General features: G+C 38.9%; 1 protein-coding gene across 4 annotated transcripts; it reads right to left on the bottom strand.

Annotated features, from left to right (window-relative positions):
• Positions 1-205: 205 nt before the first annotated feature.
• Positions 206-69,340, bottom strand: PSD2 (pleckstrin and Sec7 domain containing 2). 4 transcript variants are annotated; one of them, XM_031953383.1, is made up of 17 exons: positions 69,069-69,340; positions 67,645-67,740; positions 65,923-66,034; positions 50,545-51,090; positions 33,821-34,330; positions 32,569-32,763; positions 25,400-25,480; positions 22,572-22,684; positions 18,314-18,374; positions 13,530-13,620; positions 11,229-11,272; positions 9,584-9,774; positions 8,032-8,102; positions 6,446-6,603; positions 4,071-4,215; positions 2,575-2,718; positions 206-1,449 (listed from the first exon to the last, which is right to left on the bottom strand). In XM_031953383.1, the coding sequence occupies exons 4-17, from the start codon at positions 51,030-51,032 to the stop codon at positions 1,255-1,257; spliced, it is 2,487 nt and encodes an 828-aa protein (XP_031809243.1). In that variant the 5' UTR covers positions 51,033-51,090; positions 65,923-66,034; positions 67,645-67,740; positions 69,069-69,340; the 3' UTR covers positions 206-1,254. The 4 variants fall into 4 exon arrangements, with proteins under 4 accessions (XP_031809243.1, XP_031809244.1, XP_031809245.1 ...); XM_031953384.1 differs by lacking the exon at positions 67,645-67,740; XM_031953385.1 differs by lacking the exons at positions 65,923-66,034; positions 67,645-67,740 and having other exon boundaries at positions 13,530-13,619; positions 18,316-18,374.
• Positions 69,341-121,896: the final 52,556 nt, after the last annotated feature.

The following is a 121,896-nucleotide window of genomic DNA, read 5'->3' as shown; positions in this document are numbered from 1 at the left end:
AAACTAATGTGATCAAGTGACTGTGTTTTATCTCCTGACCTGCACACCCAGAAGCTCAGAGATCTGATTAGAGCCAAGACAATATAGACTAGAAATAAAAATCCCTTTCTCTTCCCTCCACAATCCCCCCATTCCCCACCCCCACTGCCTCCCCATCCTTTGTGAGGCAGGCTGAACAGCAGCCTCAGCCACAGACACACACACATAGGCTCTGTCTATTTATTTCCAAAGCATGGACAGTAAAGCAGTATGTGTCACAGCTAAAGCCAGAGTGGCTGCAAGGACAAACAGGGAACAGTCCCAGCAGCCCCAAGAACAACCCCTCTCCCCCCTCGAGGTGCCAGACCGCTGAGGAGATGCTGAGCCCCTGGCTTTTGGACACATTCAGGGGACACTATAACAGGTAGATCCTTGTAGAAAGGGTTTACATCTGGTGTTTTTCTTTTTCCTCTCTCCTACATCATTAGGAAATATCAAGTGTGTATATGTATGTGTGTGTATGTGTAAGGCCATAGTGTTTCCTATTTGAATGGATAGAATAATCACAGGCATGAAGCAGGGGCAGCTTGACACCGTGAGAGGAATGTCACTGGGCCTGGATTATGGAATAGGAGTGAGGTGGCAGGCTCTGATGGGGCCTCTGCTGCAGCAGGTCAGGACAGGGTGGAGAGGAGAATGAGGGCAGGAGAATGGTGAGGGATGTCCTGGGGTGAAAGAGGAGAGGTTTTTTTTTTTTTTGGGGGGGGGAGATGCTGCATGTAGCCGCAGACCTGTGGCTGCTTGTCTTTGTGAAGGGAAGGTGGGACAAGGAGGATCATTTTTAATTTGATAGGATCTGCCCATAGCAAGAGGGACTAGGAATAGGACAGGGGTGGGAAGAGGAGGGAGAAACCCAATGAGAAGAATTGGGAGTTGGGGCACTTGGAAAGAGCAAGGTCCCTCATCTCCTAAACTATGAGCTTTATGGCAGGGACGCAAATTCCCATCAAAATAAGAAGCCTCTCTGTGGGGATGGAGGGTCCCCACAGAGAGTTCTCTGTGGGTTAGGAAAGAGTTGAGGACCCAGAGATGTTGGAGTAGGGAAGAGGATCAACACCTTGACAATGACAGCTTCTCAGGCTCCTGGGCCCTGGCCCAACCAGAGTCCTTGGGCTGGCCCAGTCCATGAGGGTTTCAGGGCAGAATTGTGCCCCCTGACCTCCTGGGGCAGAACAACAGGTAGCCCTGCTATGGTGGCCTGTCCACATATCCCAGTCAAGCGCTGGGCTCTGTGACATCCCTTTGCATGGGGCCATGGCCCTGGCTGAGGGAAGGGCTGGAGTGTGTCTTCCTCAAGGAGAGGTCTTCGGCCTCCACTGCGGCCAGCCTGGCTTCAATCTGCTCCAGATCGTCTGAGCCCACTTCGATCTTCACACACAGGAGATGGATGTATGTTTCATAGCGACTTTTCTAGGAGGAAGAGGGAGGGAGGTCACATGGAGAGGAAAGTGGATCATGGGGCTGCTGGGGTCAACATATGATGGATGTACCCAAGCCAACCCTGTCACTAGAGTCCTGCAGCAAATAAGGAGAACTGGGGGAAACAGCTTCCCCTCTCTGAATTTTTCTTCATCTGTAAAATGGTTTAAGAAATTGTTCCTTGTACAGGACCAGGACTGTGGCCTACTTTTGCTGTGGGTTTACATAATTGAGTTCAATCCAGGGGGCTTCTCACAGAATTTGTCCTAGGCCCATGTGCCCACTTAGGATTTCCCCTGGGAATGTCCCCATCTGTGCACCCACCCAATCTCTCAGGTTATCCCAAAGAACGGGATGAAATCATGGGTATGAAAGTAGCAAACACGGAAGAAATGGTCATTACAATTAGCCTTATTACTCTAACCCAGTTGGAGAACTTCTGTCTGCAAAGATATTTGAATACAGCTTCTCCCCCTTCTCACTCTGGGCCCTGGGGATCTCAGAGCCAAGTCCCAGCACCTCCAGCTATCTCTGGCACGTGATCCATCTTGCTTGTATTGTATAATGTTTTGCTTGCTTTTTCCCTCATTAGAAGATGAGCACTCCATGAAATGGTTAGCATGTCCCTAACACATAACAGGGGCTTAATAAAGGCTTGTTGTCTGACTGACAGGACTTCTTTCTAAGCTACCTTTTCCAAATATTATCTCCATGATTCCATTAGTATCAAGAAGGGCCTTTTTAAAGAACCTTCTGGGTGTCAGGAACTAGCCTAAGAGGGAGAGAGTGTAAAGTAAAGGAAAAGATAGTCTCTGCCCTCAAGAATTCAGTGTAATGGGGAAGGCAATATAGAAAAAAAAAAAAAAAAAAAAAAACCATGCAAATAAGCCACAGACTCTTCAACAGAGGGAAGATACTCACTTTAAAATGAGACTAATGAGAGGGGCCCCTAGTGGACTTCCTCAAAATTGTCCACCACCAAAAATGAACCACATGATCATGGGTGCTTAAAAAATGCTAATGAAAGGGACTTTTAGACCCCTGCTCTCCCACTGTGGTGTGCAGTGATCTCAGGACTGATCCCAAATGCCTGGACATATCCCTAAAAATCCACACCTCGAATGTCAGATAGTGCTCTTTCAACCGGTACTCCTCTGCCTCCTTTGATTTGACATTTTTCTCAGCCGGGTGCATCCTGTGCTCTGTGAGCTCAGCCATGATCTGCCTCATCTTGTTTTCATGGGATCTCAGCTGTTCTTCCTGTAGAGGGACACCCCCCCACCACCACCATATAACCAATTATTGTCTTATAACATAGGAAGAGGGATAGTTGGTTGTTCCCATTTTACAGATAGGGAAACGAAGGCTCAGGGAGGGGAATGCACTTGCCCATGATTCTTAGTGGCAGAACTGGATGTGGAACCCAGATTTCCTGTGTTCTAGTCAAGGACTCTTAACATGAGGTGATGGTACCATTCACAATTCACTCCCTCTCCTTTGAGCTTTAGTGCTAGTGCTGACAACTGAATCTCTCTTGTCCAGAACAGAAAGAGAGCTAATGACTGACTATTGGGTCAGGCTGTTCGACCAGGTAGCCACCTCAAAAGTGTTCAAAATAAGGGTCTAAGAATCACCCATACAATCCCCCTCCTCCTCTCTTTCCCAGTGACAACTTGGATTTTCAAAGGACCTCAGCTGACAAACACATGCAAACTACATGTACATGTAAGAACACAACATATACATATATATGTATATATATATATATATATATATATATATATATGCAACACAGATACATACACACACAAAAAATCACCCCAACATAGCTAAACTCTGAGGTCAAGTGGACAGTGTGTCAAGGCAGACCCAAATTTGATCATTGGGACCAATGAAGTATTTGTAAAAACCCCTGCCCCAGAGGGCCTAGGGGAAAAATGGGCAGATAGGATGAAAGTCATAAGCTCAAAGGTTTCTAGCCTTGACCAGTCTGGACAGCTGCCCAAGGAGATTATGTTGTCTTCTTTATAAATCATGTGTCTTAGAACAAGCAGAATGACCCAGAATGGATGTAACAAAGAAAGATCCTTTCCTCTTTCCTTGGAATTAGAATATGGAAGGCAATGTTTTATTTGGGAATGCCCCCACAGACCTTCAACCTACCTTTAGGAACTGCCAAGATTCTCCCCAAGGAATTGGCCTGTGGCATCTCAAATGCTGCTTGCTGTTAGATTGTGCTGTAATTTAGCTACTCGGGAATTTTATAGTCTCAGTTAATTCAGTCCTTCCATCCTGGAAGACAAGACCCATCTTGCCCAAAGAGACTAGCAAAGGCTAGTGCACACAGTAGATGCTCAGTATATGCTTACTAGAGGAGCATTGAGTTTTCAGTTAGGAGGCTTGGGTCTCCATCCTAGTTCTGCCACTAATTCAATGTGTGATTGACATGCAAGACATGTCTATCTATGCACCTCAGTTCTCCCATCTGGAAAATGCAAAGGTCTTACCAACGTGACCTTCAAGGTTGTTTTCCAGCTCTGGCATTCTATGCCTCTTGGATTCTGTTGGAAATGGAAGGATAGTCCCTGGGGTAAGGCAAGCTTTGGTCTTACCTGGCACAGACGTGTAGTAGAGGAAGGCAGAAGGGGCCTACAGAACTTCTTCATTGAGCATATAGCAGCTGGGAAGGCAGGGGCAGAGAAAATGGCAGCCACCAGGTTGATTCGAAGGATCCAGGAAAGCATCTCTTCCTTGCTCCTGGGTTGGGGAAAAGGTACCACCTGCTCACAGCTCTCTGGCATCTTCTCTCTGAGTGATGCTGGGATCCCAGATTCATGCAGGGGTACCCAAGAACTAGGGTCCCCTTGGGATCCCAGGACTGCCTCATGCAGGACCAGATATGGCCCTGCTGGATTCCAGGACATAGCCCAGCTAAACTCTGGGCTCCCTTAACAACTTAGTTCTCTCTGTCTCTATCTCTCTGTCTCTGTCTCTGTATTTGTCTTTTCCTTTCTCTCTGTCTCTGTGTCTTTATCTTTCCTTCTGTGTGTCTCTACTTCTGTTTTTCTGTTTGTCTCTCCTTCTGTCTCTGTCTCTCTCCCTGTCTTTTTCCCTCTCCTGTTTCTGTGTCTCTTTGTCTCTGTCTCACTACAACCCCCTCTCTGTTTTTCTCTCCCCTTCCTTTCTATCTATCTGTCTATGTGTGTGTGTGTGTGTGTGTGTGTGTGTGTGTGTGTGTGTGTGTATGGATATGGATGCATATGTATTCTATTTTTGTGTCTGTTTTTGTGTTCCTAATTCCTAACAAATTCTTGCTACTAAGGAAATTCAAATTTGATCATTGTAAGTAAAGGGATTCACCAGCTACTCTACATTAAAAGAATATGATTTATAAAAATAGAAGAAGATAACAGAAAGGAAAAAACCCTGAGCAGAAGGGGAGAGCATTGAGCTCATCTTCTCATTCTATCACTAAGTCACTTATGACTTTGGACAAGTTCCTTTCCTTTCTGGATCTGTGTCCTTCTCCTCTATAAAGCAAAGGAATTAGAGTAGGTCCATACAATTCCAATATTCTACAAATCAGGGGTTTATAAATAACTTTACAGTTGCTTGAATTGAAGCAAGATAAATCTATATCTGCTACTAACTTCCAGGACCCAGTAACCTACTTTTCACACCTGGGGGTTTCTGTTGAATTCTGTCTTCTATATCCTCCCCCCAAAAAAGTTGCTAGAAACCAATTCTGATGTTGTTGGGAAGGGGATGGAGAGAAGTGAATTTTTTCACTTTAAGTTAGTTAAGAGATGGTTGTGAAAGAAATCTTGAACAGACTTAGGCTCAAAAGCACCACCCCCTTTCACCTCAGATAGAGAGTCAGAAAGAAAAGTCTTGGTTGGGCCCTGCCACATGGAGATCAGATGAAGGGATGTGTTGGAACTGACTGTTAAATTTTCAGTGTGAGCATCAACACCTCAGAAATTAGCTAACACTATAAATTAGGGCTCAATTTATTTTTGTTGATTGTCTAGACTTAAGGAAAAGGAAAAAATTTTAATAATGGGAATTAAACTTGAAAGTGTGTCCTCTTTTTTCAGAGAGCCATTTATTGAACAAATTTTAGTAGCGCATCCTTGAAATACATTTATCAATCTGTGAAAAGAAGTTGGCTGACTTTAGGGGCATGAACATATTAGGTCACAGGCAAGCTACTCGGGGCATCCAATTTTTCCTATGCCAAGGCTATTTATAGATAGCTTCTACAAGCAGTCTTTGTCTACGTGTTTCTTGATCTACCATGTATGTTAATAAAAGAAAAGCTGAGAAAACCAGTGAAGCCTCTTTGAGGTTTTTAACCCCAATTGCCTTGCCATCATAATATTAATTAATTTAATGCTGTGTTGTTGGCATTAGACAATCCAAAATATGAAGAATTCAGAAAAATATGGGAAGGCCAATATAGCCTCATACAAAATGAAGTTAAAGAAGAACAATAACCACAATAACACAAAAGGAAATAATACTGAGACACACAAGGACTATGATCGTTGCAGTGATCAGTTTTGACTCCAGAGAAATGGCCGTGAACCAAACCTCTCATTTCCCAGAAGACAGGTGGTGTACCAGAGTTGGAAGTGGGAGTAATCTATTAGACATGGCCAAAGTCCTGGTTTGTTTTGCTGAAATTTCTTTGTTCTGTGGAAGGGTTCTTTTGTTGAGGAAGTCAATGGAGAGTGACATCCATATTTTTAAAAAATTAACCAAAGTTTGGTTTTGTTTTCTTTTTTTAAAAAAATGTATGCATTGGGTTGTGCTGTCTGAAGTCTTAAGGAATGGAAAATGCCCAACAATTCTATGAGACTAACCTCATCCCAAGATCAGTAACACATACATTCATGACAAACTCCCTTCTAGCCCTTCCCTATTCTCTATTTGGCATGCCTGAGTCAGAGGACATAGGATTCTGACACCAAATTAAGACACTCACGGTGCTTGGAAGAGAAATACCCTCCAGTCAGCTGTCTTTAGCTTCAGTACATTGGACTTCTTGCTATAGTCCAAGGCCCTGGTGGCCAGCGCATGGTGTACACGAATGGCATTCTTCAGGTCCACTTCTGAGAGATCTTTATCTGGCTTGTATTCATCCTGGGGTGCAGTGAGTAAGGGAGGAATTTGTGGGAAGAAGGCAGTATTTGATTTTTCTTTTACCCTTCCCTTTCCCAAACACTCAGAATTTAGCCTCCCTCTATGTAGAGAGACATCTTAAACTTAAGTTTTTAACTAAGCCAGGAAGGGCATTAAATAAGTCCCCACCACTCTAAGAGTTTCATGAATCTGCAAAAACTCCTCCCCTCTTGTCAAACTCCATCCCTTCAAAGTCCTGCTCAGTCCCCATTTTCTTCTTAAGACCTTCCCCAACTGCAGAGTTCCCAAAAAAATTACTTCTAAGACTTCTCAACAATAAGTCAGGAAAAAAAGGCATTGACAATGTCACATACTTCCTTATTTCCCTCACCAAAGAAAGATGGTACTAGACAAATGAGTAGAGATTGCTTAGTTTATACCAGTTACAAAATCAATGTGGTCATGTAAAGAAGTCACTGACCTAATTACCACCAAGTTTTTTTAAATAAATTTTTAAAATTCCTTTTTCTTTCTTTCTCTTCTTTTTTTTTTTTCTGAGACAATTTGGGTTAAGTGACTTACCCCAGGATCACACAGCTAGGAAGTGTTAAATGTCCGAGGCTAGATTTGAACTCGGGTCCTTCTAACTCTAGAACCCAGTGTTCCAGCCAGTGTACCATCTGGCTGACCCTACCACCAACTTAACTAGAGCCCAAGGAACATTATTCTTTCAGTTAAAGGATTAGATACAGGCAGATGACTTCTCTTTGATATTTAAATTATTCATAATATGGCTTCAGTCTGTCTTTTCAGTTTGATTTATCCACTACTAATCCACATTTTGACCAAATTGATCTACTTGTTGTTGCTTTCATGTGACATTTCACTTTGAATGGCCATCCTTCATGCCTGGTGCTTATTCCTTACTTTTTGCTTTTTAGATTCCCTGGTTTTCCCTCAAACCCGAAGCTTGGATATCTGTCCTTTTGATCCTTATAGTTGCTAATATCCTGACCCCTGAAATGATTTTGTATATACTTCCTCTGTTTTAAATTTATCTATGCATGTAATGTTGTAAAGGAGCTGAAATCAAAGCTAATGTTTTTGTCTCTGAATTCCTAGAATCTAGCACCTAGCACATAAATTAGGATTAGGGTTGGGGTTAAAGTTAGAGTTGGGGTTAGAGTTAAGGTTAGAGTCAGAATTGGAGACATTTAGAGTTAGTCAATTACTTAATAAACCTTTGCTGAATGAATAATACTAGGCCTCTGGGGAACTCTCCAAACTTTCCTTTTCTTCCCCAGATCCTCAGGTGATTACAGTAGTTCTACTTCTTCCTATAGCTCACGGCCTGAACTCCCTCCTCTTCTTTCCAAAAATGGACAGATTAATGGAAACTCCAGGTTCAGCCTTAAGATTTGAGAGCCAATCCAGTGATAACCATAATACCTTCTGTAGATAAAGGATGGTTCCTTTGAGAACCGCATAGAACTTCTTCCACCCTCGTCGACCTCGGGGGGCTAGAAGAAAAGACAAGGAATGAGTGTCTATGAATTTCCTTTATTCATTCCCCATGCACTGTACAATTTCATCCTGAATTATGAATCAGAGTCCATGTTACTGTTCACAAATAGACACACATTTCCTCCCCACTTCCCATCCTCTGTCACTAACTCATATGCAGGCCCACATATAGGCTAGACATAGAAAGGATCTGTTTAGAAAAGAAATCCACAGGGACATAACCCTAGAACCCTCCACCACCTTAAGGTGATCCAGGGCAGTAGATTCATGCTACAAAAAGGGATTCAAGACAGAAACAATACCAAAGACTTCTTTAAACTTTTCCAGGGACTAAATTACCCAGGCTAGATGTGCCCCATCCCTCTTCCTTTTTGGAATGACCACTGGCCGGGTTGGGCTCTCAGGAAAAATTGTAACAGTGAGTAAAACCATGAAAAATGGGATAATAATGAAGCAACTAACTCCTCAGTCCACTCTTTGTCCCTCCTGCCTCCAATACACAGCTTGGGTCAACTCAGACCCAAAAGGATGGCAGCTTCATGCTTCCAAAGGCTAAATATCTATAGAAGGCTCTTTCTATTATTCTCCTGTTCTCTGACCTCAGAAAGTGTTACCAGAAATACTAGTGGCCCCATTCCAAAAAAATGTTCCAGGGACTCAAGATAGCCCCAATGAGGCCCCCAACAAGGACTCCTTGCTCTTTGGTTGAGGAAAGAGGCTCAGGATGATAAACACAATCTGAGCATATAGCTCTCTTCAGTTTAGGGAAAAACAAATTGAGAAGGGCAATGAATAGAGCCAATATTCAGATATACAAGGGAATAAGAGAGTATCCTAATACTGATAACTGGAATAAGTTTGGGATTGACTGAAAACTTTGGGATAAATCAAAGGAAGTTGAGCTTGACAGAATGGAGCTGGGTTGAACAGGGAACTCATTATTCCTCAGAAATTGTACAATATAGAATATAGAATAAGAGGTTTTTTGTTTTTTTTTTAATGGGCAAATTAGGGAGGTCATATGCAGTCTAGCAGAATAGAGAGTGAACCAGGACTCAGAGGATCTGAATTCAAGTTCCATTTCTGTTATAACTCACTCTGTAGCCTTCAACAAGTCCCTTCAATTCTTTGAGCCTTAGTTTTCTCCTCTGTAAAGTGGGGAGAATAATTCCTTTACCCTTACCTACCTCTCAGACATGTGACATACCTACCTCATGACAGATTGAACACGCATTGCCATAGCACCATTCTCTATACACAACTCACCATTTTTGTGCTAATAGGGAGTGGAGGTGGTGAGGAAGTGAGGGATTTTGAGGGCCATCAACCTAACCCATGAAAATAAAACCCATGAAATAAAACCCAGACCATCCCCCAGTATTCCCTCAGGGAGCTGGCCCAGGGAGAATATCTCCAATGTTTTCCTGCCAAATCCTCTTCCCCCCCCCTCCACCATGCCCTGGGGAGTAGCACCCACTTCTCTTGCCATCCATGTCAGCATGGGTCTTGCGGGTGAGCACACCATGCTTGTAGGTGGCAGCGTTGAGCGCCTGAGGGATATCCAGGAAGGGGTTGCTGCCATCTATGATCCTGGTCACCTTCTTGGCCCCAGGCCCGAACTTGTCGTCCACCAGCTCGGACAATGACTTCCTCAGCTCCTCCTCATCGCTGGGGAAGCACAGGGATTGGGACCACAGGATGGCTCCTGCCTCCCCCACACACCCTGGGGGGAGGGGGGAAATCTGTAGCCCCCACCCCATACCCTTTATCCCTAGTCCATTCTCTGGGCCCCAGAACATCAAGGTAAACCTCCCTTACCCTTCACCTTAATTCTTTATCCTGGAAGACAGGACAATTCTCCAAGATATGAAGGGGCTCTGATTCCTAATTCCTACTCTGATTCCCCTATCATAGATCCTTGATGACTTCTGATCTCTTGATACTGATCTCCATCTTTGACCAGATAGCCACAGAATTTTGGATTCCCCACCTCATTCTCTAAGAATCATGGATCTTGGATCAAAGGATCCCCAGGCCAGATCTTCAATCCCTCTCTCTCTATTTGAGATGAAGGATGTGGAAGAAGGTAAATAATTAAATGCAAACTATAGCCAAGAAGCCTCATTGAGGGGCTGGGATAGGATAATTGAGAAATATGACTAGTGAAATGTTTTGTCCTTAGGACAAAAAGTGAGAAGAATCCTAGGAACTCTCATTATTAGTGTGGTCCCTAGAGGTGTTGAACTTTATCTAAATAAAACCAATGAAATGGGAATCAAGGAGAGATCTCCAAGGATTTCACATAAGGACTTTTTTTTTTTTTCCTGAGACAGAGGGATCATTTGGATCACTATCAATTTGCTTTAGACCCTAAATTCGAGGCAGGGCCTGCATACTGGATCCTATTTAGTAGCACAGTAGCAAATATTGGGATGGTTGGCCATGATGGCTGGTGGTGATTATGACAATGAGAAGCCAGCAGCACACCAGACTTAGTGCACTAACTCATTGTCCTATCAAATTGGTTTCTCTTCATTTGATCTCTTTGGTGTGTCCCACATACTACATACACACTTAGATCTGGAAGGAAAACTCAGTGGCTATCTAGTACAAATTTTGTCTGATGGAAACTTTCCCACAATATAATAAGTTGTCTTGTCCACTGCTTAAAGACTTCCTAGTGATGTCTTCACCAATTATTTCCTGAAGGTAATCCATTTCATTTTTTGGACAGCATTAATTATTAGGAAGATATTCCTAAAATCTGCTTCTCTGAAATTTTTTTCCTAATTCTTAGTACTACTTAGTTTGTTGATTAAACAAGTCTAATGCCCTCCCCATAGTATCCCGAATAAACAAATCTAATGCCCTCCCCATAGTATCCCTTCAAATACTCAGATGTCTAAATTTTCTCTTTTCTAAACTTAATGACCCCAGTCCCTTTGCTTCTTTACTACTCTCAATTTTGTAAAGATCTAGGAGACTGGGAAGGAAGAGGGTGACATTGAGGACCTTAAATATTGTCTTTCTACAAGTGGAAATGAGCCCCAAGGGACTTATTCTCCACTTCAGTCAGGCACCCTCCCACCCACTCACCACCCAAGGCCATAAACACTACTCACATGGCCCACTCCAGCTTTTCATTCTTAATGGAATTGTATAGTGTCTGGAAGGAGAAGAAAAAGGAGCACTAGTGAAGAGTCCAGAAGAGTTGAAGCCATTCTTCACCCTCCAGCTGAGTCCAAAGAAAGTCTCTGTGTGAGGAAGGCCTTGGCCAAGTCAGGCAGACCCTGTAAACAGTTCTCTTCAGGGTCATTTCCCTGCCATGTTCATTTGGATTCACCACTGATTTGCCTTTGATTCAAAATACCTCAAGGGCAGGTTCTGGGATTTTGGATCTCATTTGGTACTATAACAACAAATGTAAATGCTTCTTGGTGCTGGACATGATGGCTTGTGGTGATTATGACAATAATGATCATAGTGATGTGGCAGTGACAATAATGGTAATAATAATGATGATGATGATGATGATAGTGATGGTGACAATGGATTTCAGTGATAGTTGGTCATTCAAGTTAATATATGTTAAATACCTATTATGTGCCAGTCACTGTGCTAGGTCCTGAGGATACAAAGGCAAAAATTAAAATATCACTGCTCTCAAGAGCCCCACATTCTATTAGGGGGAAACAACAGGCACACAGGTAAGTAAATGGAAAATCAAAACTAAATATTGTTTTATTTCAATGGAATTCAGAGGGATCAGGGAAAGCCCTCTTAGTATTTAAATGGAACCTTAAAGAAAGGTAGATTTTCTAAGACTGTCAAATCTATCAGTCACTGGGAACACAAGTGAACAAGATTAAAAACAAGATTAACAATTGGAAAAATAAATACAAGTCATAGATAATGTCAATTTATGATTTCCTAACTTGACATGTAGTCAAGAAAGTTTTCCTTTCTGTTTGAGTTTGAAACCACTGTTATAAAACGTGCAGAGGTATGTAGGGTGGAGAGGACCCTATGCAATGAGAGATTCGAATCTGGAAATGGGAGGTTGATGGACATGGAAGGAAACAACAGGACCAGTTTGGCTGAAAGTACTGAGAATGTGAGGGAGAGAAGTGTGAAATCAGTCTCAAAAGTCAGGGTTTGCAGCCAGGTTGTGAAAGGTGTTAATTGTCAAACAGAAGTCTATATTTTATCCTGTAGGCAAAAAAGGAACTATTGAAGCTTCTTAAGCAGGGATAGCACTTTAGGCATACCTATTTGGTATATAGGATAGATAGGAGAAGAAGCAGGGCACTTGTCAGGAGGGGAATATGGTACTAGTTCAGGTAAGAGATGATTGGGGGCCCAAACTAAGGTATGGTTTTGTGAGTGAAAAGAGATAAATTCACGAGATGTGGAGAATTCATAAGACTTAGAATCCATGAGAATAGAAAACTGTATATGGGGGTGATAAGGGGAAAGGAAGAGTTGGATATGGCTCCAGTGCTAAAAATCTAGATGACTAGAAGGATAGTAATACCCTCAACAAAGTAGAGAAGTTAGGGACAAGAGTAGTTTCAGACAGGAAAGATGAATTCCATTTCAAACAAGTTGAGTTTAAGATATACACAGAACACCCAAAGGAAAATATCCAATGGTCATGAGAAACTTGAAATTCAGGAAAGAGACTAGCAATGGATATATATAGATCTGGTGGTTGGTGATGATGTTGATAATGGTGATGATGTTGATCCTGGTAATAATGGTGGGGATGATGATGATGCTGGCTGGTGATGTGACAGTGATGGTGATGGTAATTATGGCAGTGGTGGAAGTGGTGCTGATAGCGATGATGGTGGTGGTGGCGGTAATAATAGTGATTGGAACAGATGGCGAAAGTGAAGAGGGTGAGAATGGTGAAGATGATGATGATGATGAAGAGAACTATGAGGATGACAGTGAAGACAGTGACTCTCACCATACAGCTCAGGGTGATTATAAATTTGCTGGTTATAAAAACTGCTATTATGGTGGCAAATATGATGATGATAATGATGACACTGATTGCAATGAGGATATTGCCTTTATCCACAGTGATGATGATGACGACGACGACGATGATGAAGAATGCTGGCATTGAAAAGGATTTATAAAAGAAGAAAAAGAACTAACCGCAATCTAGACCAGAGCAGTTTCCCTGACTAAGGGAAGCCAATATATTCATAACTTGAATGGGATTTGCCCAATAAATAAAATCCTTAACCTCTCTTTAACATCCTTTCCTTCTTAGCCTTGTCACATGCTTCCAGATAGTGCAGATCTCAGCTCTGTTATGGGGAGATACTTAGGGGTAGGGAAAGAGGAGTCCTCTCCAGGAGACAGTGAGATTCTTGGTGTACTGAGGTCAGGGCCAGGGCTTTAAAAAGTACCTTCAGCAGATCCTTGGCAAAATCCTGTCCACCATTCAGCCCATCCAGGTTGGCAATGAATTGCTGGCAGGACATCTTCTTGCCGATGTTCTGTAACACAGAAAGCAGGAGGCTCAGACTAGGTAAGGGGTGTGTAGAGAGGCAGTTCCCTCACGGTGGTGAAAAAAAAAGGGTGAAAAAGCCTCATATCCAACTTCTTAAGCCTATGCCTTTCACTTTCCTGCCCTTATGCTGTGGATAAAAACTTCTAGTGAGAATGGTGAGAAGGGAACTGAGGGAGAGCTTAGTTGGATACAATGCAAATTCTACAGAATTACTCTCCATGAGTTACCCTCCCCAGGGTCTGAGAAGGGAGGGTGGTTACTTGACAATAACTTAAGAATCCAGTTTCCCTCTAGGAGACATGGGATTAAGGGGAAAACAAAGAGCCACTACACCTTCAGGCTCTGCAGCAACTCTGGTGAGAGCTCAGGACTTCTGTCTCCACCTATAATTGATCTTTGTCTTAACACCAAAGGAAAGATGAAGCTCTTAAACTTCCCAACCTTCCTTGTCTATACTCACATAGACTTGGTTCTCTGTACTTATATGTAGTTTCCCATTGAAGGAACACTTGGGGTTACCATCCTATTGAAGAAAGGCACTTGGACTAGGGAGCTTGTATCTGAAAGGTAAAGTGACTTGGATTTCAGTTCTCTATGTGCTTGATTATTTGATTTGATTTGATTTGATTTTGATTTGATTATTTGATCTTTGACTCTTCCAAAAGCTGAGCTAGGGAGGTTAAAAGACCTAGAGGTAGAACGGATCTGGGAAGTCATCTAGTCCAATACCCTCACTTTACTGGAAAGGAAACTGAGGCTTCCAGAAGTGAACAAGTGGCTTGTCCAAGGCTACGTGAGTATATCATTTCAGAGCTGGGGTTTAAACTGTACACATCCCAGTCAGTCTCAAAATGGAAACTCTCCTACTTGGAAACAAAAAGAATACAGAAAATTTGGGCAGAATTTTGACAAAAATGGAGAGGGTCACAAGAAAGATCAGAGGTCCATAGTGGTAGAGCTGGACTAGAACTCAGAGGTCATATAGTCCAAAACCAGGAATATTAAGTGATTTCCAACGTTTCACATGTACTAAACATAGGAAGTAAAGTCCTTTGATCTGGCCCACTCTATTAGTAGAAGATCTAGACTCATTTGAATATTAGTCAATTTTTTAAAAATTAAGGATGGATAAATTGGCTCAGAAATTGGGAAGAGGTGGGGAAAAGCATTTTCAAGACTGAGAAAAGTTATTTGAGGATTTTCAGGTATTGGGAGTATTCCTTCTGCTGCTTCCCCTCTAGTGAAGTGAATAATCAATAATTGACTGACTTCTAATTGTCTCCAGTGCTTCATTCCTGATTCCCAATTTTGAAGTCCAGAAGGGAAGTGGAGACTTCCTTATCACAGTTCAGCCTCAGAGGCTTTGTTACGAACAAAAGAAAGCTCCAAGCAGAAACCCCAGCCTTCCAGGAAGGGTTCTCCTAGCCTTTCAGGAAGGGTTCTCCCAGCCTCTTCTGCTTTCCAGTGTGGTATAGAGGGAAGATGGAGGAAATCAGGGCCTGATGTCAAGGTTGGGCACTGTCAAAAGAGTTTTCCCCAAGTTTCTGTTTCTGCTCCCCTCTTTTAGAATAATAATAATCGATATTTACATAGCCTTTTAAGGTTTGCAAAGCATTGCACATTTCTTACTTCATTTAATCTTTACAATAATGTTGTAAAGGCAGGTACTGCAAATATTATTTTTCCTATTCTACAAGTGAAGTGGAGAAATGTGACTTGCTAGAAGTCTCACAGCTTAGTAAGCAGAATTGGAACCTGGCTCTCCCTAATTATTGAGTCTGAATTCTATCCACTATGCCAAGCTGCCCTTCATTCACACCATAGTACCTAGCATGGTACCTTGCACATGATAGGAAATGAATAAATGTTGATGTAGGAAGTGAATGAATCCATGAATGCATTGTGGTGGCTGAAAACTAATTATAAATACTGGCATCCCCACCCAGCCCAAATACTTTTGAACCCAGAACCTTCAAGTTTTCAAAAGGGTTAGAGTTTTAAAGACCCATTAGGTGAAAGCTGTCTCAGTCCCATTTATATCACTGAGGTTGAATTGTTCTCACCCAAATTAAATGGCAAGACAAGCTCTCTGACTCCAATCTGACAATAGAACCCAAGACTCATTCTCTCTTTCTCATAAGTTCTATCCTCAGAAAAACTCTCCAGCTCTAGCAGGTACGCTATATGTTTATCAATTGGCTAATATCACAAAAATAAATTAGTTAGTAATTCAGATAACATTCTATTCTCAATTTAATAATTTATCCTGAGTTTAGCAGCTCTTAATATACCAGAAGGGCGTTTACTGAGCTTAGTAAACAACTGCACTTTGGGTTTATTCTTATTCCCAGACTTAAGGTTAGTGGGTTTTAACACCTCTTTGATGTGCTATCAGCTCCTAATGAGGACAGATACAACATGTAACAAATGAATATAGAAGCAAACAGATCACACTGATAGTAGACTTAACATATGTGCACTTATAATAGCAGTTCCAAATTCTTATAGATAGTAAAGCTTGTGAAGACCTTCATCAAAATTAGAAGGTAACAGTGCAAGAATTATGAAACCACTTAACAAATGAAAAGAAAAGGAATTTATTTTCATGGTCACATAGTTAGAAGTCCCTTTTGCTATTGTTTAATTATATCTGATTTGTGACCCCATTTGGAGTTTTCCTGGCAGATAATGGAGTGGTTTGCCATTTTCTTTTCTAGCTCATTTTATTCCTAGAGGAAACTGAGGCAAACAATATTAATTGGCTTGCCCAGAGTCCCACAGATAGGTGTCTGAGGCTGGATTTGAACTTAAGAAAATCAGTCTTTCAGATTCTAAACCCAGTGCTCTATCCATTGTACCACCTCACTACCCCAGTAAATGGTTATGCTTGTTGAATTCCGGGTCTCCTGATTCTAGATTCTGAAGCCAGAGATCTTTCTACAAGTCCAAACACCCATTCTAAATATAGGAGATTATATACATATGCATGTATATATACACATGTGTATGTGTTTTTAACCAGGGCTTAGGTTAACTCAATCCTAAATTTCCTTTTTGGGAAGAGTCTAAAATGTTTTAAAGGTAAACTTCAGCACTGGTGGAGGACTGAGACAGCATGCACAAATTACATGTACAGGGATTCCCCGAATTTCCATTTGCCTTAATTTGTCTCTACCTTTCACACCACATCTTATACCAGAATTGCTCATGAGGAATCCAAAAGAGCCCAGGAAACAGAGGAGAACCCATGATGGATGGGAACAAAGGAAAAGAGTGATTTGACCCAAAGCATAGTTGTAGAGACAGGCAGGAAGGGAATGATGGGATACACAAAGAGACATGCACTCCCCCCCCACCTACACTTACCACCTGGCAAAGAGCAAGATAACGGAAAGAGGGGATCCGGGAGCAGACAGAGAGAAGAGGAAGAAGTTAATGAGGAGGCATGGCTCTGTAAAGGGAACTAGGCCAGTGGCAACTCTGCCCATCCAGGGCACCAACTGTCCAGACAAGTCATGGAGTGCACAGGCACTATGGAGCCCAGAAGCCCCACAGCAGGAAAATGGGAAAAGACAGGTGGTTAGACTTAAGAAAGAGACCAAACTATAGAGTTGTATCATCTTAGTTCCATCAGAGGCCCCTGGAAGTTCTCTACTATAGCCAAAAGTGAATAAACCAATGCTATGCTTCATAGCCTTAAGAGAGTTTAACCAGTTCTGGGGTGACTTCAGAACTGGAACTGGTTAGATTTTCCATTAAAATGCTTGTGATACTTGTCTCATCAATCCTCAGAAACTCAGTCTCACCACAAACATGGGGACTTTTAGGGATATGCCTGCCTATTTCACAGGCAGAAAAAACAAATCTCAGAGAAAGCTAACTTAGGTCACACAGAAAGGCAAGAACACAGTCCCCTAATTCCTAGCTATCTACCAAGAACACTATATTAAAACATGGCACCTGATGAGTTGGAAAATGAGAAAGAAAAGGAGAACAAGGGAGAGGAATAACAATAGCTAATATCTGTATAGTACTTTAAGAATTACAAAGTACTTTATCTACATTTTCAGATTTAATCCTCATAATGATCCTATGAGATAGGAGCTACAGTTATTCCCATTGTACAAATTTAAAAACTGAAGTTTGGAGAAGGTAACTGATTTGTCCATATATATTCACACAGCTAGCTAGTGGTGGAAATCAGATTGTTCTTCCTGGCTCCACTTTTTCTAAAGAAGTTGAAGCTCCAACCTGCCTGAGACTCAGTGGTTTGTTTTGGGGGGTTTTTTAAATGTCTTAAGCAAGGTCATGCCTGGTTACCATCTTTCTCTCCCCTGCCCCAAAAGTTGAGCAAGAGCTTCAGAATCAATGAACAATAGGGAACTGGCCCCTGAGAATACCCCATCCTGCTCGCAGTGCTGTATCCTGGAGTTCTGTCTCAACACCTCCAGGAGAGAGCCAGCCAATGCCCATCACCCCAAGGGAATTCACCAACCTTTTGTATTTTAGCCAAGGCTCACCTGCCCTCCTAGGGAGTTGGGCCAGGGGGACAGAGGAGTTCCACACAGGTTTCCTGGGCTGGTCCAGACCTGCATCTTTGTTTTGCATGCTGGCCTTTGCCTTCATCCACCAGCCCTCCCCCCACCCTTGTCTCCCTTCTCTTCTTCCCCATCTGCACTTACATGTCCATGCAAGTCCGTGTTGAGCAGCATCAGGGCACAGGTAAGTGTGTGAATCCCATCTGAAATACAGCAGAGGTAGGTGGCCCTCAGCCCTCAGCCCTCAGCTTTAGCTCCCCTCCTTTTCCTATTCCCAGAGCATCTTGTTACCAACACAGGCTAGGGAGCTATCCCCTCCAGGAGGACCCAGACCTAGGACTTAAGCTGGGCTACTGCTTATTGGGAGGGGGATGAAAGGTGGGTCAAAGAATGCCCAGGACAGATAGAGAGGACAGACAAGGCAAAGAAACAGCATGGCATAGTGGGAAAGAATATTTGAAACAATAAATATTCTGATTAAAATATCTTTTTAAAACTCCAACCAAGAAGAGGGCCACTGAATTTAGAATAAATTAAATGAGCAATATTGAATCCAGAGGGCAGGTGATTACAAATGCCAAACATGGAAGACATTGATTGAAAGGTTCTGAGTTGGCTTTGTTTGATTGCCTTTCTTTGTATTACAGAGATGATTGGGGAACTCCTAACTTGCTGAAATGGGGGCCCCTCCCATGGAGCTGGACATGTGTTCTAGCCTCCTGCTCAGGGGGCCTGTGCTTTTCCAGGATGACACAGCAACTTCTGGTCGATGCCTATAACTGGGGGGTGGGGTAAAAGATGATTGGACGCTGGGATTCTGGAGGGATGGACTCATGTGAGTCACCAGGATGGACCCAATCAGGCTATGAGAGCTGTGGAGACAGCTTTATTATCATCCTGTGTGTTTATGACCTCTTTTTTTTTTTTTTTTTTTTTTTTTTAGTACTTTCTTCCAGCAAAGGAGAAGTGGGAGGTAGGGGGAGGAGAGAGGAGGAGAGGGGATGCTGGAATGGAGGAGACTTCTCTCCCCTCCCCATCCCAGGCAATGACCAGTGACAGCTTGCAGTTTAAGTACATGGCCTTGGGAGAGCATTGGCCAGTCTAGACAGAGGCTGGACACTGGCTGCCTTCTTTCTGCCTTTTTGTCCCTTCCCTGGAGCGCTGATTAGCAACTGGAAATCTTGAGAAATGGCAAACCTGGCTTTGGTGGTAATGTCCAGCCAGGGTCAAGCTTTCTCAAGCTTGGAATTCATATATGAGCTAGCTAACTATCAGAGAGAGGAGCTTTCCACAGCAGCATGGTGCCTTCTCACAGAAGAAGGGCACCACCCACAGGAGACTTCTGTGGCCAAAGAACCAAAGCAAACCATGCCCACCAGAGAGAAAGAGTGGGGCCTGCTAGCTGCTCCAGCTCTGCAGATGAACAGGAATGGGAAACATCTATCCACCCATCCCACCTGGGGTTTTTGTTTCCCAGAGGGAGCATGAGTGCAATGGACTATCTGACTTGGCTTATGTTTCTGTATTGATTCATGCATTTATATCTTGTGCAAGGTCTGTGGAAAAAACAAAAATAAACTTGGTCTATGCTGGCTATCCATATTGTACAACAAGTACCTTATTATACATATTGCATAATAAGTACCTTTTCAAGAAGGTCTCCTGTTATCCAGATATTGGGGGAGACTAGAGAGGAGCTATAGCTAAGCTCTGTATAGAGATTTCCCTGGAATTGCTCCAGGGTAGGGCAGAACCAAAAAAAGCTGCTTCCAACTCTCTCTCTCTCTCTCTCTCTCTCTCTCTCTCTCTCTCTCTCTCTCTCTTTCTCTCTCATTCTCTCTCTCTGTGTGTGTGTGTGTGTGCGTGTGTGTGTCTGTCTGTCTGTCTCATTTTGGGGGAATCAGACTGAATTTCAAGATGAATCTGAATCTGTGAGCCCAGAATCTCCTTGTTGCACCTCCTGAGCCACAGGGTATCTGTTGTAAGGAGAGTTTGGTCAGAAATGGGTTTTTTGAGCAATGGTTGTGATATTTAAAAAAAAAACAAACATAAAGGCATTAATAAAAATTGGGAAAAGAGAAAATTTCTTGTCTATGTGTATACTAGCTTTGTCTCATTAGGTAAGTCTTTTAATCTGGGCCTTGATCTGGAAAAAGAAGATAATACCCATCTCTCACCTCCCAAACTTTTTAACCTCTCAGTGTTCTAGGTAACCTTCTACTACTATAAAGATGAGGAACCAGTTGTAAACAGGGCAAACAGAATTAAGTGATTTACTCAGCATTCCATAGTAAATATCTGAAGTCACATTTGAACTTGTAAGTTTTCCTGATTCCAGGCTCAGTGCTCTATCCATTGAACCACCTAGCTGCTCCTTAGTATTATTATTGGTATGGATTTTGATTGTAATCCCTTTGCCTTGGACTCTATTCTGTTCCTGAGAATAACATATAACCCAACTCAGACATAGGGGACCCAGAGGCCTTAAGACATGATCTTTTCCTGCCCCCTTTCATAATACTTCATGCTCCAACCAAGCTGCATTATTCTCCATCTCCTGACTTTGCTGTGAGATTTCTGTCCCCTTGCCTTTGTTCATCATGCTCCCTATGCCTGAATGTCCTTCCTTCTAGAATTCCTGTCTGCTTTCTAATCCCGACACAAATGCCATCACCTCCTTCATGAAGACTTCCCTGATTCACTCTCCAAATGAGAAACAGCTTTCTCCTTCAGCTCCTAAATAGCACTTCATTTGTAGCTCTCAAATGCTATTGTGATAGTATCTTTTGATTTTCTGTGTGCATATAAGATCCCCCATGGAAGTATAAGCACAATCCAACTAAAATTTTATTTCTTTCAGAATCTAGGTCTGAATGAACATAAGGGATAGGAAATGGACCTATGATTTCATTAGAGTAGGAAACTCCCAGATAAGGAAATGCCCTCCATCAATGCAGGTTGCCATCTCCTCTGAAATTTATAGTTTTAGAATTGTCAGGTGCATTGAGAAGTGACTTCTCTAGCGGCCATTAAGCTACTATACACTGAAGGTAGGACTTCAACTCTTATTTTTCTGATGCTACACTCAGCTCTCATGAGCTATGCCATACTCCCTCTCATGCCCATAATAAATGTTTTAAAATTATTTGTTGAATGAATGAATGCTCTCCCCAGGGAAGCTCAGCTCATGGAAGGAGAAGCTTCTCCTTTGGGCATTTCCTTACTAGGTGTTCATATTCATGGCTATCTCATTACCCTTGATGAAAGCCTTCCTTTAGTAGGGCTTAGTAGAAAGCCCTCTGTGCACTGGTCCAAGGTCATTCCTTAGAGACCAAAGAGCCTCCATTTTCTTTGGCGGGGTGGGGTGGCAATCTCTCCTTTCGGCTCCTCCTCTTAGATGTTTTGTTTTGTTTTGTTTTTTGTTTGGAAACAATCAGGATTAAGTGATTTATCCAGGATCACACAGCTAGTAAGTGTCTGAGATAATATTTAAATTCATATCCTTCTTAGGGGCTGGTACTCTATTCACTGCTCCCCTCCTTGCCCATCTCCTAGATGATTCTTCAGACCACAGAAAACTTTTTTCATCACATTATACTCCTTATGAGATATTTGGGGAAAGATACTTGGGGGAAAATCTTGGGGCTTTTTCAATGCTCCTTAAACCTTAGCCTATAAGTATTACCAACCACTGCCTCTCGTCAAAATAGCAATCATAATCATACCATTGTTAGCAATAACTCAACATATTTTTACAAATTTATCTAGTGTATTCCTTGAATTGACTCTATGAAGTACATGGTACAAATAACCTTTGTTTCTACTTCAGAGATGAGCAAACTGAGTCTTAGAGAAATTAAGTCCATGGTCCTAAAGTTAATAAGAGTCAGAGCAAAGATTTTAAGCCAAGTATCTCTTAGTTCCACATCCTGTTCTCTGCCATGCAAGTACTGAAAAATTGGAGTAGGACTGCTCTCTATCAATCAAGCAGTCTGTTGGGAACCAGGAGCAATATACCACATATAGTACCTGCCAGAGAGAGGAAGAGAGGGAAGGAGGGAAGAAGAAAAAAGAGATGGAGGAAGGAGTGAGGGAGGAAGGAAGAAGTTAGAAAGAAAGGAAACAAAATAGGGAAGAAGGGAGGAAGGAAAGGAAAGGGAAGGGAAGGAAGAGCGGAGGGAGGAAAGTAAGGATAGAAGAATGGAAGGAAGGAAGAAAGGAAAGAAGGGAGGAAGGAAGGGAGAGGGAGGGAGGGAGGAAGAAAAGGAGGGGGGATAATAAGAGGGATGGAGGGAATAAAGAACAAAGAGATGGAGGGAAGGAAGGGAGGAAAAGAGGAAGATTTGGAAGTAAGGAGGGAGGAAGGGAGAGTGAAGGACACCTGGGCAGCCCGATCATACCTTCTGAGGTGTTCTCTCCCTGGTTACATTGGCGATATCTCCTGGAAAAGTGGGTAAGAACTCGCTCCCTCTCCTGAGTTTCCCCCATCAAAGGAAAGGCCTTTAGGAAGGTTCTGTAAGGAAACACACACACAGTAGACAAGGGACCTCAGAAGTTCATTGGCCACTGCCACATTTAAAGTTGCTCTGTAGTCCTACAATCAAAGAACAGAGAACTCCTTTCCTTCCTCCCTCCCTTGCCTTCTCAAATCCAAGGTTTAAGGTCACAGTCACTGGAAACTCAGAATTGAAAGAAATCTTAGGGATCACCTATCTAACTACTCACCCTATACATGTATCTTCTTTGATAGTATCCATAATCAGAGATCCAGTGAGCTGCTTGAATACTTCCAATGAAGGGCAGATCGCTATCATCTGAAGCTGTCTATTCCATTGTTGGAAAGCTCAATGATTATTTTTATAATTCATCTTTTATATTCAACTGAAATGTGCCTCCCTGTAGTTCCCAACCACTGATCCCAGTTCTTTACACAGAATTTGTCTCTCCCTTTCCCAGGTAACAAACCTTTAAAGACTGAAAGAAGAGCTTTGTATACTGTACTCTCTGGGCTAAAGATCCAAAGTTGCTTTGAGAGTTCTTTGTAAGGACTGCACATATTTAATGTATATCAGATTGATTGCTGTCTTGGGAGGAGGTGAGATAAGGAAGGAAGGGAGAAAAATTTAAAATACAAAGTTTTACAAAAATGAACTATATATGTATTTAGAAAAATAAAATACTATTAAAATAAGATTTTTTTTAAAAAAGAAAGTTCTTTGTAAGATATAGCTTCCATCTCCCATCTCTTTCCCTTTGCTCAGGCTTTCCCTCAAGCCTGGCATGCTGTGCAACCTCAACTCTACTACTTAGAATCTCTACTTCCCTTCAAAGCTCAATTCAAAGGCCACATTAAGCCTTTTTGATCCCCTCAATACTAATGCTGTCTTCATCAGGATGTTTATTTTCTCAGAATCATAGAATTACAGAATGTAGAGTTGGAAGGGACATTGGTGTCCATGCAGACCAATCTATAGCCAAGAGGAATGCCCGATACAAGAAGTATATTGACTTTGTCTATTATAGCATGTCCCAAAACTATTAGGGCAGTTTTTTGTTTGTTTGTTTGTTTTTTTCTTTAATAGCCTTTTATTTACAGGTTATATGCATGGGTAACTTTACAGCATTAACAATTGTAGGGCAGTTTTAATAGTAAAAATCTGCCCTAAGATTTTGGGATAGCTTGCATTTTTAATTTACTTGTGTTTTTGTTCTAGTAGAATGTAAACTCCTTAAGAGTGGGAATCATTCCATTTTTGTATTCCCCAGAGCCTTGACACATAATAGATGTTTATTAAATGCCTGTTGAATTAAATTAATTGGATTTCAAGTTCCCTTGCCCATTGAGCTCCAGTTTATCAATGATTCCATTTAACATGTGATACTAAGAACTGGATTCAGTACTCCTAGTATTTTTTAACCAATTCAGTGTGTACCATCCGATGATACTTTTGATGAACAGGACACTAATGTAGCTCATGTTTGCATCAAGGGCAAATTTGAAAAAAGTCACTTTGGCATTGATGATCTTGAATGATTAATAGACCATGACCCAAGCAGAGAATGAGAAGAGCATCTTCTTTCTTACTAAAATTATCTCCTTTCTAGACCCTAAATGGAATGACCAGGGCCCTTAGGAATGTTTAAGGGAATAGGGGTAGAATGTAGGCAGGGGCTCCCAAGATTCAAGACCCAGATTCAAAGGCCTATCACTGACACTAATATTTGTGTGAACTAAGATAAATTATTCAAATTTCTCTAAGCTTACTTTTCTTTACCCATAACATAAAGGACTTGACCAGATCATAGGTTCTTAACCTGGGATCCACAGACTCCCAAAGGGGAGCTATGGATGAATTTCAGGGAGTACGCACACTTGGGTAGGAAAAGATGGTGTCTTCATTTTCACTTACCTTTGGTTTCCTTTTTTAATATGTCTTATGAATTTTATTTTATACATTTAAAAACTGTTTTGCAAAGGGGGGTGCATAGACTTCACCAGCCTCCAAAATGACACAAAAATGGTTATGTGTCCTTGGGCTAGATGACTCAGTTTCCCTCCAGCTCCCAGATCTATGAGGTCCATTAGTTCTATCCTCCCCATACCTCCACCACCACCCCAACTCCAAGATATATTATAAATAACCTCTTTTCGGTCTCTGGGACTGCACATGATTTGCTGATGATAATCTAATTTGAACCTCACAGCATCCCTGTGAGAGAGGTAGACAAAAAGCATCTTTGATTCAATTCAATAAGCATGTTGAACAATAACTCTGTGCCAAGCACTGGGCCTAGGTAAAGGGGATGCAAAAGACAAAAAGAAACATTTGTTGCAATTTCTACTCTCATGTGGCTTTCATTCACTTGGGGAAAAAACAAATACAAAATATTCACAAAGTATATATAAGTATATATATATATATATATATATATATATATATATATACACAAAGTAAAGAGGGGTCACTAACAAATGGAGAAAAAAGTTATTTTTCTCAAAATGGCTGAGCCCTTAAAAAACCATAGTTATAACTATATCCCCTGTCTCCCTTTCAACAATGGGGAAATTGAGGCACAGAGAGGTTGGTTTGTTTTTTCACTTATACAAAATCATACAACTGGTCAATGAGTCAGTGACAGTGCAGGAATTAGAACCCAGATCTCTTGAGTATTTCTAATCCCATCATTTAATCTTGGGCTCCATCTGTTCCTGAAACCATTTGCTCACCTGAGTGCTCTATCCAGGCTCAGGCCTGAGAAATCAAAGAAGCTGAGATACTCTTCAGCTACCAGTCTGCTGAATTCATTGCTATAAGGAGAGGAGAAAGAGGAATGGGTCAGGTAAGGTAAGAACTAGCTTGTCTTCATGACATCAAAACACCTGGAGGTGACTAAGGCAGAGCCTTCACTCAGGATGAGGTTCACTGAAAGTTTTCCCAGGAAAATAACTATCACCCCAAAATTGCTCTTCCTTCCCATTTTGAGGAGGTGAAGATGGAAAGGAAAAAAGAAGGCATATCTGGTGTTTGGATACTTGGGCAGGTCCTGGCATTGCACCCCATTGCCAAGGCTGTCCCTAATTTGCTAGCCCAAATGGAATGGCAAGAGCAGCAAAGAGGGCAGGGGAGAAGAGAGAGATAGCAGGCAGATAGAGACAGAGATACAGAAAGACAGAGACACTTTATGCTTTGTGACTTGAAAGTAGAGGCACTCTGCCTCCAAGTGTTAGATATCACAACTAGAAAGGTAAACAGTGGGGTCTCAGGCAAGGGCCAAGTACAGACCTACCCATAACCTTTCATATCACAGTGAAGACCAGAAGGACCAGGGCTTCATGCACTAACCTGAATATCTTAAGGACTAGAGACTGAGATTTCAGGTGTGACACAGAATTGAGCACATGAGCATGTAAAGGGTACCTTATAATTGGGCCTGGTTTTGAGATAGAATCACTGAGCTAGTGCCACATATAGAAAGTCCCCTGGGGACCTAGATCTGTGGCTTCAGCTTCCTCCCACAATCACCCAGGTCTTCAGGGATTGGAAAGGAAACAGGATCACAATACTTTTCTGCATCATCATAGGTCCTGGGAATGGAGAAGGCCCCAAGTAACTGATAACTATAATTGGTTAATTTGTATCCCCTGATACCCTAATCAATAAAATAGATATAATAATCGCACTTGCTTTACAGGGTTATTTTGAAATTAAGTGAGATATATGGAGTGATTTGCAAGCCTTGGAATGATATAAAAATGAGAACAACTATTACTGTCATTGCTATTATCATTAGAATCCTCTACGTCATCACCACGTACTCCCTTCTCAGCCTCTGCCTCATCACTCCACTGAAGTTGATCTCTCTTCTCCAAAGTCATTGTTATTATTTCTGTTCAGTTGTTTTAAACTAGCTGACTCTTCATGATCCCATTTAGGATTTTCTTGGTAAAAATACTGGAGTGATTTGCCATTTCCTTCTCCCTCTCATTTTACAGATAAGGAAACTGAGGCAAACAGAGTTAAGTGACTTACCCAGGTCACACAACTAGTAAATGACAGAGGCCAAATTTTATCTTAGTTATACCCACTGAGCCATCTAATTGCCCCTCCAAAGTCACTCATGACCCCTTGCCCCCTAAATCTGATGGTTTTTACTTAGTGTTCATTCTTTCTCTCTGCAACTTATAATATTGTTGGTCTCTCCTTCCAGAGGGTCCCTTTTGTCTCTGTTCCCATGTCTCTTTGGGAGGTCTTCATCCATAACATCTCTTGAAAACACTTCTGCCTCTCCATTAACACCTCTATCAGCTTAGTCTCATGTAGTCACCTCTTGCTTTTGACTACTAATCTGTGACATCCTGATTGATTTCTCTTTCTGACTCTCCACCTCTCTAATTCATCTTTCATATAATTGTCAAAATAATGTAAGACCCACACCCCACATCACTCCTCTACTCAGAAACCTTCCATGGCTCCCCACTACTATTGACTTGGTCATAGCTGCTGAAAGCCTAAAAAAGACAGTTCTCACGATCAAGGTCAAATTGTTCAAAATCAAAAAAATGAATTTGATTTTTATCAACTGAAATGACATTAAAGAAAATGAGTTACTATCTGCTTTGTAACAGCATCCTAAGGACCACTAGACCTTCCCATACAACTTATAGTCGAAAACATGTGTTGTCTCCCCCATCTCAAATGTGAACTCTTTGAGACAGCTGATACCAAAGAGCCCTGGGTCTGGGGTCAAGAAGACCTAAGTTCAAAAAGACTCAGACACTTCTCAGCAGTGTGACCCTGGGTGTCACCTAACCTGGTTTGCTTCAGTTTTCTCATCTGTAAAATAGGGATAATAATAGTACTTAATTTTGCAAGTTTGTTGCGAGGATTAAATGAGAAAATATCTTTAATTATATAATGATCCCTGGCACATAATAGGCACTATATAAATCTTTATCTTTATTCTCAATATTTAACATTTTCTAGCTGTGTGATCCTGGGCAAGTCACTTAACCCCAATTGCCTCAGCAAAAAAAAAAAAAAAAAAAATTAACAATCATCTCTCTTGTACAAATTGGGTCTAACACATCACTGCTTGTATACCCAGTGGCCAGCACAACTAAATCAAGGATCTTGAAAGAGCTCTGAAAAAAATTAGAAAAAAAAGAGCTCTGGAATTAGGAGTCATATTACCTTGGTTCTAGCCAGCTCTGACATTAACTGGTTGGGCATATAAGTCAGATCAGTTTTCCTTCTTCAAATCTCAGTTTCTTTTCTATAAAGTGAGGGGATTAGAAAAGTGATATCTATGATTCCATTTGCATTCTGTGGAAAGAAATAATACAATAGAAATCATGCTGGATTTGAAGACTTCCACTGGAGTCCTGACTCTGCTCCCTGCTAACTGTAGGATATGGACAGCATCATTTAAACCCCCAAGCCATTACATCTTCCAAATGAGGGATTTGAACTACATCATCCCTAAGATGTGTTCCCATTCTAAAATCTTTGATCCTAAATGATGCCATGATCACTGTCATATGATTTGATGAAATGATCATGTCACTGCCCTATTCAATAAACTCCACCAGCTTCCTATTGCCTCCAGGAACAAATACAAAATGCCCTGTTTGGCATTCAAAACCCTTCATAACCTAGCTGCCTTCTACCTTTATAGTCCTTACACCTTACTCTCTGACAAGTACTCCTCAATTCTGTGCCACTGGCCTCCTTACTGTTCCATGAAAAAGATACTCCATCTCTGAGGCTCTTTTTCTGAATGTCCCCAATATCTGGAATGCTCTCTCTCTCTGCTACAGCAACTGACCTTCCTGGCTTCCTTCAAATTCCAACTAGAACCTCACCTTCTACAGGGAAGCCTTCCCTATTCCCTAACCCATCTTAATTTCAGTCCTTTTCTCTTTTAATTATTTCCTATTTATTTTGCACGTGACTTGCTTTGTATATATTTATCTCCCTAGTTACATTCGAAGTTCCTTAAGGCCAAGGACTGTCTCTTGTTTCTTTTTTCCAAGTACAGTTCTTGGAACATAGTAAGTGCTTAATAAATGTTTACTGAATTAAATTGAAATTAATCATTATAATTTTATGAAGGACAACTAGGTGATGCAGTGGATAGAGCACTGACCCTGAATCAGAAGTCAAGTCACTTTGCCCTGTTTGCCTTAGTTTCCTTATCTGCAAAATGAGATGGAGGAGGAAGTGGCCGACCATTCCAGTATCTCTGCCAAGAAAACCCCAAATAAGGTCATTAAGAAGAACTAGACAAGACCTAAAAAATCTCAACAAAAACAAAAACATAATGATTTTATGAAAGGAGGCGTTCCCAGTGTTAACCACCAGGAGGCGCAATGACCCTTATTAGTTTTTTACATAAGGTCAGGAATACCAAAGTACTCATGAGGCTCCTGGTACTGTCATTGGATCTTCATGGTTTGGAGGTCAGGAGATGGAAGGAGAAAATTCCTTTTTAGTAGGACATTCAGAAATTTACATGAGTATTTCCCCACAGACATATAAATGGGGGGGGGGAGGGGAGACTCTCAGAGCCTTTCATATAAAGATACACAAATGAGCTGCATTGAGAAGCAGATAGATCCACATGTACATTTGGACACAGAGACATCCACAGCCCTAGATGCACATGAACCACAGTAGATGCACACACAAAGGAGCACAAGCAGATTTAGCCACACCACTCTTCCAGGCTTCTCTTCCATCGTCCTCCCTCCTCGGAGGAGGACTTTGCAACTAATCCAGCTTCTCTTTCCATTTTATCTCAGCTTATTCTAAGCATCTGACAAAGTGAATCCAGCTTCAGTGTTACTGTCACTGTCTCTCAGTATCTCTAAAGGAAAACAGACTATTATATCTCCTTCCTTTGTGTAATATCAGAGTACCTAGATTGGAGCTCCATTCAAGTAGCCATTGACAATCAGTTGGTCCTAGTCAATAAGCATTTATTAAGCACCATTATATTCTAGGCACTGTGCTATGTGTTAGGAATTTAAAGAAAGCTAAAAGTTCCTTCCACTACAATCTCCCAGGGGAGACAACATCAAAATGGCTATAAATGAACAAGTTATTATATACAGGATATATGGGAAATAGTCAAGAGAGAGAAGGCACTAGAATTAAGAGGGATTAGGAAAGGCTTCTTGTAGAAGCTAGAATTTTAGCTGGCACTTGAAGGAAGCTGGGGAAGCTAGGAGGTAGAGATAAAGAGGGACAGTATTCTAGGTACAGGGGACAGCTTAAAATAAAAAAAAATATTTTAAGATCATACATGTAAAACAGGAAGGGACCTTAAAAGCCATCACATCCAACTTCCTCATTTTGTAGATGAGGAAATTGAAATTGAGAGACTCATATTCACACAGTTAACAAGTATCTGACTCGGGTCTGACTGATTCCCAGCCCAGTTCTCTATCCACTACATTACTTAGCTGCTCAGGTCACTCAGTCTGTGGTGATTGACTGACTGGACAAACAAAATGAACTTCTTGAACCTGATTGATCCATACTGAATTGTCTTATCCCTACCTACCTGTCTTCACCTACTTATACAGAGAGGAGAATCACTACTGTAACTGGAAATCTACAGTCTGGTTCAGGGTATCTGAGATCTTCCACACTGCCTTTACTCTCCTTCCTAAACTCTTGCCCCCCTGGGGTAGTAGCAATGTCCCTGTACAGCTCAAAAAGGAAACCTATTTAGGACACCAGCAGGAACAGGGACATCATCGAGGGAGGAGGGTGAGGAGAGAAGAAATAGAATCATTTGAGGTCAGTGGAGTGTGCCCTATTATTATTCTAAGCTCTCATGGTCCCTAGACCAAAAGTTCCCAAGTCAAGACCCATGACCAACCCAAACTTGCTATCTGCTACAAAGTATACTGGGCTTCAGCCATTTTAATGACATTGGTGATAGCAGCTTTCAAGAAGGCATGAAGCTTCCCAAAGTGCATTCATATCCCTCGATTGCCCTGCTCTCTATTACACCCTTCAGTCTCTCAGTTTCCATGACATTTCAAACCTGATTCTCCTTCTACCTATCTGACCTCAGGTTCTTTTACTAGATTTTCATCCAAATCACATTTGCTAATAATGGGTGTCCCACAGGGTTCTGTATTGGATCCTCTTCTCTTCTTCCTTTATTCCACTTGGCATTTCCATTTCCACTATTTCATTTGCCCTGTTTTCCTTGGCAATCTCATCAACTCCCATGAATTAACTTATAATGTCTATGCTAATGATTCTCAGATAGATTTACCCAGCCTTAACCCCCAAACCCACATCTCCAATTACTCATTAGATATCTGAAACTGGATTTCCTGTAGACATCTTAAACTCAAACTCATCAAGTCTAAAACTGAAATCATTTTCTAACCCTCAAACCCTTCCCCTTTCTGAACTTCTCTATTATCATCCAGGGTACCACCATCCTCCTAGACAATCAGGTAAGGAATATAGGTGTTGTCCTTGACACTTCACTTTCTCACCCCTTCTCCTCATCCAATCTGTTACTCAAATTTGCCATTGCCACCTTTAATAATATTCTTTCATATGTGCTCTCTTATTTCCTCTAATTCTACAACTACCCTAATACAAATCATCATTGCCACACACCTGGGCCATTTATTGCAATTGTCTGTGATTGGTCTTCCTGCCTCAAATTTTTCACCATATCAATCCATTCTCTACTCAATTGTCAAATTAATTACCCTAAAGTACAGATCTGACTGTCACTCTAGTAATCAATAAATTCCACATGACTACCTATCAACTCCAGGATAAACTATAGAATCCTTTGGCATTCAATGTCCTTAACTGGCCTGCTCCCACCTTTCCCAGTTAAGTAGAGTACCATCTAGTGATGCTAGCCTCCTTGATGTTCTGAGGACAAGAGTCTTTCTTTCTACATTGGGCATTTTCATTGTTCTTTTCCCCAATCCTAGAATACATTCCCTCCTCATCTCTGTCTCCCCTGCCTGTCATCAAATCCCATCTTCTATGAGAAACCTTTTTTTTTCCTTGATGAAGCAATCAGGGTTAAGTGATTTGCCGAGGGTCACATAGCTTGTGTCAAGTGTCTCAGACTAGATTTGAACTCAGGTCCTCTTGATTCTTGGGCCAGTGCTCTATTCATTGCACCACTTAGTTGCCCCTGAAAGGTCTTTCTTAAACCCTCTTCATGCCAGTAGTATTTTCCCTCTATTGATTATCTTCAATTTGTCCTATATATTTTTGTCTGTACATAGTTGGTTGCATGTTCACTAGATTTTGAACTCCTCGAACATAGAGAGTGCCTTTTGACTTTCTTTGAATCCCCAGTGCTTAGATCAGTGTCTGACACACAGTAGGAGCTTAATAAAGGCTTATTGACTGACTTTTAAAATTTGACTCCTAATCATTCCTGATAATAAATACAAAGATGTCAGAGCTTAGAATTAGGAGTTAGGAGAAACTTCCTCTAAGGAAAACTCTCTTGGCTCTGACAATCTAGATTCTGTGTGGCAGGTGGAGCAAACATCATTATATCCACATGACATATGGGTAAACTATGGCTGGATAGAAAGTAACTTGCCCAAATTTCCTATGGCTACTTTGTAGCAGAGTCTGAACTAGCACCCAGCTAATAACTGACTTGAGTCTAGTGTTCTTCTCAATAAAAAAAAGAGGAAAGGAATGTCTGCCCTAGTTAGTTACAGGAAAGGGCATAGGAATAGCATCCTTGGACTAGAAAGGATATTAGAATTCAATTGGTCCAACCCACTCCTCATTTTATAGATGAGAAAACTGAGGTTCAAGGAAGATTAAGTGACCAAAGTCAAGTAAGCATTAGAGGTGGGAAGGAGCAAAGGAAGGGGGTACTCACTTCTTACTGAGTTGGCGGGCAATGTCACAGCGTTTGAAACCCTCCAGGTGGTAGAGGCGTCGGGCTAACCTCTTGGCTGCCTCATTGACTGCCTGGCATCCATTGGCCAATGTGTCTGTACTCCCATGGTCCAGTTGCTCCATGCTGCCCAGGTCAGAATCAGAGTCTGATAGTGCATCCTTCAAACTTGGATCACTGGAGTAGAAATAAGAAATAAGAGCAATATAAGTATAGCCAGGGGAATGGAATAAGGAGGGTTGAAGTTGGAAACTAACCTATAAAATGACATTTATGGGACAGAACAAGGAAAATGAACTGAAACTTCAGACCTTGGGTAGAATTGTCAAGACCACAAGATAATTTTTCCTTCTTCTATTATGGGAGTTCATGAGATCAGAAATCTTTTTAGACCTAGAGGGATCTAGGTTTAATCATTTAATCTTAAAGGTAAGGTAAATGAAGGCCAGAAAAAATGAGGTGACTTGCATACATTTATATAGGTAGGTAGCAAGTAATAAAAGTGAGATTCACCCTAAGCTCTCTGCCTATAAATACTAAGTCCTTTCTCTGATGATCTTTGGGAGTCAAATGGACCCTTAGCAGATGAGACTTGGCAGGGAGGGATAGGAGGAGAGAGAGGGAGAAAAGTTATGTATGGAAATTGGGATGAGGGCAAAATGACTTTGGGAGCACCTTGTTACCTAGACATAGACCTTTGCTAACCTTAATGAATGAAGGACTGAGAATGGAGGATTTCCACAGAAAAAGGTGCAGGGAATGAGCCTGAGAACCCTGCACATAGTGCTGGATTCTGTAAGTAGTTAGTACTTCCCTCCCCCAAAGATGGGACCTTTGTTTAGTCTAGTCCTATTCTCTTTCCCTGCATGCCCAAGGACAACAAGGGACTCAGTTGTCTGTGTTCCTGAAATTTTCTATTCTCTCTTAGGTACAATAGACTCAATCCAACATCATTTCTTAAATCTGCCACATCCCCTCATAAAGCCTCCAGTGGTACAGTAAGATTGACCTCCTGGCTGTTGGCTTTCTTTGCAATAGGTCCAATCAGGGAAACCAAGTCCCAGAAGGGATCAAGAAAGCTGCCCAAAGTCACAGAGCATATCACTGGGAAGTAATTCAAGACCTTTCTCTTCAATCCTAATTGCCTATGGCAAAAGAGGACTAATTTCACAGATACTGAGTGCCCACTAGTGCCCAAGGTTGGTAACATAATGTGTGGTCCCTTATGCCTTACCTGACAGAATTAATAAGTTTGGTTGTATCATCCTCCTCCTCCTCTTCCTCTTCTTCTGTATCCTGAGTGGTGGTAGCATGGTAGCCATTGGGAACAACCTTGAGAGAGAGTCGGCTCAGGACATTTTCTGATCGGCTGCTGGTAATGGAGTGTCTCAGGGGACTTCCAAAGTCCCCATCTACCAACCCTGCCTCAGCCCCAACTTGCCTATCTATGGTCTCCCCTCCATCCCCATCCCTGTCCTCTGGCCGGATCTCAGTCGGCTCTGGGCTCTCCTTGACTCGCTGTTGAATGAGTGGGGTGAGGGGCACCTCCAAGCTGACACAGCTATCAGTCTCATCAGTGAGACTCAGCACATCCAAGGAGTCCAGGCTGCTATAGTATGTCCCTTTCATGAGCTCTGACTCCACAATCTTTTCAAAAGTGGAGCTAAAACCATCCCGGATGTCCTTAAAGGGGAAAGACTCTCCATCCTCCTGGCACTCACTGGTGTCTGGCTCCTCAAACAGCCTGTAAGACACAAAGGACTGAGGTTAGATCACTTCCAAACTATGAAAGGAGTAGATTAATATAAAAGGAGGAGGATAATATGGGAGAAGATTCTGGCCTTGACCACTCCTTCCAATTCTTTAATTATGGTTGTTCTCTGATGTTTGTTTCTATCCTCTCCTTGATTTCTCTGCTCTTTTTGACATCACTGATGACTCCTCTCTCAAAATTCTTCCCTAATCATTGCAAAAGTTCAGTTCCTTACAAAGGTGGGGAACAGTAGGTGTGGAATACTGTTAGACTCAATTGATAGGTTGGCTCATTTTGTTGAATTACCTTTTAAAATCTTTCTCTTTTTGTTACAAAGCATGGTTCACCATGGGGGGGGGGGCGGGTCAGAAATGAAGATGTTGTAAAAACAAGATATCAATTAATTGTTAAACATTCTGCCTTGATTCTTACAGCACTTTCTCTGATATCTGTCAAAACTTTGGAATCATCTCTTGATTTCTCTTTCCTTTATTCTTTATATTTAGCTAGTAACCAAGTACTGCCAATTTATCATTCCAAATGTGTCTTTAATCCATCCCTTTTCCATTCCCATCGTCACTCTTTGTCCAGAATTCATATCTTCATTCCTAGACAATTATTATAACAGTTTCTTCCTTCTATTTAACTCTTCCCCTCTTCTAACCCCTCATCCTGCACAATTATGTCAAAATAGCCTTCTTTGATTTCTTTTTCTATGTCACTTTCCTGCTCTACAACCTATAATAGCTTTCTCTTACCTCCTACATTAAGCTTAAACTGTCATTCACGGTCCATCATAATATAACCCTTGTGTGCTAATCCAGTCTTATTTTCTATTATTCTTCCACAGGTACCTTCTGCTAGTGGTACTGGGCCTGAAGTCAGGAAGACCTGAATTCAAATCTAGCATCACACACTAGATGCCTGACCTGGTAAAGTCATAGACTCTACCTGTTTCAATTTTCTTACTTATTGTAAAGTGGAATTAATAACAGGGCCTATCTCCCAGGCTTGTTGTGAGGATTAAATGAGATAATAATTGTAAAGTGTTTTAACACAGTAGTGGGCACATAGTAAGCATTATATAAATGTTAACTAGTATGTTATATGAAAGTAATGGAATATGAAAATAATGGGATATTATTGTTCTATAAAAATGACAAACAAGCTTATTTTAGAGAGTCCTGGAAAGATTTACATGAACTGATGCTGAGTGAAACAAACAGAACCAGGAATACATTGTACATAGTAACAGTAAGACTGTGCAATGATCAACTATGAAAGACTTATTTCTTCTCAGCGGTTCAGTGATCCACGACAATACTGATAAATTTTAGATAGAAAACTCCATGCATCCAGAGAGAAAACTATGGAGACTGAATGTAAATCAACACATGCCATGTTCACTTTTTTTTTCCTTTTTCTTCTGTTTTTTTTCTCTCACTCATGATTTCTCCCTTTTGTTCTGATTTTTCTCTCCCAACATGATTCATAAAGAAATGTGAATTTAAAAAATGAATATACATATATAACCAGAAAAAATAAATTAAAAAATTTTTATTATTAAAAATTCTATTAAAAAATAGAATGAGGAAATACAAATGAAAAAATGTTAATTAGAAGTAAGAAAATTTTACTCACTAAACCCCAAACATTCATTCTCACTTTTGTACTTTTACCCTTAGCTGATATGCCTTCATTTCTCCCATATTCATCTAAATCTTACTCACCTTTCAAACTCCAAATCAAATTTTAGTTCCTTTATGATCACAGAAGTCTAGACTAATCTAACCCTTCAATGAACTCCTTCAGCACTTTCAAGTCTATACCAGTTAAGCATTTAATTATTCTTTATTTCATGTGTGGATAGATGTCATCTTCCCACCCAAACCATATAATCCCTGAAGATAGTAATTACATCTTCTCCAGTGTCACCTGAAGCCAGAGACACAAAGACAGACAAAAATATATAGTCCCTGCTTTCATGGAACTCACAACCTGTTAGAATGGCTACATTATATATAAAAACTACAGCATACCCTAAAATAAGCATGAGAGAGAAAGGCAAAAGCAATCCTGGGTTGCGAATAAAGACCTGGCAGGAAATATTGGAGGCAGAAAGTCCTAAGATATCCCAGACACATCCCAGCAATGTGGCCACAGCAAGTTACCAAATTTCTCAATTTCCCAGGAAATTGAGACTAGGACCGGCAGCTGATTTGCACTGGTGGAAGGAGTTACACACCAGGATTTCCCTGTCACAGGGAAGAAACAAAAAATATAAGTAACAGCATAGCTTTTCAAGGGGAAAGGAGAGCAGATATGCAGTCATCAAGAATCAATGACAGTGATGACTAACTCAAGGAGCAAAATGAGACATATTTTGGGGGAGGTATAACCAGTCAGGCATTTGTTCTGCTCAATGATATACATATTTACAACAAGAGCTTTCTTTTTCTTTTTTCTTTTCAATGAGAGAGAAGTTCAGGAAAGAAAATCAATTTTGTTAACTGAAAATAAATTTTTGTAATCATCAATAGTTAAGTCTATAGTTGCCTCACAATAGTCATGAAGACAGTGCTATGAAAAGCATAGCCCAGGGTTCCTCCTTCCATATCAAGACCTCTCTTTCAGAGACAAATCCAACCTCTCCAGAAGCTCTGTTTCTGCTTCTACTCCTATCCCTCCTAAAAAGAACCTAGGCAGGGACTCATCTCAGAGAAAGGTGGACCCTGGAACTTTTCTTCCCTCTCCCACTCTTTTTACTCCTTGAAGTGCTAAGTTAAAGTCATTCAAAGACAGCCTGACAGGGATAAAGAGTAGCAGAAACACAGTAGGAAAAAACCAAAAAGAAACAAAACAGAAGGGGAAAAGACGCAGAGAATTTGAGTCCAGACAAGCTTTACACAATGCTATTTGCAGTATTCAGTTGGATAATGGACCATAGTATTTACAAACAAATTCATATGTCTGGCTCAAAGCCCAGTCATATCCTAGGCCAGCCCTACCCCCACCCAATTCTCTACTCCCCCACTGGAAAACACACCACAGAATATGAATAATACAGTGAGATATAGGGAGATTTTCTAAATGGCATAAAGCAGAATGCAAGCAGGATATACACTGACTACAGCTTAACTATAGTTATTAACTATCTACTTATATTAATTTTAATAATGATGATGATGATTTTTCTTTTTGTCCAGGCTTGTTTTGTTTTGTTTTTTAGGTGTGGGGAAATCTTGGTAAGGAACCTATGCCTTGGAAAGGAACCTTTGGTGCAGATGGCAATAAGCTCTTTATAACTTAACCCATTTGACAAGGATCTCACAGCTAGTATGTTTCAGAGACATGATATAAATCCTGTTTTTCCAGGCACCAAGGCTAGCTCCCTATTCAGTACAGATACATATTCTTAGTCAGCACCACCACCAAAATGTAAAGAATTTTTAAGAGTTAAAAAGTAAATATCAGAGAGGGGAGTTGTCTTGCTTGATTATGTATATGTTATATAAATAAATTTGTTTTTCTTTTCTCTCTTTTTCTCCCAATGGTGTGGGGCATGGGAACAAGAGAAAATAGATTTCTGAATCTTACATGAATGTTATGGGCCAGAACTCTTGTACTTGAAACAAAGATTCTTATAAGGTGCTAATTCAGTGGAATTGATAAATACAATGGTTATCTAGTTTAGCATGGTGATTAATACTTCTCTAGTTCAGTGCATGTACTTAGTACTTAATATAGTTCTACAAGATTCACAACTATGATAATGTAATTATAAGAGAGCATATAAGCTGGGACAAACTCAGCCAGGGTCAGAACCAGAGAAGACAAGTGAACTGGAGACAGGATTTTGAGAGCTCAAGCTCTCAAAGCCAAGGAGAGACAGATTCATTCCATCTTCTTCAGCCTCATGGTGGCTGGCCTGTCCTCCTGCTTCCCCCACTGAGACTTCAGACCACTGAAGGGCCTCCTGAAAGCTAGCCAGGACCCAGGTTAGGAGGCAATAAAGAATTTGGACTTTGGACGTTAGCACCTGGCTATTCTCGTGGTGATTACTCTACTGAAACCAAGGCTGGTCCAGAGACCTCCAGAAAACCAACAAGAACATTACACATGAATTGATGCTGAGTATAGTGAGTAGAACCTGGGGAACACTGTACACATTAACAGCAACATTGTGGGGTGATCAAATATGACTGCCAACTCCTGTTAGCAATACATGATCCAAGACAATTCCAGAAGACTCATGATGGAAAATGCTATGGAGGGTGAATGCAGAGCTAAGCATAATAGTTTCATTGTTTTCATTTCATTTAATCTTTTTATTTTTATTTCTCTTGTTTTTCCCCTTCTTCATTCACAACATGACTAATGCAGAAATATGCTTAACATCATTGGGCATGTATAATCTATATCAGATTGCTTGCTATTTGGGGAAAGAGTTGAGGGGAAGAGTGAAAGAAAAATTTGGAATTCAAAATCTTATAAAAATGAATGTTGAAAACTATCTTTACATGTAATTGGAAAATAAAATATTATTAAATAGAAAAAAAGAAAATAAATATTGGTGTGTAGTTTGGTGGCATTGTTTTTTTTTTTAAATAAAGATAGGTGCTACCTAAGTGGCATGTTATTTGTACTTTCAAAGTCTTCCTAATTCAAGATAAGTTCTCTACTACAACACATTACCACTCTTAAAAATATATATAAATAACAGAATGATTTTTCCCATTTTTGTATTTTGCTTTTGTTGATAATTACTCAGCTGAGAATAAGCCATTTGTTTGCTTTATTATGTGCGTGTAAGTTTAAGGTTGGCTGTTCTGGGGTATTTTGGGGTAGGGGATATGGACTTAGTCTTTGATCAATCCATCATCCCATTCTAGGGCCATGAAGTCCTTGCCTCCCATAATGCCTCCCTGTCCTCAGATGAACAAGAAACCATTTCTGCACTTCATTTCTGAAAAGAAAGCTCCTGCTCTAAGACACTGACTATATCTTCTTCATTCCCAACTTTCTTCAAGGAGGCAATATGGTACAATGGAAAGAATATCCTGCTCTGGAGTCAGAATTCAAATCCCATCTTCCCATCTCTGATGCTTATCATATTCATAGCCTTGAGCAAGTTATTTCATTCTTTTTTCTTCATCGGTAAAATAGAAGATTGGTTTGGAGAATTTTTGGAGGTCCCTTCCAACTCTAGATCTTTGAGCCTACTGTGGGTAATTCCTGGGAAATCAGGTGGAGAAAGGGCAGTCTTCCCTTGCCCATAAGCCTTCTAGTTTGGGATTTTGTTGTTTCATTTGGCTTGTTCAGTTCTAGATGTTTGGAGAAAATTTCCTCCAGACCAACAAGCTTAAGCCATGGTGATTCTAGAACCAGGGTTCCAGGTCAAATGTTGCCACTAGACCAACAGAGAGATCCTGAGAAACTAGAAAAACTAAGATCAGAATGTGATTAGGACTCAAGTCCAGGGGAGCTTAGGATGCTAGATCTTGTTAAAACTATTCTACACTCGAACTGAGCTAATCTGTGAACCTAATGTCCCCTCCCTCCACAAAGGGTACTGAGTTGGGCAAGAAATATGTCTCCAAGCATTAAGAGAGAATCTTTGTTCTTACTTTTCCTTTGAAAAAATATTCTTTTACAACAGTTCATGTAACTGTTAAATGGTTAAAGGAAACTAGGATGCTATGAATCCAAAATGGAAGGAATACAAACTGTGAGGAAACAGTGAAATGTAACATACCTGGCACTCAGAAAATGGGGACCAGATTAGGCATTGTTATACAGAAAAATTTGGAAATTAGGAAGATTTGGGAATATTGTGTTTAACATGTTTATAAGTCATCCAGTTTGAGATATTTAATAGATATTTGTTGATACAAGACTGGTGGTCAGAAGAGAGGTTAGGGCTAGATAAATATGTTAGGATCACTGCATGATAGTTGATATCCATGGAGCATATGAGATCACCAAACAAAATAGCTTAAAAGGGGAATAGAAGATGGCTCAAGACAAAGTCCTACGGGAGACACGATGGATAAACATCCAGCAAAAGTAAGATTCAGAAAAAGTAGTCAGACAGATAGAAAAGTATCAGGAGAGAATAAAGATGCTCAAACCTAGAGAGAAAAGAATATTAAGTATGGTGATTCAAGACAATTCCAATAGACTTGGGATAGAAAATGCCATATGCAACCAGAGAGAACTACAAAGACTGAATGTGGGTAAAAGCATAGAATTTTCACCTTTTGTTTGTTTGATTGATTGCTTTTTCTTTCTTGTGATTTTTCCCTTTTGGTCTGATTTTCCTTGCACAATATGACAAATATAAAAATATGTTTAAAAGGATTGCACATGTTTAACATATAACAGATTACTTGCTGTCTTGGGGAGGGGAGAAGATAAAGGAGAAAGGGAGAAAATTTTGGAATATAAAGTCTTTTAAAAATGAATATTGAAGACTATCTTTATATGTATTTGGAAAAACAAAATACTATTAGAAAAAAATAAAAAAGATTATTGAGGAAATATGGGTTATCAACAGTGTTAAAGAGGTTCAAGAAGAAAAAGGATTGAGGAAATTAGACTTGATTAAGAGATCATTGATAAAAAAAAAAAAACAAGAGCTCAATGGTAAAATTAAAGAGAGAAATTTCAGCTGAATGATGAGGTCAGAAGCCAAACTTCAGAGAGTTAAGAAAAGAATGAGAGGAAAGAGAGTGAAAATCCCAATTGTAAGGCAGCTTCCTCAAGGAGTTTATCAACAAAAGAAAGATAGGTTAATATCTAACAAGACTTTATCTCAAGGCGAATCTTACTTTTAGTCTTTTTTTTTAATCAAAAAAATTTTTGAATCAATAAAAATCTAAAAATTTTCTCCCTTCCGCCCTCTTAACTGAAACCAAAAAGGAGGAGAGAATTCTGTTACAAATATGGTCAAGCAAAACAAATGTCCATAATGACTATGTCCAAAAGAAATATCTATATGTGTATGCATATGTAGATACATAAATGCATTCATGCACACACCCTCATCATATCTATGTATCTATATCCACTCCACACACAGTTCATTCCTAACCATTCCTCATTCCCAGTTTCCACATACCTCCCTGCCTATCTCTCTGGGTAAACCTGGACTGAAAAAAATGAATCATTGTGACTTTTTCTTGGATTTTTCCATCAGGATCAAGTCTGGTACATTTTCCAGATCTTAGAATAGTTGGGGGAGAGCTCATGGTTTTTTCTTGCTACTCCACTATCTTGTGTAGCCTTATTTTTTAAAGCTCAGTTCAATTTCTGAATTCAGTCTTAATTTCTTAAACAGCCAAATCAAGCCCCAGGGAGGGTTAGGGGGTGAAAGTGTCAAGGAAAGAGGAGATGCAGGGAGGAGCATATGAGAGAGGATGAAGAAAAAGAGGAAAAACAAAGGGAGACTAATAACAGCCCTGAACAATAATTCCATAAGCAATTGCCTGAGATTGCAATCAACTCTATATCTAAGATCTTATGAACTCTGCTCACAAGTGGGACTAGAATACTTGATGACTAAGAATAAGTTCTAAGGGCCATTCCTACTATCCTTCAGGGCTTTCAGACCTTCTAGATAATGTTAATCCATCTGTTAACAAGCATGAATTTCAAAAATAAATTACATGCCAAGCACTGTACTACAAAGAAAGACCAAAACAAGCAAATCAAGCGTCCCTTTCTTCAAAGAGTTCACATTTTATTGGGGAAGACACTAGCAGTTGGGGACTCAGAAAGTTCTTCTTGAGAACATGAGAGTTTAGCAAAGTCTAGCATCTTTTCTTTGTTGCAGACAAACAAGGTAAAAAGAAAAGATGTCACCCAACTCTTTTTTTTTCTTATAGAAAAGTAATGAGGCTTTTAATTAGGGTCAGAAATGTGAATGGAAAAGGTAAAGTCGGGCTGTGAGATCGGATGTAGCAGCCTGGAAAAAGATTTCAGAAACTGAATCTATATAATTTGAAGACTGATTTAGTTAGGATGGTCTAAGAAAAAAAGAGGAGATTGTAAAGATAAATGCAATCCCTAATCAATCAATTAATTAATCACTAAGCATTTACCTGATCAGAACTTGCCTTATTCAAGAGAATGGTGGCTGGCTGCCAGTTTGACCTTGAGATCATGCTCTAGCCCCAAAAGATTCTGTTTCCTACTACCTGAGATTTCTTTGTCAAGGACTGAAGCTTTGAGAGGTCAAGTTTCAATTATACATTGAATTAGGAAAGGAGAAAATAGCTGATACCAAACTTTTCCTGAATACAGGTTTAGAAGGAAAAACTAACAGAGTTATTGAAAGTAGGAGAAAGGGATAGGTAAGACAGAGACTAGCAAGGCAGAAAGCAGCAATGACAATTTCTCTGACTTCTCAATCTTTTCAGCATTACCCACAAGCCCGCTCATCCCTGCTCTCAAGAGGATCCCAGATTTAGGACAATAATGAGAAAAAGGACAGAGAAGACAAACATCCAGACATGACCACTATCTGGGCATTAAGACTAAAATTTCCTCTTGAAATTTGCTCTAAAAGGAAAACTCAGTGTTATGCTGCAGTGTGTAAGTGGAATGAAAATTATATGCAAATATGCCCTTTTGACCATTGCCTTACACCTGGCTATGGAGCCCTGGGGAAGAAAGCCTGGTGCAGATTTTGCTTCTGCAGACTATCTGAGGCAGAAGCTTTCACACAGCCCACACAGCACCCAACACCCACCTCTTCAAACCTCTCCTCCTTCCTGACCTAAATTGTCCTTTGCTGGAGCTCCTTGTGCTGTCCTTGTTTGATAATAAGGATAACCAGGCCTCATCCTCTGTGATTGGTCTGTCCCTATATGGTTAGTTACCACCGGGCTATTCTCTGTTGCCCTTCATCATCTGTTCCTCAAAAGATAGATGTCATCACCTGAGAGCTTTTCAAATCAAAGGAGCATTAAGGAGGATTCAGAAGGGATCTGGTAACAATTCACTCCCTGACCCTCTCCTACTTCCTTCCTTCCTTCCTTCCTTCCTTCCTTCCTTCCTTCCTTCCTTCCTTTCTTCCTTCCTTCTTTCCTTCCTTCCTTCTTTCCTTCTTTCCTTCCTTCTTTCCTTCCTTCCTTCTTTCCTTCTTTCCTTCCTTCTTTCCTTCCTTCCTTCCTTCCTTCCTTCCTTCCTTCCTTCCTTCCTTTTGTTCTTCTCTTCCTTCCCTCCCTCCTTCCTTCCTTCCTTCTTCTCTTCCTTCCCTCCTTCCTTCATTCTTTTTCTTTGAAGTAGTGATTTCAATCCCCTTTCCCTCTCTCTTCTCAATGCCAGTCTTTTAAGTCTCCTACCCTGAAATTTCCCTGTCATCCCCATCACAGCTTAAAAGGGGCAGAGACTAGGGAATTAATTACTCAGTCTGTCATTTAAAGGCAGGGAATTAGAATTAGTTTCCAAATAGCTATGGCTATTTTCAGATCCCGAGGGTCAGTGGAGAAGCAGATGTATTTAAATGGTGATGTTTATGTCTTGAGTTCTACTCCCAAACCCTCAGTCTCTTAGTCATTTTTACCCAGAACTCATAAATAAGTGATGATAATACTATTTGTCATTTACATGACACTTTTAAGATTTGCAAAGCACTTTATAAGAATGATGCTCATTTGAGCCTCACAAACAGATGCTATTATTCTCATTTGACAGATGAGAAAAGTTGAGGCTCAGAGTATTAAGTGATTTGCCTATAGTCAGATAGCTAGTAAGTGGTACTCAAACTCAAGTCTTCCTGATTCTGAGTCCAGTGTTGTGTTTACTAGAATACCATATCTCTTTGTACCCATACACATATAGTATTCAAGTATATCCTTTCACACATGTTCATAACACACATGTCTGAAAGAACATATATGAGCATCCTTGGACACACACATGCCATGTAGATGCATCATTCAGTGACGTGCATATCCTGCTGATACCTCTCCACAACTTCTCCATTATTTCTTCCATATGGTCTGATTTTCTTGAACCTCCCTCCATACCTCGCCCTGGCTCTCCTCCTAAGGTAGTAGTGTGTATGTGGAAAGGAGACCCTTTCCAGGAATCCCTTCAATACTGGGTAGTCAGGAACAATTTTTTCCCATTGCTCAAGAAATCCCATTCATCATAGACCTGAGATCTTGCTCAGTAAAAGTAAGTTAGGAAAAGGCAAATATATAAAGATCTAGAGACAGATAGGTAGATAGATAGATAAATGGATGGATGGATGGATAGATGGATAGATGAGAGATAGAATCATTGATAATGGTCAGTGGGGTCTGCTAATGAGAGCCTCTGAGGTGTCATTGTACAAGAGATAAGGACTTCTAGTTGTCTCTCTACTTCCCATTTGAGGAAAAGAAGAAAGGGATTAGAAAATTATACAAGAAAATATTACTGACAGTGACAACTCAGCATGGACTTATCAAGGGAACTTGAGCATTCTTTCTGGAAGAACTTGAAGGACATGAGAGATTCCTATTTGATAGAGACAAAGAGGGATGAACTTGCTGACCTCTAAAAATATTTTTATGAAAAATACAGGGCAGATAAATAGTACAGTAGATAGAGCACCAGCCCTAGAGTCAGGAAGCCCTAAGTTCAAGTCTGTTCATTTCCTAGCTGTGACCCTGAACAAATAACTTGGTCCCAAAAGCCTTGTGAGATAAAAGGAAAAGAAAAATACCATGAATTTTCCTACTGAACATTCAGAGTTCCCTTTTTGGAGAAGCCCAACCCCCAAAAAGAAAAGCAACTAGAGTCACTTGCAACCACCCATCTATCTTTAAAAATTTTACTAAAAATATTTATTCACTTTGCCTGGATAGGGCACCCAAAGTGGTAAATTAAGGGCTAGATTGGAATTAAGTAGGGAGGGAAGGAGAGAGGAGCCAGGGAAGGAAGTTGACTCTTACACACAGTGATCAAATGTAATATTGTACTAGGAAGAGCACTAGACTACAAGTTAGGAGATCTGAGTTTTAAACCAGACCCTGCTATTCACTGACAGCTCCAGTTTTTCCACCTGAAAATGGGGATAGTAGCCCTGTTCTCTCTATCTCTTGTCTGAAGCTTGAATGAAATTCTTATAATTCAGGTTTCCAGCCAAACATAGGGCATTTTGTATGCTGTTGCTTATGTGACTTGACTCCTGGTTGGTAGGGAGAATGTAGATACAACATAGCAGACTTGTTCAAAATGTGATGTTTTGGCTCAACAGCTTTTGAGACATATTCTTCAAAAGAGATACACATAGTTCCAGACTTTCTTTACTCCAAGAAGGAAGAGAGGGAAGGACTTTGGAAGCTGAAGATGCATAGAGGAAGCCAGCAGGTCCCTGATTTCCAGATTTTCTCCCTAGAGATTTTGGAAAGAGGTTTTCCCCTTGGATAACATCAGGATTTTCTCTCTTGTTTCAAGCTAATTCCCATCAAAAGAATTCATTCATTCATTCTCACGTATTTTCTGATATATTTTAAAGTGCAGAAGTTCTCCAATTTCCATTTGCTGTCTTGTTTTAATATATAGGATTAGGGACAGCTAGGTGGCGCAGTGGATAGTGCAACAGCCCTGAATGAAGTCAGGAGGACCTGAGTTCAAATAGGTCTCAGACACTTAACACCTCCAAGATGTGTGACCCTGAGCAAGTCAATTAACCTCAATTGTTTCGATAAAATAATAATAATATATAAGTTTAATTAATATTCACCATTTGTGAGAGTCTTTTGTGAAACCAGCATTTGGTGAGAAGGAGTGAAATTGTCAGGTATAAATCTGACAGGGGGAAGGGGGCCCTAACTCCCCCTTTAGGGGCTAGCAATGAGGGAAAGAAATATAACAATGTAATTGAAAGTGCTAGATACATACACGTTATTAAACTCTGTCTAGCTAGCTTCCACAAGTCCTTTCCTATGTGAGCTCCAGATATCTAGATTTTTATTCCATTACAAGGACCTCTCTTAAAAGACCTGTTTTTTCCCAAACATGAACTTCATCAGCCTCAGCCATCCAGGAAATTCCAGAATGCCTCCAAAACTGCCTGTCTTCCTCCCCAAAGATTCCTTTGAAGGGAATCAGATCTTTCCACCAAAAAGAGAGAATTATTACAACACTGATAAATGTTCCATCTATAGATGGATTCTCTGATTCTTCCCCATGTATAAAAACTCTCCTTTCTCTTTCCCAACTACTAACCTCCCTCTCTTCCTTTAAGTCCCAGTTAAAATCTCACCTTCTACAGAAAACCTTCCCTAACCCCTCTTAATTCTAGTGATTTCCCTCTGTTAATTATACCCTATTTATTCTGTATATAGCTTGCTTTGTATATATTTGTTAGTATGTTGTCTCCCCCATTTGTATTGTTAGCTCCTTAAGGAAAAAAACTGTCTTTTTCCTTTTTGGGGGGGAGGGATAACTCCATTATTTAGCACAATGCCGGGAGCATATATAGCAGATGTTTGATAAATGTTTTATGATTCATTGATTGATTGAAATTGATTGAAATCTAGACATTACCATGCCTATAGGTGAGGATTAAATATGATATCAATCTGGAGAAATTAAGGCTATATAATTCCTAAGAGATGGAAGGAGAGAATGAAATTCAGTTATCAACTGCAAGAAGAATAGAGTTGTAAGGAAGGGATTTTACAATGATGAATTGGAAGCTAGAAGAGATCTTAGAAGGTATCAAGTTCAACTTTGTAATTTTATAAATGAAGCAGCTGAGGTCTAGAGAAAACTTGTCCAAGGTTACAAGGTAAATAGAGGAGATAGAATTTGAAACTAAGTCCTCTGACTCCTAATCCATAGTCCATGCAAGGGTCCAATTATGACCATCATCTTGTCATCTATTCTGCCATTGTACCCTCTGGACAGCTCATCTATAGGTATGGCAGAATCTAGATTTCTTTTTTTTTTTACATGACCAAAACGTTATTTTGCTGTACAAAAAGAATCAGACTCTGAAATATTGTACAATTAGCTTGTGAAGGAAATAAAAAATGCAGGTGGGCATAAATATAGAGATTGAATTCAATGTAATGGTTTTTAGTCATCTCCCAGAGTTCTTTCTCTGGGCGTAGCTGGTTCAGTTCATTACTGCTCCATTGGAAATGATTTGGTTGATCTCGTTGCTGAGGATGGCCAGGTCCATCAGAACTGGTCATCATATAGTATTGTTGTTGAAGTATATAATGATCTCCTGGTCCTGCTCATTTCACTCAGCATCAGTTCGTGTAAGTCTCTCCAGGCCTTTCTGAAATCATCCTGTTGGTCATTTCTTACAGAACAGTAATATTCCATAATATTCATATACCACAATTTATTCAGCCATTCTCCAACTGATGGACATCCATTCAGTTTCCAGTTTCTAGCCACTACAAAAAGGGCTGCCACAAATCAGAATCTAGATTTCATGAGGAACTTCATTCCCTCATCTTTTGGAACACCTATCCCAGGGCAAAACTTTCCCGATTAGAGAATGAATGTGGCAAATGTGGTAAACCCTACTAGCCTACTCTATCTATTCAGCTTTGGAACATATTTCATATTCCATCAAACCATTTATCTTAGGCATATTCTTGTCAACCACCCTGCTACATACCTCTCCTTTCACTACTCTTCCTAATGTCCAGTTTGCTGCTTCTTATATTCAATTCAAATCAATACTATTATTGATTCTGGAAAGGTTTGTCAACTTATCCTCTGATTTCACTCACTTTCCTTGTAACTTCCTAAACCAAAACACATTTATAGGTGTTGTAACAGTAACTGACACATGTTATGATGTAAAAAAAATCATCTCTCCTTACAATGTAAGTTCTTTGAGGTCAGAGATTCTCACTTTTTGAATCTGTATTCCCAGAACTTTGAATCTGTATCCCCAGTGTTTGACACTTAATGAATACTTTTCACTCGTTTGTTATATTTATTCATTCATATCTGTCACTCTACTGCATCACACTGTCTCATGGAATAAACAAGATACACATGCAAACCAAACCCTTTTGTTCATCTAGTACCATGGAGCAGAATAAAGAAGAGGGAAGGTCATGGTATTTCATAGACTCACGAATTTAGATCTAGAAGGAATAGAAGTACAGAATTTGAGAAATGGAAAGGGCTTCAGCAATCATGTAGTCCAATATCTAGTCAAAAAGAATGCCCACTATGAAATTTCCAACAAGTAGTCTTCAAGGCTCTGCTTGAAGACATGTATGGAGCAATAATCCAGCTCCTATCTAGGAAGCCCATTCTACTTTGGGGGCAGATCTCATTGTTAGGATGGTTTCCTCAACATCAAGCCTAAATTTGCATCTTTGTAACTTCAATCTATAGTTCCTGACTTTGCTTTCTGGGATCAAAGAGGAAATTTGCCTCATGCTCCATGTGATGGTCACTCAGAAACTGAAAAGGAGCTATCACATCTCCTTTGAGTCTTCTCTTCTATAAGCTAAATATGCTTATCTAGTCCAACCCCCTCATTTTTACAGAGCCAGTTTACAGATGAAGAACCCGAGAACCTGAGAGATTAATGACAACCCAAAGTCTTATAACTAGTGAGAAGCAGAGGTCTTACAAGTCCAGAAATATTTCTGTTGTACCATATTGTTCCCTGAATTCATTTAATGAGGAAAATATGACTGAAAGATACCCCTGCTATGATACTATCAATCAATTAATTAGGTAACACTTATCAAGTACCCACTATGTGCTAAGCACTGGAGATTAAAAAAGAGGTAAAAAAGATCACAATACACTTAAGAAACCCAACATAATATATTCCTTTTAATATAGTAGAGTGCTTTGTTAATTTGTCTTTGAAAAAAAATCTCTTTTATTTAATGTACTGTGTAGTTCTACATGCACAGAAGGAGACCTGTCCAACCAAACAATTTGGTGGGTTAAATCCCAGTGCCACATGGACTATTTCTTACTTTGATAAAGCTGGCTTAAGAAAATATTGACATTTATGCTCCAAAGTATAAAACATTAAAAGCATGTTTGAAACTAAAAAAAAATAAAAATAAAAATAAAAATAAAAAAGAGGTAAAAGACAGACACTAGAAGATCAGGAGATCCTTCTGTCATTCTCTGAACCCTTATAAGTATTTGCATATTTACTTTGTATGTATGCCTATATCTTGTGCATTCTCTTTTAGTATTTTTTTGCATCATAATATATATCAGTTACTGTTACAAATATTTTGTTCCCCCATTCTAAACCATAAGTTTCTCAGGGACAGGAACCATAGTCCACTCATCATTATATTCCCTAGAGTGCTTATCACAGGTTCCTGAACACAGAATATGCTCAGGAAATGGAAATTGAATTAATTAATCGATTAAATGGATTGAATTGCTACCTTACCAAATTCTTAAGAGTGTGATAGAATTTCATCTGTTCTTTTCCTCTGAATTTGTGAACTGAAATATTTTCCAGTGATTTAGGCCAGTGCTGTTCCAATTCCCACAAGAAAATAATGTAAATTGGGTAGTCCTGCAGGAACATGTTCCCTTCCCTCCGAGGCAGAATCAGTTTCCTACTGAACAAAATCAGTCCTGGCAACAACATAAAGCCCTAAGCAAAATCCAGTGGGAAATATAGCAGCAGCAGCCTCATCATCATTATCATCCCTTATATTTGTATAATGTTGTGTTTGCCCTCTTAAGCATTTATTTTGTATTCATCATTTGTGTATATTGTATCATCATTCAGTAGCATGTTGGTTCTTTAAAAACAGGGACTGTATTTGCTTTTGTTTTTTATCTTGCACATAGAAAGTGTCTAATAAATGTTTATTGAATTGAGTTGGATATATGCCATCTATTCCCTTCTAGTCTGTGACTTCTTGGAAGGAAGAAATGATGACTCTCTGATCTTTTCATCTCCTTTGCCTAGCATGGCACACTCAACAGAGCAGACACTTAATAAATGCTTGCTGAACTTAACATGTAAAGCAATTGTGATCTCTCTTTTTATTTGTTCCTTCCCTAGAGGAAAAAGATTGTTTATCTGTTTTACAGATGAGGAAACTGAAATTCAAAAAAAGTAATGAGACTATTCCTAAATTACACAGAAAGGTAGTGATAAGATGAAACTAGAGCCCCCTGTTTTCTTGCTACACATCTAGGCCACACTTTTAGTAGTATGAAAAAAGAGACCCTCTTACCTGACTTCAGGATAAGGGCTCCCTGGAGCACTGTTCAGTGGCTGCTGATATCCCAGGATAGACTTCTTATAAGGGGCTTTCTCTTTCTCAAGTTCTCTTTCCCTCCAACAGTCATTGTGTCCACTCATGTTGGGAGCTTCAGCACTATCCAAGTCCATCACTTGACCTGGCCCAAACCCCAAGGACACATTGTTCATGAATGATAAATCACAGAGGTCACCATCCCTGCCCTCATCACTGTCCCCACAGGCTAGGGTTTTTGTCCTTTTCCTATGCTCTGGAAGCTCACTCAGGCAAGTGTCCCCACTGCTGTCCCCACTCTCTCTGCTTGAGCTCTTGTCTTCTTTGGATCCATCTGAAGAGGTGAACTGTTCTTTTGTGGACTCTTCTCTCAACAGCTTCTCTCTGCTGAACTGAGGTCCCAGAATTGGGCTGTGGAAGGCACTGCCTTCCACTGATGGTAATGGAGGGATATTTTCATCATCCATGGTGGTTGCCAGCTCCACCAGCAATTCTGCCCCAGCAAAGCCTGGGGCTTAATGTTTCCTGAGCAGAGAAAGAAATGCAGGGTTCATGTAAGAGAAGATTGAAGAGCCCCGAGTTCCCTTCCCTCCACTAAGATTCTGACTCTGTATTACTAATTCATACATCACAATTATCAGAGTCTTTATTCTATTTAATATAATATTGTACAAACAGAATAACATAGATGAGGGTTCTGCCCTGAGGAAGCACACATTCTAAAACCCAGTTTATCTTTGGAATCCAGACAATGCCTCAAGAGTAGGGGTGGTTTGAAGTGGATGTGCCTGAAAATAGGAAGATGACAAAAAAGAGAACCCCTTAAAGACCTTTTTACACAAACATATAGAATTCTATTCTGACTTCAAAGTCTTTGCCTGTATTATCCTCTTTCTTCTTCCCAACAATGTCTACTCAAATTCTAAATGTCCTTCAAGACCCATCTTTCCCATAATTACTTTCTGATGACTTCACTCCTCATTGACTCTCCCCTTCTCAATCTCTCATAGTTGTGCCATCCCATCAGGGACAGCATCATTATCCATCAATGTTCTCAGTAGAAAACTAGTCTTGGAGTCAGAAAGACCTGAGTTCAAATCCCATCTTAGATAGTGTCTGTATGGCCCTAACCAAATCACTTAACCTTTCTATGTCTTTTTTTTTTCATCATAAAATGAACGAATTGGGCCAAATGGCTTCCAAAATTGCTTCCATTTCTAAATCTGTTCTCTTATGCTCTGTTTTACATATAAGTTTTATTTCTGTGAAATACTGAAGGCAGGAAGTTAATCATCTTCTTTACTATGGTGGAAAGACAGTTGGTGCTTGGTAATAACCTATCAACTTAAATAGAATGCTGGAAAGTGACCAGATGAAATTGAATCAGACAAACAGTAGCATTCTAGCCCAATATTCATTCAACTTAGCCTTGTTCTTGGTCATTCAACTGACCAATTTAAGTAGCCAGAGTTCCAAGTAATATAGTCAGTCTAAAGAAGTTTGGATCAGATCCTCCTTGGCTAAATATTTTTTAGTCCCCAATCAGCTATGTTCATTCAATCAACAAATAATTATTAAGAACTTACTGTGTTCTTGGCAACAAAAAGATATAAAGAAGTTTAAGATAAATCACTGTCATTAAAGAGCTCAATGTCTCTTTGGGGAGACAAAATTCACATGGGAAGCTAACAGTAAAGCCAAGATGTGTATTCTAAGTGTTTAATGTGTAGAACAGACACTAAGCACTGCATGAGGGAGACAGAATTCTAGGTACTTGAATTCACAAAGCCAAAATTCACAGAATTCACAAAACTATGTGAAATTGAGTCAAGGGAGGTCTCTCCTAAAATTTATATTCCAGGAAACATCAGGAATATTTAGGTAGCCTGTAAGTAGTCTTTCCATAATATATCATAGAAAGTGAGAATCAGTTAATCATATAATAAACATTTTAAAGTATCTTTTAAAGTACCTAGTTACTATGTGAGAGGTCCTGAGTCTCGACTCTCAAAGAGAGTATAATGGGGGAGCAACTGAAAATAACTTTAGATAAAATATATTCAGAATAAAATGGAAACAATCAATAGAGGAAAAACACTAGAAATAAGGGGAACAGGAAAAGCTTCCTGTGGAAGAGGAAATTTTCACCAGGACTTGAAAGGAGCTAGAGAAAAGGAGGAAGAGAATGACAAGCATGGAGGAAAGCTCCTCCATGGTCAGAAGAGGGAATGTCTTGTTGAGGAACAAGGAAGTTGTGTCACTGGAGGGGGAATAAAATTTAAGGAGACTAAAAAGGTCTCATGGCAACTCTGGGAAGTGCTATTATTATCTCTATGTTATCTTGAGTGAGAATAAACTGGAATGAAGAAGGTCTTGTAGCAGGCAGACCACCCAACAGACATTTGCAATAGTTCAGGTTGAAGTGCTGAAGATAACTAAAAGGAACCAAAATCACATCTAGTAGGCTGGGAAGGGTTTATAATTGCTTTTAAAGTGTAAGTTTAAATGTGTTTGAAGTTCTGGCAATTCACAATTATTCGACCTAAACCAAGGATTGTTAAACTGTTTTTTTAAATATTATAACTATTTTGTAATCCAACATTTTTTATCCTATGCATATCTGGGAAGGAAATAGGCTTCACTGGAGTACCAATGAGGAGGTCTATGATACAAAAAAAAAAAAAAAAAAAAAGATTCAGAATGCCTGAACTAAATGATGAAAGCTCCATCTTGAATTACTAGAATATGAGAAATTTGTAATACAATGTAAAGACCACTAGATTTGTGAACATCAGTTACTTCATCCATAATAAGAAGGTTTATGAGCTCTATAGAACATTCAACACCTTCCATATGCGGGATATTGTATTGGGTGCTGAGATATGAAAACAAAACAAAACAAAAAACAGCCTCTGTACTTGAGAATAATATGTAATTTTAAGAAAAAGAAAGCAATTATTAAGTACATACTACATTCTAAGCACTGTACTAAGTGCTTTATTATCTCATTTATCTCATTATCATATCTTTATTATCTCATTTCCTCGCCCTCATAACTCTGTGAGTTAGGTGATATTATTATCCACATTTTACAGTTGAAAGAAGTGGTGCAAAGAAAAACTGACTCTAGTATCTGAGGCCAAATTTGAACTCAGGGCTTCTTGACTCCAGAAGGTCATCTAGGTGACTTCTTGCACCACCTAATTACCATTAGCAACTTGAGGAATCAGAAAAGGTTCTCCCTAGCAAGTGTTATCTGATTTTGACCCTGAAGTAACTTAAGGATTCTAATAAATGAGTGAGGAACAAATACATTCTAAGCATGAGGATGACAGCCTGTGCAGAGACCTCAAGGTGGGAAACACACTGTTGAGTTGAAGAAACAGTAAATAGGAAAGTTTGACTGGAACAGAGAGTGTGTGAAGATCAGTAATATGAAATAAGCCTAGGAAAGTACTTGGCTGACACTGAATTTTAAAGGGCTTTAGATGCTAAAATGAGAATTTTGTATTTAATTATAAAGGGAATAGGGAGCAACTGAGAGTCCTTGAACAAGAAATCGGGAACAAAGGTATGATCAAATCTATGTGTTAGAGCAATTATTTTGGTAGTTATGTCCAAGGAGAGACTCAAAGTACAGAGTTGATAAAGACCTGGAACGAGATAGTGACTGTGAGTAGAGAGAAGGGGGTGTGAAAGATATGGATACAAAAGTGACAAGACTGAGCAATTGATTAGATGTGATCAAGGATGAAAAAGAATGAAGGATGAAGTGTCTTAAAGATCCTTTCTATCTTTAAATCCTAGGATCTATCAAAGCTAACCAATTCCTTCATCCCCTTCCCACTCAACTCCATACTGTGCATGCACAACATTACTTCTTAGATTGCTGCCAAATACCAGACTAAGTAAAGTTGAACTCTTTCTAATCTTAACGTCTCTATCACTCATTTTCCCCAAGAGTCAAAGAAATAATTATTTGGTACCCTCAAATCTTCTTCCCTCCCTACTTCCAATGGGCTGCTGTCTGTGTTCTAAAGTAAGATTTTATGAAGATAGCAATTATGTCAATTGAGCCCTTATTTTATTGTAGGAAATGAATAATCACAAAAAAGAGTAGTGGTTACAGTATAAACTGCAATGAGGATAATGGATCTGCATAAAGCACACGCAGAATTGGCTGCCCCAGCCCCAGTGGGGAAGCCCAGCTGTGCAGAGAGCTGTCCGAGGTCCTGAATAGACTCAGCAGAGAGAGGCTCTATCTTTACTCTAGGGAGTTGTGCTGGCCTTAGCATCCATATGAAAGGCTCTAACAGTGATATCAAGCTCAAAAAGAAATAGGAGCCGCTAAACCATACATAAGGATCTCTGAAGGCTGCATATGGACTTAGAAAACCACATAATGACATTATGTATATTCTATTGCATTTTTATGTATTTTGTTAAATATTTTCTACATTTTGATCTTGATTGTTGCAGAACATTACAGGCAGCAAAATAACTGCATATTTGATATATCGCTCTGCTCTATCTAGCACAACCTTAATCCCTACAATTCCACACCAAAGCTCTTTTAAATGGAAATAATAATAAAAGTGAAGAATGTCAGCTACTACAGTTCCCCCCCCCCCAAAAAAAAAAACTTCTTCCCCCAAGGTCCCACACAGGGATCCTCTTGACATGTACCAACCCTTTGGAGGGGACTTTTTTGATCTAACAATCACAAAATGTCATAATGGAAAAAGATCTAGGGCCAGAGAAAGGAAGTGATTTGCTCAAAATCATGCTATTTCTGAATGAGCCCAATGGTTTGCCCATATATGAGTCTGACTACTCTGAAATGTGGGTACAATTGGGGCAGTTATTTAAATTTAACTCATGAATTTTAAATGTAATTTGATCTACAACAATTGGATTTACAGATAATGTGCTCCAGACTGCAGTTATGTGAGGCACCTGAACAGAGGCTGAAGAATACTCCCTACCTACGGACACAAAAATACTCATTGATTTTTAGACAATTGAGAATATCTTATACTAGTGAGTCCTATGTGTTTTTCTGGGAAGTGGGACATTAGATTTCTCTCCACTTCCTTCTCCCCCTGCCCCAACTCCAACAGATGAAGTAGGAACACTCAAGAAAGGGGCTTTTGCCTTTGGTAGTAACAGCACCTTAGCTCAGTGCTATGCTGGGCCAGGGCAGTGGGAGGAGTCAGTTATTTTGGGACCAGATTTAAGTGTGAGTATCCCTGAGGTACAAACTTGCAAACCTTTCCCAGCTGACATACTGCATTTAAAAATAGTCTACCTGGGGAAACTTTTCAGGGGCACTGTCTGAACTCAGCTGGAAAATAATTCTTCCCACCCTTCACACTGTCTTACTTTGCTCTCCTTCCCCACAAGAGAAAAAGGATGACACTGGGGGAAACATGTCCCACTTCCTAGATGATGAATTAGCAAAAGACAAGTGTATAAAGAAAATGATTTGGGTAGTCATGATCAAAGATAAGTTCAGAAGCATGTTTAAACAAGGGAAATGTAGCAAGAGAAAGCTGATTCTTTGAGTCCCACTTTAGCAGAAACAGTTCTTCTGAGGATATTGTATTCAGGAAGCAGCTTAGTTTTAAATGGATTTTCCAAGATTTACCTGTTTCCTTCAAGGGAGCAAGGGAGCCAGTGCTAGAAAACAAATGTTATGATTTCTACCCTTTTTCTTCAAATTTTATAATATGAGAATTGAGTTAGGTAGTGACTTGGACTTAGTGTCAGAGTATAGACTGGAGGAGAGGAAGTAGTCCTGCTTTATGGTAGCTCCCACATTCCTATTAAACATTTTCTCAGTATCCTTAATATGAGTAGTTTCTATTCAACACAGAAACATGCTTCTCTAAGCCACAGACTGCGCCCCTTATTTGTGACCTAGAAACAAAGGGCCTTTGGGATCACAGGAGCAGTTGGAAGCTGTGTTCCACTGAGTACAACCTCCCTCACTTTACAGATAAAGGAATAATCTCCAAGAGGTTAATTCATTTCTCCAGGTTCACAAAACTAGTAAGTCTCTGAAGCAGGATTTAAATCCAGGTCTTCTTCACTCCAAGTTCATGTCTTACCCATTATACCATACTGTGAGCCTGGATACCCCCTAGCCAATATGGCCTTAGAATTTGAACCATGATGCCATAAAATTAGCTAATATTCCCAAGTATCCAATTCATCAGGCTGTATTACAGCAAGTGGAGCCTTTGATTCAGGTTAGGGAGCTTGTATTCCCAGCCTCACATTTCCATAAACTTGCTATATGACTTCAGGAAAATCTCTGACAACTGGTAACTTGTTCTTTAAAATAGAAATTTTAATATGTGGATGTCTTGATTCCACAAGAATGAAGTAAGGATTAACAAGGTGGGAAATACAGCTCCCAGAGCTGAAGAAATCAAAATATTTCATAGCCTATTCACTGAGCCCTGTATATGACATTCCATGTCCCATCTCTGTACCTTTGTATAAGCGATATCCTCCCCACCTCCCAGCACTCAGAATGTTCTCTTTCCTTCTCATCTCTGACTCTGGGAATTCTGGCCTCTCTTTGAGACTTAGCTAAAGAAGCACTTCTTAAACAAAGCCTCTCTGATGCCTCCCATTTGTTAGAGCCTTTCCTTCAAAAAATGATACTATATACATACATATATTATGTATATGTGTGAATATGTACATATACATATGCAGACATGTATGTGTATGTACTTATATACATGCATATATATGTAATGATAACTTACCTGTATATATCTTATTCCCTGCCCTCTCCACAACACCCTACCCTGAGATTGTAAGTTTCCTGAGGGTAGAGATTGTTTCATTTTGTTAACCCACTTAAATAGTGACTGGCACATAGCTGGCACGTCATAAATTTCTATGGATTTAAATTGAATATCGGAGTTGGAAGGAACTTTAAAAAGTATCAGGCCTAACTCTCTGACTTTTCAGATGGAGAAACTGAGGAACAAAGAGAAAAGGAGACTTGTCCATTGTCACATTACTAGCAAGAGGCAAAACAGAGAGTAGAATTTCAGGTCTCTTTGTTCCCTATCTGAGGTCCTCCATTTTTTCTACTTAACTTGAAGAGTAGAAGTTACTCTTTTGAACCCTAGAAGTTGCAAAGTTTGAGCCACGTCTGCAGCTGTTCTCTGGTACTGCTTTGCCCCCTCTCCCAAGATCCCAGAAAGTACTGCAGCTGCCCAAGGCTAGCTTCCAACCCCGACTCCCCTAGTCACTTCCTCTCTGCCCACAGAGGGGGAGGCCAAGGCAGCTGGCACCAGGAAGCTGAGCTTCTGCCAAAGCAGAGGCAGCAGAGGCCATGTCCCCAGTCTCCAGGCCAGAATAGAGAGGCAACTGAATGGGGGGGGTGTAGAAGGGAGACTAGATGGACCCAAGGACAGATGGCTCAGGATAAGAATTTAGAGTCTATCCTGATAACCTTTGGGACATAGAAGACAAAAAGTAGTTAACTCTGTACGACAGGGAGCAGAGAGGGTGGGGTGAGAAGAAACAGGGGACTGAAGGGACACCTCTCTACCAAGAGCCAACAAAACCAGGGCTCCCTAGAGCCCTCCCCACCTCACTCCTTCCTGCCCATCAGGAAATAGCACAAAGGGAAACCCAGAGACAGATGGTGTGCTGAAAACTATTCAGAACAATGTGACCCTAAGCAACTCGTTTATAATAATAAGGCTTTATTTGAAAAAAAAAATCGAAGAATAATTCCAGGGATGTCCTAAGAATCTAATGAAATAACTGTATTTTTAAGCTACAGAAAATGCAATAAGGGTGGGGATGGAGGAAGGCATCCCCAGAGAGTGGCTTCTCAGTGCTCCAGGGTGTTTTTGGCCCTGGCACCAGTAACCTCTGGCCAGAGTCCAAGAGGGAGGTTCAGTTTGTGAATTAATGTATAATACTCCCTCTCCTTAGCTCCTCACTCTTTCTTCCTTCCCTTCTTCCCATCCAGGACAAGCCAAGAGCCTCAGGGAGCAGTCACAGCTGGCCTGCCCCTGAGCCATTTCTCTGCCCAGTGCTGGTAAATGAAGGATGGGAGAGGAAAGCCACAACAGGCTCCAGAGCTGGGAGCTGTGCCATTTCCACTCACCCTTATCTTCTAGCCTTTGCTAGCAACTAAAAACTCCTTCTATCTCTCCCACCCCTAATATCAATCCCTTCTCCCCAACCCCTGCAAAAAAAAATAGCCTCTTCTTCCCCTGTATTTCTCTTTGTATTTCTCTATGGTGCCTTGCAAATCTTCTTAGTGTTTGGTGACTGATAAGTCACATTCTAAAGCAAGGCGGTCTGCAAAGGAAGCTTGAAGCTATCACTCAACTTTCAGGGTTTCATCACTTAGTCCCACCCCATAAAAAAGCAAGAATTTCCCTTCTATTAATGCCATAAGCTCCAGGAGACATTCTGATGCAGTGAAAATAACACTAGTCCAGAGTCAGATGACCTGGGTATAAATCCTGACTCGGAAGCATTCTACTCAAAGCTTACCATGATGCCTGGCACATAGGAAGTGTTTAATAAATGCTTATTGATTAACTGATTGATAGCATGACTTTGGGCACATCAATTCACCTTCTTAGGTCTCAGGGCCTTCATCTGAGGAGGCGGTACCAGATGGCCTCTGAGCTCCCTTCCAGCAAGGCAAATAGAATCTAGTTAGAACAGAAAGAGGAAATGGATTAAGAGGAAGAAAAGGAAGGGAAAAAGAGAGAGGAGGAAAGGAAGGAGAGGAAAGGGGAAGAGGACAAATAGAAATATGATGATTTCCTCATTAACTTGTTACACTGGAAAGGTAGCAGCAAGGCAGGAAGGCAAGCAGGAGAGCAGGGGTAGTGGGGATGATTGTAGGAAACTCGTATCAGGCAAAAAGAAGATTTCCTTTATATTTCTGGAAAATGAGGAGGCTACACAAGGAAAGAACACTCATCTCACAAGGGGAAAAAGAGCCAGACCAGGAACCCTGACATTGTGGTTTCCAGGCTTCCCCTCAAAACAGATTCACCATTTCATCTGTGTCTGGATGTAGATACTTAAAGTGGGCAATGCTTTCTTGGATAAGAGGTTTTAACAGTATAATTTTTGGACTGTTAATCATGGAACAAGATCCTGTTAGTCAGTGCAAATTATGGGTTATTAATGGAATGTGCTTTAATTGATCTAACATTGATGCTTGATGAACTCAGTGTTTCCTTTACCTCTATTGGCTAGAGTTTTGGGCTAAGTTGACTTCCATTTTTCTCCCCTAGCTCTTGGTCACTTCTCTCTGTTGGCCAAGGACCAAGGGGATAATAGAATCCCAAGGAAATATTCCCTTGCTTCTTTTCCCTCTTGGTTTTTTTCCCCAAAGGCCACATTCTGAGGTCTTATGAATATTTTCATCTAATCAGCATAAACTTTTTTCTCAGGCAATTTGCTGACTAAAACTCTCAAGGGGCTCCCTCAAAGGTTATCTTTTCTTGCCATCTCCCACATCTCTCCTGTTATTGACAAAGAGACAACTTTTTTCTCTAGATAATTCAAGCCACTCTCAGTTGCTTAGCTTTTACATAAATTTGCTGACTTCAAGATTTCTTAATTCCAGATGCAGTTGTCTTTCAGTTAGCCAAGTTAATCCAAACTACCAGATAATCCCCAAATCATTTTTATTAAGCTACCCAATGTGCCATATGCCTATTTTAGCAGCTGATTTACATACACAGTAAACCTTCTTATCTTTCAGAGTTAAGATTTGAGTCCCACTATTCTAGTAACTATAAAAATCCAATATATATAACATATGTGAATTATAAATTTTCAAAGAATTAGAACAGAATAAAATAAGACACAGTTAACATAAAACTCCCCTAAATTCTACTCTGATGTCTTACGATACCATGGAAATGACCCTGTATTCTCAAAGACTATCCATCAATCAAAAAGCATTTGTTAAGTGCCTACCATTAGCCAGGTCAAGTGCTAGGTGTTGAGGATAAGATAAAAATTCAAATGTCTCCAGGAATTTATATACCACTGAGTAAGACAATAAGCATATCCAAAGCGACTTAAGGTAATTTTTGAGAAACACCAGAATATGGCAGATGCAAACAAAATAGAAGGCATTTGACTTGAGTTTTGAAAGAACTGAGAGATTCTTATGGTTGAAGATATGCTACTGCCACTGATTGTTGTTCAAAACCTCATGGAGAGATACAAAGAGAAATGCAAGGGAAAAAGGAGACTACTTTTGGAAGGGGGACAGGGGTGAGGGTTGGAAGAGGCAGGAAGGGCTTTTGATCCTGAGCAAAGACACAATAAGGGTAAGGAGAAGGAAGAACATTGGTAGGCACAGGGAACAGATGGAAAGGTGGGAGGTGAAATTTTTATTGTTCATTTATTCAGTTATATCCAGCTCTTTGTGACCTCATGGACCATATCACACCAAGCCCTTCTGTCCTCTACCATCTCCCAATGTCTGTCCAATCTCATGTCTTATCATGCTTCTATGACACAATCTATCCATCTCACCCTTCTTCCATCCCTTTTTCCTTTTGCCTTAAATCTTTCTTGACATCAGGATCTTTTCCAATGAGTTCCATCTTCTCATTTTGAGGCTAAAGTATTTAAGATGAATATGCCATCTGAGATGAAACACATGTGAAAAGCAAAAAGCCAGTTTATTTGGAAAATAGAATATTTGAAGAGGAAAAGTGGACTAAATCTGGAAAGTTTAGAATTAGGGCCTGAAAGATGTAAATAAATATTAAATAAATGTGTAATATCAGACTGAAACTTATGACAAATTTCACCAAATTGAAAAAGCTTTGAGCATGGACTGATACTAGCTAGACTGGCTATGTCTATTGTTCAAGGACAAATTCAAAGAAGCTCTTTAAGGACTGACCACAGGGTGATGTAGTTTTCAGCTTCAAAGACTCTCGAAGACAATCTATTCAGAGTTTGATGATTAATTTCCATTAGTGTAGGAAGTATCCTTGGAAACACATATATACAATCTCGGATCCTTAAAATGTAATGGAAATTTGACATAGCTTAATCTTTCTTTGGTGATTCCCAAGATATTTTCAGGATCTCATAATGCTTTGGGGTCATCACTTGTGAACACCCAATGTGAGGAAGGTCATAATTCATCCAACTGAACCTTGAGGGTAGAGATCACATTTTTTTTGTCTTTATACCTCAATAAAATACAATCTCTTGAATATGTTTAATGTTTGCAGATTTAAAATAAATTCAATCGGCTTGTAAACATTAGAAAATAAAGGACACAATTATCAAGAGTCATCATTGGCTCACAAAGAATAGTCAGCAAGTATTTTTAAGTATTTCCTACATGCAAGGCACAGTACTATGTGATGGATATTCAAAGAAATACAAAGACACCACCCCTGACCTCAAGGAGCTTATGTTCTAATGGAGGGAGAAACACCCAAGTAACTACGCACATGCAAAATATATACTGAATTAATATGAGGTAATATGAGGCATACAACAGATACAGAATATCTCGATGGCAAGAAAGCATGGGATAAAGTTCCTCATGTTACCCTGATAGCACAGTTAACTAACTTCTTAAACAATCATCTCTGAAAGTGTTGATAAATAGAGGGATGTCAACCTTGAGATAATTCTTTATTGTTAGTCATAGGGAACTGTCCTGAGACTTGGCCTAGTAAGCATTTTTATCAATAATTCCAATGCAAAGCACAGAGCCCAACGTGTAGTTGGCATTTAATAAATGTTGACTAATTTGAATGCAAATTTTGATGGCATGTTTATCAGATTCATAGATTACACAAAGCTGGGGCAGATAAGCAATACATTGGATAACAGAATCAAATTTCAAATTGATGGACTGAAGCTAAAACAGTAAAAAATTTTAAAGGGTGAAAGTAAAATTTGCTCTTTAGGTTAAACGAAAATGGAAGATGCTATGGGAAAGCTATAGTTTAAACAATATGTGTGTGTGCATGTCTCTCTATATAGATAGATAGATAGATAGATAGATAGATATAGACTTGGTACCACCTTACTTTTCCCTGGAGTTAAAAAAAAGAGCCCATAGTGTGATATGGCTGCTAAAATATTAAATAGAATCCTAACATGACTTTAGGATTTTGCTGTTGAGTTATTTTCAATCATAACAAACTCATTTTGGATTTTATTGGCAAAGACACTGGAGTGGTTTGGCATTTTCTTCTTCAGGTTGCTTTACAGATGAGGAAACTGAGGCAAACAGGGCTAAGTGACTTGCTCTAAGTCACACAACTATTAAGGGTCTGAGACAGGATTGGACAAGTCTTCTTGACTTCAGGCTTAGTACTTATCTACCGTAATATCTAGCTATCTAATTTTAAAAAGCACAAACAAAATTATAATATATATACATATATATGTATTATATGAAACAAGGGAGATCCCACTATTCCCTGCAATGGCTTGATCACATCTGGAATATGTGTCTATCAATGCCAATCAATGTACCATATAGACAAACCAGAGAATGCTGAGAAGATGACTAGGATGCAGAAATGCATAGAAACCATGTCATATAAGGTAGAAATAATTAGCTTAAAGAAAAGAAGATTTGGGAAAGGACTATGAACCATCATTAGATATCTGAAGGGATGTCTGGTGGAAGGGGAATTAGACTTTTTCTGTGTTAATCAAGAGTGAAATTCAAACCCAATGTATAGAAATTACAGGGAGACAATCCCCAGCTCCATATAAAGAACTCCAAGCTGTCCAGAAGGCAAACAGACCATCTTGTGTTCTCTATGTTACTGAAAGTGTTTAAAGAGAAACCACATGAACTTGTCAGAAATGTTGCCTAGGGCATGTGAAGAGAACAAGGTAGCCTCTATTCTAGCAGAGTTGCAGCTAACATCATGCTGGATAAGAGAGCTCAATGTAGTATAGCCTATACATTACTGATTGGGCACTGCCTCAGTCAAACTGAGACCGGTTAAAGACCTTAGCTTAAAAAGGCAAAAATAAATTCCCATTTCATCTGAGGCCATTTCTAGTCACCCTGATCTAATATATTACAAATGGGCCCAAATGACTCCAGGAGAGAAAATGCAGCTGGTCACTTTGCACAGCCCATCCTTACTTAAATCCAATTCACTTGCAAGGCATGGCATCATCTTCCTGATGGCATGGTCCTCTTTGAGAATGAAGGACAAAAAACAATAATAAAATGTTTAAAAGCAATTTGCATTTATCAATATGACTATTACAGAATAACTGGGTGGCACAGTGGATAGAGCACTGCTTTTGGAGTCAGGAAAACCTGAATTCAAATGTAGCCTCAGCTCTTATTAGCTGTGTGATCCTGAACAAATCGCTTATAAAATTGCTTCCCCAAAACAAGACAAAAACAAAAAAGGGTACTATCACAATAGGTTATCCTCAGCTCTTTCCAGCCCAATATTGTCTCTAATGGGAATACAGAAAAATGGTTCATAAAAGGATGTAACCTCTTCTCTAACACCATGCCCACCCACAGGAATTGGGGACAAAGCCCATGAAGAATTAATGAATCATTGATATCAGATCCATAATGAATCTGATCCAAATCTGAATCCGTGGATCTATTTTAATTTAAAGCCAACATCACCACTCAGGGTATTGGATTCCAAAAACTGACATCCTGCTGGAAAAAGATTTCCTTTGATTTATCCTAAAGTTTCTGTCCCCAAGCTTCGAGGTTTGGGAACCAAGTTGTAGTGCCATTCTTAGCTCACATCCACCTACATCATGAATTTAAAAGCCCTTGTTACTTCTCCTCTGTATCTGCATCTTGGAACATTGAATATCAGAGTAGGCAAAGGACCTTAGAGTTCATCTGGCCCAATCCCCTCATATTATATCATTTTTCCAAAGTTATAGTCTTCAGTCTTTTCAGCTTCTGCTCAAATGGATATTCCGGGTCATTCTGCTTGCCTAGGAAGATCCTTCTTTTGAATAGCTCAGTGAAGCCTAAGGAACAAGGTCAGCCTTTGCCCAGCCAGAGTCAGGAACTGCCCTTTAAACTTAAAAGAAACAACTCCCCAATTGGTGCCTGAAATTCAACCATTAGAAACTAATTTCTTTAGACTTCATTTCCTCAATATCCCCCATTATTATCCTTCTACCCCCATTCTGATGTCATCTTCCTATTAAATTCAACAAGCATTTATTAGATACCTACTATGTGGCAGACCCCGTGTAATACAAAGACACAGAGATAGGAAGACAAAAACAGAAAATTGTTCCTGACCTCGAGGAGATTACATTCCATTCAGGGATGGGACACGTATACAGATAAGTAAACACAATATTGTGAAAAGGCAATTTCAAGGGCAGAGAACACAGAAACAGGAGGGGATGCCTGCTGAGCTTTGAAAGGAGCTAGGTATTTCAAGAGAACTATATAAAAGGTAGAAGTGAAGAAGAGCATTCCAGACTTAGGGAAAACAAAAGCAAGAAACAAATGTAATGTCATATGCAGGTAACAGTGAGGAACTGGTAGAACTAGAATACAGAGTGCAAGAGGGGTAGATATGCACAATTTGGAAAGATATGCTAGACCCAAACTGTGAGGGGCATGAAAAGTCAAACAGGAATTTGTATTCTTTTCTCCAGAAGTAATAGGGAGCTACTGAAGTTTCTTGAACAAGGAAGTAACATAGCCAAACCTCTGCTTTAGGAATATTGATTGGGAAGCAAAGTGGAGCATAGATCAGAGAGAGAAGCAACTGGATGCAAATCAGACCAATTAGGAGGTTATTATGCTATTCCAGGAGAAGAGTAACTGAGCCTGAACAAGGATGGTGGCTACACAAATGGAAAAAAGGGAATGGATGCAAGAGATGTTGTAAGGTAGAATCTTTGAATATGAAAATCTTTCTCCCTGGAAAGTCTAGCATATTTAGGAGCTGCATGAAGGCACCATGATAAAATGTTAATGTTTAAAAAAACTTTAAAAGTTTTGCTAAGGGCCAACCTGTAAAGGAAGCCAAGAGAGAGAGAAAAGCCAAACCAAGATGAGAGGCACTAATAAGGCTGGAAGCATCTTTATTAGCATTTCCTCTATGCTGGGGAAAAGGCTGTTCCAAGGGGCAAACACTTGACCTAAAAAATCAGATTTTCCTGAGGGTCCAGCACAAGGGAAGGAATCTCCCAGGGGGCAGCTACATCCTCTGAAGATCTCCAGAAACCAACAAATAAAAACTCCTTGGGATGTGGGGAGGGAATAACAGAATGAGTGTTGCATTGCACGAGAAGCTGGGCTAAATATGGACTCCCAAAACATAAGACACCACTCACAACAGTTTCCTGGAAAAGGCCATCTGGAGAAGTGTCTCGAGCGTCGTCTGTCACTTGGAGGAAGAGTGTCTCAGAAAACCCCATTCTGGCAAGGAACTCCAAGGGAGATATTCTGGGAAGGGGAGACAGAGGAAGACTGGAAACCCAAATACAGGGTCTCTACTCTGATGAAGTAAAAAACTTGGCAAGTTAGAAATATTTGTTGATTGACTAATTGATTGACTGAATTGCCTGGCAATCCTGGGCCCATCACTTGGCTTCCCTTTCCTCAGTTGCCCTAACATTCTCCAGACAGAATTGTGGGCAATCCTCTTCTTTCATATTCCCAGAGAATGAGAGTCTCTAGACCCCCTTCCCTCATTAACTGTTCCTCAATAGTCCTTCCTTCTGTCTAACCCCATTTCCCAATGCTCCATCAAACCCATCTTTTTAGATTTACACATAGATTTACACATTTAATATTCTCAATTTCCTAATTTGTAAAATGATGGGGTTGGACTATAAATAATCAGCTCTTAATCATGTATTTCTAAAGACTTTTTCCTGTTAGGAGAAATAGAGAAAGATACACACACACCCAGAGAGAGAGAGAAAGAGGGAGGGAAGGAGAGAGAGAGGAAGGTACACACTGATATTGAGAGGGAGAGAGAAAAACAAATGGACCTTCTCCCAAAACTGACCAGAGCCACTAGGCCATACTACCTGTGAGACATCCCAAGGGCAACAAGAAGAAGATCTGGAGATCATGAATAGCAGAAATCCAAGCGGGATTAGAACATTAAATAGCTGTTGGAATGGCCTCATCTACTAACCTAGAACCACCAGACTCATGCCAGAGGCTAAGTCCCCTCCCTCATAAGGCATTCATTTCCTCTATTGAATGAGTCAATTTAGAATTCCCTCTTTTCTTATGTCCTCAAGAACTCTGGGAGAAGATGACCTGTATCCAGTTCCCTTGGCATTAACAGTGGTCTGGCTCTCTCTTCCTGTCTTCATGATGGGCAGTAAATCCATCCTCTTGTTATAATTTAGTTGATAGTTATATCTCACCACCACAAAATTCTGATGTTTCTGGGTCCACCCCAGAATCAAAGCCTGAATTCAATTCAAGACCCGAAAAGACCTTTTGGACACAGAATGAACCTTGGTTGGGGAGGAGACTGCAAGATCACGGTAGAGATGGGGAAAGGGTGATGGTCAGATTTAGAGATGGGAATGTTGAGGCCCCCAGTATCCCCAAGTGGCAGAATTCTTACATTCTTCAAAAAATCTGGAATACTTGGCTCCCAGAATTCCAAATTACTCAGGACATCCCATCCAAAAACGCAACCATCACAAGGGCAGAAACTGTCAGATTTTTTTTGACTTGTTAGGGAAGGGGCGGCAAGGGCAGTTGGGGCAGTTGGGGCAGTGAGGAGGAGAATAGTGAAGAAGGAAGGAAAAAGGCACAGTCTCTCAGAGATCATTCTTGTTGCTGTGGCCACAGTATTTCCCTCAACCCTGTCCTGGACTGCACTAGACAAGTCTCTATCTACCTAGAGGACTGCCCTCTCCCCATTAACACTTCTTTAGCTCCCAAAATCTCAGGCTCACTGCTCAGCTTGACTACCACTACTTCCCTCACTGACCTTGTCTTCCTCCCCAGCCGAAAATACAATTTAAGAACCTAGGAATACCCAGTTAATCTCAGACCTCCTCACCTTCACTTCCCAGAAACCTTACCAAATTGGCCCAGGCCTTTTTTTTAGACCCAATCCTGCAAAGATCATCTCATGGAAACTCTTCCACACTGATGGGCTTTTTTGCCAGGTCAATTCCCTACAATAGGGTCACAGACAAAACAAAGGGAGCTTAGCAGAGGTTGCATTAAGGAGACATAGGATCCTTAAAAAAACCTTGTACTCCCCAAAATACACTCAAATATTCTTTTCCATTCCTTATAATGACTGACAGTCCCTTCATTCCCAGATCTAGAGAGGGAGGTAGGAATGGGGAATGAGCAAAGTAGATCAGATGTTCTCTAGCCAGATCCAGGAGATAGAGAACAAGGGGAGACTAGCTAAGGACTCAGTCAGAGGATCAGCTCCCAGGACATAGCTACATATGAAACCCTAAGTCCCCAAGCCAGTCTGCCTCTGTGGACCTTTCTCCATTATATGTCTCCAGTCTTTCCCCTGCACCTGCCACACCCCCACTAGTGCTATTCCTTGATCAGACAGAGCCTGAGAAGAGACTGGCCAGGCCACGGCCATCAAAGTTAAAGGAAAGAAAACAAAAATAAATTATAAAAAGCCTCTTCCAGGGTGAAAATCATCCTGGCCAGAGAGATACCCTCCCACCACCCACCCCATAACTCCCAGCAGCCTTTCCTCCCAAAGAGTCCCTGCCTCTAGAGACTAAACTGTCCTGGCCTCTCTATCCCCCTCCTCCTGAACCAGTTTTTACAAAACCAAGAAAGCATATGGAACAGAAGCTGAGACCGATGTTGAAGGAACAATTCAGTTAAGCTCAAGATAATGAGAAATCCCTTAGACTAAGCTTTGTAGGATTTTATTGTTTTATGAAGAGATGAACAAATATGTCACCTCACCCAGACAAAAAGACCTGGGGGGTGGGGTAGGTGGGGATGGGGGGCGGGTACAGAGCATCACTCCCTAGCAAAGCCCATCTCCAGTCCAGATGCATTCCTATCACTCCAGCTTCCCCGTACCATCTCCATGACAACCACGTCATTGGGATGCTATAGCCACTGCCGGATTGATCTCTAAATGTAGCTTTGTTATCACAGTCCGGGGTAAAATGTCCTGATCTCAATAGGATCAACCCCAAGAGGACACTCAGTCCCCTAAGTCCACCTCAGGCTGGATGGTCTCGCTCATGGTCCATAGATCTCCAAAGAGTCGTGGGTACCAAGCAGGATCTTCGCTTAGCTTAGCCCTGGTTCTGTGCGCCCCCTCCCCAGGCCAAGGGGGGCGGGGATCTCAGCTTTTGGGGCGTTCGGCTACCTTAGCCGACCCAGGCAGAAAGGGACACCCTAGGCTACCACCAACTCGGCCTCTTCCATCCACCAAACCACGAGAGTGACTGGAGCCACCCACCAGGTCCCCTGGGCAGGGGGAGAGCCCAGCGCTGCCTCTCACACTCACCAGAGTCCCAGACTCTCCTTCCAACGCTGCCCGAGCTCAGATGGCCTCCTCATCGAGGAGCCATGCGGAAGAAGCAGCAGCCCCGCCCGTGCCCGGGGGGCTCAGCCCCTCCGCTCCGGCACCCAGCCCCTCCACTTCCCCCCTCTTCTTTCTTCTCCTCGGTTGCTCAGCTCTCCTCAGCACTTCCCTCAGGTGTCAGGAGATTGCTCTAGATCGAGGATACAGAAGGAGAGAGAGGAGAAAGGGGTGAAGGGGGTGGGGGTCGGGATAGAGAGTGGGGGGAGGGGACCAAGGCGTCGAGGAGGGGAGGGGAGAAGAGAGGAGGAGAAGGAAGGGAGGAGGGAGGAAGACTGCAGTCGGTGGAAGGGTGGGAAGGCAGCGGTCGGTCGGTGGGTCCGTTTGTCTGTCTGCCGCCTGAGCCCTGCACAGTAGTAGGCAGGGAGCTGGGGTGCCAAGCTCCTCTGCCAGGAGGCTCCAAGAAGTGTGTGCAAAGTGCTAAGAGCATCGGCACCTTCTTTGGGTGCCCAGGTCAGAGCGAGGGGCCGCCCAGCCAATCCCAGCCCCAGAGCAAGGCTGGGAGAAAGGAGGAGGGAGAGCTGCCTAGCCCTTTTTAAGAAAATGAATGAGGGAGGAGGGAGAGGGGAGGCGGGAAGCAGGAGAAAATTCCCCACGTGGGGGAAGGCGGATTCGGGGCTCCCGGCGCCAGTTCCCCTCTGCCTCCAGGACCAGCCACGCTGCGGGAGCTGTGAGAGGGGCGGTCGTGGGTACCTGGTGTGGGGCAGTCCTACAAGCTATCTCCTTCCTTTCTCTCCCTTTCCGAGAAGCAGCCTGGAAAGGAGGGCGTGAAGGGAGAGAGAGACACAGGAGACAGATCCAGAGATTCCTATAGCAAGGAGAGAGAAAGCTTGAGAGGCCCACAGAATCAGAGAAGAGGAAAGGAGAGAAACTGAGATCCATAGTGAAAGAGAGATAGACATAAGCATAGACAAAGACTCAGAATGGGGGAGACTGAGGAAGGCTATTACAGGGAAGAGTCAAAAAAGAAGAGAAACAATCAGGAATATTAGCGTGAAAAGAAATGATGAGCAAAGAGGCATATGGAGGAGTATAGCTGGGGTCACATCTACCAAAAAATAATTTTAAAAGAAATTTTAGAAGAATAAAATGAGAGCATTTATCTCTGGACTACATAATCTGTTTCAGAAGTCCCCAACAGTTTCTTAGGATCAGGTCCATCCAAATTCAAGTTCAAGACACTCTCAAAATGGTCTGTCTCCCATCCATTCTGACTATGAGGGTCCTCACAGAGATCCCCACACTCGAAGACTGGAGCCTGCTCCAACTTGCAACCCATAGTTCCTGTTCTTTCTGTAATTCCTGTCTCCAGGACTTCTTAGCCCATCTTAGTCATCTCATAAAGAGGAAGGGAGTGGGGCAGGGTTAAAGACCTGGTAAGTAATTCAGAAAAGTCATGAACTGACTATGACTTTGAACTATCCCATATATTCCTGATAAACTCCTCAAGAATCCTTGGTGGAAGGAGGAAGTGACAAGTGGAGCCTAGTCCTCCCAGTCACTAAAGAATGAGAACTGGGTATATATCTAGACCTGAAAGACACAAGTTATTACCTAGAACCAACCCAAGAATAGTCAAATATAGGCACTTAGTAGCTAGAGATAATGTTTCTAAAACTGCTTACCACTATAATATGCTATATGTCAAATATTATTCATCATTATTATAGTTATTATTTTTCCTGCTCTTGAATGTCATAAAAAACTGTAAACTGTCTCCAAGGAGAGCTACAAAATATCCTTGCTATGGATTTTTTTTTATATAACTGGGGACAATGTGATCTATATTTTGAAGAATACAACATTAATTCTTGTGAGTGAGAGAAGGGAGAGATATGGCATAAGTTTGCAGTCTGGAAGACTTGGATTCAAATCTCTCTCAGATGATAACTAGTTATGTTACCCTGGACAAGTCATTTTACCACTTTGGGCCTCCTTTTCCTCATCTATAAAATGGGGATAATAATAGCACCTACCTCAGAAGGCTGTTGTAAGGATAATTTGAGATTAATTATATAAATCATGCTGCAAACTTTAGGAGTGGAAGTTGTTTTTATTATTCTCATTGAGGAAGGTTTGGGATGAGGAATAATGCCAAAGTCTAAGACAAGAGAAAAGATTTCCAGGGACACTGAGTTAAATGAGTTTTAGATAGGGTTGGGAGTGACATTAGGAGTAGTAGGTCCCATAGGACTCTGATTACTCATCCAATTACATTTTCAGACATACTAGAAGAAAAGTTATGCTATGGATAGAGTGCTGGACTAGAATCAGGAAGACTTGAGTTCAAACTCAGCCTCAGCCACTACTAGAGTTGTGACTATGGGCAAATCATTTCAACTCTGTCTACCTTAGTTTCCTCATTTGTAAAATAGGGATAATAATAGTACCTCCCTCCCAAGGTTCTTGTGAGAATAAAATTAGATAATATTGTAAAATACTTTGCAAACCTCAAAGCACTACATAATAACTAATGAATATTATCTCCACTAAATTCCATCTTGTATCTTTTCCCACTCACCCCCAAGATGTTCTAATTAATTTCTTGCCCCTATGTGGCTTGCCTTTTAACTACTCTGAGCATTAGGACCTCAAAGAGTATCTTTCACCCAAGAAATGATGCCTGACTGACACTTTCTGACCCTCAACCCAACATCCATATATTTTATACAATAACTGTTATCAGTAATCAACACATCTTTCCAGTGTTGGTTATCTTCAATTACTAATTGGGTTGGCACCCTTTAGTCTGACAATGTCATCCTTGGCCAGCCTGGATCATATGGAGATAAAGGTACATCAACTCATCTTTGAGTAATGGGAGGGATGGCTACTCTACCCCAGGTACCAATCTTCCCTCATTGTCGCATCTTCCAGATGGAAACTCAATCCATCAATGGATAGATACTAAATCTGGAAGAAATGTGAAATGAACAAGAGCCCTGATTTTTATAAGTGGGAATTTCTGAAGATATGAAATGAATCTTTCTCATGGGGCAAGGAGGAAGAGAAGAAAAGAACAAAGGGTAGCAGAAAATTCTTTTAAAAATTGTTTAATAAAATTTTATTTTTCTAATACATGCAAAAATAATTTTCACCTTTGCAAAGACTTGTATTCCAAAATTTTCTCTCTTTCCTCTCTCCTTCTCTCTCCCCAAGACAACAAGCAATCTAATGTAGGTTAAACAAGTGCAGTTCTTCTAAATATATTTCCATATTTGTCATATTGCACAAAAAAAAATCAGATTAAAAGGGAAAAAAAACACAAGACAGGAAAATAGCCAAACAAACAAACAAAAAAAGGTGAAAATTTTATGGTTTGATCCACATTCAGTCTTCATAGTTCTCTCTCTGGATGCAAATGGCATTTTCCATTGCAAATGCCACTTTCCATCACAAATCTATTGGAATTATCTTGAATTATTGTTGAAAAGAGCCAAAAACATCATAGTTGAGCATCACATAATTTTGTTACTGTGTACAATGTTCTCTTGGTTCCAGTCACTTCACTCAGCATTAGATCATGTAAGTCTTTCCAGGCTTTTCTGAAATCAACCTGCTCAATTTCTTGAAGAACAATAATATTCCACTACATTCATATAGCTTTTAAAAATATTTTTTACATTTTAAAAAATTTTATTAAAGCTTTTTACTTACAAAACATATGCATGGGTTATTTTTCTACATTGACTCTTGCAAAAGCTTCTGTCCAAATTTTTCCCTCATTCCCCCCACCCCCTTCCCTAGATGGCAAGTAATCTACTATTTTAAATGTGTTAAAATATATGTTAAATCCAATATATGTATACATATTTACACAGTTATCTTGCTGCACAAGAAAAATCAGATCAAGGAGGAAGGAAAAAACTGTAAAAGAAAACAAAATGCAAGCAAACAACAGAGAGAGTGAAAATGCTATGTTGTGGTGCACACTCAGTTCCCACTATCCTCTCTCTGGATGTAGATGGCTCTCTTCATTACTGAGTAAGTGAAGTGGTTTGAATCATCTTATTGTTGAAGAGAGCCATGTCCATCAGAATTGATCATCATATAATCTTGTTGTTGCTGTGTTTAATGATCTCCTGTTCTATCATTTAATTTAGCATCAATTCATGTAAGTCTCTCCAGGCTTTTCTGAAATCATCCTGTTGATCATTTCTTACAGAATAATAACATTCCATAACATTCATATACCATAATTTATTCAGCCATTCTCCAACTGATGGGCATCCACTCAATTTCCAATTCCTTGCTACCACAAAAAGAGCTGCTACAAATATTTTTTCACATGTGAGTCCTTTCCCTGCTTTATGATCTCTTTGGGCTACAAGTCCAGTAGTAACACTGCTGTCTCAAAGGGTATCCACAGTTTGATAACTTTTTGAGCATAGTTCCAAATCACTCTCCAGAATGGCTGGATCTGTTCACAGTTCCACCAATGTATCAGTGATCCAGTTTTCCCACATCCCCTCCAACATTTGTTAACTTTTCCTGTCATCTTAGCCAATCTGACAGGTGCATTACATTCATATATCATAATTTATTCAGCCATTCCCCAATACATGGGCATCCACTGAATTTCCAGTTCCTTGCCACTACAAAAAGGGCATAGAAGAAAATTCTTGGAGCCCTTGTACATTTCAAGGAATGGAAACAGAAGTCAGACACCATTTAATGAAGTAGGAATTTGCAGGGCTAAACCAACTCAAAGCAATTCAATCAACAATGATGTATTGCATATTATGTCAGAGGTACTAGACATACAAAGACAAAAAAGAAAGTCTTAATTCTCAAGAAATTTATTTTTAACTGAGGGGACAGAATATGTATACAATTAAGTACAAAGTACATTACAAAGTAATGCAAAATAATTTGAAGATGGAGAGAATACAAATTACTAGCAATATCAAAAAAAGCTTTACTCTAGAGGTGACACATTTCAAGCAAGCCAGGGATTCTATGTGACAGAGGTAAGGAAGAAGCACATACCAGTTATGTGAGCCACTTGACAAAGGTCAAGAGACAAGAAATATAATAAGTGTTAGCATCTAACTCTTTTTCTACTTCCTACTTCTCTTATACTAATAGTGCTTCATTACATATTATCATCTCAAATTGGCCTGTAAAATGTAGTCTTTTGTTATCTCAGCTTATGATGGCCTAAGTATTGACATCAAATGAAGTACAGAGTAGGGAGACATAGACTCACATAAGGTTTACCTATATCTTGAAAGATATTTAACACAGAGGCCAAATGAAAGATTTCTATATTAGTCATAAAATTCTCCTTCTATTCCTGTTCACATATAAAATTATATTAATTGTATCAAACCCCAAAATACTACAAAGCCTCCTCAGAGAAATCTACAATGATAAATAAGAAATCAGTGCAACCATGTACATTGGAAAAACAAAATGTTAAAAAAAAACATGTTACCCAAACTTGAAGTTGGATAGGCAACCTATGAAATTAATCTAGTTAAATTAGAGAGATAAATAGATACACACACAGGAATCAAAGACAGATACTAGAGGTGGAAATGAAGCTGAACCAAAACTGAATAGTGTTAGGAACTTTTTTAGATCAAGTTTGGGAAATAATAGAATATTTTCAATGACTCCAAATTGTGAACTGCTGCAAAATCCAATCTATTTAACATTCTCATTGAGAGACAGTATAGTATACTGGATAAAGAACTGCCCTTGAAGTCAGATATATCTTAAGCTCCTTTGTGGAAAACACATAGGAATATTATTGCCAAATTTTGAAATGCCCAGATCAAAGAGAAAATTTTGCCAAAAAGAAAAGAAAAGAAAAGAAAGAAAAAAACACTCCAAATACATTGGAGCTACAATTTAAATTGTACAAGACTTATCCGCAACTACAATAAAAGACAGCAGGTCTTAGAACCATATCTACAGACAAGCAAAAGAACTAGGTCTGCAACCAAAAATATCAGCAAAAGTATCTATAATGTTGAATAAGAAAATGTACCTTCAATGAACTTGCAGAGTTTCAGGACTTTCTATCAACCAAATCCAAATTTAGCAACAAATTTAACATATAAGAGCTAACATCAAAGAGCATTTTTAAGGAATTCAACATGGACAAACTATTTAAACATGAACAAATTGTTTATGTTTTTTCTATGTGGAAAATGTATACAATAGGGTAAGCTAAAAAGAAAGATTGAGGGCAGCTAGGTGGTGCAGTGAATAGAGCATCAGCCCTGAAGTCAGGAGGGCCTGAGTTCAAATTTGGTCTCAGACACCTAACACTTCCTAGCTGTGTGACCCTGGGCAAGTCACTTAACCCCAATTGCCTCAGGAAAAAAAAATTAAATAAAGATTGGCAGAGAAAAGGTAAAAATAGTAATCATATTATACAAATGAGGTGCAGAGGAAGAATAAACACAGAGCATTAGAAAACCTGATCACATAGGGAATGGGTTCAAGAGGCACCACCACATATATATTATGAAGCGTATAGCACCCTCAAAAATCTATAAAAAAAATACAGGATGGGAAGGATAGGTTGATGTGTAAAGGGTGAGGGAAAAAGACAAGGGAGGGATCTCTGGGTTAAGTTTATGGTTAAGTAATGGTAAGTGGTTAAGTAATAGTAAGCCAAGTTATAGAGCAGAATTTAACAAAAGAGTCAGCAAGGATAGAAAAAATATGTGCATGTGGGGTACATATGTGTGCGAGTGTATGTATGTATGTATATATCTACATATGTATACATATATATGTAATGTTTGGGCTAGCTTTCTGGAGGTCCTTCGGACGGGCCTTGGTCTCAGCAGGACAGTCACCATGAGAATGGTCAAGAATAGAGTCTAGGGTCTTTATTCTGGCCCAGTCTTGATCTTAGTGGAGGAGTGCAGGAGGCAGGAGAGCCACCAGGAGACTGATCAAAAATGGAATGTCCCTTTTCCATTCTTTCTCAGCCCTTAAATACCCTATTACAATTACATCATTACAGCACATTATGTATGTGTGAACTAGAGAACTATTATATCACCATGCTAAGTACTACATACTACATATCTGTGTATCTATATCTATATATATATGTATATATAGATATAGATATAGATATATATCTGTACCTTGCTTGGCGGTGGGGGTAGATGAAAAGGAGATATGTGTGTATCTATGTGTATGTCTATGTATCTATATCTATATATGTATATACAAATATGTTCTTTTTTAACTATAGCCTGCTTGGGGGAGGGGGAGAATGAAAGTGGGAAAAAAAAAGAACAGAGTAAATAAGGTATGCAGCAGAGAACAAAAAAACAATTTACAAGGAAGTTAATAACAATACAACACTCATGAATATAATTTCTACTAATATATTTATTGTCTTAAATTGGTATTATTGTTATAGATTTTGAATCCTCCTGATGTTCTTCTGGGCATATGACAATGTTCTTTTTCATTTTGTTTTGTATTGCTTTTGTTTTTCTTTTTGCTTATTCTGTTTCTTCAAATAAAATAAATTTGGAAATTTGAAAAAGGGGGAAAAAAGAAAGCTTTTAGGCTCAGGTTTCTCCTACTAGTTCCATACTAGTTGTATGACCTTGGGCAGCTCCCAGCCTCTTAGTGCTTTGGGCAGCTCTAAAACTGTAAATCTCAGAGAAGGTACTATCTGCAATGGTAGAGAAATTCCTTACTGAGAGCACCCTACACTGATCAGATCACAGGCTTTTCCCCCTAAAAATTCTCCTTGATGTGCTGTGAGTTTGATAGAATCAAAATTACAAGTAAATCAAAGACTAATAAATGAAATTGTACTAGAAAAATCACTGTACATATCCTCTGATCCAGTCACAATAATTACTAAGCATCTATCCCAAGTAAGTCAAAGACCAGAGGAAAGATATGAGCAAAATATTTAAACTGGTACTTTTTATAGTAGTAAAGAGATGGAATCAAAATGATATCTATCAGTTGGAGAATTTCAAAACAAATTGTGCTTATAAGAATGGAATAAAATAACATCACATGCAAGAAATGATCATTATGAAGAATTCAGAGAAACTTGGAAAGATTTGTATGAATTGATATGGCATAAAAGAGTATCACAACATTTTTGTGTATGTAGAATTTTTTTTAAAAGACACTCAAAGGGGAACAGAAACAAAGCTATTTTGCTATTCTATTATTAAATTTCATATGTTAAAGGATAATGTTTCATCACTTGTCTTTTATTAATATTGTTTGAACCTAGCTAGAAATTGTCTAATTCAAAAGCTTACTGTAAAGGTCAGCCTTAGAGAGGCTCTGGGGAAGCTGGACGGCTGCAGAGAATGCTTAGATCCCACCCAGATTGTTGTGCTTTGGGTCCATCCAAAGGTTTTGTTTTGGATTCCCCAAATTTGATTGTTTATACTTACCTGCTGATACACATCTCAAATTGCCCTTCTCTTGAAGCAGCCTACTGCCTATACAAAATTAATCAACCAAATGCCCTTTCTCCTTTGTCTGAACTCTCTATATAAGGTAACCTCAGGTAAGACTGGAGAAAGACATCACATGTCTAATAAAATTCTTTCTAAAATGATTTCAGCTTTGAGGGTTGTTCTCATGATAACCATAGATGACTTAAAAAAATCAAACCCCCCAGAATAGAAGGTCACAGCTTCATAAAGCTATCCTCTTTCTTTTGTCTTTTTTTTCTTATAGATTGAAATATGTGTTTAAGTGGAGACAAAATTTACACTGACTACACTAAAGTAAGGGAAAGTGTTAACAGGAAGGCATCACAAAGTGAAGTGAGCCCAACCAAGATCACATTGTACACAGTTACAGCAGTACTGTAAGCATGCCACTGTGAAAGACATAGCTATTTTGATCAATTCAATGACCCAAAACAATTTTAAAGGATCCATGATGAAAAATACTATCTACCTCCAGAGAGAGAATTGATGGATTTGAGGTCCACATTGAAGCATACTTTTCTCACTTTCTTTATTTTTCTTTCTTTAGGGGGAGGGAAGGGAAGATAGATAGATAGATGATAGATAGATAGATATAGATAATATGGTGACGGGGAAGAGAAGGCATCAGAACTCTGATTATTAACACAGTGGGCAATCTTGACTCCATAAGACTGATGAGCTTAACATACCCCTCTATTCTCCATGGAGTATTAATTGCAAAATGAAGCACAGGTTATGACCATAAGATGGGCAAAGTTGACTAGAAAATGAAAAATATTGAAAGTGTTGTGGAAGAATAGGAATATTAATGTACTAGTGGTAAAACTATAAATTGTTTAGCCATTCTAAAAAGCAAGTTGGATTGGGGCAGCTAAGTGGTGCAGTGGATAGAGCACCAGCCCTGAAGTCAGGAGAACCTGAGTTCAAACCTGGACTCAGACACTTAACATTCCCTAGCTGTATGACCCTGGGCAAGTCACTTAATCCCAATTGCCTCAGAAAAAAAGGCATAAAAATAAATAAAATAAAAAGCAAGTTGAAATAATGTTAGAAAGAAAGAAAAAAGAAGAAAGAAAAATTAAATTGCATACCCAGTATTAGACCTACACTTCCAGAGGAAAAAAATTATGCCATAAAAATGATGAAAGGAATGATTTCATAGAAATTCAAGAAAACTTGTATGAACCTACATAGAGTATAATGAACAAAACCAAAAAAAACAACTTATACATTATCAACCATTAATGATTGTAAAGAAAAATGTAAAAGACTTAAGAATTCTGTTCAATGCAATATCTGAGTATGCATAATTACAAAAGACTGATGAGAAAGCATGCTACCAACCTGTGACAGAGAGGTAATAGATGAAATCAGGATACAGAATAAGACATATTTTTTTGGACATGGTCAATGTAAGGATTTGTTTTGCTTGACTAAGTATATTTGTTACAAAGGTTTTTTTTCTTTTTTCTTTTTAATGGGGGAAAGTGTTCATTGAAAAATATTTAATTAAAAAAAAAGAAATGAAGCATAGATTATCAGACATAGACAATGAATTGGTTTGTTTTTCCTAGTTATACTTCAGTGTTATATATGAAAGTTCTGGGGAAGAAGAGGGGGGAAATCATTGGGATGTGATAGTTATGTAAAAAAAAGGAAAAGAATAAAGCATTCATGGCTTTTTTTTTTAAAAAAAGGATAATAAATTCACTCACCTTCTTTATAGAAGAGGGGGAAGGGAGGGGAGGTGACTATGAGTGTGGAACATTGCATGTATAATTTGATTCAGTTGATGAGCTGAGTAGTTTTGTCAGATTGCTTTTTGCTTCTTTTTTATTCTTTATTAGAAGAGATGGTTTATAGGAAATGGGAGGGGAGGAATAAACTGTATTTGGAAATTAAGGTGATATCAAAACTTTCTCTATCTCTATATATATGCACATATATATCATTTTGGTATCACCTTAATTTTGAAATATTGTATATGTATTTAAACTATTATAGATTAAATATTCAAAATGCCACATGTGTAGATATGTATTTACATATATTTATCATGTTGATATCTCCTTAATTTCCAAATATACTATGTATGCTAAATATACAATGTTATATATTTCAAATATACTATCAGAAAATACTATATATATGTACTTATGTACATAATTTTGACATCAACTTAATTTATATTAATATATGCTTATAAATAAAAACATCTATTTAAATGGAAATTTATATATAATTTATACATATATATATACACATATGAATATATGGCAATAGAAAGATAAATGATGGGCTTTAAGTAGGCTGTAGCATATTATCAATGGTGAGTTCAAGAAATGGAACAAAAGACATCCCGAAAGAGGTGCTCAACCAGAAAAGTCAGCCTGGTCATGTAGTGAGAATGAGAGGCAGCAGATAGACAATCTGAATGTGACACTGATACCCACTAAGATATTAAAAGAACTAGCAGAAGGTGTCCATTGAGTTGGGAGGATTCTCTATAGAGGATTTATGAAAAGACATGAATGAATAAGAGTCGCCTGGGGTGAGAAGATATGAGAGGCTTTGATCTGTTCCTTTGGAGGGAGCCCTCACACCTCACTCAGTCGAGCCTCAGTCTCATCTGCACTGACCCCATCTGGGTCCTAGGACCCAGAGAAAAGAGCCCATGTAACACAGCCAAGCTCTCAGACTCAGGACAGATCTCAGAGACCATGTGACAATTACAGTCCCAGAGCTCTTAAACATTTACAAAGTGTTTTCTTTCCAATGATCCTAGGAGATAGGGAATACAATTATTTTTCTTTCCATTTGATAGATGACAAAACTAAGGCTCAAGGAGCCTGCTGGTGATGGATTTCCCACAATAGAACCCCAGTTCCTTGAAGCCAAACATTGTCTCCTTTTTATATAAGCTTGCCCTAAATTGCCTAATGCCTAATGCCTTGCACATAGTAGGTTATTAATATTCTTTGATTGATTGCATTGGCTCTGGACTCAGAGGAAATTTTGCCTCTGATACTTACTACCTATGTGACTTTGGGCAAGTCACCCAAACTCTGTGTGCCTTAATTTCCTTATCTGTAAAATATTATGCTAAATGGCCTCCGAAATTTTTTATAGCTTTGGATTGAGGATCCATGATAAACAACAGAGTGGGGACTTAGTTCCTGATTTCCTGGCTTAAAGTCCAGTATTTTTTCCATTTTTTTAAACAATAACAAAATCTTTTGTTTTTCTAAAATGGAAAAAGAGGCAGCTAGTTGGCACAGTAGATAGATAACTGAGTCAAGAACCAGGAAAACCTAAGTTAAAATTCTCTCAGACACTAACTATATGACCCTGGCCAAATCCCTTAACCTTGTTTGCCTCAGTTTTCTAATCTGTAAAATGAGCTTGAGAAGGAAATGGCAAACCACACTATTATCTTTGCCAAAAAAACTCCAAATGGGATCATGAAAAATTAGACACAACTGAATGACAAGATTCTGAAAGGTATCAATTTATTCAGAACTAATCAACAAGTTTTTATTGAACACTTATTATGCTTCATAAATATATTTGCTACTGGATATGTGATATGTGAGTGAGGGTGTGTGTGTGAGATCTTGCCCACCAGAACAATCTAAAAGCAAAGATGTCTTCATAGTCTCTATTTCCTTTCCTCTTCCTACTCCCAGAATAGCAGAATCTTTGTTCCTACTTAGGAAACGTCCCATAAACATAGAATAATAATAACTAGTGCTTAATAAAGCATTTTAATATTTTCAAAACACTTTTAAAATATTGCCTCTTTTAATCCTCACAACAAACCTAAAGTGATGTTATTATCCCCATTTTATAAATGATGAAATTAAGACAGGCTATGTGACTTAATCAGGAGTATCCAGTAAGTGTTTGAGGTAGGCTTTGAACTCATCTTCTAGGATCCACACATACAATTTATCTATTTGTGCCATCAAGCTTTCAGTAATATATGATAATAAACCTTTGGGACCACTTTCCATGAGGGACACAGGAGCCTAATGGCATTAATTTTATGCCATTATATTGACTCCTTAGACTTATCAATTGATTTTCTAAAAACTAAATTTTATTGATATATTTTGTTTTTATATCACCTAAATTTCAAAAAAAAAAAAAAAATGTAGCTCTTCCTCTTCCCCTTGCTAGAGAGACAACGAAGAATTTGACTTAACGATTTATTAGAAATTCAGAGAGTGAGCCAGAGCTGGAATCTCCACAGAATAAGGAAATTTTAGCCTGCCTTCTCCTCCACAAGAACTGCTCTCCTCACCTTGTGCACAGCCTGTGACTGGCACTCAGGGGAAAAGTACTTTGTCCTGTGAAGTAACCAGAAGCCGGTTATTAAGGACAGCAGCTCTTCACAACTGAATCTAGGAGGAAGACATTCTTGTCTCTAGTCAGGCCTCACAATGTAGCATGGGAAGGAGGCCCAGTGTAGGAGAGAGCTCAAGATTATAGCTCTGGCCCCCAAGAGCCTGTTCCAGGAAGGGAAGATGCAACTGATGTCACCTTGACCCAGGCTGAGGGAAGGAGGCAGAGCCCCTTAAGTCTTCAATACACGAGATGTGGCTGGGGGTAGGGAAACTCCCTTAACTATGATGGTAAAGAGAAAAGACCGCTCTATTAGTGCTTCTCCAAGAACCAGCAAGGACTGAGACCCTGGATTCATTACCCTCGGGCCTGAACTTTTGGAGATTAGTAGGCCTAAAAGGAACTACCATCGCTCCTTCAACTTGAATAAAAAAATCTTCCCTGAAGCAGAACAGCTCTGAGTCCCAGAAATCTCATCTTCAGTCAAGTCATCTCACTACAGAAGCCAAATGTCCTAGTCACCGAGGAATTCAGAAATTTGGGGATTAGGCTAGATGGGGCTAGCAATCAGGCCATTAACATTTCCTTTCCAGGGATTTTTTGCGGGGAGGAGGGGAGGAAGGAGAAACAGAGCTTCTGTTTTCTTTAGTCCTATGGCTGGCGGATTCTCTCCCTCTTCCTGACACCATCCTGCTTTCCCTGAGGTCCCAGCCAGTTCCTGTTGCCATAGCAACTTCCCAGGATAAGGTTCGGTCCCCTCAGTTCCAGTTCACCCTGTAGCCTGTGTAGGATAGGAAGGAAGGGAACAAAAGGGGAAGGAAGGAAAAATCCCAAAGAGTCATAAGATCAGAAGTATCAGGATATGTGGATTCTAGCCCTGTCTCCACCATTTATTAACTGTGTAACCTCAGTTTCTTTGTCTGTAAAATGGAAATAAAAATACCTATCCTGCCTAGCTCTCAGAGTTGTTATAAGGCTCAAATAAAAAATGAGATGGGAAAATAACCTGCAGTGGTGAAGTTCTAAATAAGTACCATGTTTTATTATTAAAGGATCTTTCATATAGCGCAACAGCCACATTTTATAAAAGGAGAAATAAAGGGGGAAATGTCAAAAGCAAAGGTTAGATGGTCACAAATTCCTAGGATCACAGAGTCAGAGTTGGAAGGGATTTTAAAGGTCATTGAATTCTATCCCTCATTTTACTGTTGAGGAAATAAGCCCAAAGGAGTTACCTGGTTTGCCCAGGGTCACACAATTAGTGTCTAAACCAGGATTTGAACCCTTGACTTGAAGTCCAGCACTGTCTAATACATATTATCATCTCACTGTAGCAAAGGGTTCATGCATACTGAGGGGAATGATGGGTGTAGCTCCTTACATAAGGTGGAGTTGGCTGTAGAGAATGTTGAAAAGCTTATGCAAATATTCTTCTCCCCACCACCTCCATTCCCAGAAAAGGAACATGAAGTGTCCTGGAGCTGACGGCTGCATGCCAGGGGTTGGCCCAGACAAGCACCACGAGACACACTCAGTAGCCAAGCCTTTTTGCACTGAGACAAAGACCCTTCACATGGCCCCCAGGACCCAAAGCCCACCCATCGCCAGAGGAGCTGAGGCAGCCGTCCTGGGCACGGCCCCCTTGGCAGGGACCTGATCCCAATTCTGGGCACCAGAAACAGTCCCCAGGGAGAATCCATCCTGCACTACCTCCCACCTCAGTCACAGTACTTTGTCTGATCCTCAATCGGGCTATTTGTTGACCAACCATCGTGTCTGGCCCCTGGTCCCTGGCCCCACTAAAGGAGCTGGGCATACAGCCAGGCTTCCTTTGGGAGGCAGCCCAGGGCACTGAGAGGAGCATCTGCAGGAGAGAGGAGATTTGGGTAACACAGAAATAGTAGGAGAGAACCCATTTTTACCTCATAGGTAAGAAGATTCAAACTAATTTTCAGGTAAGGTATAGAGGTTGGGGAGAGAGTTTTGGTGGCGTTGATGGTCATTCCTCCCAGTAGTAGGTTTATATACTCTACAATCCCCCAATTCTGGCTAAGTAAAAAACATCAATAGTACCCAGGGTCTACAATCCAGAAGTGAGGAGCTGGGTGGCTGAAGAGGAGTAGGGGAAAGACAGTGCATTAGAGAAGGGAAAAGATTACAAAAAAAAATTAGGCAAAGGGGTTAGAATTTATTTGCACACAAGTATCCATCTAAGGATATTTCTAGTCGAACATAAAAGTAAATGTATTACAAGTCAAATCTACATGTGTCCTAGGGAAGGATAACAACAACAATAACAACAATAATAATAACAAAACTTTTAAGTTTACAAAGCACTTTATATATTTTAAACCTTAAAACTACACTAAAAGATATGCTATAAGTTCTCTCATTTGTTCATCACAATAGCTCTCGGAAGCAGGTACCATTATAATTACCATTTTACGGTTGAGAAAATTGAGTCTGAGAGAGATTAAATGATTTGCTCAGAATTTAACAGCTGCTAATTATCTGAGGTAGGATTCAAACTCAGGTCTTTTAGCCTCTGAACCAGTCAGTCAATCAAACAGCCTGCCTACTCTATGCCAGGTACTAGTTAAGTGATGGGGATACAAAGAAAGACAAAAGGCGGGTGCTACTCTCAGAGAGCTCTAATACAGTATACAAACAACCGTATACAAACAAGATACATATAGGATAAATTGGAGGCAGTCACAAAGAGAAGGCACTACCATTAAAAGGTAGCAGAGTCGGAACAGAAGTGAATGCAAGGGATAATGTTGTAAAAAAAAAAAAATTACCAGTTATTCTCTCAATAAAAAGTTTTAAAAAATTTTTTAAATGTTAAAAAAAAAAAGGTAGCAGAGTTTTCCTCATTTGTGAAAAGGGATAAATTATACCTACCTTGCAGGGTTATTGTGAGGCTCAAATCAGGTTATAAGTGTATGATGATATGTAGAGGTTTGTAGATTAAGTGTCAAGAGGCTGACTTTGAACTCTGAACTTCCTGACTCCAGGCCTGGCTCTGAATCCATTGCTCACTTATTGGAACTTACTGGTTGTTTGACTCTGAGCATTTCTTTTAATCTCTATTTGCCTCAGTTTCTTTAATTGTAAAACAGGGATAATAATAGCGCCTGCCTCTTGTTAGAAAGCACTATATAAAAGTTAGTTATTTTTATGATGATGATCTGGAAAGTTAAGCTCCTAAAAGTCACCCAAGTGTACAACCTCAAAAACATTTTTAACTCTTCCATCTCCTTCACCCTTCTGAATCAGAGTTGCCAAGTCTTGTTGGCAACAATATTATTGTTTATTGCTACAATATCTCTTATTGTGCTCACCATCCCTTCAGAGAGCTACCTGAATTCATACCCTCACCACTATTGTACTTGTTTTCTAATAGGACTCCTGTTTCTCATCCATCCTACACAAAATTGACAGGTGAACATTTCTAAGATAAAGGTTTGAACATGTTACTCCCCTGCTCAAAAATCCTCAGCTACTCCTTTTTGCTTCTAGAATAAAATATAAAATCCTCCATAGTCTGGCTCCCATTCCATTCTTTTTCAGAATGGAATTGAATTTTTATTCATTGAATGTTTTCTATGTCCTAGTCAATGGTCTAATAGTCATTTCCCAGACTTAACATTCCATCTCCCATCATCATGTAGCTCTTCTTTTTGTGGTGGCAAAGAATTGTCATCTATCAATTAGAGAATAGCTGAACAAGTTGTGGTATATGATTATAATAGAAACTACTATACTATAAGAAATGATGAGCAGGCTGATTTCAAAAAACCTGGAAAGATTTATATGAACTGATGCAAAGTGAAGTGAGTAAAACCAGGAGAACATTATATACAGTTTTACTATATGATGATCAACTATAAATGACTTACCCATTCTCAGCAATACAATGATCTAAGTCAATCCCAAAGGATTTATGATGAAAAATATTGCCCATATCCAAAGAAAGAATTGAGGGAGCTGAATGCATATCAAAGAATATTATTTTTCACTTCTTTATTTTTCTCTATTTTTTTCCTTCTGGGTTTGTGTCTTATTTTTATTTCATAACATGACTAATAAGGTAATATGTTTTGCACAATTGAACATGTATAACCTATATCAAATTGTTTACGTTCTCAAGAAGGAAAAAAAATTGAACTCAACATTTTCTAACATGAATGTTAAAAATTGTCTTTACGCAGAACTGAGGGGAAAATATTATTTAAATTTTTTTAATTTAAAAAACCCTTCCAGATTCTCCAAGTTTGTAGTACTTTCTCCTTCATCAGATTACATGAGAAACATTTAACCAGATGAATCCTTTATTTCCCCAACAAAATTTAAGTTTCTTAAGGTTAAGAGCCATTTCTGACTTTGTATTCCTATCATCTATTGCAGGGTCTTGCACAAGATAGTTAAATGTGTTGGATTGTATTGTATATATTTTACGTCATTTCTTGTCTGCAAATCATCATATGAAATAAGTCGCAGATGCTCGCATCCATCATGTATCTCTCCATTGTCCTTTAGGTAGCCTCCATTTTTATTTGAAAATTGTGATCTTGAAGAAATTGAAACTATTTCTAGTCATATGAAAAGATGCTCCAAGTCATTAGTAATCAGAGAAATGCACATTAAGACAACTCTAAGATACTACTACACACCTGTCAGATTGGCTAAGATGACAGGAAAAAATAATGATGACTGTTGGAGGGGATGCGGGAAAACTGGGACACTGATACATTGTTGGTGGAGTTGTGAACGAATCCAACCATTCTGGAAAGCAGTTTGGAACTATACTCAAAAAGTTATCAAACTGTGCATACCCTTTGATCCAGCAGTGTTACTACTGGGCTTATATCCCAAAGAGATCATAAAGAAGGGAAAGGGACCTGTATGTGCACGAATGTTTGTGGCAGCTCTCTTTGTAGTGGCTAGAAACTGGAAACTGAGTGGATGCCCATCAATTGGAGAATGGCTGAATAAATTGTGGTATATGAATATTATGGAATATTATTGTTCTGTAAGAAATGACCAACAGGAAGATTTCAGAAAGGCCTGGAGAGACTTACACGAACTGATGCTGAGTGAAACAAGCAGGGCCAAGAGATCATTATATACTTCAACAACAATACTATATAATGACCAATTCTGATGGACTTGGCCATCCTCAGCAATGTGATCAACCAAATCATTTCCAATGGAGCAGTAATGAACTGAACCAGCTACACCCAGCGAAAAAACTCTGGGAGATGACTAAGAACCATTACATTGAATTCCCAGTCCCCATATTTTTGCCCACCTGCATTTTTTATTTCCTTCACAGGCTAATTGTACAATATTTCAGAGCTTGATTCTTTTTGTACAGCAAAATAACAGTTTGGTCATGTATACTTATTGTGTATCTAATTTATATTTTAATACATTTAACATCTACTGGTCATCTTGCCATCTGGGGGAGGGAGTGGGGGAAAGAGGGGAAAAATTGGAACAAGAGGTTTGGCAATTGTCAATGCTGTAAAGTTACCCATACATATAACCTGTAAATAAAAGGCTATTAAAAAAAAAAGAAAATTGTGATCTTCTATAATGTGTAGACATATATGATTGGCAGGATACCGGTGGTCCATGTCAGAGAGCAGCCTGGGATTGTTGAAAACAAAACCTGATTTTCCAAATACAATCCAGCCCATTTGTTTTCTTCTATTTGATCTTAAGTCTAGCTTATCATTCAGGTGCATTGCCTATCCAAGATATAAGTACTACTGGAGCAAATGAAAGCATTGCCATTTCAATGATGACAGCAGATAATGAATATTTTTCATCCATTTAGTTGTTTCTATGCAGATTGCTGAGATATCCTTTGAATGCCCATAAAAACACTCTAGGATTTGATATTGTTTAACATCATACAAAGAGGATCCTCTGGATCTGGATCTGGAAGACTTCATCATCTGAAAGAGATCCCTATTCTTTCTGGGCTATGTGACAGACAGCCCCTATATATGTGGCAAGCACATTTGGTAAGACTAGCTTAATTTTCTAATTTATATTTCATTTGATATTGATAACCAGAAAAACATTGAAAAAAATTAACTCATTGGTTATATTGATCAGAAATGACAACTGGGCTATACACAAGTTTATCTGATCATGAATTCATTTCTAAAGAGACTAATTTCTGCAGAAATGGTTGATTGCCACAAGCAGATTAGATCAAGAGGAAGGGATCATGGATCAAAAAATGTTGAAAAAAAAAGAACTCACTATGTGCCAGGCACTGTGATAAGCACTGGACTTACAAAGGAAAAAAAGAAAAACAGGCCCTGCACTCAAGGAGCTTACATTTTAATTAGACAGACAAAATATATAAATCAACATGTAAATCAACACTCCAGAACTTTACATGTAGAGGACTGAAATTCTTGAGTCATTGCACTGAGGTCAGTTCAAGCACTTAGGGCTAATTACTGATTGAACAGTACTCTATGGGCATATGCTTGGAAAATGGTCCTTCCCACTATCCTGTGCTGGCTCAATGATTGGTGTATACAGAGGATTGTAGGAGGGACTAGGGAATGGAGTAAGACGAGCCAGAGTCACACTTTGGCAGTAGACAAAGGAGAAGATGGTCGCGGAGATTCTGCTTCCATCCTGTTCAATCCTGCATCTAAAGACCAAGAATAAAGACTAAGGACTTTTGCTTATCCTTACTCTGTCTGATTCTAGGGTGTCCTGGGTGCTAGCACGGTCGTCACATTTACATAAACATTTTGTTTTAATCTTCATTACAACCCTGGAAAGTAGATATTATTATCTCCATTTTATAGATTGAGAAACAGAGACAGAGATATTTAATGCCTTTTTATAAGATACTAATAAGTATCTGTGGCTGGATTTAAACTTAGGTCTTCCTGACTCCAACACTCTATCCCCTGTACCACTTGGTAGTTAAATAGACAAAAGCTACTTAAGAGGTGACAGTATTAATAATGATGGATGGGTTGGATGAAACCAGGAAAGATCTAAAGGAGACAGCAGTTGAGTCTTTTTTTTATTTATTACATTTTTTTATTATAGTTTTTTATTTACAAGATATATGAATGGGTAATTTTTCAGCATTGACAACTGCAAAACCTTTTGTTCCAATTTTTCCCCTCCTTCCCCCCACCCCCTCCCCCAGATGGCAGGTAGACCAATACATGTTAAATATGTTAAAGTATAAGTTAAATATAATATATGTATACATGTCCATACAGTTATTTTGCTGCACAAAAAGAATCTGACTTTGAAATAGTGTACAATTAGCCTGTGAAGGAAATCAAAAATGCAGGCAGACAAAAATAGAGGAATTGGGAATTCTATGTAGTGGTTCATACTCATTTCCCAGAGTTTTTTCATTGGGTGTAGCTGGTTCAATTCATTACGGCTCAATTGGAACTGATTTGGTTCATCTCATTGCTGAGGATGGCCAGGTCCATCAGAATTGATCATCATATAGTATTGTTGTTGAAGTATATAATGATCTCCTGGTCCTGCTCATTTCACTCAGCATCAGTTCAGGTAAGTCTCTCCAGGCATTTCTGAAATGATCCCAGCAGCTGAGTCTTAAATGAAGTCTGGGATTCTAAGAGTTAAAGATCAAGAAAGAAAACATTATGGGAATGAGCAGCAACAAAGGCAAAGTCACAGAGAAGGGAAATGAGGAAAGGGACTGATAGATTCAAGGAACAACAAATAGGAGAGAGTATGGAAAGGAGTAGAACAAAAGAAGATTGGAAAACTAGGAGGTTCATGTTATGAAGAACTTAAACCAAATGAAAGATGCAACTGGTATAGTGAATAGAGCACCAGCCCTGAAATGAGGGAGGAATTTGAGTTCAAATCTAGCCTTAAACACTTACCACTTCCTTACTGTGTGACCTTAGTTAAGTCACTTAACCCCAATTGCTGAGGGGGGAAGGAGAAAAAACAAGAACAAATGAAAGACTTTTTATGTGTTTGATCTTGGAGGCAATAAGGAACTTCTAGGGAAAGTAGGGAAAATAACATGGTTAGAACCAGGAAAATTATTTTTGTCAGCTGAGTAGAGGTTGGAATGGTCTGTTCCAGGGAATCATAAGGAAGGAGAAAATACATCAGGTGGCAGAGAGGCTTCAAGTCTGGGGAATTCCCTGGGAGAACAGCCAGATGCTGCATGAGCAAAACAGGCCAACCTCAATCTAGCCATACAGCAGAAATTGAAATTCTCTCCTTACTTCAGAGAATGAGTTTAGAGGAATGTGTTCCCTCCTCCTTTTGCTGATGGATTGAGATCCAAGTATATGATTAGTATCCAGATTCTTTACCAGTTGTCTAAATCCCAATTAAATGCTTTATTTTTAAAATGCATGTTCTGACTGAGTAGATACCCATTATAAGAGAATGGCTGAATAAGTTATGGTGTATGAATGTAATAGAATATTATTGTTCTATAAGAAACGATCAGCAGGATGATTTCAGAGAGGCCTGGAAAGACTGACATGAACTGATGCTAAGTGAATAGAACCAAGAGAACATTGTACACAGCCACAACAAGATTATGTGATGATCAACTATGATGGACTTGACCTTTTTCAATAATGAGGTGATTCAGGCCAATTCCAATAGACTTGTGATGCACAGAATCATCTGCTTCCAGAAAGAAGACTGAATAGACTGAATGTGGATCACAAAATAGTATTTTCACCTTTTTGTTGTTGTTTGCTTGCTTTTTTTCTCATATTTACCTTTTTGATCTGATTTTTCTTGTACAGTATGATAAATGTGGAAATATGTATAGAATATACAATATAAAAATTTTTAAACAAAATAAAGTACATGTACTTTTGCTTATATAATGGCAGTCATAAGATCAGTCATCAGAGCAGATGCAAGTATTCTGTGACTATTTCTGGCCCATTTAGAGAAAAGTCTTTTAATGGCTACCAAGACAGAAATGAGCATTCATACAAAAGGCCCCAGTAGAGGAATGTGAGCTCACTCTTTCCTAGTGACAAGTGAGACAAGAACTTCTCTAAGACTCTCAGTGGAGAAAGTAGGTCGCTGGTACTGCTCAGAGCCCATTGGTCAGTCTCCCATAATGCATATGGAGATGCTCGTTTGGCTATTTGTTGAGTTCAAAATAAAAATAAAATGAAGTAAAACAATAAAATAAAATGAGTCTTTTTTTGCCCTGGTCTGCCAATAAGTTATTTTGATTGAATTTGCATGATCTTTGGGGGATAGATGATAAAGAAAACAGTTAAAAAATATTTATTATATAAATTTCCCAAATCAAAATATTAAACCTATGTAATCCAGAAGAAATGCAGAGTTAGAAAGAAAAACAAAGTTACAAATGTGGGAGACTAGTCTGCAAATCTTATCTTGTTTGTAGTTGCATATGGATTTTATTAGGGGAATCTACAATGTTCTTTGAAAGTGTAAATTGTTTGCATCCATAACCTTGCAATAGTAAGTTACATTTACTTTTTGTTGGTAGGGTCAAATAAGATATGTGTAAAGTGCTTTGCAAAACTTAAAGCATTATGCTGATGCTAGCCATCACAATCACCATCATTATTATCACTATCACATTATAGGAATTGCTTAGACCAGTATTTCTGCTTGTTTTCCATCATTCAGGGTCCAGCTCATAACTTGGAAGCAATTCTTTTAGTTATACTTTCTAGAAGATTCAGAAAAATTGATACAAGGAACACTTGCATTTTTTATTGAAGTGACAGTATGCTTTATTGAAATAACATGATAGAAGTGACATTGTTTACCTGTATGCTGGAGTTAATAGCCACCACAGCTATTTACTTTTCTGGAGAGCTGTTACTCAGTGAAAGGATTTGACCCAAGTCCTTGGGTCCTTTGGGAGCTTGGGGTTATTTATTGACTGTGAAGACTAAGATATTAAAAAGACTTTATACCATGCTGTGGACTCTTTGAAGAAATGTCAAGTATTGACTGAGGCATAGAGGAAGAAATAAACTGCAGTAGATACACTGTGTGAGTTACCTAAGATGTCTAGTTTGTTTCTAGATCCGTAAAAGTAACTGGTAAGTGATGCTGAGAGTTGGAGAATTTAAAACCATTGCAGTGAGAAGATGGACTGAGAATGTAAAAGGCCTGCTAAAGGGCAGGACAGCCTTTTCAGCAGCCAAATGGCCCAGGGTCAACACTTTTCTTGGTAGCCTTTTATTCAGTGCCAGCCTTCTCTCTCCCAGGAGTCAGTAAAACAATGGCAAAAGGACCAATGGCTGGTCTGGGGAAGAGGCTATCAGCCAACCAGGGCAACTACAGAGTGTTTTGAACCAGATCTAACTCCCTTAGGATTGGAAGAAAATGAGAGAACCAACCTTAGCCTGGAAAGGATACTGAAAAAGATACAGTATTGACTGAGGTGGATTCAACTCCTCTTCGGACTACAGTTGTGACAATGTTACACCCCATCAAAAAATGGAAGTCACAACCCATTTGACTTAAATGGCAGTGGGAAAACTATCAAGTCTAAAGAGTGCCAACTCTGGGGAGACTGGGAAGTTATATAAGTGGTTTAAGTCTTAGCACCCTAGACTAGAAGTGTGAAACACATGATATACAGCACTCCCAAGCTGCAAGAACCAGAATAAAATATAATTGTGAAATATTTAACAAAATAAATAAAAATATGATGAAGCATAGATAACATAATAATAATAATATGTTGTCTGCAGGGATCTTTATGCACAGATTAATGGCCTCCATTTCTTTTTTAATTTGTCATCACTGCCTAAAACCAATTAAATCTTGAGAATGGTTGAATTGCCATTTATGATGCATATTTGTCATGATGTTGCTCCTACCACATAAGGGATCTAATATAGAAACTTGTCTTTTTCAGGCAGATGTGATATTCCCATCCATCAGGACAAGAATCCTTCGAGTCTTGTCTGGGACATGCCATTGAGTTTATGCAAGTATGGCAAGGGATTGATGCAGAGAAATGTGAAAGGCTCATGTTGAGCCTCAAAGCTGTGCCTTTAACCTCATAAGCTCTTTGAAGACGCAGAGTCATGGAGTAAAAATATTCCAGTGCTCACAGATGATAGCTGATTTGGTAGTTCAGAGAATACACAGAGCAGTTATCTCCAGTTCCTTGATACTTTCCTGTAAGGGAGTTAAAAGGCCTCTGACTTTTTGTTGAGGTTAGAATACTAAACTGACCCACTGATAAAAGTGGCTATAATGACACAGAATTCATCATTTAACCTTTGTTACCTCCATTTCCTCATTTGTAAGATGGGGATAATAATAGTATCTTTCTTCCAGAAACACTGTAAGGATAAAATGAAAGCATATTTGTAAATTATTTTGTAAACCATAAAATGTAATGTAAGTATTATTATTGATATAAATACTGTTATTATTATTTATGATGAAACACTATGATTGCAATTATTAAAGTATGTGATCTGAGGACAGTGCCTAAGTTATGGTTCATTTCATTGAACAGGGAACTAGAAATTAAAATGGACAACAATTGGAGATGACAAAAGTTAGCTCTAGAATATTTTCTTAAATATGAAACATAGAGGAGAAAGACAGAGACAGAGATAATCACACACAGAGACAGAGACAGAGAGGCAGAAACACAGAGAGAATCAGTCTAACTAGATTTCACCAAAGAATCCAGAGCTAAACCGATTGGCCCAGGAGGCAGACATTCCTCCTGGAAGAGTAAAGAGGCTTGAGACCAGAGATGGAGGGAATCCACTTCAAGAATAGTGACAAATCAGATACAACATATTCAAGTCTCATTTTCCCACAATTATGGACAGAATAGGGTAGTTAAGTGATGTAGTGGATAGAACTGCAGGAATTCCTGAATTCAAATCCAACCCTAGATTGATTTCCAGCAAGTCACTTAACTCCATTTACCTCAGTTCTCTCGGGCTTGAAAAGGAAGTGGTAAATCTTTGCTAAAGAAAACCTCCAAAGGGATCACAAAGAGTCAGATACAACTGAAAACAACTAAACAACTATAATGATATGGACAGAATGGCCCATCTATGCTAAGAATCCTGAATTTGGTTTGCCAGAAGCTGATTAGAGCTGAGAATGGAGGCTAACTTGGGACATCTTGGGACATCTTTCCCATGTGAAATCATAAGACAGTCACAGTGACTACTAAAAATGTAAAACATCTTACTGGATTAAACAGTGGAAGCCAAATGACAATTATATTCCTGCCATTTTATAAAAGACACTTGCCAAATTTGCCTCTATAAATTATGCAGGAGCAAGACTTCTGTAGACTCATTGGAAAAGTACTTATGTTGAGTTATTACTTTATGTCAAACTGAGTCTGGGATTCTCAGTGGTTCCCTACTACCTCCAACATCAAATATAAATTCCCTGTTTAGATTTTTAAAGGCAATTGGATTTAAGTGACTTGCTTAGGATTATACAACTAATAAGTGTCTGAGATCAAATTTGAACTCAGGTCCTTCTGGCTTCAGGAGTATCTATTCACTGTATCATCTAGCCATCTCTGTGTTTGGCCTTTAAAGTCCTTAAAAACCTAGTCCCTCCCTTCCTTTCCAGTCTTCTTATACATTATCTAACTCCACATTCTCTGACATCTGGTGACCCCAGCCTTCTTGGTGTCCCTTGAACATAACTCTCTCTCCCTACTCTGTCCATGCATTTTGCTCACTATCCCCCATGTCTAGAATATTGTCCCTCCTTATCTATGTCTCATAGCTTCTCTAGCTTCCTTCAAGTCTCAGCTAAGATCCCACCTGTTACCACTGCTTCCAGGACCATCTCCTGGTCATCCTGATCTATTTCTTGCCATGGGACCCAGATGGCTCCAGAGGAAAAAAATGAGTCAAGTGAGGTTGCATAGCTTTCCCTCCTTTAAATCCAATTCATTTGTACGTTATGGTATCATCTCCCTGATGTCAAGGTCTTCTTTGAGAATGGAGGACAAACAACAAGATCGTACTTTCTACATCAAGCCTTTCCTTAATGCTAGTGTTTTTTGCTCTATAATTATCTCCAATTTACCTTGTGCATATTTTGTTTGTATATAGTTTTTTGCCTGTTATCTCCTGCATTAGACTGTGAACTTCTTGAGAGCAGAGACACATTCTTAATTTTGTCTTTTTCTGTAGCCTTAGTGTTCAGTAGAGTGACTGGACCATAACATATTAAATAAATACTTATTGACTTGAATTGAATTGACTCATGTAAGTCAGTGAAAAAGGGAACAATATGGCCTTGGTCTATCCAAAAGTGGCAAACACTTCTAGAATTTTATCATTGTTTAAGGCCAATTCTAGACTATTCAAAGCATAGGCAAATTATTGAAGACTGAGACTCCTCACTTCAATACTCAATAATCCATGTCTTCTATATAGAAGCTTATAAGGGAATTATGCCAATCAGAAGCACCAAAGAAACACCAAATATTCTAACTCAAGGCAGGATTGAAAAAAGTTTGATTTCAGAGATTCCCCCAAAGGCTGAGGGATGAAGAAACTTAGCATGAGAAGTAATAAGTTCTCATTGAATGAATATAATTAGCATGCATCCAAGTAACTACATAAAAAATCCACCCCAATTCCTAGGAATCATCTTGGAAACTTGTATTTTGAGATAGGAGCCCCAAAGAACTTGAAGACTTCATAGTCAATAGTATCATCATGGGTCCTTCTGTGTCCCCCACAAGGGGGAAATACTAGCATACTGATCTAGCTTCATCAAATTTGTTTGCTTCTCAGAATACAAAATTCCTGCAGGAAGCTTATGTGAGACCGAGGACTCGTGTATAGAGATTAAAGGATATTGACAATCACAGCCAAACTATGACATAGTCATGTCAGTCCCCTTCTTCCTCCCAGCCTCTGGACCTCGGTTAGTAGTGGTTCTAAGAGACTAAGAGGAGCCTTCCTTTCCCAAGACTTTGAGAATAACTAGATGCAAAAGTCAGATCAATGCAGAATTGAGCCAGAAACGCTACAATAGATGTTCAGAAGAGAAAACAGGAGAGCACCCACGATCCTGTTTACTAATGGAGCTGTGATCGTGAGAATCACTGAGAGCTTCTACAGAACCCTCCAGTCCCCATATAGACAACTTGCTATTTGTTGGTTGCTTGTGTTCTACTTCCAGATTACTAGAAGCAAGATATTTGATTCAAGACACAAAACATCTGGTTGATCTCTTTTGTTCCCTTACTATATTCAGGAAGCTAATATGAAAAGAGCCACACTCCAACTCTAGAGGGGTTGTTTGTTTTGTTTGCCTGGAAGGTAGTAAAGTGGAAGGAACAGGAACGGAATGCAGCTTTTTGTGATTGCGTGTCTATTGATTTTAATTTACTTAGCTTTTATCTAATCTACTTAAACTAAATGTTCTGCTATGGCCTGGAGTAGAGGTGAGTAACCAAAAACAACATTCTGCTTCTGGGGGAAGGAGAAATAGGGGCAGGCTGGGGGGAGTGGGGGTGGGGGTGGGGACAGGAGCAGGGAGAATGATTGGTCAGTAGAGGTGAAGCTATATGAGCTACACATTACGAATAGAACAAATTTCTGAAGAGCTTGGGACAGTAGGCTTAAACTTACTTCTTATATTCCATTCCACAATAATTCTAAAATGGATAAAAGACTTTATTATTAAAGATCATCCAAATTAGAAGAGAAACAGATCATATGTCTCAGCTTTAGGTAAGAGATGTATTCTCCATGAAATAAAGACAATTATAAAAGATAAAATAAATAAGCTTATTTGAAATAGAAAAACTTCTGTACTGATAATATCAATACAGATAGAATAACAAGGAAAGTGGTTGAAAGGGGAAAATATTTGTATCAAATTTCTCTGATAAAGATTTGGTATCCAAAACATATAAACATTATGTATAAAAACACACACATGTATTACTAATACCCATTCCCCATTAGCTAAATGGTCAGTGGTAATGAACAAATAGTTCTTAAAAGAACTGCAAAGTACTCATAATCACATAAAAAAGCTCTGAATCATTAATAAGAGAAATAAAAATCAAAACATCCCTGAGGTTTTACTTCACGTTTTATAAATTGGGTGGGGTAGATGACAAACTGGGAAGAGTCAAGATTGGAAAAGTTGTGAAAAGATAGGCACTATAATACATTGTTGGTGGAACTATAAAATGGTACAATCATTTTGGAAAGTAATTTGGAATAGTGCAAATAAAGTGACTAAAATGTCCATACTCCTTGAACCAGAGATACCATTTTTAGGCTTATATCCCAAGAAAGCCACTGACTGTGAACAAAAAAAAGTCCCACTATATTTTAATATATTTATAGCAGGATTTTTTGTGATAGCTAAAAATTAGAAATAAAATAGATATCCATTGATCAGGGAATGGTTAAACAAATTGTAGCATATGAATGCAATAGATTATTATCATGCTACAAGAAATTATATGTTGTGGTAAATACAGAGAAACATGGAAAGATCTATATGAATTAATACAGAATAAAGTAAGCAGAACTAAGAAGACTGTGCACAGTAACTACAATAATGTAAATAGAAAGAACATCCCAAAGAGGTAAAAGTAAGTGTAACAAAATTGTAAAAATCAAGTAAAGCGTATAGAGACATAAGAAGGTTTTTCTCACTTTACTGCTTTGTGGTGATGGAAGGTCCACAGATGTTTTACATTGCTTTTTTTTTTTTTTTTTTTTTTTTTTTTTTTTTTTTTGGAGTTTTTCAATGTATCAATCAGTTGTGCTGTCTTTTTTTCAAATCCCCCCAAATAATATTTGTCATATGGAATAAATTTTGGGGATGGGGAAGGGGTAGAATACATGAGATATCATGGTGATATAAGAAATAGAAAATATCAATAAAAATTTGTTTTTAAACAAAGAGCTTGGAACAATGTAATGAAGTGGAGTGTTAGGTCATTGACCACCATCTGTAGGGTTTTGATTATCAACAGAATCCACTCAACAATATTGTTACATGTGGCGTCATTATCATGGAAAAAATTTTGGAAGGGGCTAAGTTGTATGATTGCTTTGTGTGTATATGTGTATGACCTTGAGCACTGGTTCAGCCTAGTGACATTTCATTTTGGCTAAAGTTTTGTTTCCTCATTTTCTAAATTATTGACAGCTCAAATTGACAGCTCTTTTCCTGAACAGAACAGCTATTAAATCACAATATGGCTAGTCTATTTATAGCAGGACTTTTTGTGACAGCTAAAAATTAGAAATAAAATAGATATCCATTGCAGTGCTAGTTTTGCTGATTACCGTTGGGATCTTCTGTGACTATATGTTGCTATTTGTTGCATTGTTGCATACTTGTTGAGCTGAGGTAGCATCATGGATACCCAGCTGATGCACTGCATCAAGACTGCATGCTCATAAGCGTCTCCTAGTTTTAGAAATGCCACTTGAGTTTGGGGATAAATATATCAAAAGTGGCTTATATGATGCTATGAACAATTTGGGAAGATTGTAATGCTTTCTGACATTGTTCAAGGAAGCCACCAAAGTTCTGTTTGAATTCTGTACGTTATCTGACCCAATGGTATATTCCAACATTCCTCAAGAGATAAAAAATGGAAATAATGTTTGAAATTGGTTACTAGATTTCCCACTAGGGATGAGAAGATAGCAAAATGGTTTAAAACCTATGGAGAAATGGAAGGATTGGCTAAAGATAGAGTACTAATCTGCTATGAAGAAGGCCAACATCTGGCTTAGTAGCAATAACTAGAAATAAAGATTAAACCATAAGCCTACCAGTGAAAATATAATTAACTGAACACACCAAGCTTTTGGGGGAAAATATTCATATTCCTCTAAAGAAATATCATTGAAAGTGTGGATAAGCCAAGTCCCCAAGGAGAGTAATGGAAGCCATGGGGACACACATGTGACTTCCTATATACTCTGGAAGCACAATATTGTAAATTTTGTAAAAACTAGAAAGGCTATGTGGCTGAATGGAAAAGATATGGTTTGCCTATGTCCAGTTCATCAGTGCCTGCCAACAGGAAGAAAAGAAATCCTGAAACTGTGAGCTGCTCAAAGACTTGGGCCATTCCTAGTACATGTACACAATGCCACCAAAAATTATGGCACAAGCTACATCCTATACCTGAGAATGTTTGCAAGGGAGCTGCCATCTTACTGATTGATGCTTTCTAATCTCAGAAGACCAAAAATTCCATGTGTACTGACCTCAACTCTTAAATGGATAGCTATCTGCTAACATCCCAACAAGCACTAAGCTGCTAGCCAGAGACACACATACAGACACATACTCACATTATACATTTGAGATAATCTGAGAAAGAAAGGTGCAAGTAGCTAGAATGGCTGGAATAAGTCTCCTGTAGAAGATGGCATCTGAGCTAGGTCTTAATGGAAGCCTAGGGAACTAGGAGGCAGTGGAGAGAAGACATAACATTCTGGCTATGAAGGATGATCAAGAAAAAGGTACTTAGATGGAAGATGAGTGTCATGTTTAAAGAGCTAGAAGTATAAGAAGATTAGAAAAGATGGGGCTGGGTTATGGAGAGCTTTAAAATCTAAAAGAGAAATTTGTATTTGGTTTTAGAAGTAATAGGAGTTTATATTTGGTTCTAGAAAACAGCTAGATGGTGCTGTAAATAGAGTGCCACAAGAAGACTCATCTGCCTAAGTTAAATCTGACCTCAGAAACATCCTAGCTATGTGACCCTGGGCAAGTCACTTAACTCTATTTGCTCAATTTCCTGGTCTGTAAAATGAGCTAGAGAAAGAAACAGTATCTTTGCCTTGAAAACCCAAATGAAATCATGGAGACATGACCGAACAACAATAACAAAGACAATAGTAATATAGATCACTGAGGGCAAGGGAGGCATTACATGGCCAAATCTACTCCCCTAGAATTCATTTCCTTCTAGATTTATACCCTTAGTGTCTACTACAGATCCGGCACACAGAAAGTACTTAATAAATGCTTGTTGATTAATTGATTGGCACTAGTCAACTATTAATTCAATATGCATTACTGCTTATCATATATCAGAAATATGCATTACTGCACAGAGAAGACCAAGTGTGGGCAATTGACTATTCTATAGCCTTGGTACTTGAGAGATCTTGATCATCATCATGAAAAAGATTAAAGCAATCTATAACACCCAGGAATAAAGTCTGGTCACATAAGCAAATGCAGCTGAGAGTCTGGGACTTGCTCTATGCCATTGGGGCATATAGAAGCTATAACACTGAACTAATCATTTAGCCTCAGAAGAACAAAGATAGCTGTGAAGACAAATGCAGCATGAGTCTGCTGGAAGTGTTACAAGCCAAGAAAAAATGGATCATGTCACTACAACATGGGACTTTACAATGGAGTACTGCCCTACATACTAACCTATCCAACAGATGCTAAAGGTGATTGGTTCTAACCAAAGTCTATGAAAGTGTCTATAATGAGCTTGGATACTTGGATCAAGAGATAACTATGGAGCTAGTGTAAAATAGTTCCGCTGACTCATTATGACAACAGATATGAAAAAAAAAAAACCCACAAGTGAGCTATGGTCAGTGTGCTCAAACAAAAATGATTTTGAGTGGTTTGCCTAGAAAGCACAAAGGACAGAAAACCTTTGAACTGGGACACATAGACATCATATGTCTGGAAGGGGGAAGGAAGAATATCAGCAAGATCCTAGTGTTGAGAGATGACTTTAGTCATTATGCAGAAGCATACCCAACCAGAATCCAGAAAGCTTCCAAGGTGTTATGGAAAATGATTTTTTGCATTTTGCATAAGATTTTCTCCCAGTAGCTGTGCCAAATAGGCACTGGCATTCTGAGAGCAAGTTATTCAAGATGATGCTAGCCTTGGCAGCTTTCAAGAGGCTTAGAATTATGCCTTACAAGGAGACCTGTACTCAGTGCATTTCAATTGCATATTGCTGAAAATGCTGGAGATTCTAAGACCTCAGCAAAGAGATTAGTGGATTTAGTGCATGGTCTTTCTAGTGGCTGCTTACTAAAGCCACGAGAAACTAAGGAGATACAGGGAATCGAGTTCTGATACTGGATTCAAGAAGATCTGAGCTGAAATCCAGCCTCAATATTTCCTAGGTATGTGATCCAGGCAAGTCCTCAGTTTTCACATCTGTAAAATGGAAATAATAATAGCATCTGCATTCCCATAGTTGTTGTGAGGATTGAATGAAATAATATTTGTGCTTAGTATAATACTAAGTGTTTAGTACAGTGTCTAACACTTGCTAAATGCTATTTTTCTTTCTTTCAATGCTACAAGCTTTACCCAGTACCTGATTTCATATAGATGAGTCACATTTGCCTGTTAAGCATTGCTTGGCAAAGGGACATTTAGATGAAATAATGTTGAGAAAAGGAAGCAGGGCCCAAAGAACAGTGTATACAATGAGTGCAACAATGTAAATGGAAAGGAAAAAAAATAACAAAATTACACTCTGCAAATGACCAAGCTTGGCTAAAGAAAAGAGATTTTTAAATTGTAGCTTTGTCTCTTCTCTATCAAGATGGAGGACAATAAAATATCCCATACATTGTCAGACTCAGTTTTGATGTATTTATTTGACTTATTGAATTGGGTTTTTCCCCTCTTTCTTTTAAATTATTTGTTACAACTGGTGGCTCTCTAGGTAATGGAAAGGGAAAAAAAGAATTGGAAATGAAGGTGATATGAAAACAAAATCTATAAATAATTTTGGGGGGAGATAATTGGGGGTTAAGTGACTTCCCCAGAATCACACAGCTAGGAAGTACCTGAGGTCACATTTGAACTCAGGTCCTTCTGATTTCAGGACTGGTATGCTATCCACTGAACCACCTAGGTACCCCAATAAATTATCTTTCAAATACCTTTTAAATAACTTTTTTTTCCTTTTTCCTTTTTTCTTTATTAAAGCTTTTTATTTTTCAAAACATATGCATGGATAATTCTTCTACATTAACCCTTGCAAAACTTTGTGTACCAATTCCCTCCCCCTTCTGTCACCTCCTCCCCTAGATGGCAAGTAGTCCGATATATGTTAAACATGGTGAAATATATAAATATTTTAAAATAACAATCTAACTCATTATTAGGAGCTCCAGTCTTGCAAAAGAATCCTGTTATGAACACTATTGCCCAAGGAAAAGATAAGACAGTAAACCAATGGAGAACTACGAAATATCAAGAAAAATTGGGTAGCTTAGTTAGACCACAAAAAATCCCATGTAATAGCCAGGACATTGCCAAGGTATTCTCACAACCACCTGTTTCTCAGAGTGGGTTAACTGAATTCCCTAATAATCAAGAACACATAAAGCATCCTCTTATTCAAAGGAACAATCTACCAATTGACAATGGGTAACTGGGATAAGAAAATGGCCTTTATGAGGAAGTTCCTATTCAAAATTCTGACAAAGAAAAAACTTCTAATTGGTATCCTCTTAAGGGATTCCAAAACTACCTTGAGCTGAGGAAAACCTCTTTCTTGAGAAGGCTAAGCCTTTTCTACTAAATACTCAAACAAAAGAGTCTCAAAGAAATAAAGGCCACTCACAAACTAGCTTATTAGACACATTCAGCATGTATCATTCCCAGATACAAGGTAGGGATGGCAGGCCAGTAGGCCTAAAGATAATAATAATCCTCATGGAAATACAGGAATTAAAACAATCTTTTCACATGAAGAAATGCATCGGAAAGTTGGAATTGCTTCCAGAGAATATGCCTTTGGGGAATATAGATACCATAGCCTTAGACCATTATGATAGTATTCATAATCTTCAGTCATCTTCTTAAGTAATATTTTGGAAATCAGTTTGGACTCTATGACACTATGGCCTCTGCTACCATTTCTATCTTGGCAAAGAGAAGAAGCATTTGCAGATTTGGGCTCCTCATTGTGGTGACTGTTTTATAGATGTTAAACATCTGTGAGAAAAAGTTGTAATCAAAGTCTTTAAATATTTCAATTATATGTTGTTATACATATGCATATATGCATTTGAAGTTATGCACTTCTTCCATCACTATAGGTCTCAGGCCTCCTGTGACTAGTTAAAATAGATGACCTTTGAATAGTGCTACGGAGGAAAAAGTGATCAGCCAATTTCCAATTCAGTGCTGAGTGTCTCCAAATTTAGCTAGGCTGGTCCTGAGGTGATATATTCTGTTGCAGGTTTTAGCCAAATCTCTTCTAAGTCATAGCTAGCTATCATCATCATTATTATCATTATTATTGGGCAAATTCATGATGAAGTTTACCAATAAGGAGCTGTGGCAGATATGAATTAATCATTTAGGTAATTAACATCATATTAATGAAGGCTAATCATATATCTGAGTTACCTCTTTAGACTTGACCTTTTTTTTTTTTTGAAAGTTAGGGAGTTTTTATTTTGGAGTTTCTGTGAATTATTTTTATTTCCTCTTTGATTTCTGGTTTTTTTTTCTTTTAGTTGAATCTTTTTTTTAATAGCTTTTTATTGACAGAACCCATGCCAGGGTAATTTTTTACATTATCATTATCCCTTTACATTACATTAACATTATCCCTTGCACTCACTTCTGTTCCGATTTTTCCCCTCCCTCCCTCCACCCTAGACTTGACCTTTCAAAAGAAGACTTAAAGAGCTTAAGAGAAGATAGCACAGGAGTTGGAAGTTTGGATAGAGAGAACCTAGGAAGATATACACAAAATACGATTCCTTAGAGGAAGACCCATGTAGCTACATAGCTCTATCAAGAAACTGTGTGTTTCAGGGAACCAGATACAGTAAAAGACTTCCTGGATCAAACCTCCTGACACAGATGGAGGAATTCTTAGAACAAGAGTTCTTAACTGGGAATCCATGAATTGGAATAGGAAATAAATTACAACTCTATTTTTTACTAGTCTTGGTGGTTTCCTTTGTGATCTTATGTGTTTAATTTTATTCATATAGAAACATTATTCTGAGAAGGGATCCACAAACTTCAAAAAGAGACTGTCAAAATAATGCAAAAAAAAAAAAAGGCTGAAGACTAGGAACTAGATGAACTATAATTGCAATATTAATAATAAGAATCTCTTGTTGCTGTTCAGTCATGATCCATTTGGGGTTTTCTTGGCAAAGAGAATGAAATAGTTTGCCATTTCTTTCTCCAGTTTCTTTTACAGATGAGGAAACTGAGGTAAACAAGATTAAGTGACTTACCCAGGATCTCAGAGCTAGTAAATGCCTGAGACCAGATTTGAACACATGGAAGATGAGTCTCTCTGATTCCAAGTCTAAGTAACCTGAATTCTTTCCCTACTTGGGGGAAGGGAGGAACTTTAATCCCAGAGTAGGAATTTTGTGACTAGAGTGTTATGGGGGAGGGGGAAGGAAGAAGAGTGAGGAAGTGGAACTCACCATAAGTCTGGGTTGCTCAACTTTCTAGCAATCCTAAATGCTTTTCCCTTGCAGGAGGAGGGGTTCAACCACAGGGCAGTGGTCTAAGTCTGAACCACTATATGAGTTCCAAGAAGTGGGTGGAGAGGCTCACCAGAATGGGAAACACAATTGTCTTGGCTCCTTATGAAAGACAGTGAAAAGTCTTTGTGTTTCTTTACAAGTTATTAAATAAAGCCCACTCTGTATTCAATGATTTGTTATTTGTGAGGATTTACATAGGAGTTGAAGATCCTTTCTTTATCTTTTCTATATAAATCTAGACAGAAGTCAAATTCAGATATTGCTAGAAGAAACCCTGGGTGGAAAAAATGAGTCAATGTATTTATGGGAACATGAAATGAAAAAGGAAGCTTATCAGAATCTTCCAACATTGGACCTAATCCATGTTAATTCTGAGCCTCAGGTTCTGGGCCATGGGTTACAAAAGTTTAGCTAAATCTTTAGATGGTTGATCTAATTATTATTAATCAATCAAAAAGCATTTCTTATACATCAACAACACAGCAGGTACTGTCAGATGCTTGAAAAAATTCAATAAATTAAACAATCCCTATTCACAAAGAGATTAAGACAAACCAGGACCATTTGGAATCTATAACCTTCCAAAAGATATACCTTGGACTCTGGAAAGTGCTTGAGGCCGACCAGGAGTCTAGCCAGTCTAAAAGTAAATTGGTCCTTCTTCAGTCACAACCTAAATGGTTGGAAGCTCTCTATCTCTCTCTACTGGCCAGACTCTGACTCTTCACCAATACATACACAACAGACTCATAGAAGATCATAATTGAAAGGAAATATATATACAATTCAAACTTTTCATTTTACAAATGGAGAAACTTGACCCCAGAGAAGGACTGTGATTTTTTCAAGGTGACGAGTCAGATAGTGACCTAAACAGAACTGAAATGTAGGATTCTGACACACTCTCTAACTCTTAGATCTAAAAAAAATTCTTGGGTCCCAGTCATATCCTCACTTCTTCCTATCTTCAATTCCACAGGCCTGGAATAAGACAATACATCCTGAGGATGTTTATGTATCAATCATCACTGCAATGATACTGACCTCTTTAATTCCCCCTTTGGGGAGGGAAGGAAGGAATATGTGATTTCATCGATTCACTTCCTTTAAGGTTATGAAATCAAAACCTATCCATTTGCATGCTCTCCATCCTATACAAAATTTGTTCATGTTTTCCCTCTAATTCTCCATAAAGTAGCCATCCAAGCTGCCGGAAGCTTTCCTCTAAATGACAGAATAGTATATCTGTAGTTGGAGGGGACTTTAGAAGTCATCTGCTCCAACCCCCCCTTTTTACAAATAAAGAGCTGAAAGGGAGTTCAGAAATCAGTTAGTCTAACCATCAATCCCCATTTGATAGATAAGAAAACTGAGGCCCAAAGTGACTTTCCCAAGAAACTTTTTCAAGGTCAACAGTGAGTTGCAAAATCAGGATTTGAATTCAGGTCCTGTGATTCTAGATTCAGTGTTCTTTCCATGGTACCATGCTGCCTCTCTCCCTCTTTTTAACAATATATGATGTTCAATTTTTCATTGCTCACTTGTCCTAACCTATCCAAGCCCACTATGTGTCCTTCCATTCCTTTTGCATGACCTACTATTGTGATTCTTCAGGGAATGTGATATCTTATTATTTACAGACAAACAGTATTGCCAGAAGAACATTGTTTTAATAAAAAAAAATAATAATAAGGAAAATTGGCTTCAGGGGGAAGATTAGGGCCATCATTAAAAGCAATAAGTCATTTTTCTAATGCAAACCAGCCATCTACTTATTCAATTCTGGGCCTGGCTCATTGTCCATACACAATATCTGTCCAAGATCTGTGTATTGATGGACCAGTTCTATGGACTATGCATTCAAGGATATATCACAGTCTAGTCAAGAGAGAAGGGGGAAGAGGATGGGATGAGAAGAGAAAGAAAGAAGAAAAGTCATTAATAAAATTTAAAATTCTGACTCTGATATTCAAAGCCCTCTATAATCTGATACCAACCTCCCTTTCCAGCCTTAATTCATATTACTTCTTTTTTATGCTCTAGATTCCAATTCAATTGGTCTATTTTCCATCTACTATTCTCACTCTTCTATTTTAAATTATTTTTTTTTATGCTGTGTCATCCATGCTTGGAATAGACACTTTCAGATGAAATTCCATACTTCCAGAAGGAATTCTCTTCAACCAATGATGAGTAAACAGAGAGCAGGCAGTGGGTACATCTCTCCTCTTCTGTACTAGAATCTTCTTGAACCCCTAACTCAATCTCAGCAACTAAAATTGATAGAAACTTGCCTGCAGCATAAGCACAAGCACAGCTAATGTTAGAGACAATCGCAGCTTCAGATGCCACTTAAAACAGTCAAGAGGCTACAATTTAGCTGGCCACCCTCTCACCCACTGGCCCTTCCTGTTATTGTCTAATATATGCCCAGGAAGGAGAGTTGTTGTTGCTAGTGAGGGAGATGGCTAGGGTAAGGTACAAGGCAGTTTCTCTGGGAAATTGTAAGAGAAAAAAGATCTGGAGCGTCTAAGAGCAGGCAAGGTGTGGGGATTTCTTTTGGGCTATCGGCTCCATCTGCTGGTGTAATCTGGAATAATACCTGTTGCTGACCAATCTGCAAAGAATAAACAAGTTTAGGGAGGAGGGGAAGAACAAATGGCTGGAAGGAATCAAAGAACCAGAAAACACCCCAGAGAGGTGGAAAGAAAGCTGAAGGGAAGGAAAGGAATGGGGATTGGGAAGAGAGGAAGGAGGAAGAATTCTGAGGTCTCTTCCACTTATTCAGTAAACAAGCATTTATTAAATGCCAGTCACTAAAAGTAGGGGGGAATAGGAAGAGGGAAAAAAAGGTCAAACAGTCCTTAATGTCAAGGACCTCCCATTCTAATGGGAAAATAACATGAAAATGTAATAGGATGCCCCCGAGATTTCAGTAAAAGCTGAAGTTCAAAAGGAACATTGAAATACATAGGGAGAACCTTGAGGTAAATATAAAGAGGAGAACCTTGAAAAACAAAACATTCCACACCTTAGAAAATATCTAAGGTCAGTTTTTGAAGTACTTACTTGATAATTACTATTCTTTATGATCATCAGGATGATTTCAGAGAGGCCTGGAAAGACTTACATGAATTGATGCTAAATGAAATGAGCAGAACCAGAGGGTCATTGTATACTGTAACAAGATTATACAATACCTGATGGACATGTCTCTTTTCAAAAATGAGATGATTCAGGCCAGTTCCAATGATCTTATGATGATGAGAGTCATCTACACTCAGAGAGAGGACTGTAGGAACTGAGGGTAGATCACAACATAGCATTTTCACTTTTTTTGTTGTGGTTTGCTTGAATTTTATTTTCTTTTTTCCTTTTTGACCTGATTTTTACTTATGCAGCAAGATAATTGTATAAATATGTATGCTATATTGGATTTAAGATATATTTTTATCATGTTTAACACATATTGGATTACTTGCCTTTAGGGGAGGGAAGAATGAGGGGAAATTGGAACACAAGGTTTTGCAAGGGTTAATTTTTTTTATTAAAATTTATGTTATTATAGTTTTTATTTACAAAACATATGCAAAGATAATTTTTCTACATTGACTCTTGCAAAACCTTCTGTTCCAAATTTTCCCCTCATTCCCCCCCCCCCCACTCCCTCCTCTAGATGGCAGGTAGTCCAATACATGTTTAATATGTTAAAATATATGTTATAGCCAATATATGTATACTTATTTATACAGTTATGTTACTGCACAAGAAAAATCATATGAATAAGGAAGAGAAAAAAACTGAAAAAAAAAACAAAATGCAAGCAAACAATAACAGAAAGAGTAAAAATGCTATGTTGTGGTCCACATTCAGTTCCCATAGTCCTCTCTCTGGGTGTAGATGGCTCTCTTCATTACTGAACAATTGGAATTGGTTTGAATCATCTCATTGTTGAGGAGACCCACATCCATCAGAATTGATCATTGTATAATCTTGTTGTTGCCGTGTTTAATGATCTCCTGGTCCTGCTCATTTCACTCAACATCAGTTCATGTAAGTCTCTCCAGGTCTCTCTGAAATCTGACCTGCTGGTCATTTCTTACAGAACAATAATATTCCATAACATTCATATACCAAAACTTATTAAGCCATTCTCTGATTGATGGGTATCCATTCAGTTTTCAGTTTCTTGCCCTACAAAAAAGGCTACCACAAACATTTTTGCACATGTGGGTCCCTTTCCCTCCTTTAAGATCTCTTTGGGATATAAACCCAGTAGTAACACTGCTGGGTTAAAGGGTATGTACACTTTGATAACTCTTTGAGTATAGTTCCAAATCACTCTCCAGAATGGTTGGATTCGTTCACAACTCCACCAACAATGTATCAGTGTCCCAGTTTTCTCATATCCCCTCCAACATTCATCATTATCTTTTCCTGTCATCTTAACCAATCTGAGAGGTATGTGGTAGTATCTCAGAGTTTTCTTAATTTGCATTTCTCTGATCAATAGTGATTTGGAGCACCTTTTCATATGACTAGAAATAGTTTCAATTTCTTTGTCTGAAAATTGTTCATATTCTTTGACCATTTATCAATTGGAGAATGGCTTGATTTCTTATAAATTTGAGTCAATTCTTTATATATTTTAGAAATGAGGCCTTTAGAATGTAAAGGTTTTGTAGAGAAGAACCTTTGAATGTAAAAATGTTTTCCCAGTTTATTGCTTCCCTTCTAGTCTTGTCTGCATTAGTTTTGTTTGTACAAAAACTTTTTAACTTAATATAATCAAAATTACCTATTTTGTGATCAATAATGAGTTTTAGTTCTTCTTTGATCACAAATTCCTTCCTTCTCCACAGGTCTGAGATGTAAACTATCTTATGTTTTTTTTTTTACTTATTTATAATATCATTCTTTATGCCTAGATCATGAACCCATTTTGACTTTATCTTGGTATATGGTGTTAGCTTAGTTTCTGCCATACTAGTCTCCAATTTTCCCAGAAGTTTTTGTCAAATAGTGAATTCTTATCCCAAAATCTGGGGTGCAAGGGTTAATGTTGAAAAAATTATCCATGTATTTGTTTTGAAAATAAAAACTTTAATAAAAATGAAAACATAATTACTGTTCTTCCTTCACTAGTTGAGTAAATCTCTTTGCTATAGAACAGGATCTAATGAATTGATTTTTAAAGGGAAGCACACTAGTCATATTAGGAGGATAACTATATATAAATATTATGCCTAGAATACTGAAAGCTACTTGTCTGAGAACCAACTTGTCAGTACCAGTGTGGGTTGAGGTACTGAGGTCCAAAGGGGGTGTTACATAGCTTTACAGATATAGACAGAATAGATGGATAGAAGCAAAAGGCAACATGATATAATGCATATTTTGCCTTAGGATTAGAAATCCTTGAGTTCAAGTCTTACCCCTGACATACACTATCTGTGTGACTAAGAGCATTTACCTTTCAATGCCCTGGTAACTCTAAGACTAAAATTTGCAGACAACCTGCATGGGTAGAGTGAGTTTCCATACTGGGAGTCCCCCCTAACTAATGAAACCACAGATCTGAACCCAAAAGAAAAAACTATTATCTAAGTGTTAAATGAGACAGAAAATGCTACTAAAATTGAGTGAAAGAAGAGACTACCAAGTGTTATGGCAGTCAGAAAAGTCTTTATGAGGGACAGCTAAATGCCACAGCAGATAGAGCACAGCCTTGAAGTTAGGACAACCTGAGTTCAAATCCTCACTCAGACACTTAACACTAGCTGTAAGTCACTTGACCCCAATTGCCTTGTCTTGAAAAAAGAAAAGAAAAGCCTTTATGAAAAAGATGGAAAGTGAACTTAGAGATCCCCTTTTTGTATAGGCATTATGGATGCCACTGAAGTTTGGAGTTTGGACTCTTGGAGAAAGGGGGTATATGTTCCAACTCAATATCCAAGTGAGACCACACTGAAACCAAGATTTCTTGAGATTATCAAAAAACAGATGAGGAAATTTGGGTACAAGTAGAAAGATTCAAAGTGATGATCGTGGAAACTATGGGAATTATCTCTCTGATTCAACCTAAGCCTTGAAAGCTTTGACATCTAATGGTGATACTATATGTTTCCTACCATTGCCTTTCATGGATGCACCATCTTTCCTGCTGGCTCAATTGGTCGAATCCAGCCCATCTCTTCCTTACCTTGTACCTAACCTCATAGCTTTTATTCTCATAGATACTTTCATTCTTATGGAGACTGCCATCCCCAAATGCCTACTTAATTCTCAATCCATCAATAATCATCTGGCTTTACTTGCTTACCTACCTAACTTGTCTCATGCTCCATTATTCAAAGGATTTGCATACTCATAATCAAGATTTCCTCATCTCCTTAACCTTCCATTGTATCTGCCCTACAAAACACCAATCTTGAATAGTCCCTGCTCTCTGTTCTCTTTGCTTCTGACTTGTCAAATGTCATTGGAGAAAATCACAAAACCATCTTGGTAAGTCCACTACCACCAGTTCAAGCTATTTAACCTCAACTGGGTTCTCACTGTTGCTTGACAATCTTTTTCTTTTCTTGCTGACTTCTATCATGTTCCCACTTTCCACTTCCCCCTCCTACTGCAGCAGCTACTCCCAAACTTTTTCATCTTCCTTAATACTTGTCCTAGTTCACTTAGGCAATTGATGCTATTTCCCCCAATTACCTTCTCTATCCAGAAGAATCTTTTTGCCCTTGTCCTCTATTTCTTCACTATGGTTTCAGAGGAAGAAATAAACCTTCTTCCCTCCAAGGCTAATTAGCCCTTCTAGTTGTGTCCTCAATCCCATCCCTTCCCACCTTTTCCAGGATCTTTCTTTATGCATCATCCCAGGTTTCTTCCCTTTTGAAGATAAAGCTTCTCTCCTTGTTCTTTTTTAAAGCTCCTTCAATTCTATCACCCCTTTTATCAGAGAACCAAAACCAGATTGTCTTGGGATAGAAAAAGTCACAGATGGAAAGAGCCTTAGAGGTGATCTTCCAGGTGAAATTGTTGCTAAGACCAAATGACCTCTGAGACATTATTACCTTCCTGCTATTGTGGGAGGCCTAGAGAATTTCAAAAATTTTAGGAAACTGGGACTGAGATAGGATAAAGTTAGAACTAAAAGAAGAATCCAAGGCTTGGATGAGACAACCAACCTCACTAAGATCCCAGTGTCTCCATCCTCTCAGGGTTGGGGCAGACTCCAAAGAGACAACCTGCTGCTTGATTCCACAGCTTCCATCCTTCTCTTAATCTGGCCTTCGTAGGCAATGATTTGGGGGGGAATAAGGACACAAAAGGGGACCCCCCAGGGACTTTTAAGCCTCACTCCATCACCTCCCAGAATAAGAGCTCTGTTCCCTAGGGAGAGCAGCTGCCTAGAAGAGGAGTCTCTGGTCCCCTCCCTCCTGTCTCCCCTGCCAGACCTCCCACTGTGACAGTCTGACAGCCAGGCCTGGTTGCTAGGAGACAGGTTCTCAGGGGAGCCAGGCCTGGACCAGAGGTTCCTATCTGGGGGAGGGTGCTTATGGGGATGTATGAAGAAGGGGTAGAGAGGAGGTAGCTTCTGTAGAAGAGGTCCCCTGACTGAGATCTCAGCCTGAGAGACAGAGAGGCAGATGTCAGAGAGAAAGAGAGAGAAAATTCAGAAGGGAACACAGCTCAGCAGAGATTTCAGAGCCAGGCGAAATAGGGGTTACCATGGTGATTTGGCTTTCAGGTTGGGGTTCAGCTAAGAGAGTCCTTGTCCAGTAGCTTATTATTAGAATGGGGAATAGGGCATCAGTTCCCAAATAAAATGGATACTCCCAGCCCATGTGTTCCTTCATTCAAAGCCCCCCCTCACCTCATCCATGTTTTCTAACTTGGCTTATTCCAACTCCCTTTACCTTATTACCCTGGCATTTCCATGGATTTCATGACACAAAGTCCCTACAGAGGAAGCCTCATCTACTCCTTTGTAACCCCAGATATTCTGACCCCCAAGAACTGTTGCCCATATATAAATAGGCAACTAGTGACAGATTTCTGGGGACTTCTAGAATCTTATCTATGAATAATCTTTAAAACCTCACTCCATTCAGAACTTCCCTCCCTTTCCATGATAATCTTTTCCCCATTCCCAACAAGATCCAAGCTTCGGGAAATTTAACACAACCCACATAGCCTTACTCACTGATGGACCCCAATCACTCCTCTAAAACGACTTAGGGTGAATCTGCACTCTGAAATCTTCTCCCAATTTTGAGCCCAGCCAGGGAGGGAAGGAGGCAATCAGGAGATAAGGGACACTGCATCTAGATGATTCACAATCCAAACATTTCCATGACAGCTGAGTGCTGCACAAGGTTAGAGAGCAATGGTTTGATGAAGGAGAGAGAGAAAAGAGAGAGAGGAGAGAGGAGAGGAGAGGAGAGGAGAGGAGAGGAGAGGAGAGGAGAGGAGAGGAGAGAAAGAGAGAGAGAGAGAGAAGACAGGGAAAAGGAGAGGGAGAGAAAGGGGGGGAAAGCAACACCCCCATGTACAGATACATACACAAACAAGTATACATACACATCCTTAATCTCTGAGCATCCCAGACTAGCCCCGAGTGGCTCTACTTGGTATTGCAATAGCTGCAGACAGCAGAGTTGTTTACCAAAGGTCAATCTTTCCTTCTTCTTGGCCTTTACATAGAGAGGTCCCTAAAGAGGTCCAGACTGAAGGTGAGTTGAGGAGGGAGGGAAAGAGAGATAGCCTAGTCTTTGGGCTTTCCAATAAGGAGAATCTTGGCATCCCTCATATTCCCATTTCAGGGTCTCACAACAGAAATTCTATTCTTAAATGTCAATCTTCAGTCTCTTTATTGGCCCCTATTCCTTTCCAGAAGCCCAGGACCTATCAGTCCAAAAGGAGAAACAAAGGACCACATCGCATTCTACCTTCACACTCCCTTCCACTCAGAGAAGTACTGACCCCATCAAGGACCCACAGATGGTATAATCAGGATAGCTTTGGGGGAGAAGGTAGGAGTCTAATAAAGACTATTGGTGATTAAACTACTGGTAGGGACTAGTTAGGGAATACTTTATGGGGGTCTGGAACTCTGATTGATTAAGCTGAGGAACATATCCCCAAACCAAGCTCCTCCCAAGCAAGATAGCCTCTCCCCACACCCCAATATCAATTTTCTATGTAATCCATCTGCTTTTTCTTCTTCTTGGATTTGGCGTCAGATAACCTAGATTTGAATCCTGGCTCTGCTACTCAATATTATTATAACCCTGGGCAACTCATTTTAATTTCATCAGGCCTTGTTTCTCCAATGGTAAAATGAGAGCATTGGATTAGGAATCCTCAAATGTCCCTTCTAGTTCTGAATCCTATACAGATATTCCTATTCGTAAAACCACAAGAGCACATCCACCTCAAAGAGCCATGCCAAGCCTTGCCTCCTATCTGCCCCTTTGATTTACCCTAAATCTGAGAAAGGACACAGAGTCCAAGAATTTTAGAGATGAAAGGAAGTCCGCAGCCCTCTCAACTAAGCCTCTAAGCCCCAGTCTTACTCCCAAAGGAATCCCCACTCTAATTTTCCCAACAATTGCTCATCTAGCCTCTGCTTGGAGGTCTCTAACGAGAACAGCTGCCATCTCCTGAGGTAGCTCCTGATATCCCCCTCATCCTCACCTTCCCCCTTCCTCCTCAGCAGCTGCTCCCAAGCTCTTTTCCTCTCTTTAAGTACCAATACCCCTCTCAACACCTTCCAATTTTGGACAGTTTTAATTGTTAGAAAGGGGCAGCTAGACAGCACAGTGGATAGAGCTCTGCATCTGTAGTCAGGAAGTCTTCTTTTCATAAGTTCAAATCCAGCCTCAGATACTTTCTAGCCATGTGACCCCGGGTGGGCAAGACACTTAACCCAGTTTGCCTCAGTTTCCTTATCTTTCAAATGAGCTGAAGAAGGAAATGGCAAACCACTGCAGTATCTTTGTCAAGAAAATCCCAAATAGAATCACAAAGAGACAGGCACAACTGAAAGATAACTCAACAAAATTATTAGGAAGCTTTCTTAACAACACACCTACATTTGCTTCCTTGTCCTATCTTCTGACTTTGTTTCTCTTCCATCTGACAGCCCTTTGAGTAGCTGGATATAGTTTTAAAAGCTCCCCAAGTCTTCTCTCCCTCAACTTAAACATTCTCAACTTTTCCAACTACAGTGGCTCTCCTTCAGAGGCACTTCACTCTCTCAGTGGCCAGAAACTTTGGCACCCATAACTGAATATAATACCTGGGATGGGATCTGACCAGAGTAGGGGACAGGGAGCTCATTATTCATGAAAGTCTTGTTCTAAAAGTAGCCCAAGATGCCATTAGGTGTTTTAGGCTTATTCATCACACTGTAGACTCTGTATTGAGTTTTCATTCCACTAAACTCCCCAGAATTTTTCCAGAGAAACTACTGTCTAACTCTGTCACCCCCATCCTTTACTTATGAAATTGATTTTGTAAGATTTTAGATTAATATCATTAATGTAACACTCTATATTAATCCATATTCAATTTCCTCTTCTTGGATTCATCCCAATGTCCTATACTATTGAAACTTTTTTCGATTCTTATTCTGCCATCCAGAGGGTCTCCAACCACAGAGATTTAAAGAACAGAATAGGCAATCATCTGGTCTAAGTGATTTAGACTAGGATCGGTCAAAAGGAAAAGGGGGGAAAAATAATAAGAAAGAATACAGAAGAAGAGAGACAAAGCAAAAAAGAAAATTATATATAATTCTAGAACTTTAGAGCCAGATGAGGCCTAAATTTCTCATTTTACTGGTAAGGAAACTGAAGGTAGGAAGGAGTAAAAAAAAAAAAAAGTAAAGAACAAATGTGGTCAATATATTGTTAGGTTTTTTCCTCTTTAAAAATGGATGATGGTTCACTGAATGGAAAAGAATTGGGAAAGATTTTTTGTGAAATGTAGAGCATATAAAAACAAAAGATATCAAATATATATACACACACATATTCAAGGGAAGAATGTACAATCCTACAAAAAGAGTGTCAATAGTATTAATGACCAGAAGGAGCTAAAGGTAAGAAAAAATGTTGAAGATATAAGCACGATTTTTATTTTTTAAAGATTTGGGGGGCGGGGGAAAGAAAGCTCAGAAAAGGGAGGAACACTTTCTCTGGGTTGATGGTGTTTGAAAGGAAGAAGGATTAAGTAGCAATGCTAACACCTGGAACAAGTAACACATCTTAGGACAAAGAATATAAAGAACACTCTCAAAATAACTTTGAAAGACAAATGAGGAAGAAGGTGAAAATATATCAGAAATCTACTCACTTCTAGGGGAGGGACTAAAGAAGAATGTGTCTGGGGAAGAGTTTATCTAGAAGGCAATTTTATGGGCAGGACAGAAGTGGACATATGATACTTCCTATTTGAAGGAAAGCTCATCTTCCCAAGTTTAGATTCATTCTCAGACACTTCCTAGCTATGTGACCCTGGACAAATCACTTAACTCTGTTTTCCTCAGTTTCTTTATCTGTAAAATGATGCTAGAGAAGAAAATGGCAGAGTATCTTTATCATTCCACTATCTTTATCAAGAAAACCCCAATTTATTCCTATCAGGCATATTTGGTTTCACAGAGAAACTTGTCTCACCTTATAGGAAAGTGAGAGGAGAAAGGAAAAAAGAAAGGGAAAGGCTAATAGAAGGGAAAACAGAAGTAGTAGAGGAAAGGTGTAAGAAAGGGGGAGGGGCTCTAAAGAGGGGGGTTGTTTGAGGGAGGTGGTGATTAGAAACAAAATACTAGGGAGGAGAGAATGGAGGGGAAAAAAGAGAAAAGCATAACTTGGAGTAAATAAGATGGCAAGAAATACAAAATTAGTTATTTTAACTGTGAATGTGAATGAGATGAACTCTCCCATAAAGCAGAAGTGGATAGCAGACTGGATTAAAAGCCAGAATCCTATAATATGTTGTTTATAAGAAACACATTTAAAGCAGAGTGATACAATACATACAAAGTAAAGGTAAAAGGCTAGAGCAGAATTTATTATGCTTCAGGTGAAATAAAAAAAGCAGGGGTAGCCATTCTGATCTCAGATCAAGCAAAAAGCAAAAATAGATCTAATTAAAAGAGATAAGGAATGAAACTATATCCTACTAAAGGGTACCATAGATAATGAAGCAACATTAAGACTAAACATATATTCACCAAGTGTAGCATCCAAATTCCTAGAAGAGAAGTTACGAGAGCTTCAAGAAGAAATAGACTGTACTAGGCTATATTAGTGGAGGATCTCAACCTGGCTCTCTCAGAATTAGATAAATTGAACTACAAAATAAATAAGAAAGATGTTAAGGAGGTAAACTGAGTGTTAGAAAAGTTAGGTGTGACAAATCTTTGGAGAAAATTGAATGGAGACAGAAAGGAGTATACTTTTTTTTTCATCAGTTCATGGAACCTATACAAAATTGACCATGTATTAGGGCATAAAAACCTCAAAATGTAGAACCAAAACCAAATGCAGAAAGGCAGAAATAGCAAATGCATTTTTTTTTACATCATGATGCAATAAAAATCACATGCAATAAAAGGTCAGGGGAAAATAGTACAAAAATTAATTGAAAACTAAATAATCTAATCCTAAAGAATGAATGGGTGAAACAACAAATCATAGACACAATCAATAATTTCACCCAAGAAAATGACAGTAATGAGACAACATACCAAATTTTGTGGGATGCAGCCAAAATGGTAATAAGGGGAAATTTTATATCTCTAGATGCTAACTTGCATAAAATAGAGAAAAAAAAGATTGATGAATTGAGCTTACAACTAAAAAAGCTAGAAAAAGAACAACTTAAATACCAAATTTGAAATTCTGAAAATAAAAGGGGAGACTAAGAAAATTGAAAGTAAGAAAACTATTGAATTAATAAATAAAACTAAGAGTAGTTTTATGAAAACACCAACAAAATAGATAAACCTTTAGCTGATTTGATTAGAAAAGGGAAAGAAGAAAATCAAATTGTTAGTCTCAAAAATGAAAAGGAAGAACTTCCCACCGATGAAGAGGAAATTAGAGCAATAATTAAGAGTTATTTTGCCCAACTATATGTCAACAAATTTGATAATCTAAATGAAATAGAGGAAAATCTACAAAAAATATAGATTGCCCAGGTTAACAGAAAAGAAAATAAAAAATTTAAATAGTCCCATTCTAGAAAAAGAAATAGAACAAGCTGTTAATCAATAAGAAAAAAATCTCCAGAGCCAGATGGATTTACATGTGAACTCTACCAAACATTTAAAGAACAATTAATTCCAATACTATATAAACTATTTCAAAAAATAGGGAAAGAAGGACTCCTACCAAATTCCTTTTATGACACAGATATGTTGCTGATACTTAAACCAGGTAGGGTGAAAACAGAGAAAGAAAATTATAGACCAATTTTCCTAATGAATAATGATGCAAAAATCTTAAATAAAATATTACCAAAGAGAGTACAGAAAGTCATCCCCAAGATAATACACTGTAAGTAGGATTTTATACCAGGAATGCAGGGCTGGTTCAATATTAGGAAAACTATTTGCATAATTGACTATATCATTAACCAAACTAACAAAAATCATATGATTATCTCAATAGATACAGAAAATTTTTTTTGATAAAATCTAGTACCCATTCCTATTAAAAACACTAGAGAGTATAGGAATAAATGGGCTTTTCCTTAAAATGATCAGTGGCATCTATTTAACACCATCAGCAAGCATAATATGTAATGGGGACAAACTAGAACCATTCTCAATAAGATCAATAGTGAAACAAGATTGCCCACTGTCACCATTAGGTTCACAGGACAAAATAGACAATGACTATAGTAATCTAGTGTTTGACAAACCCAAAGACCCCAGCTTTGAGGATAAGAATTCACTATCTGACAAAAACTGCTGGGAAAATTGGAAATTAGTATGGCAGAAACTAGGCATTGACCCACTCATGATTTAGACATAACAAGTGATATTATAAGCAAATTAGAAGAACATAGGAAGGTTTACTTCTCAGATCTGTGAAGAATGAAGGAATTTGTGACCAAAGAAAAACTGGAAATAATTATTAAACACAAAATACATAATTTTGATTATATTAAGTTAAAAAGTTTTTGTACAAACAAAACTAATGCAGACAAGATTAGAATGGAAGCAATAAATTGAGAAAACATTTTTTACATTCAAAGGTTCTGATAAAGGCCTATATTTCTAAAATATAGAGAGAATTGACTCAAATTTATAAGAATTTAAGCCATTCTCCAATTGATAAATGGTCAAAGAATATGAACAGACAATTTTCAGATGAAGAGATTAAAACCATTTCTAGTCATATGAAAAAGGGCTCTAAATTACTATTGATCAGAGAAATGCAAATTAAGACAATTCTGAAATACCACTACACATGTCTCAGATTGGCTAAGATGATGGGAAAATATAATGACAAATGTTGAAGGAGATGTTGGCAGAATTGTGAATGCATCCAACCATTCTGGGGAGCAATTTGGAACTATACTAAAAAAGTTATCAAACTGTACATACCTTTTGATCCAGTAGTGTTACTACTGGGCTTATATCCCAAAGAGATCTTAAAGAAAGGAAAGGTACCTGTATGTACAAAAATGTTTGTGGCAGTCCTTTTTGTGGTGGCTAGAAACTGGAAATTGAATGGATGCCCATCAATTGGAGAATGGCTGAATAAGTTGTGGCATATGAATGATATGGAATATTATTGTTCTGTAAGAAATGATCAGCAGGATGATTTCAGAAAGGCCTGGAGAGACTTACATGAACTGATGCTAAGTGAAATGAGCAGAAACAGGAGATAATTGTACAAGGCCACAGCAGTAGTACACAACGATCAATTCTAATGGATGTGACTCTTTCCAGTTATCTTGTGATGAAGAGATCCATCTATACAAAGAGAGAGAACTATGGGGACTGAGTGTGGATCACAAAATAGCATTCTCATTCTTTTTGTTGTTGTTCGCTTGCATTTTGTTTTCTTTCCCATTTTTTCCTGTTTGATCTGATTTTTCTTGTGCAGCAAGATAATTGTATAAATATTTTTACATATATTGGATTTAACATATATTTTAACATGTATAACATATATTGGATTACTTGCTATCTGGAGAGTAGGGGGAATGGGGGGAAATTTTGGAGCACAAGGTTAAAAAAAATAAAAATTGATTCTTAAAAAAAAAAAAGAAAAAGAAAACCCTAAGTGGAGTCATGAAGAGTTGGACATAAATGAAACAACCGAGCAACAACAACAACAATGCTTATTAACTAGGTGTTAAATTGGCTTGTTTCTACCTGCTGATGGAGCAGGAGCTTTGTTAGTAGATCTTTCTAACTTCCTCTACTCTGAAGCAAAGTCCTGATCACCCTGCCCTAGTTATGACTCTGCTTCAGCTCTTATTTTGATTGTTTATTCTGCCAAGGATTATGATCCTCACACTAGGAAAGACAACTTAAAAATGACTAGATGGAAGTTGAAATCCAAGGTAAGAAAATATAGCTTGCCCTCTTTGCCTTCAAGCTACTTACTGGTCTCGGATGAATTATTGAAATTCTGAAAGAACCAGAAGAAGTGATTACTGAACCATTCTCTGAAAAAATAATAGAGAACTTAAAGGGGTAGTTAGGTGGTGCAGTGGATAGAGCACCAGGCCTGTAGTTAGGAGGACCTGAGTTCAAATGTGACCTCAAACACTCAACACTTCCCAGCTGTGTGACCTTAGTCACTTAACCCCAATTGCCTCAGCAAAAAATAATTTTTTTTCAATTTTAAAAAAAGAATTCACGATTTAGGTCAGGATTGGAAAAGGTCAAATGTCCCAATTTTTTTAAAGAGAATTGTCAAATTCTAGACCAATAAACAAAAGTCTAAAATGTAATATTTAAAAAATGGTTTGCAAAGAATCAGAAAGGAATGCAGTGATCACTAAAAGCTAGTATAGTTTTATAAAGAACAAGTCATGACTTTTTAGACTTTTGTTTATTGGTCTAGAATTTGACTACCTAATAACCCTGTTAGAAAAGGTAATGGGGCTAGGTAGTAAGGTAGTAAATCAAGGGAAATTGACACTGGGTGTCAATAGACATTTGTTTGTCAAATTTTTTCATTTTTGTAAGATGTAATGGGCTAGATGAAATCAAAACTAGCTAAATGCAAAGACTACTTACTAATGGTTCCATGACTCCTTGGAAGGAAGTCCCAAGTATTTGTCCTTGACCCATGTTTGTTGCTGTTAGGATGTTTTATTGTCCAACCCTTTGTGACTCCATTTGGGTTCTCTTGGCAAAGATACTAAACTGGTTTCCTTTTCCGGTGGGTCCAACTTAATCTGTGATTAAGTGACTTATCTGGTATCACACAGCTAGAAAATGTCTTAGTTTGGATTTGCATTCAGGTCTTCCTAACTCAAGGCCCAGTGTTCTAACCCTTGAGACACCAGCCACCTCTGTCTTTGACTTGGGCTATTCAACTAATTTTTTTAAGTGACTTGGATAACAGCATAAAAAGTATAGTTATAAAATTTTTATAAGAAAACAAAGATGAAAGAGAGTGATATTATTTTAGATGACATTCAAAACCCAAAAAGATCTCAATAGGTTAGAACAATAGGGTAAATCTAATAAGATACATTTTTTCCTCAACAGTATTTTATTTTTCCAAATACACATAAAGATAGTTTCCAACATTCATTTTTGTAAGATTCTGTATTCCAAATTTTCTCCCTTCCTCACTTCCCTCCTCTCTCTCCAAGATAGCAAAGCAATGTGATATAGGTTATATATTTACAATACTTTAAAAATATTTCCATATCACCAAGATGAAATTTAATATGAAAAACCTATGAAAAAAGTCCTACACTTGGGCTTAAAGAATCAATAGTGAGAGTGAAGTGAGCAGAACCAAGAAAACACTGTACATAGTAACACAGCAATGATCAACTATGATTGACTTAGCTCTTCTTAGCCACACAACAATCCAAGACAATTCCAAAAGACTCATGATGGCAAATGTTATCCACATCTAGAGAAGAAAACTATGGAATCTGAATGCATACTATTTTCACTTGGTGGAGAAGGAGGTAATTTTCTCATTTGTTCCGTTTCTTCTTTCACAACATAATTATTGTGGAAATGATTGCACATGTATAATCTCTATCAGATTGCTTGCTGTCTTGCTGAGGGGGGATGGGAGGGAAGGACAAATTTAGAACTCAGATCTTATAAAAATGGATGCCAAAAATTATTTTTATATGAAATTAGAAAAAAATAAAATGTTATTTACTAAAAACAAAAAAATAAAACAAAAGACCCAGAAACAGCAA

The sequence above is a fragment of the Sarcophilus harrisii genome, chromosome 2 (genome assembly GCF_902635505.1).
Source record: "Sarcophilus harrisii chromosome 2, mSarHar1.11, whole genome shotgun sequence".
In the NCBI taxonomy this organism is placed as follows: domain Eukaryota; kingdom Metazoa; phylum Chordata; class Mammalia; order Dasyuromorphia; family Dasyuridae; genus Sarcophilus; species Sarcophilus harrisii.
The sequence above is the reverse complement of the archived record's forward strand: the minus strand, read 5'-3'. Positions and strand labels throughout refer to the sequence as shown.

Coding starts and splice junctions, on each gene's coding strand:
- PSD2 (XM_031953383.1), bottom strand. CDS start 51,032: ATGGATGATGAAAATATCCCTCCATTACCATCAGTGGAAGGCAGTGCC. Junction 9,775..11,228: donor GAAAAGCTGGAGTGGGCCAT/GTGAGTAGTGTT, acceptor GTGCTTCCCCAG/CGATGAGGAGGAGCTGAGGA. Junction 4,216..6,445: donor GTATTTCTCTTCCAAGCACC/GTGAGTGTCTTA, acceptor TCCCCAACCCAG/GAGCAAGGAAGAGATGCTTT.